Here is a 105,152-nt window from a genome sequence, read left to right as displayed (position 1 = left end):
ATAAATTTTTATATCTGTCTTGGACAATATTTAATTTTTTGCAACTACTCAGTATTGGCCGAGTATCTGATCAAAATTTGGCTGAGTACCAAGTAGTTACCGAGTACTCGGTACGTTTCTAGACTCAAGAATGTAACATTTGGGATTTTCTAATTTTTTTGTTTGAACAACCAACAATTTATAAAAATGTAATATAGCAAGTAACTAATGAATGTCCTCAAACTTATTATTAGCAATCCTAAAATTTCCAGAGGAATTTAAAAGCACACAACCCGAAATAAACATTTTTTTCTAGTCTGATGCAAATCTGATTTTGGCTAAAAAACTAATTTTTTTAAAAGAATTGAAAATTTGTTCCTAAAAATTGTTCCCAGGTTGACACAACCCTTATTTATTTTATTAGCAGAATTTATAGCCTAGAAACAATCCCACAATGTCTACTAAGAAAATTAATCTATCACTCCCAAATTTTAAAAAATAAAAGGCAGAATAAACAAATATCAAACCTTGGATCACCATCTTCTAGGATTGGCACTCAAAACTAACGAACATTAAATTATTTCTCTGCAAAAAATTTAAGATTTTTTTTCTCCCAAATATGCTTCAGCAGTCTCAGATTTGATTCACATACACATCTTAGCCAAAAAAAAATTTATGAAACAAACAGAATAACTTTCTTGACTTGATCTTCAAAATTTTATAGTAACAGAGAAAAAAGGAAATTTGGAACAGCTGTCCTGAACAACCTTATCATTCTTACTGATAAGATTTTCAATTCTCTGAATAAAGAGCAAAATTGGAAAATGAGGAAAAGGACCAAAAGTTATACTTATTGTTGTAGACCATTCTTAAAATACAGTATAACCTCGATATCTCGAATCTCTTGGGACGGGGAAAAAATTCGAGATATCGAGTTAGAGGTTTTTAAAAAATTACACTAGTAACTCTCACAATTACACACACCTACACTATATGCACTTATATATGTACTATGGGACCACTTTGAATTACGATCTATGAAGTAGTCTTCAATATTTTATGAGATATGGAAATGAATCTATTTTCAACTTTGTTTTTTCACCTAAAAATTTAAAAATTCTAATTTTATCTTTAACCAGTAACCTCACATTCAAAAAGTTCTCAGCAGCCGTATTGTAGGAGTTAAAAAAACTGAATGATGAAAATGAGAAACGCATTTTCCGTTTTCGCTTGAAAACTGACGGACGAAAAATCGAACCCCTTTCCTCAAAGTGGACAATATGTTCAGGAGAAATGCACAAAGATTCTAAATTCTTGGGAAAACACTGCACCCCCTTCATGCCAACACTCCCCTATTCTCTTGCCCCAACCCCTATTCAAAAATTTCCAAGAAAAGGGATGAAAAACGTTAAGCAATGGTCCCTGGGGAACTGGTTTTACTACAAAAACTGCCAAAGCAAAACGACAATTGAAACTTCTGTGCAAACATTCCGACATATCAAGGGTTTCAAAAAATAAATTTCGAGATAACTATGGAAAATACATAGGGGTTTTTATAGAAAATGCTGGGGAAAATTTTTGTTTCAAGACATCAAGGGTTTCGAGATAAGGAGGTTCGAGATATCAAGGTTTGACTGTATATAGAAGGTAGAGACGTACCGAGTAGCACTTTGACCGAGTAGCCGAGTACCCAGCCTTTCACTACTCGGCCGAGTTACCAAGTACAAATTATGTTTAAGAAGAACCACCAACACACACTTAGTACATTTTGAACTTATTGGAATAGTAGTATAGACCTCCTTGTCCATAAAATAGTTTTTAAAACTAAATTCCTGCTGAAATTTAATTACGAATTATTTAAAAAAATTTGTTTATGTCAAAAATTTTACAAAAAATAATTATTAAAATTAAAAATAAATAAATAAAAGGTATGATTAATCAAGTTGGAATTGAAACAAATTATCTTTTTCAGTGCATACTACAAAAACTGCCAAAGCAAAACAATTGAAACTTGCTTCTGTGCAAAAAATTTCGACATATTAAGGGTTTCGAAAAATAAATTTCGAGATAACTATGGAAAATACATAAGGGTTTTTATAGAAAATGATGGTTAGATAGAAAATTTTTGTTTCCAGACATCAAGGGTTTCGAGATAAGGAGGTTCGAGATATCAAGGTTTGACTGTATTTTAAGTGTGCTGCTTTGCACACCTGGATCATTTTTATTTGCATCATTTTCCACAAGGTGTTTTACCGAGTCTTTTATCACTCTGAGAGCAACCAATTGTGTCTTAACTCGTGTTTAGTTTGTCACTTGTCACAATTCTTTTGTTAAGCCTCTCTTCTCGGAAATTTGGCCATGAGAAAAAGTGGACAGCCTTAAGTTGGGTCAAATTAGGGTAGTGCAGTTTTTCATCCTTCAGGTTAAAGATGAAGTTCCAACACCCCCAAAGCAGAATACTACTAAATTTGCAACTTACGTCGCAGGATGGATGCCTGAGCTGCAGAACAATTCTCTGCAGAAATTCTAGAAAAATCTATAGAATTTCTGCACAAACTGCAGATTCTTGAAATATCTTCCAACTACAGATACACGGGTGCAGAATATGTCCGATCCGACGATCTAGGATTGGGGGAAATTTGAACCATCTGGGGAAAATTTTGCAGATTCGATTTTAAAAAAAAAAAGAAAAATCCAATTTTTTTTTTCTGCAAGTGTATTTTGAATGCATCTCCTTTTGCATCACCACTCTTTATATTTTCATCAACTATTTGTTGGATAATCATTTACATTTAAAATAAATGTAGATATGATATTTTAATTAAAACTTACATACATTTACTTAATTTGCATTTTAGATACCGAGTTCTAAGGCTACTAGTTCATTCTATTAGTTTTAAAGATGCAATTGCTTTTTTTTCCCACAACTATCTCTACCTATAGCAATAGGAATGAATGAATATCTGAAACATAGCATATTGTAAAATTTTGGGGAAATTTTCATACAGTTTGGGGGAAATGTTGGTGTTAAAAACATTTTCTGCACCCCTGTACAGATATAGGTCTACAGAATATTTGTAATTCTTGCAAATTACACTTATTTGACGGAAAGCCGTCGCAAAATGTCGGAATTTTATGCGTCATTTGCAGAAACTTTAGATTCACTTTTTATGTTTGTTTCGTAAAGTTTTCCTCCTTGTTTCATTTTTTCAGATCTCAGAGCGATCCTATATTTCTTATAAGCCTGAAAAGATTTTTTAGTTCCCTTTTCACTTTTTCCCCCCCCCCCCTGATCAATCTTCATCCACCACAATTTCTGCTAAAAACGTATGTTTCGGAAACATGCCAACATTGAAACATGTATCTTGCCAAAAATTGCGTGTCTTGCATGAGATTTCAATCCCTTTGCATCCTGATTTTCAGTTGTTTTTAACATTTTCGATATTTTATTATATGCTGCCGTAACCTCGACTCCATTTAATATAGTATTTTAGTAATTCATTTATTTATTAGCATTATTTTAATTGCTTATTCATACTATGTAAAATTAACAAAAAAAATAGTTGACACCCAGACTAGAATTTTAATAAAACTTTAAATGTTTGCTTTTTTTCATGCATTTGAAAAATCTTACACAGTATAAGTTTTACGGCCAGTTCTAGTTTTGGGGATTTCATAGTCTTCATGATCAACTTATTTTATAACGTTTCTACGTGTACTATTCAGGGTTGGCTTTCTGCCGGCAGAAACTAGTTTTTGCCGTGCCAGTGGCAGAAACTGGTTATAACCGGTAAAAATCAGCAGAAACTGGCAAAAACTTAAGTGTCTTTAATAACTCAAGTAATTAGTAAATGATATTTGTTTGGGTAAACTAAAGAAATAAACATCATTTCATCATTTAAAAAAATAAAATCTAATGCTATAATGCCCTTGATTTAGTTCAGAAAGGGAACTTTTCAATTGCAGATGCTCATAATGATTGGATTAATCTAACAAAGGACAAAAAATCTTATAGGTGTTTTGGAAAGAGGAACGACATACAAAATTAAAAGGCATTTCTGATTTTAATTTGCTCACTTACATGCTTCCTCTCAATTGTTTGTGCAGAGGCTCGTAGTATTTGGATTAATTTAACAAAGGATAAAAAATCATACTGGGGTACTTAGGAAAGAGGAGTGACATACAGAATTGAACGGGCATCTACCGATTGTAATTTGCTCACTATGCTTCCTCTAAATTGTTTGTGATTGAAATTATCATGTCACATGCTTCAAGAAGAAAGTGCCAGAATTTTACTTGCCTAGAATTTTGTACCTAATGTCACAGCTTTGCAAAATAAATTGGCCCCATTTCTCAAAACTAATTTTTTTAGTCAAATTTTTACCACAACCCTAGTTATTACATGGTGGACCAGTTATACAATAGATGAAAGTTTCACAAACATTGCTTGCTTCTTGATGCATTGTCCGCTAGCTCTTCTGTTTTAAGAATATTCTAAAGTTTCCCATTTGTGCATATTAAATTGAGAACCTGTTTAGATTTTTGGAACCACCGTTCCGAAGAGGCAATTGCAGGGTCCCAACAATGTTACATTTGATTTTTAATTGTGATAATTGTGTAATAAAATTACAGTGCTTTGGTTAACAATTATTTTTTTCCATGTATTTTCCGTTGTATATCAAGAATTAATTTTGTGAGTTTTTGCCAGTTTCTGCCGCAAATGTGGCAGTAAGTAGTTTTTGCCATGCCGGTTTTAACCGGTTTCTACCAGCGGTTTTAACCACCTCGGCAGAAACTTGCCAACCCTGGTACTATTCTAGAAGTACTTGCAGAACAATTTTGGGCAAGTAATTTTACGTTGCAGAACACCACAAAGTATTCTGCTTCAGGGTCCAATACTTATTGACGGTATTATCTGCTACATTCTTAGGAATATCTTCGTCATGGATATACATTAGGGTGTATCAAATAAAAAAAACGAAAATTGTATTTTTCAAATTGAACACCCTTTTATATTTTCCCTTTTATGTCAAAAACACTAAAAATTTTCCCATAATTTTAAAAACGCCAACCAGTGCCGACTTGTGTCTGAAATTGTGAACCAGCACTAATGTACTAGGCTGAATCGAGAAAAAGTTTTTTGGAAATTCGAAATTTCATGTTGATAAAAAACATTGCCCCTATAGCCACATATGTACCACAAAAACATTTATCCACGTTAAAAAATATTAAGGCATACAGCAAGAGGCCTTTTTTCAAAAAAAATGATTTTCTATTTTATTTTTTTAAAAATTATACATTTACTATTTATATTAAAAATCGATTACAAAAATTATAAGCGAACATATTTAAATCAACATTTGCAAATGAATAATAAAAAAACAATGTTTTTTAAAATGAAAATTTAACTGAAACATGAAAAAAAAAGATATTTTTGAGTCATATGAGGGAGACTTAAATATTGCATGAGAGCGAAATCTCCTACTTAATGCTAATTACCTACTTTATTATTTATATTTTTCAGCTTTATAATTTCTAAAAATTTACCTTAACATGACAAATAATAGTTTTTTTTTTTGAAGAAAATTATAAATTTTAGGTCAAGTGCAGGATATTTTAATATTTTTAAACTTGAATAAATATTTTTGTGGTACATTTGGGCTTTTCTTTTGATGAAGCAGGGCATAACTTTCAATAAAAGGTCACATAACTTGTAATGCATAAGGTGTAAAATTCTTCTGGGGTACCAAAAATATAGGATTTATAGGAAATATATGATGGTTTTTGACCTTTTTGGAAAAACATAGGATTTATAGGAAATATAGGACGACTTTGATCCCCGTACCTTTTAAAAAAATAAATACGAGTTGATTTTAGTCAATTATCATTCACCTCCATGTTTTGATTCATTGAATAAATAGTCAATGTCATCCAAATACAAAATACGGCCTATTAAAAATATGGAAAAATGTGTTGAATTTCATTTTAATACCCCCATAAAATGAATGCCTCTTGAAAAAAGTCGTGATCCATAGAACTAACAGCAGTATTGTTATTCAATTGAGAAACACAATAAGGTCAAACAATCATTTAAAAAACTGCAGTGTGGCAGTCTAGTTAGCACTACGATCGATGCAGTCATTTTTAAATTAATATTACGATGATTTCACCTACAGTACTAACAATTGATTCATAAGAAGTATTACATAACTAATTAACTCTTACATAGTTAGCCATTACATACTCATATCAGCATCAACTCCCGGAGAACTTCCAACTCCGACTGAGTCTTAACACCCAGCGAAAAACTTATTCACTTTTTACAGATCTAAATGACAATCAAAACGAGTTGTCGACAATGAGAATTTCAAAATATATTCGACGATCGATCCAAAAAATTCGCCAGCAATATTTAGCTCGGAAACGTCATCACAGATCGCTAGGAACACTTTCCCTCTAAATGTTCTTTCGGGGATAAAATAAACCAAAATGTGGATAATATGAGAAATAATGAGCGATAATGTAAAGAATTGATTGGATTGACTTACCTTCTGACCAAAATTGTACAAGATGGAATAAGATTTTTGAGCTAACTGCTACGAATCCACAGCCCAGCGCCTATGATAATGAAAGAGGTTAGCGAAAAGTGATCACGTGGCTTTATAAAGTGCCGGAGAAAACTTGATCTCTGTTGCCATTCTCGACATCAAAATAAAACATACTTTGAAGCAAAAACTCAAGGCCTAAATTCATCATAATCCACACGTATCATAATCAACTTCAAAAGCAAAGAAAAGTAATTATCGAACTTGAGCCTTGATGTTAAACATTTTTAAAGATTGCACCAAACGAAAGAAGTTTTAGAAAAATAGCCATTTTTCTTCTTATAAAAGCTAGGGGCTCCCCATAAGGGAGCCCCTCCAAGGCTGGGAAGTTTCATAAATTTGTACCTTAGTTTCTTATTTTATTATTTTTCTTCTTATTTATTATTTTTCTAATAATATTTTTCTATATAATATTTTAATTTTTTAATATTTTTCTATTTCCTACTCAGAGTCACAATTGACTACAACTGTATTTATTTCGAGGACTGCGTACTAAGTGCCTTGCCTCCATTATTTTTTATACCGATAGAGGGCAGCACCATCACCGAATCGAACAGTTAATGAGAATTTAGAACTAGTCCAGGAGCTAATAGCTAACGAAGAGGTATCGTTTCACTTGGAGGACATTGAGACCACGAGCATATTTAACGTCGCCCAGTCCCCTTTAATGACGACGGTGGGTCTTCGACTATCGAGGTTCGAACCGAGGACCCTTCGGCCCCGAATTCGACACTCTACCGATCGGTCTACCACGGCCCCAAGCAAAAACTCAAGGCCTAAATTCAAGAAGATGTTCCGCTGCCGATCATAATCAACTTCAAAAGCAAAGAAAAGTAATTATCGAACTTGAGCCTTGATGTTAGACATTTTTAAAGATTAAACCAAACGAAAGAAATTTTAGAAATATATCCATTTTTCTTCTTATAAAACCTAGGGACTCCCCATAAGGGAGTCCCTCCAAGGCTGGGAAGTTTCATAAATTTGTACCTTAGTTTCTTATTTTATTATTTTTCTTCTTATTAATTATTTTTCTATATAATATTTTAATTTTTTAATATTTTTCTATATAATATTTCTTCTTAATTTATTATTTTTCTTCTTATAAAAGCTAGGGACCCCCCATAAGAGAGCCCCTCCAAGGCTGGGAAGTTTCATAAATTTGTACCTTAGTTTCTTTTTTTATTATTTTTCTTCTTATTTATTATTTTTCTAATAATATTTTCTATATAATATTTTAATATTTTTCTATATAATATTTCTTCTTTTCTTCTTAATTTATTATTTTTCTTCTTATACAAACTAGGGGCTCCCCATAAGGGAGCCCCTCCAAGGCTGGGAAGTTTCATAAATTTGTACTTTAGTTTCTTTTTTTCTTTATCTCTTCTTTTCTTTGCAGATCGAATTACAGCAATACGTGAGAGAAGGCTCGATGATTTTTCAAAAAAATGCAGGTAGCATTAAGACGACAAAGTCTGGGGTGGCAAAATTATTAGAGCCGGCTCTGGGCGGTCATTCCAAGCTCGTCAGCTTGCGAGATCGAGATTCTCGCTCACGTGATCGGTTGTAACGTAGAAAAGTCGCAAAGTAGCATTCTAATCTACTCGAACCTAGCCGCAAGATAAAGTTCAAGTAGATTAATGCTACTTTGCGACATTTCTATGTCACAACTGATCACGTGAGCGAGAATCTCGATCTCGCAAGCTGACGAGCTTGGAATGACCGCCCTGGGTAGAAGCTTCGCTTCGTGTACTGGAGGTCATGGGATCAATTCCCACCAGTGCACTGGGTGTTCTTCTCCCCTCTGTGGGTTGTATATCTTTCCTGTAGCTGTGTTCGTCAGGAGGCAAAAGACCTCTGCGTGTATTATGTAATGCCGAAAAGCTGGTTAGCTTTTTTGGTACATATAAATTATTAAAATAAAACAATCAGTTTAATCAGGGCTCCCAACGAGGGTAGACTTAATAAAAAAGACAATTATTAAAAATTTCAAAAGGGAGGGGGTAATTTTGAAAGTTTTTTGTTGTCTCATTTCAGTGGTCTCATTCTTGGAGAGTACAACCTAGCATGTGGAGGGGGGTGCGCCAGTAGCATAGTAAGGAAAGGCTTACAAGGCTGCAGCATCTCCCAAAATTTCTAAAATTAGATTTAAAAATGCATGTTGATATTTCCTTTGCGTGTGTTTTCACTTTGCGCACATCGGGTGAAATTTTTTTGTTAATAAAAACAAAGTATATAGAGTTATCAATTAAGGGAAAGAAAAAAAAAGATAATTCAACAAAGTTGACTTTCAAAAAGATAAATCAACTTCATTCAGAGCCAAACGTGGGTCCAAAAGAGTGCCCCTCCCCCTCTTTAAGCAACCGAAAATCTACGTTTACAGCAGTCTTTATACTTTGGAAAAAAATGTCAGAGACCTATATTTTACCCCCATCGTTGACCCCCCCCCTAAATGACCCTCATTAAAATCCGGAAGTTGATCTGCGAACTTTTTCTTGAGGGGATGGACTCCCCTGTATACTGAAATGCATTATTGCCGAAATTTGGGACGAGAAGTGATTCGATCCCCGTGATTGCGGTCTAGGAAGATTGGGCGCCGAGCATTTTGTGCGCTAGGCATCCTTTACATCACTAGCTTCACTTGTCTGTTGCTACTTTCGTTATTCTTACATTTTAAAAACTGTTGTTTTGCGAAAATATGCTATGATTCGAATATGTCTTTTGCCGAAAACAGCGAAATAGAATCATCGGATACAACGTGATGAAGGTGGAGTCAAGTGCCTTCTTGTGGAAAACGGACACATGTGCCAAATATAGGCATATTATTATATATGGTGATAGAGTTGTCGGGATACCCAACAATCGACTTCTCGCAGTTTCGTCGGATTTAAGGCCAACTGCACTGCCTATGTTACCAAGCGTGTTAGGTGCAATTTATTAGCAAGACAACGCTCCTACACATGCTGTAAGGCTCCTCTACGATGTGTTCAAGGATACGACATTCTCACCTGGCTTGCCAGGGAACCGACTGTCCAATTAAAAAAAAATGACTTGAGCTCTTACAGGGGTCATTGGTTACCTAATTATTCGATGTCACGGAGAGTTCCGGCTTATATAGTTGTTTCACGGTGACAAACTTTCCTGTTCAGCAATGGGCACAAGAGATCTCTTTCTCACTGAATTCCTTCATATTTGAAGGAATATATTTTTGATTTTATGAGATGACTAAAAATAAGTCTTAATAATTTACCAGCACTGCTATTTATCTTTCTACCTTTCCTTAAGTGCCTTTTGACTTGATTAGCCACTTGGGCATTTATTTTACTTACAACTTTTGAAAAATTTACTTGGTGATCTAAAAGGAAGTTTGAATTTTGGAAGGAAAAGTAGGTTATTGCTGGTAAAAAATAACAAATTTCTCCTCCTCAGTTTCGGAGATTCGATATCAAGTAGTTAATTGGCAGCTCTGGCACTAGCAACATTTCTTCATATAATCTGCATAAGTAAGGCATCCAGTAAACCAGAGAAGTAACATTCCAAATCTTCCTATTACAAAGAAACTAGAAGCCCTTCAAAATACAGTCCATTCGCGATAACTCGAATCTAAAGGTACCGACGAAAAACTTCGACTTATCGGAAGTTTGACATTTTAATATGAAAAACCATCGAATATTTCAACTAATATGTACAAATAACAGACAAAACTACAGAACTTAAAAGTTTTTAAGTACAATATGCACAGTGTAATGAAAAATATTCAGAGAAAAAAATCAAAAGCATGATTTTGATACTGCTGGAACCATTTAAATAGAGCCGATTCTGCTTCAGGAAAGGTACACATCTTCATTCATTTCAAATTCGTGGATTCTACAGCTTTAGAAGTTTCACTTTTTCTTTTCATATCATTGACAGAGTACTTGCTTAAACGTCTTTAATAGTAAGCAAAACTCACTCCGTCTTTAAGGAACTTATCAGCAAATGATTGAAATAAACAATGAAAGGGAACGCATCTTAACTTAGGTCAGCCTTTGAATAAAGGTACAATCAGTTGACTTGACAACTAGACAGCTTAAAAGAAAACTGGTAGTCCAGCAACATGGCAAAGTGTAAACAGTACAGTACAACAAAAGAAAACAAGCTAACTCATTTCCACACGTGCAACTCCTTTATCGCACACTGGCTCAACAGGCTTCTTGCTTTAGAGGTCTATTGTGTAGGAATTGGAAGTGAAGGTGAATTAATTTTTCTCTCATAGTCACTTGATACTTTTTTTTTTTACGTTATTTCGAAATAAATTTCGTGTCATCTTCGAAAAAATTTTGGGTTAAAGGAAGTTAACTTCCGAGATATTGAGAATATTTAGCATGGAATTAAAGACAAAGGGGTCGGGCCTTGATAAAAACTTTGAGTTATTGAACTTCGAGTTATTTGCGAATTGACTGTAGTTGCTCTCATAAATATTGACGAAAATTCTAGTGAAATATTTTTCCAAAGAACATAATACGCGTTAAGCATCACAAAAAAGGTAAAAACATGTAGAATTCCTTTCTACAGCCTGATTACTAAGCACACCAACAAGCCCGTTGCCTACCATCCATAATATTTAGAGGCCCTTAAATGATGAAAATTGTTTTCATTCTAAAAGAAAAAGCAAGAAAAATAAGATTACTTTGTGTATTTCTTTCTTTCTTCGGCTTTATTTGGGTGCAGGTTGCTATGCACCCCAAAAAATATTGTAAGCAAGTGGTTGCGCCCTTGAAGGTGATGCAGGTGGTGAATTTTTGTGTTTTACGTTTTGACGACAGACAGCCCCAAGAAAATGTTCGGTGTAGCCCCCCAATATCTTAATTAGGCCCAAGGATGTATAAAATGTTTTTATCCTTAATATTTCTTTAAACAAGTTTTTAGTATTATTTCTATAAATTAGCGAGTAGTGCTATTCGCTAAATATATGAAACGATTATTGATAGTTACTGTATTTCAAATTTCCTCTTAATTTTAGGTTTCAAATGTTATTCAGAAAGCATATGAGGCAGCGAGAAGCAAAGGGATGTAAGTGGCAAAATTAAAAATTTGCAGACAATCAGTACAAATAGTAGATGAACCTCTCCTTTGTCTTGGGGCAAGGGATAGTACTAGTAGCCCTGGTAGGTTTTGTTATACAGCATGATTTAGAAAAACTTTTCAATGAAAGCCTACCAAGAACATTTTAAACACGTTTTCTTCAAAACTTGAAAATTTCCACATACATACCTTTGCTTCTCACTGCCTCATACGTTGTTATCAAAATAATGAAACACATTTCATATTAGTTTCATAATATTTATTATAATTGCAGATCTATACATGAAACGAACTTTGACTTAGTAGGAAGCATGTTTAAATTTACGAAGAGGATTGGCAGCTAAGTATCATCGCACAAAATTTTACCTTTACTGGTATTTACGTAGTTAGTATAAAAATTCATTTACTTATTCATTTATATCATTTTTTTTGGAATAGAAAAGGGGCAGAGAAAATAAAACACTGCTCAACATACCATAACACTAAAACTTTCATCTGAAAATAGAAAAAAATATAAACAAATCGACAAGTTAATACAGTAGAGCCCCAATTTATTCAAACTCTGCTTAATCCAAACTGAATTTATTTTCAATCATTATAATCAAAAGGATTTCCGAAAAAGTTTTTATAGTGAAATCTAATGACAACAATTACCAATACATCGAAATATTAGTTTCAACAAAATAAATTTTCAGTCTAGATTTACTTTCCATTACATTCCATTACAACAAACAAAATTTGAGGTCCCTTGAAGCTTGTTGTAACGAGATTTAACCACATACACGAAAAACAAAAAGCTACATTTTAGTATAATTTTGTACACATTAAAGAAATTAATATAATAATCAAAGGATCATATTTGCTTTTAATAAAAGCATTTCAAAAAATTGGATCAATGACGTTTTAAGGTGAAGAAATTTGTCAGGTATGTTTGACAAAGTGAAATTACTTTTGTGCCTGACATCTCATAAACTTAGTGTGTGTTGATGTATCACTTCCACGCATCACAGTACAATATTTCTAGCTCATTTGTGGTTTCTAAATAAGAAATGGGAACACTCTCTGGCTCATCAGTTTCTGCTAGATCTAGTTGTTCATTCTGAGCTCCAGAGATTATTTCTTCATCTGTATAAGATTGAGTATCACAAGATAATACTTCAGTTTCAGTGTGTTTGGTGGCATGCCCACATTACATTTAGTAAATCTTCATAAAAACAGAAAATATTTTAGTTTTACTGCTTCTCAAGAGACATAACTATTGAGAAATATTATAAACTAACTTTTTTAAAAATAACATACCTTTTTTATTTCTAGTTTTATTAGAACCTCAGGTCATCCAAATTGATTTGCTATTCAAACAGGCACTGTTCCTAACTTAGTAAGAAAAGTGGGGTTCTACTGTACTTAAATAATTATTTTTTTTAACAATCTTCATACATATAAAAAATAAACACATAAAATAAGCAAACATAATTACATACATGATGAAATACCTCGACAAAACAGAAAATTAAAAATTTGATAATATGCCACAATTAAAATTGCAATTCTGAAAAGTGCGATCAAGCAACAAAATTGTTTTAATACAATGCCAAATCAACTAATTGCCAATCCCATTATTATGACAATATAACTTTTCTAATAATAATTATAGGAGCTATCTCTTTTTATCAAAACTTTCACCTGGATCTTTTTCTAGACCATCCAAATGAGGAAATCCTGAAATGAAGAAAATTAGAGATTAAATTACAGGAAATACTTATTATTTGAGCAAAAAAAAAAAAAAAAAATTGCAAAGCAAATGTCTTGAATTACTATTAAATACAAATTAGCTTTGAAAAAAGGAAAAGTCGCACAAGTTCATGAATATTTCAACAAAATTAAAATATTAAATTTATTCTCAAGTGTCTGAAATAACTTACAACTTAATAAGCAACTTTACAACATATTTTTAAGTTTTTTTTATTGTTTTAATTTTATTTCAGAGATGTAAAACTTTTCTCACTACACACGACTAAATTTTACAGCTCTGGTAAGATAACAATGTAGTATAATATAATTTGAATTATTTTAAATATAAATTTTGGAATAATGCAAAAATAAATTAAATGTTTCATCATTAATTTAATACAAGTCAATTTTAAAATGATAATTTGCAATCATATTAAAACAAGCGAGGAGTTTTAATGTATGCAACATATATTACTATTGGGATTAAATTAAGTTGACAAATATAGGCAGTGAATGTTTTGAAGTCATGCTACATAGTGCAACAGAAATGAGTTTACAAAACTAATTATATGTATAATTTGTTCATAAACTTGGAAAACATCTGCTATATTAAAGTTTAGTGAGAGAGAGAATGTTTCGCCACTGATTTGACAAGGCACTTGGATCTGGTAGGGTATAGTGGTCACACATTAAATAAAAGGCTATGTCTTTGAAACAAATGGAACAATGAGTAAAATTTTCATTTCAGAATTAAAAAAATTAGGAATTAAAGTTTTGAGCTCAAAATTTCAACACTGGCCATGCTTTACTAAGCGAAAAAAAGAAGTCTTTTTGTACTCTTATGAAACATTTTAAAATCTGAAAACCTCGTTCAACTTCTTAGTGAAATTTTGTTAATTAGAATTTTTATCAGATTGACGGTGCAAAAAAGGCTTTCCTCATGTCTCAGGAATATAACATCTAAGTTGAATCAATTTATATAATATTTTAGAACTTAGGTTAGATGGGGTAAAGTTGTCATGGTTAAGGATTAACAAATGTCCTTCTCATGAAATCACTTAATATTAACTTATGAGGGAGACATTTTTTTAAATATTCATTTTAACTAAATATTTATTGTTTTTAAGGTAATAGGAATTAAGTAAAATTGTGCTTCAATTAACTATAGATATTGAAATTAGGGTATAATTGTATTCCTATAATGTTTGATGAATTTTTAGCATGTTTTATAGAAACACAGTATTCAATTTATTCTAGTAGAATAATTGAAGTCCCAAAAATTCCCTGTTAAATACTAATAAAAATTACAAGCTTGGATCTAGAAGTATTTTGCATAAATTGAAGAAATAGGTGAAGCTTTAACAAAGAAAAAACTTTTGTGTTTTTTCATTATAAAGTAATATTTTTTCAAAACTCTTTAGAAATAACATTTTCAAAATATTTAATGAAGTAATTTAGACATAGCAGATGCTATCTTTATTATATTCCTGGGAAAAAAAATTGTGAAATTATAATCAATCAAACATAGGAAATTATCAGAAATACCTCCTGATTTTGATAGTTAAACATCACAAATATAATTTATTTAAATAAAGTCAATTTCTTTAAAAGAGGTCAACAACAAAAAAATTCAAAGTTTAATGAGAACTTCGTATTTGTTATCTACCTATGTCAAAAAAAAAAAAAAACCCTGGATTTTTGAACCACTTTAGCTCAGCAGATCTTATTATTCATTGTGCAATATATGCGATTCTTTCCTTCCCCTTAAAGTAAAAAAAAAATGTTTAGGTTTTGTTATGATGTACAATAGCATACTCAGAAACAGACTCAAGTCTTTAATTTTTGAAACACATAGAGAAAAAACTCACGTTTTTGATATAGTTAAACACTTTAAAAAGGATTTTCTTCAAGAAAAGAAGCCAAGATTATGATTCCCAAATTTGAGGCAATTACATTTATATGTATAACAGCTTAGTTTAAAGAAATATATTCCTTAAACTAAGCAATATATGGACATATTATAAAATATTGGTTTGATGTTCAAAAATAAGGAAATTCTGCTATGCTATAGAAAACATTGGTTTTCTCTTTTGGAATGGGCGACATATAGTACAGTGCAATTCCGTTACAATGAATACCAAAACAACAAAATTTCCGTTTCAATGAACCCCCACATAACTGCTATTACATTATTTGAATTCCATTAAAACGAAATTCCTGTTACAACGAAGAAAATTTATGGTCCCTTGAAGTTCGTTGTAACAGGATTTCATTGTACATGTAACAGCCCTAATTGCCATTTCACAGGCGAGTCCGACATAGAGAAAAGACAGGTATATCATAAACAATTTTGAACGGAAAACTTGATTAGCATACTTTTAAATACGAGGGCTGTTCAATAAGTAATAAGACTAAATTTATAAAAAATACAGAACTTCAATTGTCATAATTTACATGGTTTTTTTAAGAATAACTTCTGTGGGATTAAATGCATTTGTTCTAACGTTCTGTCCAAGTCTTAAAAATTTGTGAACGTCAAGTTTGTAAGAGCTAGTTCAAAGCCGTCTTCGAAGAGTTTAGACATGCTTTACTGCTTTCAAAATGCTTGCCTTGTGATGGTTTCTTAAGTTGAGGAAACAGCCAAAACTGACTGATGTAAAATAATTCTGAGATTCCCCTTGATAATAATAGCAGCAGTGTTAATCATTGTTTCTGTGATGGACGTTGAAGGTTGTCCCTCATGTTTAATATCTTCCATATTGTGCCTGTCTTCCTTAAAAGCTTCATGCTAGCAAAAAGTACTGACTCTAAACATTGCTTCATTGTTGAAAACTTCAGTTATCATATCAAAGATCTCCGATGCTGATTTTTGCAGACGAAAACAAACTTTAATCACATAACTTTGTTCCAACGACGGTTCTATTTTGACAATTGGCTGCGTCTTAATGCCACCAGGCTTCAATTCAAACATGTGATACTCAGGAAAATTAGTTGTATGCACCAACTATCGGTAGGTTTTGTTAAAACAGACAACAAGCATTTTTCATGCCACAGAAATTTTCATTCCAATGAGTAAAATTAGTCTTACTTCTTGTAGGCGCCCGCCAACAGTCTTCAATTCAATCACGTGATACTCAAGAACATGAGTCTGTAGGCGCCAACTATTGGTAGGTTTCGTTAATACAGACAACAAACATTTCTCATGCCACAGGAATTAACACTCCAATGAGTGGTTTCGCTACAGTAAAATTAGTCTTACTCCTTGTAGGCGCCCGCCAACAGTCTTCAATTCAATCACGTGATACTCAAGAACATGAGTCTGTATGCGCAAACTATTGGTAGGTTTTGTTAAAACAGACAACAAGCATTTTTCATGCCACAGAAATTTTCATTCCAATGAGTGACTTTGCGGCAGTAAAATTAGTCTTACTTCTTGTAGGCGCCTGCCAACAGTCTTCAATTCAATCACATGATACTTAAGAACATGAGTGTGTACGTGCCAACTATTGGTAGGTTTTGTTAACACAGACAACACACATTTCTCATGCCACAGGAATTAACATTCCAATGAGTGGTTTCGCTGCAGTAAAATTACTCTTATTACTTATTGAACAGCTTACGTACTTAGATGGGACGTTTTATAAGTTGTATTGGAATAAAATCAAAATTGAAAAGTTGACCCAATGCATTCTAAAAAATTTTTGCCCTTTGTTTCAGAATGAATGTGTGGGACTAGCCTACTATGGCAAGGCAGTATTTGCAGAAATGAATTTTCAAAGTTTTTTCAGAAATTTGTTTTGGATTCCATACAAACAAAAGGGAAATATTGGAATTTGACGTTTTTTTGAGTTTTACTTTCAGGGGAAACCCACTAAGCAAGCTTGTACAATAATGCTAAACGAAAATAGATGACAAAAATGCAAAAATTGAAATATTTAGACACTGCCCTTTATCTTCCCATGACAGTAATGTTGATGAGAACAAGTACAAAATGCCTGTTTGTGTAGGAGGTGGCAGAATTAACTCCCAAAATCTTGGTTTTAAATGATTCAACTTTGTAATTACTCTATAAAAGGGAGATACGAAAGAGGCAGTGCATTACTCAATACTAATTTCATATTCAATACATCATGAGATTAGTACTACAAACTCTGTTGTTGCAAGAGACTATCGTCTTTGGTAATTTGTTTGCTGTATGAATCAGTATTTTGATTAAAAACATGAAATTTAGAAGAAAAAACAAAAATCAACCCCCCACAGAATAGGTTTAAACTGATTTCTGCTCTGTCTCATAGTTTTACATGCGCTGTGATACTGTTTTGTACCTTATCAACACACATATCAGGTTTTACTGCTAAGAAAACCTCTAGAAACATTTCTGAACGATTTCATCCAGCTAAACAAAGAAAATAATAAATAAGAATTTCTTCCTTTACAGCCCATTATTTTTTTCATAAAACACACTTTAAAGTATTTCACAAATTTTGATAACTTATTTCAAAATTATATGTCACTTGCTAGCTTTTTAAAAATCATTCTACCAAATGTAGAAACTTTTAAATGACTGGCCAGTCTGTATCCTAGGAAAAAGCCTCTGTGTGTCATTTTTAACGGTTGAATTACGTTGCTTCATTTTGATACTTTGAACAAGGTTTTAGAAATAAATAAATACCTTACTGCTAAAATCTAAATGAAAATTAAACAACCTATAAATGCACAAATTAAAGAAAAATAATAATACAAACACATGTTTTGAGGTTGCATGGAATTCATTTTTTGAGGGAAAAGAACTGACCTTATGGATTAAAAAGCATTTGACGGTCTACAACTTTGTGCAAATTTGTACATTTTATACACTGTTTATGAATCTTTTACAAGGATAGAAATACCTCATCTATTTTTGTTTGGAGACATTAAAAATAGAATGGGTTATAAATATGTTTTAAACATTTAAAACTGTTCCAGTATGCAATAATACCTTAGACCTAGTGAAAATATTGGCTACATATCTTAGTATAATGGAAATAAAATACTAATGAATGACATAAAAATACCAACTTAAACAAAAACTAAAAAGGGGATTAAAAACTAAAAGTTAGGAATAGATTCTTTAATGAAAACCAAAGCATAGGCTTAAAGTTCAATCCATAACAATTTAGCATGATTACAAAATGCATGACTATTTTTTTTTTTAAATTTGCAACTGGTGAACTTAAATTGATACAGTCAAACCTTGTTAACACGAACTCCAAAATATTTCCCGTTAACCAATTTCCTCGTTTACCAGATTTTGTGTAAGCAGACATTTTTTTTTTGTTTTGTGTCTCAGAAAATATAGGAATGAAAGTATCTTTGTACAAAAATGCACACCCAAGCATTTATATTTATAATTTAAGTAAGAAATACAAGTAATTTGAAACAGAGGCAATGGCTATTCAAACCATTTATCTACGACAGTGCATTTTAAAACATCTGAGTTTTCCTTGATCTCAAGACTGGATTTTTGCTGCAGTGTTGGAGGTTGAAAAAAACCCTTTATTGCTTTTAGACCTTTAACATCTGCATGGGCAGAACAAGGGTTTAGAATTAGACAATTTCTTTCCTTTTCTTTTTCACTATGAAATTTTACATCTAGGTTTGTCAGTCGCTTGTTGAAGATTTCACTGCTCGCCAAACTTTTTTACTGTAAGCATAGTCTAGAGCTAAAGTTTGTACTTTCTTGAACAATGTGGTTTTCCCGATTTTTCTTCACAAGGAGAGGAATTTTCTCACTGCCATCCATGTCGCTTGTGTTCAAGTGCAGATCGTTCGACTTACAAAAGTAATTTTATGTCAAAGTATGGGGATTTTCTTGTTTCTTTTCCTTTTTTTCTTCAAAACCTTAAAAATTTCTTCGTCTTATGCGGGATTCCGTCTAAATCCTCTTTGTATTAAGCCATCAATTTAACACTAATTTGTAGCTTTATCTGACGGGGAATGGCATTTATTTCGTGCTAAACGAAAATTCGCGTTAAGCGAGTTCGTGTTAATGGGGTTTGACTGTATAAAAACTTTGAAAACATTAAAAATTCCTTTAAACTTCTAACAAAAAGAGATTAAAATACCAAGACAAGCATTTGTTAAAGATAGGATTTTTTTTTCTCTCTCTCTTTGATGCTGAAAACAGTGATCTTTAATGCAGACTGGTCGCATTTAGGAGGCTGTTTTCAAACATACAAGAAACAATAACACCAACAGAAATTGTTACTGTTTTGCTGAGAATATATTAAAAATATTACGTATGATAAGAATACATTTAAATAGAAACAAAAATTCCTTTTTTTTCTTAAATACAAAAATACTTTTAATATTTTTTTTCCATTTAGAAACCAATTTACTTTAAAATATAATAGTAGATACTTGCATCATATTCTTAATTTTTTCTGAAACAACTTTTGTCTCTAGTTTAGCTTTTAGCCAAAGGAAAAAAAAATCATGATCTTATTAATCTGTGTACAACATAAGCATATTTACGAGTACTTCTTCAGTGCTCAAATGAGCTAAAAATAGATTCTGAGCATTCAAATATCCTAAGAATGCCTCAGTTCCATTTGAAAGCTTTGGTATTTATCAACCTCCTACAATGATGGACACACACCTGATCAGCTTTGAGATGTACATGCTTCCTAAGGGTGTGAAAAGCTATGCTCTCCTTTTTGTAGTAATTTTGGGGTTCTAAACAGAGGAGAATCCAGTTAAAATTCACAGGGGAATAGATTTTACACCTTTATTCTTCTTACTTTCATGAGCTAGTAACATGTGAAGAAGTTAAAGGTTCTATTGCTTTTGTTTTATTCTGTTTTGGTTTCCTCTAACCAAAAATTCTTTCATTTTTTGGTGCTGAGGTTAGCACTTTACCTGCCATTGTGAGCGGTTTTGATGGTCTCCCCTAGAGGATTTTTTACACTGAGTAGATAAGAATATTAGTGCCTTAGAAAATTTGCCGTTAATTGAATTATTCGCTGTGAATAGGTGGTCCCTCATAGAAGTCTCACTGTACTTCATTGCAAATTTTATAATTCAAATTGAGAAGAAATCTAGAAGGAGTTTGGACAATGGGGAAAGCTTACAATAGACAACAAATTATAATCATCTTAAAGCATAGGCGGATCATATGGGGAGGGAGGGGGGGGGGCAACTGCCCCTCACTTTCTAAAGTAAAGGGGCCTTGCCCTTCCACTTTTCTAAGATCAAAATTAACAATCTATTAAAAAATTATTGTGTTGATCAAATCACACGTTTGAAAAAAGATGATTTCACTTAATAAGTGTAAGTTTTATACTTTTCTCAACTTAATTCCTAAAAATTATGATTTTACTTTGAATTGAAAAGAAGCAGTCTGCTGTGACTATCTCTTTCAAATTTTAGAGAAAGTCATTTAATCAATAATGACATTACACTCTAGTAATACAACCCAATTTTCTAAAATAGGCAGCTTTAAGGTGCTGTTTATCTAACTTCTGCATCTCCTTTGATCCCCCACTATTTTGGTGCACCAGCTGTCTATAATTTAAAGTACTTCCTAAAGAAATTTCACATTCCAATTCCAAAAAAGGTTATAAAGTTTCAAGTGGGAAATCTAAAAATAAAGGACTTTAGAACTAATGTCAATGGCATGATACATAAATCTATTTAACTTCTAACCGTTCAAAAGTAAGTTATAATTGTTTAAGAAACTTTGGCAAAATACAGATTACATTCATTTGTTTAAAGAAGGAGACTTTTTTTTCTTTCCAGAAGCAAGATATAGTACTGAATTAAAGGTCACTCATATGAAAATGATCAAAAAACTTAGAGAATATCTAACATTTCAAGTTTTAAAAGAAAAAAAAAAGCTACAGGTTAAAAAGCTACAGTTATTGGTCATTTCAATCATTCAATTGGTCATTTCAACAACTAAAAAGAAAAAAAAATTCTCCTAATTGAGCATATTTCTAAACTATTCACAGTCCCAAGCATTAGTATTTGAAATGCATTCAAACTTATAGTATGCTTTGAGTGTTAACTTCCATTCTTCCTATTCAGGTAATAAGTACATCTTTCTTAAAATACGTTTTGAAAAAATTAACAAAGACTACATGCCAATAAATCTTAATGAATTCCAGACAACAGTAATGAACTACATAAATAAATCACACATTTGAGTGACAGGATTTTTACAGACATAGGTAGACACACAATAAACAGACCTTTCTTGACTTCCGATGAACTTTCTTGACTTCTGAATGAATCATTATTTCTCCTCTAGAAAGAAAAGAGAAGAATAATAAGTGTTAAAAACTTGAATGCAAATTTATTTTATGCAATTGCAGATGCAGTCAATGTAAGGATAAGCATTGTACTGAATGTTATAATATTATAAGTAAGGTAAATGCATCAGTAGCGGCCACTTTAAGGTTTATATTAGAAAAATAAGGATTCCAGGTCTCCCAATGGATTCAAACTTGCAAGAGGTAGAGCTCGGACTATATTGCAGTGAGCAGTTCAAAGAGGAGAAGGTAGAGCATCATGGAAAAATGGTATCAACTCTTCAGTATGGTCGTCCGGATTGTCCATGTTTTTTCAGCTGTCTTCCAATGCTTTTCCATAACAAGGTATATAAACATTGTGTTGTATTATGAATAGAACAATGCTCAAAAAAATATTTTTAGAGCTGTAACCATGATATAAAATTTAAAAGATCATGTTTGGGACATTTTCAACTCGAAATAGTTGCTTTCTTGGCTGACCGTTTATCTGGCCACTACTAGCACCAAAAAAGTTAGGAATTACAAAAGTAGCCAGAGTGGCCACTACTGAATCAGGAAGTTTTTTCATAAATCAACTCAATTTCCCTTTTAATAGGTTGTAATCTCTTTACATAACAACCTGCTTCATTTCCGATATAATATTATTGTGTGATCTAGTAGTGGCCACTTCTAAACAACAATATGGCCACTACTGACTCGTGTACAATGGCCACTGATGGATCAAATTTGCGGATTGGGAAAAAATGGAACAAATCTACTTTCTGGCATTTTAAAAAAATGGGACGATTAAGGATGAGTAGGGTTATAATATGCTCATTGAGTCTTGTCAGTAAGTATGTGTTTTGCAATTAATAATCAATTGAATCATTTTTATTCATGACTGCCAATAGTCAAGGGCACCAACATTCAAAATTTGGCAAGGGGGAAATTATCAGTTTACCGAATAAAACTTCAAAGTTTACCCAAGAACAAAATATGAGCATTGTACTACTAGTAGTTTTCTAAAATATCTGTGACTAGCAATAATTTAGTAGTCACTAAAATTATGTTTACAATAAATAACATATAAATCAGAAAAAATAAAATATTAAAGTACATAAAAATTAATTTACCAGACATTACCACATATTCAACAACAAAGTTTTAGGATAGGTGACAAGTATTGTAAAATTTCCGAATTTGTGAAATATGTAACATTTACAAATTTTTAAAAAATTTTACCTTTGAAAATTCTCTGATTTCTGTATTTTATCGATGTCTAAAACGCCCGTAATTAAATCTTCAGACCATTATTATTTTCTAAAGTCTTCATTAACTTAAGACACAGCTGAGAATTAATGATAATTTTTATGAGTCTCTTGAATCAACACGGATGACTTAAAATTTTCCCATTGAATGAGATTGGCAAAATTAGAAGTCTAAAAGTCCTCAACTACACAATTAGACACATAAAGAGGGTTAAAAATAATGCTAAAAACATAATTATAAAAGTCCTAACAGTAAAATCATATAGAAAATAAAAACAAATGAGTATTAAAGAAGCGGATGCAATTGGATTTCGAAATGTGTGAAAAATTGGGATTGACCCATTATAGAGTAAAAAATGGTCAAGATGCGTATGTTTAATCTAATCTGTAGAATTTGATAAATATGCATGTTCTTGAGCCCAAAATCCATGACCAAATATCAATTTCCATGATTTTTGAGCATTTTCTCACGAAAATCATGACTTTCCATGACCATTTTCGATCATAGCCGAAATCCATGACTTTCCTGGTGCGTGGACACCCTGCCTTTAGTAGTATTGAAAACTTATGCTAACCATTTCCTATATCCATTGATGTGCCTTGGTAAGTTGTAGGAAACAAAATGACTTAGAATTACATTGAATGGTGTGACTTTACTATTTTATAATGAATGATTTTGAAGTGATTGTGATTATTCAGTCTATACTTACCACAGTTTATATGTATAACACTTATATAAGTGCATACATTTTCTTTTACTTTTTTTTTACATTTGCATACAAAAAATACAAATACAAATCTTCTACTAAAAACTTTTGATTTTACCTTAAGTACTTATATGCTTTGAAGAAAGAAATGTACAATAAAAATGTTATTAATTATATTGGTATTTAATGTAACTATCATATTGAATCAACTTTATTCATCAGTTATTTGAATTTAAAGTCAGTAATGTAAGTTCTAGGGAAAGGATGGCCACCACGGACTCATGCATGTGGATACTACTGAAAATTTCAGATTTTGGAGTGGCTACTAATGGGTCAAATTTGAAGTTTGGGAAAAAATGGATAAAAAATTGAAATTCTGGCATTTTTAGAAAATGGGACGGTTCAAGAATAGTTGGGCTATAATACGCGCATTCAATTTTAAAAATTGAATTAATATTGTAGACCCACAGTTTAAAAAAACACAAAATATGCTTAATTGTGGCCACTACTACTGCGTTTACCTTACATTAGGGTGGTAAGAAAAAAGGCCTTTAAAAAATTTCTGATTTTTACTGGTCTTACCCTCCTATTTGGTTCCATTTCTGCAAAAAATAATTATTGTGAAGTTTGAGCTCATAATTTTAGTTTTTAGAAGTAGCTCAACATCCTCAAAGTTCGGTAATATTTGATTTTACACAACAAATGCAAAATGAAAGAAAAAGGCTAATACAACTTTATTTCATTTAAATCTTTAGTATTTTGTTAGTTGAAAATTATTATACAACAATTAATATTTAAATCACTATGGATGTGATTGTGCTAGTACTGACCAAACTATTTTTTACTATTGCAGCAATGTTTTGACAACCTGCTACAAGAATTGAAATTGATCTTCAATGGTTTTTTTTTTTTCATTGAAATCTTTTATGTACAGTTCAGTCCCAACTTGCATGAGGGATGCTTTCCAAGACCCCTCATGTAAGCCCAAATTTCGTGTCATGTAAAAGGGCATGTGTAAAAGTTTTTATAAACATACCTAATTAATTTAGACACTAGTTAACAACACCTCAAACTGTTTTAAACCATTCCTGAAAAATACATTATTGATTATCCCATAAAGAACTGAATTTTTATGTGTACTTTTAAAAAAGCTGTTTATACAATATAAAATACTGTTACTTTGCTCAAAATCAGTGATCAATAAGAAAGATAAACATATATAAAACAGTAACGGTACATACAGTATCCAGTAATAATAAAATGATGTACTATGATACTACTGTACAGTAGATCAAAGAATGCTATTTGTAACTTTAAAAAATGAAGATGTTGATGATTTATGCTGCGTAATTAAACCGTTGTTCTAATATATTTTTATATAGTGTAGCTTTACTAGTTCTTTTATAACTGTTCTATCTATGGCAACACCTCTTTTTCTTGGTTTCTTTAAGTGCAGCTTCCATTTTCATGATTTTTGCATTTTACTTAGACACTTTTCTGCTAACTTTTACTGATTTCCTTTTCTTGACTTCAAATTGTACATATGGAAAATTCACTCATAAATTGTCATGCTATTTTCGACGCATTTTTTCAGCTGAGATTGTTGATTGTTCAAGCATATTGAGAATCTTTAGCATTTCTTTAATTGCCAAAAACTTTTTCTCATTCTTTCTGTCTTCAAAAACTTTAGAAGGAGCAGTGCTCTTAGGGTTCATTATATTTTATCAACTTTCGCATTTAGAACGAAAAAAATAAATGGAAAATGAGGAGTAGTTATTTGTATGCACTAACAAACCGATGTTCAGACTAGTACGGTATGGGAACGTCCGTTGTCAGTGATTCGAAAGGGATGAAGGTCCATTGATGAAAATAATATTCTTAGTAGCCAATAACAAAGCCGATACTTACATACCACGATTTTCTTCCAAAAATTTTTGTGTTGCAGGCATTTGCGTTAGGCATATAATTCTTTACTAGTGAAAAAATCCTTTTATAGTCATTTCATGTAAATCAAATCGCATTGTAGCGGGAGTCAACTGTATTTTAATTCCTATCAGCAAGATTATTAATAACTGGCTTCCTTCAATAAACTTTAGTGTGTTGTGATAATTCTCCCAAAACTTGCAGATTTGTTTGATCTCTCAAGTTTTGCATGATAAAATATATCAGGTAAATTCATTTTAACAGTTAACAAAACTGATCATAAGTTAGGAAGTTTGTCTTCAAATTTCATATTTTTGGGCATAATCTCAGGTACTTTGCAGCATTTTTTTTTTTTTCAGTTACTTCTTGAAAAGCGTTACCAATTGTCTTCTATTCAAGTGTGTCACTTGATTTTCAAAAAACCCATACAATTTTACTTACTTCTTCATCAATATTTTTATATTGCAATTATGAAATTTAGAATTCATTAAATTGAAATCATAACAGAGTGCATTTTAAAGTACAGAAGCTGTCATCCAAGGTTTTAAAGAAACATGTTCCACAAATACACCATATCTTTTGAAATCCAAATCTTCTACAGAAGTGATGGTGAACTAATGATTAAACATATATATATATATATATTTTAAAACAGAACAAGATTTTTAATGTTCATTGAGTCTGGTGCATAGCTCTAGGCACAATAAATCTGATTCCAGGAGAAGGGGTTTGATGACAAAATACTAAAATCAGTTGAAGAAATTCTCAATAATCAGCTTGAGTAGGAGTCAGACAGCAATTTTTTAACAGATTGTATTCTGTAGTCTTTTATATCAGCCAATTTTCCTTATTGGGTCTTGTCATGCATTTGTTCTTACCAATGAACTCCCAGTAGGCCTAGAATATGTCGCAGAGAAGTACTTTGGATGTAGAAGAGAACCCTAATGAAAACTGGCACCAGTAACCAATTTCATGATGTGGTGTTGATATTCCAGTATTTTTTTTTTTTTACCAGGAAAACATTTTTTTTTTTGTACCAGTAAAACAGGCGCTATTGCTCTTGCCAGTATTGATGCTTCTTTGGTCAAAACGCAACACTTTGTCAAGCCTACAAAGAACTGGGCAGAATTGCATTAACTGCAACATCTTACAAAAATCATTTGTATATTTAAAGAATATATTTCATGGCTAACGTCGAAACAGTGTACATAAAACAGCAATTTCATACTGTAATTACTTTCTTTTAATGGAAATAGCGATTATGTTTATGATTAGTTTGATCCACACTTATATTCAGCAATGATGTAAACTTCATCTGCTTTAAGTTACCTCTAAATATTATTCAAATAATATAAAATTTTGTGCCACTTGTTTTCTAATGTATTGGAACCAAATGGGAGGGTAAGACTCAAAAAACAATCCTCTAAGTTTTTTCATACCATTGCAGATCACAATTTAATCTTTTGTAAGTTTTGACCAAATTGTAGAAGAGGCTACATTCCCTGAGCCCCCCTCCCCATAACACACCACTATATATATATATATATATATATATATATATATATATATATATATATATATATATATATATATATATATATATATATATATATTAGGGTGTGTCTTATAATGTACTTTTTAAAAAAGTTTTGAATTTCTTATGGGCCACCCCTTTAATTGCTTCCTTTTGATGAAAAAATACACACATAAAAGTTTCATAGAATTTGAACGTAATTTAGGGGGTGCTACCAGTGATTAAAATTACATTCATTGTGGAAAAAATAGTGTAAAAATCAACTCCTGACATATTTTTAATCAATATGAAATTAGGTTGGTTGGGCTTAACATAACACAAATACCTATTTCTTATATATACCAGAAAATAAGAGGCATTTCATGGTTGTCATTTTATGTAATAATGTCAAAAAAGCATTTGAAAGTGCTGTAATACCATTCATATCACAGGTTTACACTTTCGGTCTTTTACATTCAGCAATATTTTAATTTTTCTCTTTGTTACTTCCATGTGACAATACAAACTTTTCACTGATTGCTACTTATTATCCAGACTAAATAAATAAATTTAAAAAAAATAAAAAGAGAGAGAGTTGACAAATTTTGCAGCAGTGGTAGCACCCTCTAAATATTATTCAATTTTTATTTTTCATATATGAGAAATTTTTTTTCATCCAAAGGAACTAAATGAGAGGGTGCCTCATGAAAAAATAACACCTTTAAAAATAAGACGCACCCTAATATATATATATATATATATATATATATATATATATATATATATATATATATATATATATATATATATATATAATATGAAAAATCCTTTGCTAGGCCTTTTCCATATTAAGTTCTGTTCACTTATATGTCAGCGCGTATGAGTCACAGACATTATTTATTACACACTTAAATGCTTCTCATACCATATATGGTTATGTTCTAGGCTCAGATGTATTTTCCCTTAAAGTACCTACCAGACACTTTTTTTTCCCTCCAGACTTAAGCCAGTCTCTGTCTGTGGTGCAAAGCCCAATAATATTTCATTATTGCAATCTGCTCCTCCTATATAGATCACGTGAGATCACATGATCAAGGGATAATTATCTGTAATCTTTTAATGATATTCCCTATATAAAAATCGTGGTACAACTAAACGAGTTGGTTAGTTAAGAGAAGTTCCAGCTGGTATATTCTATGTAAAAATAAAGATTGAATGTAGCTTTGTCCTCTTCCTACGTGGTAGATTATCACGGCACAACACTGCAACTTGCGAAAATCAAGATTTGTAATAAGAACCAAGCGGCGGTTCTTACAAGCCGGTAGGATAATAAATGAGGGCATAGCTGTAGCATTTTAAAATTTTTACAGCATTGATTGGTTTGCATAAGATAATACCATGCTTTATCCTCAAGAGGATTATCTGCTTCAAGACATCGAAACAGTGTCTTTCGGAATTAACCGCTAACAACTAAGAAACTAATTCAGAATATCCGAAGAAAGAAAAAGAAAGTTTTAAGAGCAAGATAGAGACCAGAGACCATTTCAGTGGAACTCCAGCAAAGAATTTTCCGAGTGCTAGCATCTGCTGAGTGTGTGTGTGTGACCCATCCAGTGTGCAAAAGCATCATTAGTATCCACTTGCTGGTGATAAATTGTGCCACCATATGGTTTACTGTGCTGATCAGATGAAAGGGGCTCGTTGAAAGTTCGATTTACAAGCATCTTTTATGTGTTGTTTTTTCTTTCGTTCAACTAAAATCTTGAGATCAGGCTGGTGATTGAGTACATTTTTTTTACATTTCGGAATATGATACTTTTACTTTCTTGAAATAAGTATTTTTGTTTTTATTGTGATTTCTAGGAAAAGGTTTTCATGATCTCTTTGCATTAGTTATGGCTAATATGCATAATATTTATCGGCCAAGCTCTTTAAAAGGCTCATGCCGTTATGGTAGTATTTTGTTTGGTTGCCAAAAATGTTTCATGTAATGTGAATGTGTTTTTTGTTCTGATTTAAAGTAAGATAGTCTTTTTTGTGGTACTATTTTTATGTGTCGTTAATTTGTAGCACTTGTTAGAATTTTACTAAATAATTTGAAAATGAATGTGGAAAGTAGAAGAAATGCTTTAAGGTTTGGTGAAATTAGAGATAATGATATTGCGTAGTGGCAAAATTAGTCAAAACCTTGAAATAGAAAATGACCCAGAAATAGTCCCTTCTAATAAAAATAATTCAAAAATGGAAAACAAAGAGTCAAACCGAAAAGATGTTGAAACTCAAGCAGAGGTACCCGCCTGAATTAAACGTAAATAACACAGATGCGGAATGCCAAACTGTTACTGAGAGAATGCAAGAACTAAATTTAGCCGGGATTCCTGCTTCTGAAAATGAAGCAAAACAAACAAGTACGGGTAGCAATCCAGAAATCTTATTGTTTGAGCCAGAGTTAGGAATAAATTTTTCAGCTTGGTTAGCTCATTTCAACCAACAAACGAACCTAAATAAATTAAACGATAGCTAGAAGTTAAGAAATTTTCAGAAATTTATTCGCGGATCCGCCTTAAAAATCTATGTTAATCAATGTTTGTGTTGCACACAAACTTTCGCGAGATAGTAGACATTTTTGAGGAACATTATTTCACCCCGATGAGTAGTTTCACAGATTTCCAGAAGTTAAGATTCTCGGGAAACGCCAAAGAATTATTCTCTTATTTCACTGAAAAAATAGAACTGGGGAGGAAAATAAATCTCAGTAACAAACATATTCTAGAAGGGCTCTCAGTTGGGTTACCGCAACAAATTAAATCTTTTCTGCTAATTAAAGACCCGCAAACTCCCACAGAATGGCTTCAAGTGGTCACTAAGATAATTAACGAGGTACCACATGAAATGTCAAAAAATGAATTTAAGACCAAGACACAACAACCAAGTGCTTATAGGGGACCTACCCAATTTTATCAAAACTGGGTACCCGCGAAACCAAATGCAAAACAATTTTCGGCAAAACCCTAATTACGCTCACCAAAGTAAAATAATTTTCCACGAAATAATTTTAGTCAACCACAGGACAAACGTCGTGTTTTAAACCAAAACGAGGAAAAGAACGCCCGTAAAAAACAAACAACACATTATATACTGGAGCTACCTCCTAATCCTTGTAAATTCTGTGCACAACAAGGAATTATTAACACATATCATTGGGGACAAACCTGCATAAATAAACCAAATACCTCAACGGTTGAACCATTACTAGAGTCCCAGAATAAGGATAAACAATTTAGGGAAGGAGAGGAAAATTCAAATGAAGCATGACAATTACTAGTGCCTGGGTATATAGAAGGCGAAATAATCTATAAAAGTGAAAATAAATTATATAATGAAAATAAATTATGTAATGAAGTGTACACTAAAAATAAAAGAAACTCGAGTTTATTACAAAAGATTTGTTTAAACTTAGATACAGGATCAACCTTAAACATTATTCCTAGTGTGATTGCAAAAACATTAAATGTCTCGATTGAAGAAAACAATCGTGAATGTTAAGCAAACCCAGGGAATTCTGACACTTAACCGAACATGTACGCTCCACCTTAAAGTTGGTAATATTGTTAGACCGGTGGAATTTTTTATTCTAGACACCGATTTACCATATGCCATATTAGGTTTAAAGAGTTGCATTCGATTTCATTTAGTCATTGACTGTATGAGACGGGTCGTTATGCAGGATCGGAAAAAACTGATCACTTTTTCTGAGTATGCGCTAAATGATTTGTCTCTGCACATTTTGCCTGAAATCAAGGTTAAGGACAGTGAAAATAATGATGCTGGAAATGAAAATACTAAATTAAAGAAAAGTAAGCGTAGGAAAAAAGTGTCTGGTAGGTACTTTAAGGGAAAACTTATCTGAGCCTAGAACATAACCATATATGGTATGAGAAGCATTTAAGTGTGTAATAAATAATGTCTGTGACTCATACGCGCTGACATATAAGTGAACAGAACTTAATATGGAAAAGGCCTAGCAAAGGATTTTTCATATTACATATATATATATATATATATATATATATATATATATAAACATAATACAAACTTAAATTCGCAAAAGTATTGCAGCATTAAAAATCTCTGAAATTTAAATTTTAATTAGTGTAAATTCAGACCTATAGCCCCCTTAGCACCCAATGGATCCGCTACTGGTCATACATATGCACATTATTTGATTGGTAAATTATGTGCTTTCTTTAAAAGAATACATATTGTCCAAACATCTAAGTATTTCTTTGAATTACTAAACAAATTACATAGCAATGTACCAAGAGATTATTGAAGAATTCCGGACACAAATCCCATTATAAATCGTACAACTTTTTAGTCAATATTAGATGTGCGTTTTTACTTAGTCGAAAGAAGAGATACATGGATTGAATAGATACAGTAGGTATTTAATGTACTACAACAGTAGTTATAAAGTAGAGTTCCAGAAAAGGTGGCAGTAGATAATCCGGTCAAATCCAGTAAACTCAACCATACCCTGGCATAAAGGTCAAGATTCACGGTCGCCACTCACAACGTGGTGACCTAGTTTGAAAAAGTGGCGACCTAAAAAAAACGTCCTCAGTCGCCATTCCCCCCCCCCCCCCCCGTTATTCCTATCAAAAAAATCTTGGGATGAGCAGGAATTATGCAAGACAAATTCAAAAATCTATCATCTTAAACTTTTCGCGTAGTCGCCATGTTTGGTCATTCGCAAGATGGAAGTAGACAAGACCCAAGTTTCCAAAAACAGAATTAGATGCTTATCTCAATGCAAACTTCTAAAAAGTACATAAAAAGTTCCAGAAATAATATTTTTTTTAAAATTAGTTATTTCCTGGAAAAGTGAAATTTTATCACAAAAATTGTATTTGATCCTCACTGCTTCAGTGGCTTTGCAATAAACTAAAACTATTTCATCTAAAATGCAGTTCTTGGATTTGTTTATCTATTGATTTTGAAATAAAGAAAAATAAAAACCTATCTTAACTTAAATTTTTCAAAATGCAAAGTTGATAGCTTTTAAAATGTACTCTGTAAAGTTCTAATATATATATTATATATATATATATATATATATATATATATATATATATTATATAAGAGGTAGCAAAAATTCCTCCCTCTCCCCATTTTATACTTCAAAACTCGGCGACAGTGGTGGCCACTAAGTTTTTTGGGTCTAGTGACCATTGGCCACTTAGAAATTTTCAGAATCTTGACTTTTACCCTGGCAAGATCAAAAATCCACCAGCGAAAACCCTGCTGCAAGCACATTTTTGATAACTTTGCAATTTTAAACTGGGACACCTTTTGGTCCACATTAATCCGAGTTTTTGGTACTGTTATACATTAACTAATTCAAGTATATTCTGTATAACAAATTAAATGATATGATAGTACTTGAGCTGTTCAATAATACATACATTCACACAATTCATGCAAAGAAAAATTGTTTAGAAATAAATTTATCACAAATTACTTTAAGCGCAGCCTCCGCTTCGATTTGATCTCCCTTTAATTTCTTTGTTTTGGCAATAGCTAAATTCATTTCGACTTCCTAAAAGAACAAAAATCATTCCTTAAATATATTGATTGGAGTAATATAATGAAAATGTCAACATTTAGGAAAGATTTAATAAAATAAATGCATGGTACTACAACAAGAATTTTACATTCAATGTCATACAGAGAAAAACACTAGGTTTACATTAAGCAAGTATTATCAGCTTTTGAATTTTACAAGACCAAATATATCAAGCAGGAAGGATTGGATTTTTTTGCAAATGCTAGTGTTTTGTAAAGTCAAATTCATTAAGAAAATTTTAAATGCAGAAATTACTGCAGAAATTACATGAAAATTTGAGGAAAACTATATTAATGACAAAAAATAATATCAGTTCTGTCTCTGTGACCGAGACAGAACAGACAAGTCAAAAATCATGTTGTATGCTTTGTACACATCTGCCATTCTTTGGTTACAAAAATGTTAAAAAGCAATTTTCAAGGACCAAATTGAAATTCTTCAATGACCAGAAACCAGATCTTCATTGAAGAAAAATCACTCTGAATTCCTTTCTACATGGAAAAAAAATATTCCTTTTAACTTTAAAATATGTGCTTGCTCACACTTCAAAACTTACATTCAACAATATTGGTTGTCTAAAACTTGCATTTTTCTTCTTCTAATTTTTGGACTATTGAAAAAATAAGAAATAAAAGTAATTTTATTTTGTGTTTCTCAAAACATTGAAACAACTTTGTAAATAATTTGTAAAATACACGTACCATATACACTTGTGTAGAATTTAGTACTAAAAAAAGCACAAAGTTGTAAAATCTACTAATAAGAATTTTTAAAAAACATTCCAAAATTCTGGAAATTCTCCCAAATTTTTGGGCCTCTCACCCTCCTCCCACATAAATGAATTTATACTGATATATATAGACATAATTTTAAACAATCCATCTATTAATTAAAAACAAATTCGGGTAAATGACTAGAAAGAAAGCGAGAGAAATGCGATAAGGAACCACATTTTTTTACACAAAGTGATCAATATCATCGGAAAATTAACTTAACAGTCAAAATCTTACATGCCTATCTATAATAATTGTTTGGGCTTCGCTTAATGAAAATGCTATTACAGAAATTAAAGTAGTCATACAGCTTTTCATTGAGTGGATTTAAATTGTTGCTTCTTATAAGAGAAAATTGATCTAAAAAGAAAAATAATAATGTGAATACGACTCTAGTTACTATATAGTTAAGGCAAACTTAACCTGACTGCATTGTGAAAGCTACGCAGATCCTAATCCCAGCATTACGATACTGTCAGGTTAGGTTTGCTCCAACTACAGTAGCAATACAAAAATAGCTGAGCATGATTTGCAGAAATGTTATGGTTAATAGAAGCTACATTTTATTCAATTTCAGAAGGTGAATGTCTAATGTTTTTTTTTATTATTACAGAAAATGTTCATTATTGCCAATTGTCTTATTTATTGTAATACATTGATTTAGTGATATCTGAGTAGTTTTTTTTCCTCATGAGATTTTCTTGCAATGAAGGAGCTCCTTGTAATTCAGAAATAAATGTAAGCAGTTAATGGCAACTGCATGGATGGATGTCAAATTAATCGTTTCCATAGAAACATTATTATAGAGCGTAGGGGGATAGTATTATAATTACAGTAGGCGCCGCTTAATGTGATCACGGTTAATGTTATCATTCGCTTAATGTTATCAGAAGTCCCAGAACACTAGTATGTTAACACACATTTAAAAAGTCGGATATTGCAATCGGCATCTTCGTTTATTGTTATCACTTTTTCATAAACTTTCAATTTCCCCCCCGTTTTTGTTAATCAATTAACAGGCAAACCCTGACGAAACTAACTTTCTGTTTAGCATTTTGTGGTTTTCAATAGTAGTGCAAAATTTTTCTAGGAATGAAGCTACAGAAAGTTCTCCCCAGTGACCACAGACTCCCCCTAAGAAAACTATCTTTGGCACCTAAAAAAATTCAGTCGCTGGACATGTTGCAGGCATTGATGTAGGAACCCCATTGTTGCCATTACTTTGTAAGCTGTTAAAGAATTGTGTCGAGATTGAAAACAAAGAGAAGTTAAATTAAAATTTAAACAACTAGCAAAAATATGCTGGAAAAGATAGAAAAGCTGAATGTGATTTGAAACTTATTTACGAATGTCGGGAAAACGGTCATATTTTACTTCACCTATTACTGTGTGATTAAAAATTGCATAATTTAGCTTTAACTTTTTATAATTCAGATATTTCCAGTCTGTTAATTTAATAATTTATAATTTAAAACTGCATTCAGTTGAGTCATTGTGATTTTAATTTGAGGTTGCCAAAATAAATGCACCTTAATTGGAAAAAATTCATTATTTTGTGTCTCTTGGATTCTTTTCGGTTATTGTTTTCAGTCGGTTATTGTTATCAAATTATATTTGTCCCAAAGTGATCACAATAAGCGGCGACTACTGTATAACATAAATTCTGCAGGGGAAAATAGAAAAAAAAATATCTATTAATGTACTTATATGCTTGATGTGAGACCAATACTTGGGTCAAAACAAGAGTTCAAGTGAAACATAACATACAGTGAAGCACAGTTTATATGTTTTTGAAGGGACTGCATGAAAAAGCATACAAATGAGAAAACATATAATAGGTATAGGTTAATGTGTATTGGACTCTGCAGTGCCAAATTAAAAAAAAAAAAAAACGTAAAAAAAGAGAAACGTATAAACTAAACGCATTTCTACATGATATTTTAAATTCAAAAGACTGCATATGGGTAACAATTGCATGAATTTGATGCAATGTGACTAAGTACATTTTCAAGGTGTGAAAAGAAAAAAGAAACTTTTTCTTCAAAATTTAAATGATTTTCAAAAATCTCACTTTTTTAAATCAAAACAAACACTATGAACATGACAAAAGTTGAACTTACATTGAAATGTTCAATCCCACTTAAAGATCTGTACATTTTATGCATTTTTATATTGTTAAATTACATATTTAAATGAAACTAATGGAAATAAAAAAAGAAATAGAAAAGTTGAACATAATAACTCAGTACACTCTTGACAGGAAAATGTATAGTTAATATAGACTTTCTTGAAGAAGAAGCAAGAACTATTTCACAAATAGTTTACTTGCTATATGCATTTATTCTATGCAGTGTAATGAAAACAGCAAATATATTCACAGATATTAATATTCTTTTCAAAAATGCGACTTAATTCTACATGCTTTTAGTTAAAAGATTTGTGCTTGCATCAAATCTCACAAAATATGCAGAAAAAGATCAACATTCTGGAGAAATTTAACAGAATGTTGATCGACTGAAAGTTTATGATGTATCGCCTTTCCAAGAAAGACTGAAATACAACTAACTGGATTATCAATATCTTTCTGTATTTTTATGATACATTACTGAAATTTTTATATGAGCTGTCACATTATAGTTCGCTACAAAATTAATGAAAAAAAAAAACCCTTAATTTTGCATGCAAATATTCTAGCAAACTTTTGTTTTATCAAATATTTATGCTCTTATCTCAAATTGCAGTATGATGTTTCTTTTGCATGTTATGAAGTTTTTTCGAAGTTCAGAAAAATTAGGCACAAAACTCTGGGTGCTATAAGCCAAAAATATACAAAATAAAAAGGTGATTTTCCAAGAAATGCTCGTATCCTCATGAACATGTATGCTACTTTTACCAATATGTATTGAGTAAATGTAAAGCATAAGTACACTATATAATGAAATTTAATTTCTTGATACAGGGGTAATAAAAAAATAATCCTTTATTTTCTTTTTTAACATGTTATTGCCCAGACAGCACGAAAAGTCCTTCGGACGTCCATTTTATGTCCTGAACGTCCAAATCTAGTCCGTTGTAAAAAATCGACGAAATTTGGCGATCCTTAGACACGTCTCGCAGGACGTCCCAAGGACAAACTTTTTTTTAGGCCTAAGGATGACCTAAAGTGATCCTTATCTTTTCAGGACGTACCACGGACTTTTTTTTAAGATATCCTGAGGACTTATCTCTAAGGATGTCCCGAGTCTCAACAAAATCAATCATTTTTAGGACATTCATCTCAAGTTGAACGGAAAATTTTATTTTATTAGTTTTCTCACTGAAATTTTCTAAAAATCCTAATGAACTATGATCTACAAAACTTAAACGAGTTACGAAAATAGCCTTTTAATTAAATAAGCGTAAAAATTTTTTTTTTTAGTTTATTATTTTTATATATATTTTATTATTATTTTTTTTTCTTTTTGAGGAAAAAAAGTTTTTTGAAAAAGTACAGTTTTTTTTTTAAAATCACAATTAATTATGAAATAGGAAGCTCAAATTAGCGAAAGAACTCATTTTAAAAAATCAAATAAATACAAAACACGCTTGTTTATCCATAATACTTTTTCAAATATAGGTTAAAGCGCGGTGCGAAATTCGATGACATGAGGACATCCTCGGGAGTATCACACAAGGTAGTTCCAGGGATTAGCTTTAGTCCTTTCAGGACGTACCAAGGATTTTCTTTTCTGACATCCTGCGGTCTTTGCCTTCGGATGTCCTGCGTATGAGAAAAATCAGTCGTTCGTAGGACTTTCTTGTCAAACTTCGAAAATTCTTATTTTGAGTGAAAGTAAATGTTATATGCTGCGTTTAAAAAAAGTATTATTGATCTCAGAAATTTGTTGACTTCTAATATACTTTATTTAAAGGGGAAAAGTAAGTACTTTTACATTTACATATTAGTTTTAATTTTACTTCTTTGTTGTCAAAAAATGAAGTCATATAAGTATTTCACTTCTCAAAACATATTAATCGAAAGAAAAAATGAATATTTTTACAGTAAAAAATGTGGAAATGTAAAAATGCAAATTTTTATGTGGAAATGTAATAAAATGGACATAACATTTTTAAATCGGTTTATGATACTCAAAAAATCCTGCAATTTGGCGATAGTAAAACAAAATATTGCCAAAAACGTTATTTTCTTCTCTAAAATTTAAAACATCAAAATTTGAACTGGATTTTGTTATAAATTTATTACATTAAACTTGATATTATTATACAATAATATTCCTCTAATGCATTTTTTTTCAAGTAATGGTTGTTTAAGACGGTTTTCATTTTATTTTTGGTAATTAATTTTTAAAAAAGTAAAATATAATTTTATTCGCGCTTTTTTGCCTTTATACATCACATACTCAAATTGTAGTTAGAAATTATTATAAAAACGAACAGAACCCCCAAATTTCCCTAACTTTTTTTTCCTTTAAAGTGTTATATTTCAGGGTTTTAGAAAGAGTTTTCTGTTTGAAGCATAAACATTTGAATTTACCATTTTTAAATCATTCACAGAATTCTTTTTCATTTTTTACAAAAAAAAAAAAAAAAAAAAAGCAATTTTTTTCAAGGTTAAAAAAAAAATTCTTCCAACTTTGTTTCTTCTAAAATTCTTCAATCAAATGCATTTTATATCTCTTTGAGAACGAAATGTAAAAAGTTAAATTGCTGTTCTAATTATCATAACTGCAAACAGAACGGATGAACCCTCAACTTTCTTTCACGAAATTTTAAACAATGGACAGACTTCAGGGGAAAAAATGTCAGGTTTGGGTCATACTTTTGAACCAAATTATACATTTGAATTGTACTATCATTATTTTTAAATCAATCACTGATGTGAATTTTGTTTTATTGTTTTGAACATATTTCCTGATTATTTCCAAAAAAAAAATTTTTTTTTGGATTTTCATTTTTTTCCCGCAAGATAAATAATTTAGAAAAAAAAAAACCTACGTAACTTTCATTTTTCTTTCAAATTTTTCAACTCCGTATGCGAGATTTTGTAATCTCTTAAAAAATCGCGCACACCTACTCAGGGTTTGAACCTGCACCCACAGGGTTACTGGGCTGAAACGTTACGGTGTACGCCACGCTTGCTCGGCAGTTTGTAGTAACTTAAAATAATAAATGGCGTTTAACATAGAAGGTTTCTGAAAGTTCTTTTGGGAATTTCGTTCTAATTCTGATCGTAAGATTAAAATTTATGACGTACAATGCTTTAAATCACGCACACTTTCAGTATTTCTTTTTTAAGTTAGCGCGAAAGATGGCGTTTGCTCATCGGTGAATTTCGCTGTTCAACACTCATATCTGATGCGCTTAATTCCATTCAATGGGGATCCGAAATTGCTTCTGAGCTTTACTTTAAATTAATATTGTTTTGCTGATACATAGCTTTAGTTGGTTTTTCAATTATGTACAATGACCAAAGTTTCAATATTGCAGTTTTGTAGGCTTAAGTTAGTTGGAATTTGAAATAAAAGTTGCTAAAGATCCCAAATTTAATCCAATATCGATTATCCGACCACAGGACCTACCAAAACGAAGCAATAAGCGATTAATTGTGCATTCGATCAGCAAATTGTATTTTTTTCATCGTTTTGACACTTATTACACTTTTTTCTGGCTTCTGTTATTCTGTACTTTGCACGTGCGAACTTCAATGGCGGCCAGGAAACCCCGAGAAGAAAGCTGGAAAAGGTAGAGATTTTTAAAAATACAAGTAGTGTGATAAATTATTCCCAACAGATTTTAAATTTGCCCTTAGGGAGAAAAGGGACTTGAATTCTTACTGAGAAATCTGAAAATTCAGCTACAATATTATTTTTTGTTCAAGATTTTTTGCCGTGAATAACACATTTATAATTTATGTTGGGGGGGGGGAGGAGGAATGGATAAAACTGAAAATTTAAAGAGAATGACCAGATTTTGAAAACAACGGTCATTTAGGAACTTGAAAGTAAGAAAAAACTATTGGGCTTAATTGGCGTGGAACAAGCATGTGTAATATAATCAGACTTTCTTAAAATTATCTCTTAACTAAAATCATTTTTATTGAATAAATTTTGAACTTATAATTACTCAAGTTATTAAGAACAGACGCAGATAACGAGCAAGTTGACTCGGAGCTTTGGCTCTGTTTTTTTCAAATCATAAGCTAATTCATAAAGAAAAATAGGCGAGATACAAATGCGCTGCATTATACTAATTTCATACATTTTAAATACATATTTTCTTTTTGAAGGTGCAGTGCCCCAGAACAGTCATCAGTTTACAATAGTTGCATAAAAGATAATTCTTGTAGACTTATATGAAATCCTCCCGGAAAAAAAAAAAAAATATATATATATATATATATATATATATATATATATATATATATTAATTTGAATTTTTGGCATCTTGAATTCAAATTATGTTTTTCGCAATCACGAGTGTGTGTCTATGAATGCGCGTGTGTTTGGGTAGGCGCATGTGTGTCGGTGCGTTGTGTGTATGCATGCATGTGTGTGCGTGTTGTGTATGCAGTGCTGTGTGTGTACGCGCGTGTGTGTAGGTGTTCATGTGTGTGTGTATGTAGGCATATGTGTTTCTGTGCAGGCATGATTGTGTATGTGTATGTGTGTGCGTAGGAGTGTGTGTTTGTGTTTGTGCGCAGGCATGAGTGTGTGTATGTGTGTGTAGGTGTGTGTGTGCTCAAAAAAAAGCGCTTCTAATTATAAATTCGGTAGCATTTTAAAATTAGGGTACATTTAATATGCCTAAGTACTGAGACTATTTTTGAGAATATGAGGTCAAAAACCTCTATACAGGTTGTCCCCAAAATTCGAGAACATGTGGTCGATTAGCAATACAAATCCATTGCCAATAATGGTGTCCCCCCCCCTTCGAGTAAAGGGGCACCCTCTGAAAATCACGAAGACCCCCTTAAAAAGGAAAAAAAAACCTCAAAACACCCCCCCCCCCAATTTTAATGGTGAAGTCTGCGCCATGACCCCCTCCCTTCCCCCTAGGTGGGCACACCTGCCACAAGACTGGGCTATATATGCAGAGCTAAGCTATGAGGATTCTTTGGATCTATAATTACTTACTATTTTTAATAACATGTCGAAAGAAAAAAAAAGGGGGGGGGGGGAGAACGAAAACATATTTTTTGAAGAAATTCATTTTGTGTCAAATTTTTGTCAATGTCCAAAAATTAGTACATAAGCAATCCTTGCTCATATCATATGTATACAGTGAAACTCCGATTTTACGTTCTCTGGATCCACGTTTTCCCCGCATTAAAATCGGGTCCCATTATCGAGCCATGTATTTCCCGTATTTTGCGTTTTTTTAACCCAGTCTCTTAAGAAACGTAAAATTCGGTTTTCACTGTGTTATTATAAACTGCATGACATATTTCAGAACTGGTATAAAGATTACTAAATATTGTTCTCAGTCATTTTAGAATTTAGTCAAAAACCAACAGGGGTGCCCAACCCCCTAAGGGCAAAGGTGCCCTCTATATCGTGGAGACCCCCTCCGAAAGCAGAAGCCCCCAAATGAGAAAAATACCCCCAAAACACCCCCCCCCCCCTAAAATTTGAATGGTGCAGTCTGCGCCTTACCTCCCCTAGGTGGGCATCCCTGAAAACCAATAAAAAATTGTAACTGCAAAGAAGAAACGATCGCTTATTTTTATTACGAATCATTTTAAAAAAACGAAAATGTTTAAGAAAAAATATGTAGTTTGACTTTACAATAGTAAAAAGTATTAAAATCAAAATCGTTAAAAGGAAAATTTTTTTTTTTTACATTTCGTGAAAATTACCAGAAATTGTCCAAAAATATTTATAAGAATCGCCATATCGTTCCTGGATTTTAGGACACATCTGAAAACTGGCGTTCAGAAATACGATCACCTTAACTAAAAAGGGAAAAAATGAATCGAATTTGATTTATATTTGAAAAATGAAGCATTCGAATGAATCCAGAAAAGAAAGTAACACGAGGCAATTGAAAAAAAAAAAAAAAAAAAACTGGAGGCATTTCTCCATCATCTTTTTCCCTCTCTCTGATTGTCTGCAGTTAACTGCCACCGTGATGCTTTGTTTACGCTCGAGACTCGAGAGTGAAATGGGTTTTTGTTGCACGTGGCCGGCCGTGCCGCTTAGGATATAGGTAAGTTTAATTACTTTAATTTTATTTATTAATATTGCCTATGTTTATTTTTACTAAAAGAAAGAAAATTACTTAAATTTTCATAATTTTCGCATTATCACTTCACTATGTTGCGCAATGATTTTAAAAAAAAACTTAAGTCTCTCATAACACATGCGCTATTGAATTTCATTTCAAACTGATTTTTCTGTGTACACTAAAAGATTGTTTTATTTATTATGTCTTGGATGGTATGAAAAGAATCAAAAGAGATTTTAATTCTAAGGGAAAAGTATTAATTGGTTTAATACTTTTACCAATCAGAAATTATACTGTTCCGCTATATTCGCGCGTAATCTTTTTAACTAGAGAGTATTACAATTAAGTACAATAATGTGCATGTCATGTGATATGCACATTGTTAACGTATCAAAATATTTGTATCAGGCATTGTATTTCTATCATATTACGAATATTTAATTAAATGCAATAGCGGGGGGGGGGGGGGGAAATATTAAAAATTCCTATGTGTGAGCAATTTTTTTTTTTACTCAAGTTTATTTTTAGAGTTATGTTTGAACTTCCTTGAATGTTACGTAGTATTTATTACATTTAAATTTTCTCTGATTATGTAAGTATTATATCTTTTTATTATGTAAAAAAAACAAATCTATCGGTTAAGATACATGTTTATCTACGATATGGTTTCTTTCTGAATATTATGGTCTGCATTAAAGTTGTTATTTTTTATTAATATTTCAAGGTTCTGTCATTATTTTCAACTTCAAATAAATTTTGTGTTGCATCATTAGGAGCTAATTGCTTACTGCCTGTAAATTCTATTTAAATGCAAGCTTGGATTTTAGCAAGAGCCCTGGTTAAATAAGGGAACTTGAATTGTGGTTGATTTACTAAATATTTAAAACTCGGTTATATTTTTAACATAAATTGTAATATTGTAACCTTTTTTTTTTTATTTTTTCATGATATTTTTTAAAAATGTTTCTCTTCAGAAACATATAGCTTGAAGTGCCATCCATATTTTCATGAAAATAATTGATAATTTCTAATCTAGCTTAAAAAATGTTGAAATTTTCAGCTAGTTTTCTCCTACTGTTCCTGTAATTAAAAATTTTCCAAGTTATACTTGTTTTTTTTTTTTGTTTTTTTTTTTGTTTGTTTGTTTATATTAATTTTTTTAAAATTTGTAACTTGAAAGAATATTTACTTTCTTTAAATTATCTTTTGTTAAAATCATTTTTGCTTAAAAAAATTTGAATAATTCAAGTTATGAAGAACGCCTGGTGTTAAGGAACTAACTGGCTCTTAATATAACCAGGTTAAACTATTTTAAACTATTTTTTAGTCTTAGTATCAATATCAAAATTAATTATTTTGCCTTGTGAAACATCTATTTTTTTTTTTTTTTGATCATACATTAATTCATTTCAATTTGCTTTTTCTATGTGTTGAATGGCTCAAGAGACTGATCATGCTGCATAGCATAAGATGCCCTAAAAGAAGTTGAACACCTAAGACAACGTCTATCAGGCAAGTTTAAAATTTTATATGTTTATCAATGCCTTAATTTGATATTATTTTAGTGTTAACTTTTTCCAATATTTTATATACCTTTTTTTAAGGCCGTTGTTAGTTGTATTTTTCTCATACAAGCAGAACCTAACAATTACGATAAACCAGTGGTGCCTAACCGTTTCGTACCCAAAGACTGCACCTCCTTTTAAAATGCTTTCCATTCTCTCATAAAAACACATATGAAAATTTTGAGTCTTTAAAATTTTTCCTATTAACATAAAAAATAATATAGGAAATTATATGGAAATTAAAAAACTCATAGTTGGAGATGTCCTATGCTCCTTTTATTTATTGCACTGTTTTTCAGGAATCAATTTCTGAATATTTAACTCCAAATTTTATATTGTCATGAATTTGCTTTTCGCATTGTTGCTTTTAAACTAAACAACAGGCCACATGTATCAACTTCTCAGGCCGTAGGCTGGGCACCACTGCTATAAACTAAAGAAATAGTAATACCTTACTGCTTCAAGTTGTAGACTTCACTCTATCGCAGTTTTTAAAAAAATATGTTCATTATTACTTTCTTCTATATCTAATATATAGAAGAAAGTATTGGATTCGTGCAAATTTTCGAATTTCGAATTTTGACGGATTCGAACGTTTTGAGGTGTGCTGAGTTCATTTCGACCATTTTTGGAAAATGTCTGTCTGTCTGTGTGTGTGTATGTATGTGTGTGTGTGTGTGTGTGTGTGTGTGTGTGTGTGTGTGTGTGTGTGTGTCACGTCTGTGTGTGACCAGTTTTTTGTGGCCGCTCTACAACAAAAACTACCGCATGAAATCGAACGAAATTTAGTACACATATGTGCCCCTATGTGAACTTGTGCCCATTAGTTTTTGGCGCGAATTCCTCCAAGGGGGGTGGAGCAATGGGACGTTTTTCGAGTTACGCGTGCTTGCTATTCCTCAGGAAGTAACTGGCGGAATCAAACAAAATTTGGTCCATATGTTGGTATTAACAGGAACAGGTGCTGATTCAATTTTGGTGTCAATAACTCAAACGGGGGTTGAGCTATAGAACGTTTTTTGTCGTCAATTGTGACTGCTGTATCTCAAGAAATAACGAACGGAATGAAAGAAAAATTTATCGGCAAGTAGCCCTTAGTGGGTATAAGAACTGATTTTATTTTTGTGTCAACAGCTAAAAAGGGGGTAGCGCAATCACCCGTTCTTTTTTTCCATTTTGAGTGCCCTATCTCAAGAAGTAATGCTACGTTCTGGTTGAAATTTGGAATATATGTGAATCCATTTGTAAACAGGCTTTGGTTCAATTTTGACGCCGATCGTTCCAAGAGGTGTTGATTTTTTTTTTTTTTTTTTTTTTTTTTTGCGAATAAAAATATTTTTATTAATGCAACAATAAGAAAGATAAATCGTAATAGATTGTCTGCGTATTTCTCGTGATTTTAATTGTATGGAAATGATAGGAAATATTATCTCAATGATTTAAAATTTTTAACTGTTGCCATCTTATGTTTGTCAACAAATAAAATATTTGTAATTAATTCAAGCAAGGCTTTTAAAATAACTTTCAATTTTCGCTCTTTGCTTTGCTTTTGCAATAATTCAGACATTAGGATGGTCGTCAAGTTTTTGCATGTGTCATTTTGTTTTTGTTGGGAATATTGCTTCCTCGTCAAGCATGGGGAGGGATCAGAAAAAAAAGAAAAATATAGAAGAAAGTTTCGTGATGGCCACAACATACTAGTAATTGTATGGAAATGATAGGAAATATTATCTCAATGATTTAAAATTTTTAACTGTTGCCATCTTATGTTTGTTAACAAATAAAATATTTGTAATTAATTCAAGCAAGGCTTTTAAAATAACTTTCAATTTTCGTTCTTTGCTTTGCTTTTGCAATAATTCAGACATTGGGATAGTCGTCAAGTTTTTGCATGTGTAATTTTGTTTTTGTTGGGAATATTGCTTCCTCGTCAAGCATGGGGAGGGATCAGAAAAAAAAAAAAAGAAAAATATAGAAGAAAGTTTCGTGATGGCCACAACATACTAGTTTTTTCTAATGGGCTCGTGTTGATTCTTCTGAGGGGCTACTTAAGTTTTAGTGGGGTGATAAAAACGGCTGAAGAGAGTGTCAAGCACCATGATGTCATGAATGTCTATTGACTCTTGACTGTTAAAATACTTATTGAGCTGTGCATATCATGGACGCCCATATGAAAAATTTTGAGAGGGGCAATATTTCCCCCATGGTTTAGCAAGATATTTTTCCCATGAAAACTGATTTCAGATTAGAGTTATTAAAATTTACATTTTTAATAACTTATTCATTAATGGCTGGATCAGAATTCTTTTATATATTTTTTCAAAAGAAAAAGTACTAAAAACAGAAGGAGGCTCTAATTTCGAGGGGGGTAAGTGGGGGCTTGAGCCCCCAATTACCCTCCTATATGGGCTCCCATGGTGCAATCACTGACAGTCAAAACTAAGCAGAAAAAGCTAAGAAAAATATAAAACTACACGAATTGGAAAGGCCCATCCGAGGTTTTAAAAATATATTACACTGCACGACATTGAAAATGCAACAGCAAGAAGGAATGTTCAGAAATTTATGTAAATTTTAGGTTAGACTTATATCACTGAGTTATGTAAATGATGTGAAATGCGCAGCTCTCCAACGCACGTGAAGTAAGATATAAGTGAAGGAACTTGCAGAATGAGCAATATTCGGGTCGTTATTACTGACTGCAGTATTATCGAAGAAATTTTGTTTTTGTCTTGGAGGAAACATGTAACACGAGAGAATGCCAGGCCGCCATCAACGAAGGCACTTCAAGGAGATAGATGATTTTGTGAGGGGTATGGTGATCGGACTGAGAAGGGCAGGTTGGTCCGAACGTCAAATCGCAGCTGATACCCACATGGATGCAAGCACGGTGCATCGGCTGTGCCGAAGATGGTTGAAACAACGGAATGTGGCAAGATTGAGAGGTGCAGGGGCAGCCAGAGTGACATCAGAACACCTGGATCGATGCATCCACCGACAAGCTGTAGCAGACCCACAAGTCACTTGTTCCTCGATTCTGCAGCAGGTGCAAGATACCCTGAATGTTCCATGCCAACCAGAACCATTTCCCGTCGTTTGGTCGCACGTCGTCTGCAATCACGGCGTTCGCTAAGAAGACTGCCATTGACCCCACAACATAGACAGCAACGTTTAGTATGGTGCCGGATTAGAACGACGTGGACGACAGAATAGCGAAATGTCGTGTTGTCAGATGAATTCCGCTTCCGTTTATCCAGTGATAGTCGCCGCATGCGTGTGTGGCATCGACGTGGAGACAGATCTAATCCGGCAGTAACTGGAACGTCCCACCGCACAACAACGTGGCATAATGGTTTGGGACGAAATTGTGTACAATTCCATATCACCTCTTGTTCGTATTCAGGGCACTATGAGGGTCCAACGATAATTGGCAATCCTTTACTTTTAAGGGCTACCTAATGCAATATTTCAGCAGAATAACGCCTGACTACACAGTGCTCGCATCTGCCAACATGCTCTCCGAAACACACAAATGCTTCTCTAGCCACCATACTCTCCTGATCTGTCACCAATCAAACATGTGTGGGGTGTGATTGAACGCCGTTTGCAGACTCTGTCCCTGCCTCGTTCAGAAGACGAACTTTGGCAAATGGTTGAAAGGGAATGGAGAGCCATCCCTCTGGACACCCTTATTGACTCTATGCGTAGACGTGTTTCTTCGTGTATCGCTGTCCCGGGTGGTCCTACATCCTACTGAGCCGACGTTGTTCTCGCTCTGTATTCTGCCTATCATTTTGAAATTAAGATCATTTATTATTCCTTGCTGTCTCCGTCTTTTTTCCAAATTTCATCACTTTCTGACCACTCCTTCTTGGTGTTGTATTTTCAATGTCGAGCAGTGTATTTTTTTCACAAGCAAAGGGTTTAACTATTCAACTTTTTACACTACACGTGTTGAAAAAAAAAAAAACATAAGAAATGAAAAAATGTTTTTGAGAAGTTCATTTTTTACATGTTTGGTGGAACTTCAGGGACCTGGCAGAGGTCTCAATGTATTTAATTAGCCAAAAATTTTTTTACAAACATTAGATGTCAATACACAACTTTTCCCACCACAAGCAATTTTTAAAATAATGCATAAGAATTTTTTTTTAATTTAAAAAAAAAAAAAATAATAATAATAATTTTTGCATATTTGGGGAATTTTCAAGGGAGTGGCGTGGGATCTAAATATATTTTGATTTCCAAAAAAAAAAAAAAAAAATTACACCAGTATTTGATGCTAGTACGCAACTTTTCCCCACCACAGGCGTTTTTGATTTTGAAAAAAGTTAAAATCGACCCACCCTAGGATATAGGTTTTTTTTTTCCTTTTAGTATGGAACACTTATGTGAAAAAATAAGGTGAAGTTTCTTGATGGTAACATCATGCTATTTCTGAAATACATTTACACTAAAAAGAATAAAATAATAGAATTCTTTAAAAAATACTAAGCACTTTTCATAATGCACTCAAAAGGGCAAAATAACTTTTCTTGGCCAGAAAGGACAATTTAATTATTCCTATAGTTTTCAAGTATTCCAAGAAAAGCACTTTAAAGAAAAGTGTGGTTCATGTCATGCAGAGAATGTCTTATCATTATCTAACTTTCAATCATAAATTTAATTGTTGAAGCATGCATATTTTTCTTAATAGGAAAGATTTGATTTGAAATGACTTGAGCCACACTTTTCTTCATTTGGTTTTATTTTCTTAGAATAATTGCAAAATACAAAAATACTAAAATTGCCCTTTCTGACCAATAAAAGTTATTTTGTCTTTTTGAGTGCATTATGAAATGTGCTTAGTATTTTTTAAAAAATTCTATTATTTCTGAATACAATATTTTTATGTTTATATCTTTTTACTTTCAAGTTAGGTAACTTTTGAAATCAACAATAATTTCCTGCCTGTCATGATTTATAAAGAAAAGCTATTATCATAGTAACTTTTTACTACAGTGAAGCACTGTTTATACATATCTCTTTTATACATTTTTGAAATTGGCCCCTGCAAAGTCGAATACACATTAGCCTATAATAAGTTTTTTTTTATTTGTACACTTTTTTCATGCAGTCCCTTCAAAAAAGTATAAGCAGTGCTTGACTGTATTTACATGCTGATTATCAGAAATCAAGGACAATTTCTACTAGATAAAATTTAATTTTGATATGGAGAATTTAATAAATATATTTTTCGAAATTTAGCAGTTATTTTCCCCTTATTTGAATCGCAATATATATATTGAAGATTTTTTCAGTTATTGTGTTTGAATTTTCCTTAGAAAACATAGAAAAAAACTGATAATCATTTTAATTAAAACAATAGTAATGACTTTAAAAATATTGCATGTAGGTATACAGTAAATTAACATAATTTACTATTTTTATAAATGCATTGCCAAACCTCTTTTATAAAAAATTAAAAGGAACCATGCAATGGTGATTATTTTGGGTTAAACAGATTTCATCTACTCCCAATAAATTGCCAAAAAAGTGAATTACTCTTGTAAGACCAAACATGTATTTCATGTGCAGCAATGTTTTGCATTTAGGTTCGATGATTCATTTGCTTGATAACTACCAGTATTAAAACAAATTATTGAATTTTCTCTGCTATCCAAATTTGAGTAGAATTTTGTGTCATAAAAATATAGATTGTATCTTAATCTACTTTTGTAGATTCTAGAATTTTGTATCTTAACCCTTTTTGTTTATTTCCTTGCATTTGTAACCTTTGAACCATATTCCCGGTTACTGTATTATTATTTTCCATTTCATATTAATTTCCTGTATAACAATACTTATTATTGAAAAGCTGTTATTTCAGTATTTTTTTTCCTTTATCAATATTTAAATTTGGTGCTATTATCTTAATCTAAAAACCAGTCTTGCATAATATAGACAAAGGTATGAACGGCGTTCGCAGAAAATGTTTGGCTCTGCAGAATTTTTTTTTTCAAATTGCTTGCATTAATATATATTTTAAGGGAATTTTTTAAAAAATCCTAGTTTATTTCTGAAAGTCTTTTTCTAAAAGCCTTTTAAAGTGCATGTGTGAAAAAAATAATGGTTTTGGCAGTTTTCTTCAGTTGGTGAAAAATAAGAACAAACTTTATTATTGCAAAAAAAAAATAAAGATTTAAAGCTTGCCTTTTTTTTTGGCCTCTTTCATATTTGAATATAGATTTAATTCTTTATTCAAGGACATGGGCGCCATGTGCAAAATTGTAGGGGGGGGGGGGCTTAGATATTTTCTGCATAGTTTAGCAGGATATTTTCCCCATAGACTCCGATTTCAGTACAGCTTAGAGTTATAAAAGTTTGACATTTTTGATTAATTATTCATTAATGGCTGGAAAAGAAATGTTATTATATTTTTGCAAAGAAAAAGTACTAAAAGCAAGGAAGTTCTAATCTCTAGGGGGGGGGGGGCTTCTGCCTCCCTTGCCCCCTTATATGGGCGCCTTTGTTCAAGGGTGAGTAAGGCGAAATAATTATTTGCAGAAAATTTTTCAGTTAGGATTTGTGTTCAAATAAAGCTTTCCATTTTATCTAAGTCTGCTAAAAACCTTGTGTATCTCAAAAGTGAGTCTATGAAATATCAACATAATGGTAGTACAATTGTTGTTGTATCTTCTGCTCAATAATGTAGCACAGCAGGCCCTGCATATTGAATTACTAAACCAGTATAAAGTGCCTTCACGAAGTACTTCATATTTGTCTTTCAAGTGGGAGAAAACTGGGGCAATTATCACACTAAAATAGTCTTTTCATTTATCACAAAACACCTAATCTCTGTTCTCAATGCATGGCGTGGCACCTTGAAGTCCTGCGCTCCTATACCGTTTGCACAGTTCATGAGTTTTAGATATCAGGGTGTTCTCCCTGACAAATTAAATTTCAGGGATAACCTTTCTCATGCAGCAGCTGATGCAGTGCTGGATTTGGTCATATCTGTCTAGAATCTTTTTGGATAATATTTTACTGTTGAAAAATCAAAATACTGAAACACTTAATTTCTCATTTAAATTTAGCAGTTATAGAAGTAGAATTTTGAAATAAAACTTATGAAACCGAAGTCTCTTCATCCCATGTTTTCAATAATTGTGTAATAATACTATGGGCGCTGACTAAGTTTTTGAAATATTTATTGCAAATGCAAAAATTTATTCCCTTTTAAGGTAAGACAAATGTTGTTCAGGATGTGATACATGTTAATAATAAACAAGTTCTCAAAGAAGAAGAAAAAAAAACTTGAGAAAAAGAAAGTTTCAAAAAGTTTATTTTATTTTCCCTCTCCACCCCTTTATATTTTATCAAGGCATTCAAATAATTAGTTGTTTACATATATTTCTTTTATCTATCCAGGATTGGTGAAAGGCACAGAAAAGTTAAGTGACGCAACTTCCGGATCTTCATGAATATGATCAAATTTTTCTATTGTAATATATGTTTTAGTAATAAATTTTTTCTCACATAAATTGGTGTGTTTACTTTGTTTCTTTTTCCTATGTGTTCAACATGTTTCATTTAAGCTTCCAAATTAAAATCCATGTGTGTATAAGAATGCAAAACTTGAAACAAAAGCTTTAAATAGTAATCATATTTATATAATATGATATTCAAATATTTTTTTTATATTTTGCCGGCTTAATGCAGCGTGAAAATAAATTCATAATTGATAGTTTGTTGTATAATAAAAAAAAAAAACCTTCAGGTGTTCTCAGAACAAAGAAGAAAAAGAAATCAATGCAAATTATTAACTTGAATTGATGTGCATTGTCAAATCCTGATATTTAGGATGAATAATAATTAATTAGTAAATAAGTTAGTATTTGATAAATTAGTTTTTGTGATAATGAATAATTGGGATTTGTTTATTAAGCTTCAAGATAATTGATAAGAATACGTGAAGTTTGGAAGTAGAAAATAGCTAGCAGTTATTATTTAAACAATATTTTTATGTAAACCATTTTATTATTTTTAAAAATTGCTGTTGCAGCAATAACAGAGTCATTATTGATAGTGTATACTAAAAATGGTATCATATATGATATTACTTTCAGTATTTCCAAAAAGAGCAAAAAAATCTGTATTTTAACTTAGCAAACTTTGTAAAGAAATAAAATTAAGAGAAAATTAGAAAACTAATCAAACAATATAAAATACTTACACACACAAAAAAAAAAGGTAAGTAATTGTTTTACATGTAGGCTTTTTTTACAGGTATTGCTACTTACTAAGCTTCAAGGTAATGATCTAAAAATACAATGAAGATTGATTTTAGAAACATAGATTCAATACAAAAAGTTTGAATAAATTGCTTTAAGTGATTGCAAAAGATTTGAAAATATTAGAACTCCATGAAGACTGCTGCATCTTAAAGTGCAGCTTAAATTGAATGCATGCTTGAAAGTCATACACTTAGCGGGATGGCAGAACCAGAATTGGTTCAAAAGAACAAAAAAAAAATTTCTTTTTAAATTTTCGATTTTTCCTTTCAAATTAAAGTTTCAAAAAAAAAATTTGGTATGGTTTTTTTTTTTTTTCAAATGAGAATGATTTAAAAATATGATGTTTTAGAGCAATTTCAAACAAGAATGTTTTACAGTTCAATAAATTATAAACTGGTATATATTCAACAAAAATTAAGAAAGTCTTGCTCATTTAGTTTTATATATATATATATATATATATATATAGTACGTGAAACACTTGATATAGTCCAATTAACATCCTTAAAAAGATCAATATATGAACGGCTATAGTTCGTAGGACATCTTTCGGACATTTGATTTAGCCCATTTAACGTCCTGAAGAAAGCCAATATATGAACGGCTATAGTTCGTAGGACATCTTTCGGACATTTGATTTAGCCCATTTAACGTCCTGAAGAAGGCCAATATATGAACGGCTATAGTTCGTAGGACGTCTTTCGGACATTTGAATTAGTCCGATTAACGTCCAGAGGATCGACCACAAAAGGCACGGTCCTAGACATCGCCGAAAAATGATCGATTGACATCATTTGGACAACCTGGGGATAATGTTTTTTTTACGTCCTGAGGATCACGAAAGTCTTAAGTCCTCGGGACCAGGCCGGACATCATAGGGACGAACTGGGGAAGAACACTTCGCGGACATTGAACGGTCCCTGGGATGTCCCTCGATGAGCACGGGATGAAATTCAAACGTCCGGAGGATGACCTAATGTTTTGAGTTAGTCCTGAAATGACGTCAGTAGGACGTCCAAAGGACAAAGTTGTGCTGTCTGGGTGGTCCTCTAAATGCATGTATGACAGAATTTTTACTGGAAAGTATGGAGGAAAGCATGTCCTTCTATAGCCCAAGTTACACAAAACAGACGGGTGTTTACCTACAAGTTTGACTAATGTCTAGTAAAAAAAAGAGAGTTTAGTGGCTTTGGGCTCAAACATCAGGTAAACAAAGTTTTGGGTTTTTCAAGCTATTACGTAAAAATAAAAATTGTACACAGTGACAGAGCTTTAGTTGAAAAAAATAATAATAAATATTTCCAACCTCTTCATTAAAATGTTTGCATTGCATCTGCATATGTTTGTAACTATATAACATGTGATTAGATGAACACTAGTGAAGAATTTGCTAGTCTTTCCCTTTCAGTGGGATTATTCCATGGATGTAGGAATAGCAGGATGGAGCACAGGGGGGAATTCTGGAAGCGATAACCATAACCGGCCGCCATCTTGGGTGTATCAAGAAACTGTGTTTGCAATGTTTAGGATACGGAAATTGTCGAACTTTTTTATCGAGTTTCAAACGGATTCGAGTTATAACGTCTTGTGTAGCCTTCAATTGCACTAATAATGCACGTAGGAAGAAGATTCCTAGCTAATTCTGTATAAATGGATAAATAATTTCTCCCATAATATATGATTCAAAAACAGATAATGATGGTAACATATAGTGTCATAAATAATCCTACATTTATCTTACTTTCAAATACAAACCAGAGTTGCTTAAAATAGCATTACAAATTCAAATTTATTACTGTGATTTGCTGCTACTCTTCGGTAACTTATAAACAATTCTATCAATAAAATTGTGAAATAAAATTCGAAACATTGCCAGATGCTTTCATTTTTTCTAATTAAGTGTAAATTAAACTTTGATTACAAAGATTAATTTTAAATAGGTTGTATTTTTAAATCAATATTCATTATTTCATCTGGTGTAAAAATTAGAAATTGAAATGCTACATAATTTAAAATCCAAGTGCTTATCTTTTTCTAAAAAAAAACAAATATTAGCTGGATATTTTATTCATGGAGGTTACAGGTTACTAGATCCATGATTTTAAGTAAAAAAATTAGCAGTTAATGCAATCTAGTAATAAAACTGACATGATGGATTTTTTCTGGTTATTGTGTCATATTTGTTTATAATAGTAAAGCTAATGTAATGTGTCAGAAGATTTAATTAACATTGAAAAGCAACAAAATTTAAATGTAAAGTCTGAGCGTTTTTTCAAACATTAAAATTAATTTAGATGTGATAAAATTAATAAGTAAGAATTTTAATTAATATTGTGACATGGTACAACTATACTAATACTTTCATTCATTACATGAAATGTTTCTTTGGGAATTTTCGAAGTTTTAAATTTGTTTACTATTTGGTTGCCGAATATTGAAGTACTTTGCCAAACCAAATATTCGGTTTGCCTGCCGATATGCAGTATACCGTATACCAGCCAAGTATTTCGTGCATCTACAAAAAAATAAATAAAGAAAGAATGAATCATCAATATTTAAAGAACTGGATGGGTAGGTTTTCAAGAAGTTGTTTAGAATGTTATGCTATTTAACATTTATGTACATGGGATTCCTTTTTAAAAAACTATATCTAAATTTTGTTACAGTATTATTTTAGTTTTATCCTCATTCCATCAACTTTATTCAAAATTAGTTTTCATTTATGTTATTCTTTTATTTGTCTTTGTTGATTTCTAGCTGCTTTCTTTCATTGTGCTGTATTCTAATTTCATAATCTGGACATAGGCTGCAAAGTTTTGATAATTCTGTATTCTTATCTATGGGAAAGTCATTTTGTTTTATTAATAAAATTAGTATTTTAAAACCAGTTGATCATTCATTTGTCACTAAATTAATTTTAATTAACTAAAGACATTAATTATGCAATTAGTTTATTGTTTGGAAATTTAAAGCTTAAAATAATATTGTGTTATGCATTACTTTTTTATTTATTTGGTAGGCAAAAAATACTTTCATTATCAATTTGAGAGATAAAAGTAAAGCACGCAAAATTTTCGCCCGAGTAATACGAGTCTTTTTTCCCCTTTCTCACCACCCAACATGGCTGCCGCTCTCTCACAGTTACTTCAAACCCGACAATGGGAGTAGATACAGCATGTTCCCTCCTGTACTCCTACCTCCATGGATTATTCTCAGGAATTGCTCACTTCTATTGATTTTTTACCTTTAACCTTGTGATTCAACTTTTGAAAATTAAGTTACTATATTTTGCTGTGAAGAATGCAAGAATTTTGAACACAACTTTTCAGTTAACCTTGTGATTCAACTTTTATAAATTAAGTTACAATATTTTGTTGTGAACAATGCAAGAATTTTGAACACAAAAGTGTGCTTTTAATTCAAATTATTATGAAAGAAGAAACTTAAATCCTCAGACCTATGTTCATTTTTATGTTCATGGAACCATTGAGTGAGCTCCATGAAACTCTGGGGTACCCGGAGTTTAAAGAAACGCTGTTATAGCGAAACAGATGTTTAGTTCATTAAAATTTGCTTTCAAACCAACTATTAGTACTAATGTTTTGTAGTTATTCTAAAAAAGAAAGCTGGAAGGTTTTAATAGCAATGGAGAATGAAAAAATAAATGTGGAGGTTTTAAACATAATTGTCAATTTGTACATTCTACTGAATTTGCCACCAATTTCATAGTGAAAATTGAAGGGAAAATCTTTCATTGTACAAAGTTTGAGTAATGCATTTATAGGTCAGAGAGGAAGGTATCAATACTCACCAGTAAAATATTGCATCAAATGATCATGAAACAATAAGACTGGTCACCAAAATTTAGCCCAAGTATCAAGCCGAATTTTTAAAAAACAACAAACTTGAAAAGAATAATAAAAAAATTGGGAGAAATAAACTACATGTATAAAGCAGTAGATTCAACAGAAAAGTGAGACTTTTCCGCCAAAATCGGGAAAGTTAGCAACTCTGAGTTTTGTTTTTGATTTGAATATATTTGGCTCTCTTCTTTCTTTTCAATCAATAGATTCTTTAACACATTAAATTTTTCTAAAATTTTTTTTTCTTCCTGTAGTACATTTAAGTTTTTCATACGAAAAACTAGTATTTTGCATTTTTGTACATACAAAGCTAAAACTAAGCACCTTTAAGGGTCCTTATAAATCAAAATTAGATAATTTATAGGACTGCATAAACCCTGTATTTATATGCCAATTTTCATAATAAGATACCATTGGGCTTCCAGATATTCAATAAGTTACAACAGAAATAACAAGCTTTAAGTTCAAATTTTTTTGGACTACTTGATACTAATGGTAAAATTCAAGTTTATTTTTGTGTATTTATTATTTAGTTAAATAACTGGGTTTTGTTCACTCAAAATTGATCAATTTAAGTTACATATTTTTAATCTAAGGTGTGTTTGATTAAACATGGTTGCTTAACTTATCATTTATAGCTGTTTCAATGAGACAAAATGGATATAAATTTAATTAATCACTTTTCAAATTGTGAATATCAAAGTAGTACAAAACACAAACAGAAATAAAAAGTATACCTCCTGAGTCGGTGGTTGAAGTCTTCTTCCACGAATCCAAGCTGTAAAAATCAAATTAGATATTTTCTGTAAAGATGACATGAAATGATCTAAGAATATTGTATTTCTACTCACTATTGTTTTAGTAAAAAGTTCATTTGAATAAAATGGAAAATTAAATAAAAACACACGAAAACAATAAGAGTAAAACCTTTTCTTCTATTTACATAACAATCATGACTTTCATTTCTAATATATTTTTGGTTCAATTAAGTGATATTTCTCTTTCAAGAAGTTGGTCAAGTCAAATAACACTTTACAAGAGTCAAAATATTAAAAATGTTTCCCTATCTAAATGTAGATAGGGATGCCTCCATATGTAATGCCGTGTGCAGGTAAACAGCAGTATCTGCAGAAATGCGTTTTGGATTCAATACTAACTACGGGGAAAGGTTGGAATTAGACGTCTTTTTCGCACCTTTTTTCAGCGGAAACCAAATAAACGAGCTTGTACAGTAAAGGTAACGTAAAATAGATGACAAAAATGCAAAAAAATGAAAAATGAAGAATTTGCAGTTACTGCCCTTTACCTGCACACGGCAGAATATATGGCTTTCAATATATTTATGTTTGTATGTGCGTGGAAGTGATGATTAGTAAGCTATCACTTACACACACATAGTAAAAGTAGGTAAAAACATAAAAGGAAGCAGCTGTAAATACACTACTGGCCATTAAAATTGCTACACCAAGAAGGCGACATGGTACAGACATAAAATTTAAATGACAGAAAGAAGATGATGTGATATGCAAATGATTAGTTTTTTAGAGTATTCAGAGAACGTAGGCGCCCACAGCAACACCTAAAATGTGCTTAAACGAGGAAATTGTACAGTCGATTTCCCACATGCAAATTCAATTTGAACATTGTTGCGTGGTACAAAATTGTTGTGATTGCCTCGTGTAAGAAGAAGAAATACGTACCAGCATATTTCTGCCTTTGATAAAGGTCAAATTAAAGCCTACTGGATTTGCAGTTATCCTATCGCAGTATTGCTGCTTGGGTCGATTGAGATCCAATGACGGTTAGCAGAATATGGATCCGATAGGTTCAGGATGGTAATACAGATCGGCGAGCTGGTTCTCAACGGCCAGTAACCACTAGCAGCCGAGAGGACATGCATATTATCCACATGGCCTTAATGGATCATACAGCCACATCACGAGTCAAGAAATTAGGTCATTTGCAAGACAGCAAGTGTCTGCACGAACAGTTCGATGACGTTTACAGCAGCATGGACTGTCAGCTCAGAGACCATGGCTGCGGCTACCGTTGATGCTGCATCACAGACAGGAGCTTCTTCAATGGTGTGATCAGCAACGAACCTGGGTGTACCAATGGCAAGACGTCATTTTTTCTGATGAATCCAGGTTCTGCTTACAACATCATCATACCTGCCAACCTCCGAGAAAAAAAATCCGGAAGATTTTTTTATTTTTATCCACAAGATTTTAACGCAAAATAAAATCAAACAGGACACCTACCCTCTTTACATTTAACAATATATTAGTTATGAATTTCATATCAATTGAAATTACTTTTGTTTAGTAAATATTACTTTTATTGCTTTCTTTAAAAGTTTGGAAATAACATTTGTTACTCATCTTAAAAAAAGAACGAAGCAAAAACAGCTCGAATTGAGAGAATGAGAAGATAATTGGCGCCGAAATTGTGCCCCTAGTTGCCCGCCGCGTCGCTTGCTTTGATTGGATCCCGATGAAGTCATGCGCTGTATCACTCAGTGACTTCATAATCTTGCCTCGCTTCTTCTCGTGCCATTCTCTTACGGCAACCTTTCCTTGGCCTAAAACGCGGTGCCGCGTTCCACAAAAGTATCGTTAGCGGCAAAATTGGCGAGATAATTATTTTTCCTACAAAACGTGAAAAATCCGGAAGATTTTGCTCATAACCGGAAAAACGGAAAAGGACATAAAAATCCGTAAAACTTCCGGGAAATCCGGAAGGGTTGGCAGGTATGCATCATGATGGTCGCATCCGTGTTTGGTGGCATCGTGGTGAACACACAATGGCAGCGTGCATTTGTCATTGTCTTACTGGCCCATCCCCTGGCGTGATGGTATGGTGTGCCATTGGATACACATCTCGGTCACTTCTTATTTGCATTACGGCACTATGAACAGTCGGCGTTACATTTCTGATGTGTTACAACCCATGGCACTACCCTTTATTCGAGCCGTGCGAAATTCTACATTTCAGCAGGATAATGCACGACCGCTCATGGCTGGTATTGTGCAGACTTTCCTTGATCCGAAAAATGTTCGACTGATGCCCTGGCCAGCATGTTCTCCAGATCTCTCACCAATAGAAAACGTCTGGTCAATGGTTGCTAAACAACTGACTTGTCAGCAAACGACAGCCACTACAGTCGATGAACTGTAGCATCGTGTTGAAGCTGCATGGGTGTTCGTACCTGTACATGCCATCCAATCTCTGTATGACTTAATGCCCAGGCGTATAATTGCTGTTATTGCTGCCAGAGGTAATAGCTCTGAGTACTAATTTCTCAAGATCTATTCACCCAAATTACTTGAAAATTAAATCATTCTTTATTTTCAACATAATATATGTGTCCAATAAATATCATTTTGTTATCTGCATTTCTTCCTGGTGTAGCAATTTTAATGGCCAGTAGTGTATATTGCCATAAAAGGCAATATGTTTTATCATCAATGAATAATACTTTTTACTGTGAACAGGAGCATTACAACACCTTGTCCTCCCATTCAATAACATTTTTACAGAAGTTATTCAAGGACAAGATAAACTGAAAAACAAACAACTTCAATAATTTTTAAATAATAATTTAAAAAAAAATAATGAATTTGAATTTTGACATCTTGAATTCAAATCATGTTTTTCGCAATCACGTATGCATGTGTGTTTGTGTCTGTGTGCAGGCATGTGTGTGGATATGTGTATGTGTACGTGTGCATGTATGCGTGTGTAGGATATGGACGCAACCAGGAGACGGTTTTTGCTAGAAGAGCAGCATCATGAGGCAGGTCAACGGTGATACTGAAGAAGGAGACGGGGGAAAAATAAAATCAAAGGACACCAAAAAACAGTCAAATGAGAACAATAAGCAGCGTGATTGCTCAAAAAAGAGTAGATCAACAAATGCTTTTTGAGGGTGAATACAGTAAGCTTCTGATTATCCGTGGAACAGGGTGGCACCGTAACCACGGATAAATGAATTCATGGATAATCTACAAATTAGGTTAAAACTGTACTAGTGTAAGCAAACAGAGCATAAAAAGATCAATGACACTTTCACTTGCCCATATTTAAACTATAGTTAAATCGATAACAATGTAGGTAAAAACTAGAAAAGGATCGCTTATTATTATTTGTAAGGTTCAGTCATTAGTCAGGCAGACTAATGACTGATAAGTCAGGATTTAAAGTTTAACTAACAGTGCAGCATTGCTAGTAACAAAGCCAATAAGATACTTGGGTTTATCAATAGATCTATTTCAAACAAATCTAAAGAAGTTCTTCTGCCCTTATATAGAAGTTTGGTAAGGCCCCATTTGGAGTATGCTGTTCAGTTTTGATCTCCTTATCTTAAGAAAGACATGTATTGGAAAAAATGTATTGGAAAGGGTTCAAAGGCGGGCTATTGGAAAAAATGTATTGGAAAGGGTTCAAAGGCGGGCTACAAGGCTAATAAATGGACTTTCCCACTTAGACTATGATTCTAGGCTTAGAAGGCTAAAAATGTAGTCTTGAGCAAAGAAGAGACCGAGGGGACATGATTCAGTTGTTTAAATTTATTAAAATGAAAGATGTTACGGGGTTGAAGTTTCACACTGAAAACAGGACAAGGGGTCATTGTTTTTAAGCTATTTAAATCTCAGATTAACATGGATGTTAGGAAAAATTGTTATTATAGCAGGGTAGTGGAACCTCGGAACAGCTTACCGGAAGAGGTGGTCATGAGCAAGGGAGTAGATAGTTTTAAGAGAGCCATTGATCTTCACTGGGGATTGTATATTGACTAGGACCAGTCTAGCTGGGCCCAGAGCCTGTTGCTGGTCATCACTTTTGTACTTGTATTGCAAATGGATTACACACATATTAGAGCAAATCGTGCAAACAGAAATAACTGCAACAGATCAATCTAGATAACCCCAAACACACAAAGGAGAGGGGGAAAGGAATCTTTTTCAAGACTGGTTTGCTCACTCGTTTATGCACTAAGTAAAGTACATATAAAAATCGGTAAGTAAGGTAGGTCTAAAAATCAGTAAGTTTGTGAAGAAGTAAAGTAGTAAATATTCTCAATATAAAAATCAGGGTATCAACTAGTCAGGTTTAGGTGGCTTTAAAAGTTCTAATGTCACTAGAAGGGCCAGGGAAGAAAGCAATAAGAATGTCTTAATTATTAAGTATGCACTCATTAAAAATAGGTGCATTTATCTATATATTCAGTTAATTATTGCTGAAAAAAATGAAAGTGTGAAAGGCCGTGGATAATCTGCATTGCGTATAAACCGCTCGCTGATAATTGGAGAACTGTAGTTTAGATTTAGTGAGCTATAGAATTCTTGCAACAAAGTTACGGCAACATGGCACATGTAGAGCCCCTATAACTGGAGAGGCCGACGCATCCGCCATTTTGGAGCAAGCGTACAACAGGGAAAGCTACCTTTATTGGCAATTATTCGCCCAACAGGGAACGAGAGAGTCGGAGAGCGAAGGTGAACATTGGCGAAATTTTGGAAAACATGTTGGCGTCATTTCCAAGCTGCCAGTCACTTTGCGAGCTATTATTTATCCAATTCTTTTTTCTTTCAGCATCTGCTGGAAATCTGAAGAGCTGAAATCCTTTTTTAGAGCTGTTTACCACAATTAAAAGCTGAACAACCACCCATTTGACTCAATTTAGCACATGTTAAAGAAATGTAAACATCAGCAGCAACGCTATCGCTACGAAGCATTGGATCAAGTTTGCTCCAAAATGGCGGGATGCGTCGGCTCCTCCACTATAGGGGCCTTAGGCACATGCAAAGCATAAAGAAATATTGCTTCACTGAACTAGTTTTCCACTAGAAGAAAACTTGTCCTCTAATAGGAAAAATTTATTGACAGTAGAATTTTTTACTTTCAAGAAATTTAAAGCTTCTAAACATTTCTAAAGCAATGTTCAAAAGCTTTTGGACAAGTATTTTAGCAACAGATACTTATTTAAATTAAAATGCTATAGATTGCTAGGATTAAACATGCAAAAACCGCAAAATGTCATTACATCCAAAATATTTTAAAGAAAAATGCTTTATAAATTGATGCAGGATTTGAAATTCTCTCTAAATTTCACTAGTAGTAATTAGCTGACCCCCCTACAGAGATTATAGCATCATTTAACTTTAAAAATTTATGATGAAGGTATTGATTAATTTTGGCAATATTATTTTAAATAGAATGAAGAAAAATCAGTTTTGTCTCTTAATAATAGATAGTTTAAAAAAAAATCATTTTAGACATTGCAGCAGAACTTGAACTTCCAAATTCTGTTTTCTGAAGGTCTACACTGTTGATTGTGGATTGTTTTTCATACACAATATACATTTCATATACTAGACAAAAATTGCTATTTTTAAAAAAAAACAAGAAAAACAACGGTTAAATATTCCTGTGAGAGGCAAATATGTATAGATCAGTGAAATAGTTTTTTTATAGGTCAGAAAACTTCTCAAACCTCAATGCATGAAATATTTTAAATTGGTCCCAGTTTATTCTTGTATTTCTGAGAACCCTTGTCAGAAGTGGCACAACTATCTCAACTTTTGCAGTGAAATATCCTGCCATGAGTTGAAATCAAAACAACTCTGATTTCTAAGAAGCATGTAAAGCTGTTGCTGCTCTAATCATACTTGCCAACCTCCGAAGGAATAAAAACAGGAGATTCCACTAGAGGTATATAGATGACTCACCAGCGACATATCTTCACAACAGAATTATTATATTATGCTTTTAAATAATATGAATACTAAATTTAAAGTGAAATGGGGATTTTTGACAGATGTAAGCAAATTGGTTGCAGCAAGAAAAATATAGTGCAAAGGAAAAACCAAGTAATAAGGAGTGAATTTGCTTAAAGTTTCATACATTCCCCAGTCCTCTACCAAAAAAAGTATAGCTACAAAAAATTTAATTACTAAAATCCCCCCCCCCCCCCAAATCAATATATAGTGAAAATGAAATATAAAATAAGTAGGTATAGGGTAGTACATGTTAAAAACAACTTCAAACTTTCAAAAATTATTGAAATATTTTCAAGATGCAAAAGGATTGAAATCGGCTGTAATTTTCGGCAAAACACGTGCTTCGTTGAACATGCAATGTGGAAAGCTTCCAAAAAATTAATATTTACTAAATGAGTTATTAATTGGACAAATTCTTATTCTCTGACATTGGTATACTAGAACAGGGCGCCATCTAGTGAGAAGAAAGTGAAACTTCTTGATGATTAATGAAAAAACTGCAAAAACGGGAGAAAATGGTAAAAAAAAGGGAAATCGGGAGATGGAAGCAAAAAACGGGAGTCTCCTGTTAAAAACAGTAGAGTTGGCAAGTATGTAATGGTAAGGTTAGAAAACAAAATTATATGTAGTTTTACATTATTGTTGCATGAATAGTTATTTAAAACATAAAGAAGCAGTAGAGTTAACACCTATAGGATCAGAGAGCATATTTTTTTAAATTGAAACTTGGATGCATTGGAAACCTGGAGCTCTGTGAGTAAGATATCACATATCTGACAATAAGATAAAGTTAAAGAAAGTAAATGCATTTTTAACTTCTCAATGTTATATACTGAAAATACAGTAATTGCGGTTAAAATATTGCACAAAATTTCATTAATTGCATTAAAGGTTCAACTCAAATACCACTGAAATAACAGTTCATGTAAAGTATCGGGTGGTGAATTGAATGTTTTTTTAAAAAACAATTATTAGAAACAATATAATGGGAAAATATGTATGAAAAATCAGTAAATAAAACACATACCAGTACATAAAGATTCTTTTTTTTTCTCTTTGTATAATGTAGCTGCAATGAAATATCTGTACAACCATCAATGAGCAAACTGTTGTTATGGATATTAGTGTGAGATTTGGTTGGAAACAATGCAGAGAAACTTCTCTTGATTACAATAAGAGATGAAAACAAGCATCTCAATTATACATGCATGCCTGTATAAACACACAATGTATAAGCAATCTCCTCCAATTATTACTACATTTGAAAGAAATGTGGACAAAAAATATACGAGCTTTTTGGTTCAATCAATCCTAGAGTCACATAACTATCTACATATTGTCAGGGGCCAATCCAGGATATTTTTCTTGCTACCTATTTTTGTGAAAGTATTGCATCATTCTATTTTTGTGAAAGTTTTTTTTTATCAGCATTGTTTTTGTGAACTTTTAGAGGCATCCTAATTTTTGTAAAAAAGAAGTAGAACAAGTGAAATTTTAGTTCCAAAAGTATAAATGTCATCTAGTATTATTTTTAACAGGTTTCGTTTTTTTTTTGGGGGGGGGAGCTAAAAACCTAAGAAGTACCAAAAATATCATCATAATTTCAGCTTAATGGGCTATGTACTGTGTACAATATTGGAAATTATGAAAAAAAATGGTTCCCCAAAACATGTTTAAAAGATTGCGATGATATTGCATAAATACACTTTGGCGAGAAACAGCTAAAAATTAGTTAAAATACCACAAAAAAGGTTGTTATTTAAGCGATTGTTCATATAAACCTACTTAGAATTTTATGTTATAAGTAAATTTTGTTTTAAACAGAGAAACAAATTTTATATTTTAAAATGCCAATTTTTGTGAAATTTTCGATGTTTTCGTGAAGCTACCTGATTTTATTACTTGATTTTTGTGAAAGTACCTATTTCAAAACAAGATTTTTGGTGATGGTACCAAAAAACGGTAGCAAAATCAGCATATACAGCCCTGATTGTTCACATCAAGTTTTTGTTTACAAATGTTTTCTCTTTGATTTTGCATATACATATGTGTGCAATATACATTTTGCATATACGGACCCTGTACGGAAGGAAGAAGATGCCAAAATAACTTTATTTGCCTCCAAAAACAAGGCGTTATTCAAAAATGAGATTTACAAATTGCCATCATGCTAGCAAGAAGTCATAAAAATGGAAATTATGCCATACAGTAGGGGAGAGACTGGGGATACTTGATCAACACTTCAGTTTTCAATTTTTTTCTCTGCTGCAAATTATCAGTTTTTTTTTTTTTTTTTTTTAAATACGTAAACAAAGGTAATTTTTCCCTCTATCTGACAGTATTTTTTTAGTTGAAATGAAACAGATAGTTTTGGTAAAATAATTTCTTTCAAAAATCTCATAAAGGGATCATGTATCCCCACATTAAGGGATACATGATCCCTTCATGGGGGATACTTGATCCCGCTGAGGAAATACATAGACTTTTCATTAGATCGGCAATTTATTTATGGATTGTAGTTTTCTACATAATGTTTCTAAAAAAAAAAAACAATTTCTAATTTTCTTGATTAGATTATAATAATGTGAACACAAAACAACATAGTTTCAACTTTTACTAGACATTTGTAAAAAAAAAAATGTACACAACTTTCATGAATTTATGATGTTTTTGATCAGTTACTTGTTATCCAATGCAGTTGTGAACAATACTATATTTTATAAATAAAACTATTTTTTAAAAGTAGCGTAATGAAGCTAAAATTACAACAAATAAAAAAAATAGGACGACAAGCACGAAAATAATTTTATTTGCTTCTTGTCTTGCAATAATAAAATTAAAAATTTCATCATTTGAATGAATTTTTAAAAAGAGGGGGGGGGGGGGGGGAATGTAAGTATCAGTGTACTCATAAAAAAGAAAGCCTAGCTTATATGTTTTCAAAACCTGAAAAGTCAAATCAAATCAATATGTGATCAAGCTTGAAAAACTACGCTAGAGAAAAATCCAACAAGATCCTTAAATTTTAGAGACTGTTATTACTGGTTTTTGAAATAAATGGTTCAATTTCATGCTTTAATATAAGTCCTGTTTAATAGGGCAGGGGCCAATCCAGGATTTTTTTCTCTCTACCTATTTTTGTGAAAGTATTGCATCATTCTATTTTTGTGAAAGTTTTTTTTTATCAGCATCATTTTTGTGAGATTTTAGAGGCATCCTAATTTTTGTAAAAGAGAAGTAGAACAAGTGAAATTTTAGTTCGAAAAGTGTAAATGTCATCTAGTATTATTTTTAACAGGTTTCTTTTTTTGGGGGGGGAGGGGAGCTAAAAACCTAAGAAGTACGAAAAATATCATCGTAATTTCAGCTTCATAGGCTATGTACTGTGTACAATATAGGAAATAATGAGAAACACGGTTTCCCAAAACAGATGTTGAAAGATTGCGATAATATTGCATTAATACACTTTGGCGAGAAACAACTAAAATTTAGTTAAAATACTACGAAAAGGTTTCTACTTAAGCGATTCTGCATATAAACCTGCTTAAAATTTTATTTTGTGAGTAAATTTTGTTTTAAACAGAAATAGAAATTTTATATTTTAAAATGCGAATTTTTGTGAAATTTTCGATGTTTTTGTGAGGCTACTGATATTATAACTTGATTTTTGTGAAAGTACCGATTTCAAAACAAGATTTTTGTGATGGTACCGAAAATCGGTAGCAAAATCAGCCTGTATTGGGCCCTGTAGGGTCAGGGTTAATGAAGGTTTACTAGTTTTTCCATCAAAGAAAAATATAAAGCTATGAAAACTATGTTTCACAAAAATATCAATTGGTCAGAGATAAAAGTAATATTACATGAAATACACCGCCAGCTCAGTCATTCCAGCTGAGGACTGCAGTTTCATGCTTATTAGCACTCATCAGCCCGGCATAAGAAGTGACTGAGCTGGAGGTGGAAAATCTCTGCCTTAGCCCTGACTATATGGGAGGTAACTTACTGAAAAAAAAGAATATTATTCAGATCAGCTTGGATATTTGAATTATAAAAAAACAGTATAGAGGTAAAGATCCAAAAGAACAGCTGTTTACAGTTTTGCTGCTTTTCAAGAGCTTATCACAAGGAAATTCAGCATAGAATTCTTTACAAGTTTGAACATAGGTTGATATTTTATAGTTTTTTCATTTATTCCTCACTTTAGAATAAGAAATACTTTAGCATTATAACCAAACATTTTCATGCACACTCCTGTTGTTTTGTAACAGGTGGAAATTATTGTCAGGCTGAAATGATACGGCTGACTCAAAAGTACAAATTGCAACTAATTTACTGAATTTTTATGATATGACTAGCTGTACCCGACGAGCGTTGCTACGCCAACAAAAAAATACATCATTATACTGATTTTCATGACAATCGGTTGAACGGGGCAGAAGTTGCTACTCTGCAGTGCCACCTGGTGGTGAGTGGCTTCAATGAGCACACACATGTGATATTATGCACCTTCTCTGTGGAAAAATACATATATATAGCAATTTTCATAATAATCGCTCCAGGTATGAAGTGAAGCCGTGATTCTACTCAAATTTTGTATTCACGCAGTTTGCAAGATCAATCCATCGCTAAAAATATCAAATAGAAAGTTTTAAATCCCCCCGTTGCATGAAAAGCCATAAAACAATGAAGAAAGAATTTATTTGTTCAAACTCAAGAAAAATGGCTTCTTATCAATGAGATCTTTCACACGAATTAATTTCTGCATTTTATTTGTATTTATCCAATGGATTGTGACTTAAATTGGAGTAAAAAAAGAACTATCAATCGGATTTTTTTCGAACTGGTCTATAAACATTCCCAGTACCAAAAATAACAAACGGTGAAAGTTTCAGCCAAATCTGCCAGGTAGTTTTTGAGTTCATGGATGACATACAGACAAACATTCATTTTTATATATATATAGATTACCATGGATTCAGATAACAGAAGGTGTGCGAATGTTAATATTAATGGCCATTAATAAGGTAATACATATTGCTTGTCTAAGCAAACTGGCCTCATATCAGAAAAGGAGAGAATTTTCTTTATTTGAATCTTAGATTAGCTGAGTGGAAGGATTTTTACAGTTAAATTTATAGACTGATTATTTTATTAGAACAATACAATTGTGTATTAATCATAATTTAATTAATCCAAAAAGGAAATGTTAACTACACACAGGAAGTTGGCGCAGTGAATTTTACACAAGTTTTTACTGAAAAATCATCCAGTTATGAATAAGTCTTATAATAAGCTGCTGAACATAGTTTTATTATCATATTTATATTCATGGAAAAAAAGGTTTTTTCTTATGGTATAAAAATTTATAAATGAATACCTACATAATATTAATGAGAATTATAAATAAACTAGTTTAAAACAAATACTGTCCCATAATTTTTTTTAGAAGCATATGTATAATATCTCTTGTATAAAGTCTACCAGAAAGTTCTGTCCAACTTTGAGGGACGGACAATCAGTATTTAAAACATTTAACAATATTTTAGGGAGACTAGGGATACTTGATCCCTAGGGATACATAATCCCATAACCAAAAATGCACCAAAATCATTAAGTAGAGATTTGAAACCTGACAATTATATTAAAGTTACACTTGTACATGAAAACTGGCAACATTTTGTTTTTTTCATCCATTTTGTTTTAGCTCAAGAAATGATCGTCTGAATGTGACAAGGGAAACTTTTTTTTAGGAAAGCATTCCGAAGTTTACATTATCTGTTAAATACAACTTTTAAAAAAATCCGAAGTGTAATGTTAAAGTATAAACAATCATTAATAATTGAGACATATTTTTAGTAAATTGCCACTGATTGTTAATAATAGAACAAGTATGTTTGTAAAAATCGTATATTAGGGATACTTGCTCCCTTCGTTTAGAGGGATCAAGTATCCATAGGACAATATAAGCACAATGAAAACAATATAAATGTTGTTTACTTAGTTACATTAACTTTAAACATTCAAAACCATGTTACCATAATAAAATTTATTATAGTTTGAGTGATAGATTTAAACAAGCACTACTGTAAATATGCTAAACAATTGAAATATCAGTTTGCATTTGTAACCCACATAACACCTCAAGCATCTCAAGTGAACTAACTCTACTGATTAATTTCTGTTCTGGCCAAAGGAGCTTGAACAAGTTGAAATAGGTGTCAAATCCTTGTTTGAATGAAAATTTGCTATAGTTTGATTTTTACAACAAAAATGCGAGTTGCCCAATATGTAGACCAGCGTTTCTTAATTTCTTTTCTAACTAGAACTCTTTTTAATGCTCATTTTTTTTTGTGGAACCCCTGGTTTTTCGTCACCAGTTTGCAGTGGCTAGGATTCTGTTTCGGAGAGGAGCACAGTTTCTTACCTCAAACAAACTATCACATTAACTATTTGCCATTATAGCTAATTTATAAGATTTCATTAACGTTTATGCTAATTATTGATAACTGCTAGTTATTATTTGTTATTATAAAACACCAATACACTCCTATTTGTAATTTTTAAAAGTGAAAAATAATCTCTGAATTTATGATCATGAATTACATGAATAAAATCTTTTTTTAATTAGGAAAAGAAAGACTAATGTTTTTTACTTGCCACTGATTGTTAATAATAGAACAAGTATTTTTGTAAAAACCGCATATTATGGATACTTGCTCCCTTTGTTTAGAGGGATACATGATCCCAGGGATCAAGTATCCATATGACAATATAAACACAATGAAAACAATATAAATGTTGTTTACTTAGTTGACATTAACTTTAAGCATTCAAAACCATGTTAACATAATAAAATTTATCATAGTTTGAGTGATAGATTTAAACAATCACTATACTGTAAATACGCTAAACAATTGAAATATCAGTTTGCACTCGTAACCCACATAACACCTCAAACATCTAAACATAAACTAACTCTACTGATAAATTATGTTCTGATCAGCCAAATGAGCTTGAACAAGTTGAAATAGATGTCAAGTCTTTGTTTGAAAGAAAAAATAAATGATTTTACTATAGTTAGATTTACAACAAAAAAAGTGAGTAGCCCATTATGTAGACCCATTAGCGGACAGAATGCAAAGTTGGATTTCTAGAGTTCGAAATAAGTTTTCTGAAACAAAAAGGTAATATGTTTATAATGAATCAATTTCTTCTGAAAAATTGACAAAATATGCTAAGTTGCACACATCTAGTTGGGTTGAGCGGAACTTAAAGAACTACAACAAACAAATTGTTTGATTTGTCTTTTCAGGTTTTGAAAACATATAAGCTACGCTTTCTTTTTTATGAGTACACTGATACTTCCATTTCCCCCCCCCCCTCTTTTTAAAAATTAATTCAAATGATGAAATTCTTAATTCTATTATTGCAAGACAAGAAGCAAATAAGATGATTTTCGTGCTTGTCGTCCTATTTTTTTTCTATTTGTTGTAATTTTAGCTTCATTATGCTACGTTAAAAAATAGTTTTATTTATAAAATATGGTATTGTTCACAACTGTATTGGATAACAAGTAACTGATCAAAAAATATCATAAATTCATGAAAGTTGTGTAAATTGTTTTTACAAATGTCTAGTGAAAGTTGAAACTATGTTGTTTTGTGTTCACATTATTATAATCTATTAAAGAAAAATTGGGAATTGTGTTTTTTTAGAAACATTATGTAGAAAACTACAATCCATAAAAAATTTCCAATCTAATGAAAAGTCTCAGTGGGATCAAGTATCCCCCAAGAAGGGATCATGTATCCCTTGATGTGGGGATACATGATCCCTTTATGAGATTTTTGAAATTTTTTTTACCAAAACTATCTGTTTCATTTCAACTAAAAAATACTGTCAGATAGATAGAGGGGAAAATTACCTTTGTTTATGTATTTAAAAAAAAAAATGATAATTTGCAGCAGAGAAAAAAAAATTGAAAACTGAAGTGGGGATCAAGTATCCCCAGTATGGCATAATTTCCATTTTTATGAATTCTTGCTAGCATGATGGCAATTTGTAAATCTCATTTTTGAATAACGCCTTGCTTTTGGAGGCAAATAAAGTTATTTTGGCATCTTCTTCCTTCCGGCATTTCTTTTCCTGCCAAATTTTTTTGCAGAAAGATAGATAAGGAAAAATTTGATGGAGCAAGGTACGGAAATAGATGGATGAGAAAGAATTTTCCAGGGTACGCTCTATAATTTGCTGTAGAGTCTCGAAGTTGCATGTGAAGATGTAAAATAGCCCTACTTTATTTCTAAACCTCCATAAGACAAGACATTCTTTAGAAATAAGATTTGCAAACTGCCATCACACTGGCAAGAACTCGCAAGCAATGAAGGTAACTACCTTTTACAAAAGGTATTGCTAAATGTTTTAAGAATTGTATCAGTTTCTTTCTCTTTATAAATGGATAGAACTTTCTAATAAACCTGATATTAAATAGAATACAGTAGAAGACCATTATAACGCACACCTTGGGACCAGAGATTTTGTGTTATACAGGTTTTTGCGTTATATAGATCATTTCACAAATTTTTAAACTAATATTCAAAATGTATCTATATAATAGCACTTCAGAATGTGTTTTATCTGTAGTGAGTATTAAAGCACTAATTATACAATGAGTCATTCACAAATAAATATGTTTCTTTATTACAAGAAAGTGAAATATCTTTCATTTCTGCTAGCTTCATGGTTTGCATAACAGCTGCATTTTCAAGAACCATCTGGTATTTTCATTTCACTGTGAATGCTAATTTTCATTTAAAAGCTTTGAATTAAGATGAAAAACTGATTCAAAATTTAATTTTCCTAACAATTTTTATGTTTGCAAGGCAAAACAGGGGGGATTTTTTAAACTTCAAAACTTATTGTTTACTTCTGAAAAAGTTGTGCGGTTTATAGAGAATTGCGTTATACAGGTCAGCGTTATACAGGAATTCTACTGTAGTAAACATTTGTAAATAATGTGTCATTGGATTTTATGATTTCAGCTTTTAATCGACTTTAGACAAGGAAGTTTCTCAATTCATCAGAATCTTTCTATATTATGTTCTCTGATTACTAGATGACCGATTTGGGAAACTTTTTTTTTTTGTTTGAAAAGGCATACTTCCCAGATGGTCCCATGGTCATCAGATCTGAATCTGATGATGGGATCCTGGAGAAATCGAGGGAACTCTTCAAATTTTATACGCACACTTAAAGCACTTTGTCCCTTAGTTAACCTTTACAGGCGCGGGTCATTAAAATTTTAGAAATATAATAAAAAAACACAATGGATGGGATAAATTGGTTATCTGGACATAGATTTTACAGTCAAAATTTTTTTAAATTCACCCCCTCCATCTTGGGGTGGTGTCCCCGCGTTTGTGACCACCGCCCGCCTAGAGCAGAAATTGTTTTCTGAAGTGGTTATGCTTACCACGTATGACAATTGGAGTAATTTCAAATATTTTAAGCTCTTAAGCATTTTTACTAATTATTTCAATAATTTATGCCATTAAGAATATTTAGAACAAAAATTCAATATTTTTACTATAAAAATTCCAAGATAAAGATGAAGTAAAATTCAAGAAAGTTCATATAGATTATATAAAATTATCTAAATAAGCAATTTAAAATGTTAAAAATATTTTTGGCACATTGTTCTTGCTTTATGTGCATTCCTTTTGTGCTATAAAATATTAAATGAAAAAATACGACTGTATAATACCATTTACAGAAAAAATAATATCAAAGCTGATAATAAAAAAAACTATACAACTGTCTGGTAGGAAAAGCAGATCTCAAATGTGTGCACGCATGGACCTTCAAATTCACCTGTTCTGGGTCAAGAACCCAAAATAAATAAACAAAAGCCCATTGTAGACTATTCTTTTGGTCCCCCCTTTTCTGAAATGTATCAAATTACATCTTTCACCCACAACAGTGAGATCAATGCTCTAGACGGGCGGTGTTCACATTTGGGGACACCTGGAAAGAAACTTTGTTTATGCATTCAAAAATGAACTCGAATCTTTTACAAAATTATGATTGATTAGCTCAGGATTCCTGAGGGAAAATGGTTGACTAATTTAGTTTATGGTGTAAATTTTAAAATCTTGAAAAAAATATTGTATTTGAGCTTGAAAATCGAGGTATTTTGAACAAGAAATTAAGACAACAAAAAGAGTCATATTTAATAGTGCTGCCATCTCTGTGCATTACAGAGAAATAAAAGCAACTAATGCAGCAATTTTTGGAGTTTTAAAGAAAAAACTTTTTTTTAAAGAAATTTTTAAAATTGGTGTCCCTTTTTGTGACCACCCGCGCCGGAAAGGGTTAACAAATCATTAACTATAGAAGCAAGTCGAGTACCCCCCCTTTCCCCAGTGTTTGGAAATCTTATCTTTAAAAAACTTTTTTCTGTTTTTCCGCACTATAGGTGTTGTTGCTGTTCTGTGACGCATGTGTTTCCGGTTTCTATGTCTATTTACTTTGCTTCCTTCCATTTTTTGTTCATTTATCGTTCGGCTTCTACATTGTGTAGACTTTTCGTTCTTCTTTTTTGCACTGATGAAGGGGCTTGCATATGGCAGCCCCGAAACAGCTGTTTGCTGAGTTTTTAACTCTTTTATACTACTTTATTTGTACTTTATGCATGTTGTTGTCATTTTTACTCATTCCATAGTACAAAGTTTTCAACTGCTTTTTTACAAGGAGGGTATAGTTTTTTTAACCCTTGGGAATCTAAGGTGACAAACGTATATCTCGCTGCAAGTGTCCGTCATTGTGAGAAGTTGTGATAAGGACAACAACTTACAAATAGAAGAATTTAATTCCTAGCTCATTTTAGTGGTCAGAATCTTATTTTTAGCTCATTTGAACAACTGAGAAATAGATAGGCTCATATATGGAGTCTAAAAGTGTTCCTGGTTGCACTAATGATAAAGACATTAACACTAGAAAGACGGAGGGGCCTGTGTGGCCCCTCGCATAGTTTGTTGTTTAATAACTCGGATAATGTCTAACGGAACGTAATGTAACTTCATGACTTTTCATTATATGACACTATTTGAATGCTTGTTTAATCATTTTATCATACGCCTCATAGTACGGTAAATATTGATCCTTATACCTAGAAAGACGGGAGGGGGCCACAGTGGCCCCTAAGCTTTTTTACAATTAAAAAATTTTTTTTTCCTTTCTCCTAATTGTTCTAGCATAAAAAAAAAGGCCATTCTCTCTAGTTTAACCTGTAACTTTCGCTTTATACAGCCAGTTGGATATCCAAATGCTATAAACAGCACTGACTGCTTACCAGCCTAATGGTAGCCATTGCTCTTGAAAAGAAAAACTGTTCCAAGCTTTTGGCCAGTATAGAGAGAAACACTACAAATAATTGCATACTAAGTTTTTATTTAGTCATAAGAAAGTTTTTATTAGTCAAAAGAAAAACTGATCCAAGTTTTTGGCCAGTATAGAGAGAAACACTACAAATAATTGCATACTAAGTTTTTATTTAGTCATAAGAAAGTTTTTATTAGTCAAAAGAAAAACTGATCCAAGTTTTTGGCCAGTATAGAGAGAAACACTACAAATAATTGCATACTAAGTTTTTATTTAGTCATGAAAGAAGGTGCATTGGGCATGTGGACACACTCAGGAATTATTTTTAAAATAATTCACCCCAAAAATGGGTAGGGGCCACACTGGCCTCTTCAGTCTTTCTAGGTATACAGAAAATGTCAGTCGTTCTAGTGTTAATAGTTTATTTTTGAAGCTAAAAGATAAACAAGAAACAAAGTCTTTTAAGAAAAATCAGTCTGAAGCGGGCAAATACCTTCCCATATTTTAACGCAAATTACTTTCTAAATGGAATATTAAAACATTAGGAGCATATTTTGAATAAAATATTTCACACACACACACAAAAGAAAATTTTAAACTCCTCCATTTAAATGCATTCTTATCGAAAAGTTCTTAATATACTACAACCAGAATATAATTGATTTTTATTGGTGCTATCATTGTTTTTTGTATGTTTGAAAACAACATCTAAGAATGGGGGATGGTCGCTCCAGAGAAGTTTCACTTTTTTAATATAAAAAGTATTCATACCTTCCCATTCCGCTGGAAGATTTTGTTGCCATTCTCCATCTTTTGGCACAAACCAACGTGACACTGGTCTGCTGGATACTTTAGGATCTAAATGATGATTGTAGGGAAAAAAAATCAACCATTTTATTTCAAGATAGTGTTTTTCAATGCACAAGACAAAAAACAAATAGCATATTCGATGATTGTAGGAAAAAAAATCAACCATTTTATTTCAAGATAGTGTTTTTCAATGCACAAGACAAAAAACAAATAGCATATTCGATGATTGTAGGAAAAAAAATCAACCATTTTATTTCAAGATAGTGTTTTTCAATGCACAAGACAAAAAACAAATAGCATATTCGATGATTGTAGGGAAAAAAATCAACCATTTTATTTCAAGATAGTGTTTTTCAATGCACAAGACAAAAAACAAATAGCATGTTCAATGATTGTAGGGAAAAAAAATCAACCATTTTATTTCAAGATAGTGTTTTTCAATGCACAAGACAAAAAACAAATAGCATATTCGATGATTGTAGGGGAAAAAATCAACCATTTTATTTCAAGATAGTGTTTTTCAATGCACAAGACAAAAAACAAATAGCATTAAAAATGCAAACTATTTCAAGACATGGTGCCAATAATTTCATAGATTTTTTTTTCTGACCCCAATAAAAATGGCCATTTTTAAATAATAATCACTTAATAAAATTTTAAGTTTGTAATAAGAGCTAGCAATTAAAATTCCTATCAATATAAAAAGATTAGGGTGATTCAATTTTTTCTTCCCCAATTGTCTTGTTCTTATTTTGCAGGTTTTTAACACTGTTCATACACATGATATGTGAGAGCTTTCAGTTCAATTAAATACTATTTAGAGGTCGCACAAATAAATGGAATTTTGTTGAAAATTAGCACTCAGGACAGAAAAAGAAGTTTCTAATTCATACTGTTACAAATTCTGTAAATAGTAATTATCGTAGTAACATAACCTGTAAATAGTTTCCCTTAATGAATATACAGCCCCTATACATTCGATTGAAGTATATGGTCCCCCTATTTTTCATTGATAAGATTCGTGAATGAATAAAATGAAGAAATAAAAAAACGGTCAACTATTTTCGAGAAGCGTATGGAATCTTGTGGAATATTTGAGAGTTCTCTTTCGGTGTGTATAAAAAGCGTTACGCATGATAAAGAGTTCAGTTTCGATTGAGAATTTGTACTGAGAGTGTATTAGCTCTGTTTATTACGAGGCATTTCGCTGTGTTGCTTTTCGTATTTGGAAGTAAATACGTGTGTAACCGTTGAATTTACGGTGTTGTGTGATATTTGCTTAATTGCTGATGATTCATTTAGCAGTTGTTGACGATCTTTCCTGTACATAGTGTAAATAAATTTCCTGTATTTTTAATCAAGAACTGTGTCCTCCTTTCAAGAAAGTTGGAAGCCGCACCGGATCCGGTACAATACATTCTACTCAAGTACAAGTACTATACTATCTATCTCAAGTACTATACATTCTACTCAAAATAATACTACATTATTTTAAACATTTAACGACTCCACAAGGTAAACAAAGACCAAAAAGTTAAAAGAATAAGATTTCCCCACTTTCCATAGAGTCAATATGAGTGGTAAACAAAGTCATATTGATAGTAGCTTTGGTTCAAACATGGAAAATTGTATGCTTACTCGTCTGCCAGAGGGAAAGACAAACTATCCGCTCCGAACTGGTTATTAATGATTACAAAACTTTTCATTCATTTCAGCCCCATTAAACGAGCAATGGGAAGGAAAACTAATGCAACCTAGTACCTTGGGAAAAACAAAGGTTGATCGTCTACCATTATTAGCATCAGGACTGAACAACATTAATGCAGGGGTAGAACAGGGTTCGTACTCAATTTCAGAAATAAAATGAAGGAGTTTTGAAGGAGTAAAATGAAGTTTTGAAGGAGTACTAATGGGTAAGGCCCCTATAGTGGAGGAGCCGACACATCCGCCATTTCGGAGCAAACTTGATCCAGTGCTTGGTAGCGAGAGCATTGCTGCTGATGTTTACATTTCTTCAGCATGTGTTAAATTGAGTCAAATAGGTGGTTGTTCAGCTGTTAATTGTGTAAACAGCTCGAAAAAAGGATTTCAGCTCTTCAGATTTCTAGCAGATGCAGAAAGAAAAAAGAAATGGATAAATAATAGCGCGCGAAGTGACTGGCAGCCTGGGAACGACGCCAACTGTTTTTAAAATTTCGCCAATGCTCACCTTCGCTCTCCGACTCTCTCGTTCCCTGTTTGGCGAATGGTTGCCAATAAAGGTAGCTTTTCCTGCAGTACGCTTGCTCCAAAATGGCGGATGCGTCGGCCTCTCCAGTTATAGGGGCTCTACTAATGGGCTATCATTAAATGATGTCACATTTTTTTTTTCAACATATTTGACCCCTTCTCCCTTTATCACAAAGTGTCACACTTCACCTAACTCGTCCTCTTGTTACAAGTCATACTTTTTAACATATTGTTACAATAACTGTGATGTCACTTTTTGTCACCCTCTCTCTTCTCCTTGTCTCAACTTCATGAGCCCGTCTCCTCCTCAAGGCATGACATCACTTGTGGATGACTATTTTTACTATATCATATCCTCGATTTACTAAACAATTGTTTTTTCAACATAATCACTTAATATGTGACAAGGAGAAGGGAAGTTGAGACAAGGAGAAGAGAGAAGTTGAGACAAGGAGAAGTTGAGACGAGGAGAAGAGAGAGGGTGACAAAAAGTGACATCACAGTTATTGTAACAATATGTTAAAAAATATGACTTGTAACAAGAGGACGAGTTAGGTGAAGTGTACATCTACTCAAGTGGTTTTAAATATTTAAATAATAATTAGACAACCTGACTTTAGCTGCTGAAAGTGTGGTGGAGGGAAAAACAATAATCATAAAACTTAAAAAAATAGCCAAGCACCATTTAAGCATGTTTTACTTCACTTATGAAATGTTTTAGTCTTCTAATAAAATTTTCACCTTCAACTTTTATGACTGAACTACGGTCAATTCGTAAATCACATCTTTATGAAAAAAATATAAATGCACGAAATTACTACATTAAAATGGCCCTTGTGACGAAGTTAGTTGTCAATCAAAGTTTTTTAAGTTACTGTCATAGAGGAAGATTATGCAGTCTTGAACTAAAAAAGAAGGAGTTTTGAAGGAGTTAAAACCAAAATGAAGGAGTTTGAAGGGCCCTTTAAGAAAATTTTCTAAATGAAGGATTATTGGAGGAGTTTCGAAGGAGCGTACGAACCCTGTAGAAGTGGCCGACTTGTAATATATAGGACATTTCCCACGGAAAAATATAGGACAAATATAGGACATGTTTTATGAATGATTTTGATATGAAAAATTAAACAATAAATAGTTTATTTTTTCTAATTATTTTTGCAATAATTATTACCTATGATTTCAATGAATCATACTGCATACAGTTTAAAAACACAAATAAAAATGATACTTAGAATGAGTTTCCTCTTCTTGAAAGAATAATGTAATGAGAAAATAAGATTATTTATAAACAAAAAATATTTTAAAACAAATTTAAACAATCTGAAATCTATTTACATTTAATACAACTTATTTACAATCATTGATTATTTATATTTTGGAAAAGCTTTTGCCTAACATTTTTCGGCATTTCATCTTTTGCCAAGTACATCAAATCCCCATTCCTCAAACATTTTTATACTAATCTCTTTTTTTTTTTTTTTTTTTTTGCATAATTACCTACATTTAAATATCTTAAATAGATTTTTTTTTTTTTTTTTTGTAGTAATAATGGTTAAATCTTCACCACATTTTATTGTTAGTGAAGATTCATTAACAAAGTGCTTTATCAAAAGTTTGGAGAGCTTGTTATAAAATATGAATAACTGAATCTTTCTCTTAAAACAATATTTAAATTTTGTCAAAAATACTCTACACTTACAACAAAATTTAAACAGACAGGTGCTGGCAGACATTTCAAAAAAATAATAAATAAATAAATAAATAAATAAAAAATATACTTATGTATCTCATTTTTAAGCAGTCTTGAATTATCTTTTGTCAACTTGTGAGGTAAGTGAAAATCAAGTAACCTAAAGGCTTTTCAATAGTTATTTTCTATGGGAATATAGGAAATATAAGACAATTGGCAAAAATATAGGAAATACAGGACAGTTTTGACGCTTTTTTTGAAAATATAGGAAATGTAGGATATATAGGACTACTTCTACCCCTGTTAATGAACAACTGTTGAGTTCTTTTAAATTTATCAGGAAGAGGAATTGCTATGGCAACTATTGCAGCAGAATTGTTAGATAAATGGGCACCTGATGAGCTCGTAGTTTATTTGCTTGGATACAAGAAATGTAATAATATTGGTAGTAAAATTTGAATATGTTTGACATTGAAAAAAACTATTGTATTTTGTTTGCCAAAACTAATCGAGAAATTATGCTATCTGTCGTACTCATGCAAGACCATCAATGTCTAGTAGACCTAAAGTTTTTTTTTTTTTTTTTTTTTTTTGAACGATTTCAGAAGTCATGAGCTATAGACCACTTTATTTTTGAAGCTGGAGTGAGAAACACTGAGGTGTAGACAGCAGGCCCGCCATGTTGACTTTTTCCAGGATGGGGGGAAGGGGAAGGAGGGTGTATACCATAGACTAATAATAAGAGTAGACCGAGCTTTCCCAGACTTGCTAATGAAAAAATTGGTTCATGGATACATCATGTGACTGGTGGAAGGCTTGGCGAAAACTTTGGCAGCATGGTTGCTAGATGGCAACATTATCTATAGTTTGGCACTCGACATGTATTTTAAGTAATGTGTTTTCATTATAACTTTTTTCCAGGTGCAGAGATTGAACTGTTTTTCTTTTAGTTATGAATTATTTCGACATTAGTTATTAGTTTTTGATCAGTTTTCAGTAACTTTTATTTCATTTGGAACTGCTACGTCAGCATTGGCGTGAACGTAATGGAGTAAATGTTTTGCGTTAATGCAAAAATGTACTAATCGGAATCTTAAATTGTAATTGTAGATAAAATTCTTACCGTTTGCCGATTCTATTTGGGCGCTTGCATCTTTAATTGCTTAGAGAGTTATTGAAATTGACTAAAGAAAATGCACAATACTATCTAAACGAAAAACTCACTATATTAACAAAATATTTACAACTTAGAATAACAAATTTTCAAATCGAACTCCATAAATATTCCGTGTTCCATCAATTCTATTTATTTTATTTCTCTCGGGCGTTGATCGTCTGCTACGATCAACGCCCGCTGTTGCTAGGATATCCACTAGTCACATGGTTTGGTTCATGAGCAGCAAAGGGTTGCCATAGCTCGGTCTATTCTTATTATTAGTCTATGGTGTATACTCAATGAAGATTATACCCAAAAACGAAACCCACTCACTTATGGGTAATTCTTCAAAAAGTGTAACTTTTCTGTCACAAGCCTTTTACAGTAAAAATTTTAAGGAACAATTCATTTAACATTTCATCATTATTTTTAATTTCATCAAAAATATATCTGTTTAAACCTGCAAATAATTTTTGAATAATAACTTTTATTTTAATATATAATTTTTGTTCACAACATGTGAATTCTCACCTCAGTGACATGTCACACACCTTGTGTTGCTCTTTATGTTGCTTAATAATGTGTTTAATTTAAATTATATACTTATTTATTGATTATTCCTTTCACAAGTGTCTCAAAAACTAATTGTTTAAGTATATTTCAATTTTTAATTTTGTGTTTTAGTTCGTTTTAGTAGGACAAGAAGTTATGTCACACAATAAATTCTCACCTCCATTACCTAAACACAAAATGTCATTCCTCGTTAACACCTTTTGGTAATGACATCAAATTTTATTTTCCATGATACAAGGTTGAAACGTGCCCCATGTAGGGGCACCTTTGAACAAACATGGGGCATCTTTAAACAAACAAAATCAAATTTTAATAATAGAGTGATTTTATCAAAAATCACATACCTTTAAGAATTACAAAATAATAAGAATAAAATTAGAGCATTTTATTTAACTGAAATTAAAAATTTATGACTATTTAATTTTATATGAATCAAAATTGACATCAAAGCAAAATGTTGTAACAGCACGTAAGGTCCCTCCAGAAACCTGTGGTTGTGGCAGTTTTTTTATTATATCTTGGAAATCTACTGTGCTGGTGTCTGATGCTTCGGGAAAGTAAAACTTATTGCTTTCCTTTTTGCGATGAAACCTGACATTAAATTCAGTTTCGTCTTGCAATTGCTGTTCAATTTGACCACCGTAATGAAAAACGGCTCGTTTAGTTTGGAATTGAACTATAATGAAATCGTTGACATGTAAATCTTCTAGAACAAGAGCTTTTTCCTCTTCATCTGTATCCAAAATAATATCTTCAAAATTTGATTTTTTTTATAAAAGACATTTTTCTCTAATAGGAATAATGACAATATGCAAAATAAAAAACAAGAGCAGTAATCAAAAGTAGTGTTTATATATCAGTAGAACTTTAATATTAAAAAACAGACTATTCAGTAATTTGTATGTCTTCATTTTCATAATTTTCTTTTAAATCCAAAATAAAATAGTAATATTTAGGTGCATTTATAACTCTTTTCTTCTAAGTTTCATTTGTTCAAAGGTGCCCCAACTTTTCTGTTCAAAGGTACCCAATCATATGGAATTAGGAATTAGATCAATTTACTCAAGTAGGTTTAAGAATAATAACAAAACTAAACCTAAAAGTTAAAGCTAAAACTTATCTTTAAATATTGTAAAATCATTTAGAATTATAGAATTACAGGTTTTTTTTACAAAAACCTTACAACTTTATTTTGAAAACTTTAGATTTCAGAGAGAAAAAAACATATACCTTGCTCAATGATTAAACTTGGCTTATTTTGCTGCAGTGAAACAATAGTAATGTGCTGCCATACACATTAAAAACATAACATTTTTTTTAAAGATCCTAACATTTACATTGTTCAAAGGTGCCCCCTCTCCCCTATTTCTTAACTCTTGACGGAATTAAAAAAAAATACTTCAAAGATTTTAAATAAATATATTTAACTTTTTTCTTTAACTAGTCTCAATAAATAACTCAAATTATCTTGACTAAGTCCTGTCACGTCTGATTTTCTCGATATTTGTAGATTGTACAGAGGAAACTATTCTAGCTAAAAGGTTTTCATGTGAATTATTTTCTGTAAATCAACACGTCACAAATCTCAAATAAGCAAGGTATATTTTTTAGAAATTAACAGGTTTCTCAAACGGTCAGACAAAAAACAGAATAGGATGTACAGTATTTTCATTATCTTACAAGAAAGTTTAATATTTCTTACTCTGTACACAAAAATAAAAAAACAGGCAACATAAAGTTCAAAGAAATGTATTGATTAAGCTGAAATTCAGTAAAAAGGGATTTAAACAACTTGAGGTTCTACAGTATTTTTGCATAACAAAATGAAATACAATAAAGTAAAATGCAAAAAAAAAAAAAATTATAATAATTAAAAACAAACAATAGATTTTATCACTCGAGAAGTAACTTTGCCTTAACTGTTGGTAAGCATGGAAACTAAAAAATCTGAAACTTCACCATTCTTGGGTTTTGTTGTCTTTTATATTTTTCTTCAGAAAACGCTGAATTTTAACTAGTTTTCCAGCTTTTTTTACCCCAAGACAATTTTTGCGCTTTGTCCATATACTTACTGGGGTACTTACAAGTACCCCATATTTTCCCTAAAAAAGACAAAAAAAAACCCCACATTTCAAGGGCGCCCATATAGGGGGGCAAGGGGGGGCTCCCCCCTTTGAAATGAGAAATTCCTTGCTTTTAGTGCCTTTTTCTTTGAAAAAAATGTATAAAAATTTCTTTTTCAGCTATTAATGGATAAGTTATTAAAAATGTCAACTTTTAATGTGTCTAATCTGTACTGAAATCAATTTCTACGGGGAAAATATTTTGCTAAACCATGGGGAAAATTTTTGAGCCCCCCCCCCCCCCTCCTTAAAATTTTGCATATGGGTGCCCTTGCCACATTTCTTTTAAAAAACCTAGCTTTAGTTGGGTTTTATTTAAAAAAAACCCAAAAAACTCTGGGTCCATGGACTTTTTTAAAAAAAACCCGGGTTTTTGTCAACCCTGGTATATGCATATTACTAGCGTACATGATAATTATGTAGCATTGCTTTTTCAGTTCAATGTATTTTTTAACCCCCCTCTCCATACATTTGAAGTTTGGGGGGAGGGGGGAGGTGAGCACCCTCTTTCAGTTGAAATAAGAAGCTAAACTTTTTCCAGTATTTTGCTATCCACAAGTCAAAAAATATTGAGCGGTGTCCTGTTATCTAGGAGAAATTTTTTTTTTTCATGTATTTTTGTACAACCCTAAAGTACATACGTATCTATGTACGTATATGTATGTACCTGTGCATGTATTTATCATAAGTGCAGCCCCAAGTTTGTTGTTGTTTATTTCACAAAAAAGACCCTAAGTTAACATTCGCTACGACTCAATCCGCGGCACCAGTCTTTATATCTGTAATAAGCAGTGGCGTAGCCAGAGGGGGGGGGGATAGGGGGTTAGAACCCCCCCCCCCCCATGAGCCCCAAAAAATTATATATATATATATATATATACACAGTGAAGCACCGTTTATACGTTTCTCTTTTGTACGTTTTTATCAATTATATGTTTTTTCATACAGTCCGTTCAAAATCATATAAATGGTGCTGCTTCACTGTATATACATACATACATACATACATACATATATATTATGTGTGTGTGTATATAAACTTGAGGGCATAGCTTTACTTTAAACTTCAGAAAAAATTAACCTCCAAGGATTTTTTCTCGCTACGCCACTGGTATTAAGAAACTAAACAAAACTTGTAAAAAACCAGAATGTTTGAAAAAAACTTGGTGACCTTCTGTAACCTTGAATGCAATTTCAAACTTTACATCTCTTTTGCAAGGAGTGTCCGCACAATCGGATACGATAGAAAATAGGTGCTTAGTACCTTCGATAATTATTAATGGAGACGCTAAGAATTTGGATAACATTTCCTTTGTTCAGGGGCCAATCCAGGATTTTTTACTCCTTACCTATTTTTGTGAAAGTTTTTTTTTTTATCAGCATTGTTTTTGTGAACTTTTAGAGGCATCCTAATTTTTGTAAAAGAGAAGTAGAACAAGTGAAATTTTAGTTCGAAAAGTGTAAATGTCATCCAGGATTATTTTTAACAGGTTTCGTTTTTTTGGGGAGGGGGGGAGCTAAAAACCTAAGAAGTACGAAAAATACCATCGTAATTTCAGCTTAATGGGCTATGTACTGTGTATAATATAGGAAATTATGAGAAAAGTGGTTCCCCAAAACAGATGTTTAAAGATTGCGATAATATTGCATAAATACACTTTCGCGAGAAACAGCTAAAAATGAGTTACAATACCACAAAAAGGTTGCTATTTAAGCGATTGTTCATATAAACCAACAGACCAAGAGAAACAAATTTTATATTTTAAAATGTGAATTTTTGTGAAATTTTCGATGTTTTTGTGAAGCTACTGATTTTATTACTTGATTTTTGTGAAAGTACTGATTACAAAACAAGATTTTTGTGAAGGTACCGAAAAACGGTAGCAAAATCAGCCTGTATTGGGCTCTGTTGTTTTATCATTGCAAAATCAACATTTACAGACGACATGTACCATAAAAATGCAGTCGGACCTCCATATATCGAAGTAGCAAATTGCCGGAAAAAAATTCGATATATAGAAATTTCGATACATAGAAACAATCTTATTTTATCATAAAAGTCTCCTAAAGCATTAAAATTAAAGCTCATTTTCGTGTATGAAACCTAATTTCTAATTTATACGAGCACCATATTAAATGAAAGTTAATAATTAAAAAAATAACTGAAATTACATTTTTGCGCCTTCATACATCTTCATTCTTCAGCAATTCAACTTGATTCGCAACATTAGGGGTTTTTCGTTTTGACAAATTGAGAGAAAAGTAAAAAATCAATCTACTTAACTTGAATGATTTTTACTGCAGGTAAAACGACTAGGGACGATAACCGACAGACAAAAAGGGGATGACTTGAAACTGATTGTACAATGTTACTGGTTACGACTAAGATACCTGAAATAAACTTGAGGGAATTTAAGAATTCTAGAACGAAACAACGACCTATCCACACACCCCTCAACCCCCGATTCTTTTTGAGTTTCGTAGCGACCTTTAGTGAACATCATTTTCTCCCCTAACCTTTATTTTTCATGAGACAAACAGTCTAAAGAGGAAAAAAGAAAAAAAATTAATTTGAATTTTGACCTCTTGAATTCAAATTATGTTTTTCGCAATCACGAGTGTGTGTCTGTAGGCATGCGTGTTTATGTGTGTGGGGTGGGGTATGTGTGCAGGGGGGTATGTGTATGTGTGTGTAGGCATATGTGTTTGTGTCTGTGAGTGTGTGGGTAGTTGTGTGTATGAGTGTTTGTGTGTGGTGGGGAATGTGTATGTGTGTGTAGGCATATGTGTTTGTGTGCAGGCATGAGTGTGATGAGTGTGTGGGTAGTTGTGTGTAGGTATGAGTGTGAAAAGTGTGTGGGTAATTGTGTGTAGTGTGTGTATGAGTACGTGTATGTATGTATGTGTCGATGTCTGTATGTATGCATGTGTGTGTATGTATGCGTTTGAGTGTGTGTATGTGTTTATGTGTGTATGTGTTTGTGTGTGTGTATATATCTGTGAGTGTGTGGGTAGTTGTGTGTATGAGTGTTTCTGTGTGGTGGGGAATGTGTATGTGTGCAGGTATGAGTGTGTGGGTAGTTGTGTGTAGGTATGAGTGTGAAAAGTGTGTGGGTAGTTGTGTGTAGGTATGAGTGTGAAAAGTATGTGGGTAATTGTGTGTAGGTGTGTGTGTATGAGTAGGTGTATGTATGTATGTGTCGGTGTCTGTATGTATGCGCGTGTGTGTATGTATGTGTTTGAGTGTGTGTATGTGTTTATGTGTGTGTGTAGGTGTATGTATTTGTGTGTGTAGTTGTGTATGTATGCGCGTGTGTGTAGGACATGGATGCAACCTGGAGACGGTTTTCGCAAGAGGAGCAGCATCGTGAGGAGCCCGTCGACGGTGGTGCTGCAGAGGGTGCTGGTGGGAAAATAAAATGATAGCACATCAAAACAGTCAAGTGAGAACAATAAGCAATCGTGATTGCTCAAAAAAAATCTACGAATGTCTGGAAAAAAAATTCGATATATAGAAATTTTTTCGACATACAGAAACAATTTTTCTATGTAATGAACATAGAAATTTGCTGGGATTTCGATATATGGAAATTTCGATATGTGGAAGTTCGATATATGGAGGTTCGACTGTAATGAACAAAATTCATGGCATTATAAGTCCCGTCGAAATAGAATATTTTACCTCTAAAACCTTCGAAATATCTATTTCCGAGGTGATCTTCTCCCACTAATTTTCCTTTGACCGGTAATATCTTCAAGGATTGCCGCATATTACTCCAAAGGAGGCGCCAAACACTTCTGCCTTCCGCCATCAAAAGACTATTTTATTCTGCAAATAAGATAAATCAAGATGTCATCTAAGTTTTTTAAACATCAATACATTTAAACCGCTTTTGAAAATAACATTTTCAAATTGTAGAAAATTCAAAACAATCGTCACTCGAAACCTGCTTTATTTCTCCATTACGAATTTTTTTTTTTTTTTTTTTTTCAAAAATACTACACAACATCCGGAGCCGTATAATAATAAATGACGTCAGAAAGTCACGTGATCTTTTGACTGTGACGTCACACATGGGATTAAAAGGTCACGTGACCATTGCTATTTTTCGTTGCTGAGTGAAATAAAGTCCTTTTTATCATTTTTATGTCCTTTCTGATCAAAACCAATGGTTACAAAGGCTCAAAAAGTATATGTAAGTAAAAAAAAATGCATGAAACAATCAAAAAATAGCATTTTCATAGGCAAAAGAAAAACATTTTCACTTAATAAAACCCTAAAATTTAAACCCCTAAATTTACCCCTAAACATTTTATCCTCCTAAAAAAATCCCATTCTAAAATTTCCCCGCACGACCGGTAGCTCCCGGTTTGTTAATCACGTGACAGCTATTGATCACGTGCTCCAATCAACCAATCAACTGCTTAGAATGGTAACCGATTACTCACCGGTAGACCGGTGAGGTTCGTCGAACGCAACCAAAAAAAACGCATCGGTCAAGTCAATGTAGGAACGATCCTGACTCCATGGGGGGAGGGGCAGGGAATTTCGCCCCTAGATGGCGCTTATAACGAGACCAAAAAAAAAGCGCTCTGACTGGTAAATACAATGTGTTTGGACTGTCAAACCGTAGCCTACGAGAATCTGCTGTTGCTTGAAGAGCCTGTTATTTTCGCCTCGAAAACGAGGGACAGGGGCAGGGAATTTCGCCCCTAGATGGCGCTTATAACGAGGCCAACAAAGCTCTCTGACAGGTAAACACGATGTGTTTTGGACTGTCAAACTTATTAGATATCTTGCTAGAATATGCATACTTTTTCAAATTTTCAACTTTCAAGCATCTAAGGCAACCCAGGTTAATCTCCCTTAACACCTGGAAATGAAAAATATTATCCTTTGAGTCACAACAGCGTGAGGAAAACAAGCCTCGAAAATGAAATAAGTTCCGGTCAGAGAATTAAAGCAATAATTTCAAACACAAAGAATGTCCTTGTTTTTCGTAAATTTTCGTTAAAAGCTTCTTTTACTCTTCTCGGTGCATTTAACAGATAACATTTTGTTTTTGCCAAATGTATTTTTACACTTAATACGATTTTTTTTCTTTTTGTTTTGTTTCATTGGATGCTAAAACCTAACTTTCTGACAGCAGTTTTCTTTAAACATATGAAATCCAGGGAAGCCCCCCCTCCCCCAAGCTCACTAGCAAAAATCACCCCCTCCCAAAAAAAATATTCTCGACCCTTTTTCCTTTCGTATTTTTTCTCTTTTTTTTAAAAATAAATTTGGTTTAAAAAAATATTTTATGATTATTTATTTTTAATTATTATTATTATTTTATTACAAAAGTTCTGTGCTACGCAAATGACATACAAAGACACACAAACTAACTAAATAAAAAAAGTATAAACAGTTTTAAAAAAATAATTTAAATCAAAAATAAATAAATTAAAACAAAAAAACTTTTGATTCCCCCCCCCCATTTAGATGGCATTTTCTTACAATTGTGAGATTCAACAAAATGAGATCAAAAACCTTTTTTACCACTCCCCTCAGAAATTGTTGAGGGTACAGACTACGTTATGACCCCCACCCCTCTTTGTGGTCACTCCTGACGTATATAGCAATCCGAAGAAGCATATATAACTGAAAGACTGTGATAAAAAATATGTATGACTTTTAGAGAATTAATTTCAATGTGAAAAGAAACAGGCGGGTGGGGGAGAGGGAGGGTCCTGGTGCAGACAGTGCTGAAAATTTTAGGAGGTAGTTTAAGAATTTTATTTGCTATCATGGCACATGATTTAATCTCATTAACTGTCTTAACCTGGATTCCTCCCGCCCCGCTTTGAATTTCGCTGTCTGCTTTGTTCCACACTGAAATGAATTCTCTCAAGGTCATGCATCTTTTTATCAGAGCCATAAAATACAAGCTTTTGCTTATGATTTTTCAGATAGTTATGTCTGGGTGTGATGAGGAGAGGGGGTAGGTGTAGCACCAAGAACAATGAAAATATCAGGGGGGGGAGCAATTGAAGAAGATTTTCGATCTCGTTTTATGCAGTCCCCTTACTAGCAAAATTTCTTGCATCAACCTTGACAAATCTAGATATTATACTGACGGCGTCAATATTAACGTGTTTCATATTGCATAAAGCTTGCATAAAGATTAAAAAGCAGTATTACAATAACAACACGTATGCAACATTGCATTCATCTTAAAATATCAATATTGATATTACCTTACAATAACAACATTGCATACATGTTGACGCCGTCAAGAAGATATTGATTTCATGCTGTCGCCGTCAAGGTAATTAGTACACAACAGAACAAGTGGACCTTCGTTGATACTTGCGCATGCGCACAGTTCTTTCTACCCTGCGTCCCTCGCATTGCTTTCACATCTTCCTCCTTCGACCTTCGATTCAGTCGGTTCAGAGGAGCTGCACGTGGCGTTGCATTCTTTAGGCTTCGTTAAGTTGGTTGCTTAGTTATTAGTGGGGAATAGTATTGTTTTAGGAATAACTTATGAATGACTGATAACTACATTTGTTTATTAATGTAGTACTAAACAAGTCATATCGCAGACGATGTGCGATCAATTTTAGAAATGGCCGAAAATTTTTTCGTCCCTAGACTTTGAAACAAAGGACATGAAGCCGAGAATTTCGTATTATCACTTCAATCTCAGGAGTAAGATTAATTTTATTCAATGGTTATTTATGTTATTCTTTAAGATAAATTCATATGTTTTGTCCATGGGATATTTTTAATGCTGACATCCATTTGAAAATGTACTTTATTGCATTTATTTATTATTTTGCTATCTTTACTCTTAAATGTGCTATAAAAACTTGCGCAATTATTCCTAACTAGGCACTTTATGTCTTTATAATACATTTAGAAGCATGAATTTAAAAATAAGTCAAGTATTACGCAAAACGAAGAAATTTTCATTTTTTAAATTAAATTGCGAGTACTATTAATACCTTAATATGAATTTCCAATCAGATGTTAGCTTTAAGAAAATATTCTTAGGCTAGAAAACTATCTTGAAGAATAACAGAAATAATTATATAAAGAATGAAATTTAATTCTCGAGTTTAAAGTGAAAATAATACAAATAAAAAAAAAAGAAAATTAATTTGAATTCTGAAATTTTGAATTCAAATTATGTTTTTCGCAATCACGAACTGCAACACGACTCTACTCATTGGAATTATTGTTTCTAGAAACGGCTCCTGCCCCTCCTCCTGGGTGGTTACGTGTGCATAGTTATGTGTGTGTTTAGGCTTGCGTAGGCCTGTGTGTATGCACGTACGCGTGTGTGAGTGTATGTGTGTGAAGTCGTTTGTGTGTATATGTGTGAGTGTGCGTGTGTGTAGGACATGGACGCCTCCGACCAGGAGAGCGGATAGCTCGGGACCGGCCGCGCCTGCAGAGGACGGTGGGCGGTGGTGCTGCTGGTCCAAGCTGAAAAAGGAACCAGACGCCCAAAGACGGTCAAGTGAGGACAACAAGCAATCGTGATTGCTCAATAAATGGATAAAACACCTTTCAAACATGCTGATTTCATACTGTCATGTCAGTGTATCCTGACATTTTCCTGTCATATCAATCCGTATGCAATATTACAAAAGCAAGATCATCTTGCCTAGACCTTGATTTCATGCTGTCATGACAACATCTTGATATTATCCTGTCATATCAATACGTATGCAATATTACAAAAGCAGCCTACCTTAATATTTTCCTGATATTATGCTGCATACACCTTGTCAGTCAATATTGTGGCAGCCTGCTGACAGCATAAATGGAGTAACATAACAATGGCAGCATTAATGCAAGATGATTTTTCTTGCGTGTCAACCTTTATGCAATATTGAGGCAAGATATTTTGCCTACTGGGAGTAATTAATAATAATAATAACAAGGTAAGGAAGATTGGTCACTTTTTTTCAATGAGTCACGTTAAAAAAAAAGGAAAATGGAATAGCAATTTTATGTTCGTTATTTGTTGCTTATTTATTCATTTTAATTTTCATTATCTTCTTTATTTTTTCATTCCTGTAATATAATTTTCGTTGTTTCGGAATCTTTTTGATTAATTTAAAATTAATCGTATTAAAGATGGTTAAGAAAAAAGCCAATCTTGCAGCTCGGCGGCAACCCTATCTTTCCCTGTAACCGGTTGCGCTTTCCGAGCGTAGCTGTTGTCGCAACTCTGAAAACTACGTTTTCATATAGGGACTCTAGTCTCGATCGTTATTCTTATAACATGAAATATTAAAATTTGGTTAGTAAAAAAAGATGGGCGGGGGTTCACAGAATGAGTATTAGATTTTAAGAAATTCAAGAACGAAATTCTTTTTTGAAAAAAGTTTAATTCAACTTTTGGACAAACTTTGAAATTTATTTTATGCATCGGCAACGGAACTTAGTTTGCCACGTATTCAGTCCAGTGTTGTTTAGGCTTAGAGTTACTGTGAATTTGTTTTGGGTGTGAAAGAACAGAAGTCCAGAAGATACAATGGGTTCGCTATTTTTCTTCCTTTTTTTCATTTTAGTTTATAATATGGAATTTAGTTTATGATATTCAAATACAGCCGACTCCCGCTACAACGCGATCCGACTTACGCGAAATGGCTATAACGCGAGTTTTTCAGGAGCAACGAATTTTAGAGCCAAAGCGAATTTCTCGCTCTCAACACGAAAATATTTGGAAAGGAATTGTGATGTTAAGTTGCAGTTTTGTTATTGACTACTAAACATTGACTTCGTGAATGTACTTTCATCCTTTCAGTATCACTGACTGCGCAAACTACCACGTACCGCACTATAAACATATCATTGTCACCACTCCTCATTTATCATTTATTTATTCTAAATCTGAAAGGTGATAAAATATTGTGGCACCTAGGCACGCTGTTTCATGTAAACTTTGAAGATGAAAACAAAGAGCGAAAGTTTGCGACAATTTAAGAAAAGTTAAAGATTCTTGATACACTTGTACAACTAGAAAGTGGGTCGAAGGTAGCACGACAATTAGGTATAAGTGAATCTTTCATACGTATAATTAAAAGTCAAGAGAAGGCAATCCGTATAAGTCCAGACCTTAGTTTTAATATGAAGCTCGCAGAGTAGTGTTTAAGCAAAATGCAAACACTATGAAGCTGGAATCTGCTCTTGTATTGTAGATTATACAGACCCTGAAAGAGGGGTGTTACCATAGATGTAAATGTTATAAAAGTAAATGCGAAGCTGCTGTATTAAAAAATATATTAGAATAACAATCAGATTGCGTAGGATAAATCGTCATCTTCAATTTTTAAGTTATAAATGTAACTTATTTTATCTCTTACAATGCAATGCTTTATTATTACTACATACTGTGCGTACCATACTGTTTCATTTTTATGTCTCTGTCTCCCATTGATCATTGATTTTATGCATCGTAAGAGTATTTTATGTTAAATAATGCAACTTTTTTAAAAATACGATAAAAATTCAGGGTATAACTTTGATATATCCCCCCCCCCCCAAAAAAAAAAAAATTACTCGCCAAATCTGGCACTCCCTACGGACTTTTTAGGAGTGCTGTTTCTTATTTTGGTGTTGCCAATTTAGGTTTTTTCAGCTTTTAGGTTTTTGCTGTTGTCAAATTTAGTATTTTCTTGTGTTTTGTACCATTTTTTGAGTTTTTTTAAAAAAACTTTTGTGGCAACAATTTTTTGGATTTCATATATGTTTTATCACCATTTCATTCATTCGCCATTTCTATGTGAAGTGATCAAGCAGATTTCTGCTTTGCTATATTTTGCTGCAAATGCGGTTGTATTTTCTAATTTTTTTTTCTATTAATTAATTTTATCTTTTAGCTTTCAATATTCCATTCCTACAGTATATAGTGTTGTTGAAACGTTTCAGGGAATTTTGAGTCGAAAAATTGATAGTTGTTCTTCATTTTCGTCGGGTCGGCCGACAGAATTTTGCTTGGCGAGAAAAAAAAGTCGCCAAATTTTCGATTTGGGGGGGGTATATCAAAGTAGTTCCAAATTCAGCTCTTTATGTCAGAAACGGTAATATAAACAAGTTAAAAAATGGTCAAAAACAGTTTAAAAGGTGTTTAAATGTCTATATTGACTGGGTATGTTAATAAAAAACTTATATACACAACACTTTTCCACAACGCGAAATTTCGACTTACGCGAGGAGTCTTGGAACGCATCCCTCGCGTAAATCGGGACTCGACTGTAGCTTGCTTTCGAATGTGTTACATTTTGCAAAACGCTGTCTCCGTTTCAAGTAAACGTGTTAAGAGATTACTAAAAGGGGTAAAATGATTCTTGTTTCGTTGTTACTTCTCTATTTATTTTTCAAAATAGTGCACAAAAACATATTTTGTAGCATGTCATCAGAACTAATGTGATTTTGTTAAACATTTTCATTAACATTGAAATCGTTCATGGTGTTTGCTCGAGTTATTAAGATTTTTGAGCAATTTAATATTAGGTGAATTTTTGAACGCTAGTCAAAAATTTTGGGGATATATTTTAATGCGATTTTTATGCTTTGTTATACTTTCAATTTGCATCAGCACTTTTGATTTCTAACTTTTAAAGTTAAATTTCATGAGGGATAATGAAAAGCTTCAAATGTAACTTAGCGTTTTGGCAGGAGACTTAAATTCAAGCTTGTTTATATTCAAGATTGAATGGGAAATCATCTTTGGTGTGATTATGCTAAGTGTTGTCATATATTTATTATTAGTGTAGGCATTATTATTTGCAAAGACAAGCTTTATTTTCTTGCACAATAGTTTTGCAGAACAATTTTCTACGCCGTCATAAATATTACGACGCTTACAACATATATTTGTCTCAATGTGTGTTATGTATGGATCATTCCATGTCAAACCAACAGTGCACTCAACCTGACCAAATCAGATATTCATAAAACTTTCAGAAATACCACTCATCAACGTCAGAAACCTATTCATAAATATTATTTAAAAATATATTCGTAATTAATGAGTAATTTTTGAAATTCGTTAAGTAGCACCCAAATTCTATGGGAGCTATATTTTGTAAGGTTATGATTTTTGAAAATCTTTGAAATATATATGGGCAATTCCATGAAAAGTGAAACCAGTAAGTCAAAATTTCATATTGCAGTTATGTTGTTATATTATACATCATTGTAAAGCTTGAAATGTGTATTTTCGGAATATTGCATTGCTTTTTCAATAAAAATTAAATAATAATTTTTTTTCCTAGTTGGAAGTATGATAGTCGGGTCTTCAAAACAATCACAAAAAAATACCACATTTTCAAACGCTTATTTCTAATAGCAAAATAAAAATAAACAAAATGAATTGCCGTACAGCTTAAACTATTAACATAATACTGTAATAGCATGCATTTATTTTAATTTTTTTACAGAATGAAATTAGGCAATTTAAATTTTAAAAAAATGAAGTTCAATGTTACGTCCGTAACAAAATTTTAGCAAAAGTTGTCGTTACTTCCTAAAAAATCAAAATTAAAAGAAATCCTTTTTTGTCCTTTTAGAAATTCATCAGAGTAATTGTTTACCATAGTTTAAAATATCAGAAGTTCTTTAGTTTTTAAAAAAATGGCGTTACTGACGTAACATTTTTTGTTACGGACGTAACAAAAAGCAGTACGTTACGTCCGTAACACATGTATATTTCCAATAAAAAAGAAAAAAAAGTACAGGATGGGCAATGAAAATATAGTGTATGACATGTAATATGATATAACAAAACTTCTGATACTCTGATTTTCATATTTATGTATATATTAGTGTCTATTTAATTTCATTTTTTTAAATTATTGAAATACTCATCGTCGCCTCAAAGCAAGATTAATGCAACATTCACACTACGTCCGCACATCCGTCACCGACGTATGCTTTTCTCCCTAAAACCAGTTTTCGACCGGCGTTGCCATGACAGCAAGCCGTATTGTACGGGACCTGTCGACGGGACGAAAAGCCAGATTTCTGACGGTCCGTAGAGTTGGGCGTCGCATTGCATTGGTCTCTACGAGATGAGCCCGCTCTCTCTATTGGATGAGAGACTGACATGTGACTTTTTCGCGTTCCGCAAAGTATGAATGCTTCTCCCTTTTCGGAAAACGTTACTCTGTCCGCTTTACGTGGCGAACGTGATGTGCGGCCGCTGTTTGAATGTTGCATAAGACATGTAATCCCAGGAATAACACTAAGATATCCTACTGTTGCTCTGAGGCGACATCATGTGTTCCTCTCAAGGTAAGATTTTTTGTCCTCCAAATCATGCAATAAATTCAATTGGTGTTAATAATTCTAGATTATCAATTAATGCAATTAGCAATTAATTTATATATAAATATATGGGCAGTTCTCAAAAGGTGGGAACAAAAAAGTTAACTTTGATCAATTTCAAAAATTTTCAAATTTGACATCAATTTTGCTTTTATTTTACAGTATGATTACCTAGAACACAATATATGAACATGAAAGACAGCAGGTATTTGTAAAAATTGTTAATTAGCAAATTAAATCAGCAGTCTGTAGGTAACAGATTTTGGACATTGTTTCCTGTAGGTAACGAATTTTGGACATCATTATAATGTAAGTTTCACCATTTTTGACAATTATTAATCTGATTTTTAACTTTTCCAATGAAAATTTTATTTACTACTTTTTGAATTTTGCAATTTAATAATAAAGAGGATATTAATGAAGTATTTGAATGGCTATACATACTGCTCTTTACATATAATAAAGTTTTGGAATGAAGAAGTTGATGAAAGGTTAAAAAAAAGCTTCAAATTAAAAATAATACAAATGTAAAAAGTGACATCAGTTTTAATAATGAATATTTTTTCTAATGTCATAATAATTAAAACGATGTCTAAAAAAATTATTGAAAAAGAAATTCGTATTTCTATTTGGAGATCGTTAAATTATGTTTCCAAAAGAAAGAAGAGAAAAAAATAAAATAATAAAAGCGGGGGGGGGGGGGGGGGGGGGAATGCTAGCGCAGGTGATAAAGTCGCCAAAACTAATGCAGCTGACAAATGCCTCACGCTGTATCATATTTAGCTGAGATGATGAATGAAGATGGAACGATTAAACTCCACTATGTGAAAATCACACCAATTATAAAACATGTAGTGAAATCGCGACATAATAAGTCAAAAACATATCGTTACTTTCTTGATTATCAGTCGGATACATAGACTAATAATAAGAATAGACCGAGCTATGGCAACCCTTTTGCTGCTCATAAACCAAACCATGTGACTGGTGGATATCCTAGCAACAGCGGGCGTTGATCGTAGCAGACGATCAAAGCCCGCGAGAAATAAAATAAATACAATTGATGGAACACGGAAGAATGATCTTTTATGGAGTCCGATTTGTAAATTTGTTATTCTAAGTTGTGAATATTTTGTTAATATAGTGAGTTTTTCGTTTAGATAGTACTGTGCGTTTTCTTTAATCAATTTCAATAACTCTCTAAGCAATTAAAGATGCAAGCGCCCAAAAAGAATCGGCAAACGGTAAGATTTTTACCTACAATTTCAATTTTAGATACCCATTAGTACAGTTTTGCGTTAACGCAAAACATTTACGCCATTACATTCACGCCAACGCTGACGTAGCAATTCCAAATGAAATCAAAGTTACAGAAAACTGTGATCAAAAACTAATTACTAATGTCAAAATAATGCATAACTAAAAGAAAAACAGTTCAATCTCTGCACCTGGAAAAAAAATTATAATGAAAACACATTACGTCTTAAAATGTCGAGTGCCAAACTATAGATAATGTTGCCATCTAGCAACCATGCTGCCAAAGTTTTCGCCAAGCCTTCCACTAGTCACATGATGTATCCATGAACCCATTTTTTCATCAGCAAGTCTGGGAAAGCTCGGTCTACTCTTATTATTAGTCTATGGTCGGATAAGAATGACATCACTGGGATAACTCGATATTGTTGTGACTGTGCTACTGGTAGGAGCACTGTCTAGTGTTGCTGACTTATTGCTGCGATCATATATTTTCTTTCTCATGCTCGATATTTGGCAAACATAGAAAAGCTTGCCCAAATATTGAGTTGTCTGTTCATTGATGAAAAGGTCAGTGTCGTTGTAAATGAAGACAGTGACGAAGACTAACCTTAATTAAAAAATCATCATAAATTATTAAAAATTATTGTATCTAATGTCAGTTATTTAACAAAATTATGTTATACCGTGTCTAAATTATGAAAAAGTTACTTTGCTGTTCGAAAATTTTCTTTATGGGATCCAGACAGAAAAATTATTAAAAAAGCGTGGACAAACTATATAATCGTCTTTACGTACTATTTAGTATTGAAGAATATTTATTTAAAAACTGTTTAATCATTTTTTTTTTACATTCCTAATAACTTTATGAAGGATGTCTTTGTTTTTTTATGGTTTTCTTTATGTTTTTTCTCTGGTAAGATAGTATTTTCGATTTTTTTAAAAATTTTCTTTATTACTTAGCAGACGATTTTTTACTGACTTAGTTCAAATGAATTTTTTTGTAATAAAAATATTTAAATTTGTTTAAACGCAAAATTATGAGAAAAAAATCACTTTTTAATTTTTTCCGAATTGTTCCACCGCTTCAAAAAATTTGAAAAAAATCCTGAATGTAGAGGAGTATAAAAGACATTTTCAGACAAAATTTGGTGAGTAACTTTTCAAAAATACATTGAAAAAAAAAAATAATAATTAGTTATATTTCCGTCGCCAAAAATAGGATTTTCGTTTCAAAGTTATGACTGTAATAATTTTTCATGTATTTTATTCCTAAGAATAAGAATAAGGAAAAAAATAACCATTTGCTAATTTTGAATTTTACAAAGAAAAACTCGAAGGTCGTTTGAAATAAAGAGGTAAAATTTTGGCTGAATTATTTTTATTCCAGGTCAAAATGATCCCCTAAGTGCGAGTCGAAAAAGCCTTAAGGGCTGATTTCACATAGAACCCGGCTACGGCTTTTGCTCTAGACGTACATGTACCCGAACTATATAGTGCAATATTTTCGTTGAAATTTTTAAGATTAAATTTAAGATTAAGCGGGACATTATTGGAAACATTTTTCAGAATTAAAGTATTTCAATTTTTATAAACTCTGAAATTAAGTTGAGATGGTACCCACCAGATGGGTGTCACCCGGGAGGGAGGAGTCGAAGAGAACAGCTCCCTGTCAAGAAAAAATTTTGACTAAGAAAAAAAAAAAAAAAAAGTTAAAGAAATTAATTTGAATTTTGACATTTTGAATTCAAATTATGTTTTTCGCAATCACAAATGTGTGTGTATGTAGGCGTGTGTGTTTGTGTGTGAGGGTATGTGTGCGTGTACGGGTTATGTGTATGTGTGTGTAGGCATGCGTGTCTGTGGGGGGGGGGGGGTATGTGTATGTGTGTGTAGGCATATGTGTTTGTGTCTGTGTGCAGGCATGAATGTGTGGGTAGTTGTGTGTATGTGTGTGTATGTTTTTGTGTGTGTATGTGTGTGTATGTTTTTGTGTGTGTATGTGTGGGTGTCTGTATGTATGCGTGTGTGTATGTGTTTGTATGTGTGTATGTGTTTGTATGTGTGTATGTGTTTGTAGGTGTGTGTAGGTGTATGTGTGTGTATGTGTTTGTGTGTGCGCGTGTGTGTGTAGTTGTGTATGTATGCGCGTGTGTGTAGGACGTGGATTCAACCTGGAGACGGCTTTCGCTAGAGGTGCAAGCATTGTGAGGAGCCCGTCGACCGTGATGGTGCGGAGGGTAGCGGTGGGAAAAATCAAAGGAACTCCAAAAACAGTCAAATGAGAACAATAAGCAATCGTGATTGCTCAAAAAAAATTCCCTCAAGTTACAGCTTTCAAAAATTGAGAGCACAGGATTTGATCAACATCTGCTAAACATTAGAGGGGAGTAAATTAATCAATTTATTTTTTAATGGGATTTTTAAGTAATCACACTTAAGAAATCGCAACTATTGGAAAATTTAGTTTTCAAATTGAATTTCTGACGTTGTATACATCTTAGGTTTACAACAAAATACAACGCGAAAATTTCATAAAAAGGAATTAACATTTCAATCTCTATTTAGGGATTTTCCCCCTTTCCCATGAGAAAGGGGGATTTAGAAAAATAAATAAATAAATAAAAAAAACTCGGAATCATAGACGGAGTTGGAGTCGGAGGTTTCAAAATGCAGGAGTCGGAGTAGGAGTCGGCAATTTTGCTTCCGACTCCGCAACACGGCACGTAACACTAACTGTTGTGCAAAATTTCCTGACTCTGAGTTAATGTCTTCTGCTTTCGCAAGAGACTTAAAAGATTCAGCGAAGAAAAAAATGTAGGTTTAGTAAAAGCTATTCGTACAAAGTTGTATATCCCGCCGCATTTTGTTTTAAATTTGCTCTAGACCAGTGGTGCCCGATCTTTTTCACTTCGTGACCTCTGTTTCACCAACAAAACAACCTGCGACCCCCTATGTGCTCTCCCATAAGTAAATAAATAAATAATTAAATAAATATATAAATAACTAAAAAAATAACTAAATAACTGACTGAGTGACTAACTAACTTACCGACTGAGTGACTGAGTGACTGACTAAGTGACTAAGTTACTGACTGACTGACTGTCTGACTGACGAACTAACAAACTAACTAACAAACTAACTAACAAACTAATTAACTAACAAACTAACTAACAAACTAACAAACAAACTAACTAACTAACTAACTAACAAACAAACTAACTGACAAACTAACAAACTAACTAACAAACTAACTAACAACCTAACAAACTAACTAACAAACTAACTAACAACCTAACAAACTAACTAACAAACTAAAACACACTAACAAACTGACTGAAAAACTAACAAACTATCTAACAAACTAAGTAACTAACTAACAAACTAACAAACAAACTAACTGACAAACTAACAAACAAACTAACAAACTAACTAACTAACAAACTAACTAACTAACAAACAAACTAACAAACTAACTAACTAACTAACAAACTAACTAACAAACTAATAAACTACTTAACTAACAAACTAACAAACTAACTAACTAACTGACTCTGAGCAAATGTCTTCTGTTTTGGCAAGAGACTTAAATTTTTGAGATTTTTAGAAAAACAAAAAATAAAGAGAAAATTAAAAAATAAGTCAAAGATTCAGCAAAGAAAAAAATGTAGGTTTAGTAAAAGCTCATCGTACAAAGTTGCATATACCGCCGCATTTTGTTTTAAATTTGCTCTAGACCAGTTTTGCCCGATCTTTTTCACTTCGTGACCCCTGTTTCACCAACAAAACAACCTGCGACCCCCTATGTGCTCTCCCATAAGTAAATAAATAAATAATTAAATAAATATATAAATAACTAAAAAAATAACTAAATAACTGACTGAGTGACTGACTAAGTGACTAAGTTACTGACTGACTGACTGTCTAATTGACTGACTTACTGACTGACTGACTGTCTGACTGACGAACTAACAAACTAACTAACAAACTAACTAACAAACTAATTAACTAACAAACTAACTAACAAACTAACAAACAAACTAACTAACTAACTAACTAACTAACTAACAAACAAACTAACTGACAAACTAACAAACTAACTAACAAACTAACTAACAACCTAACAAACTAACTAACAAACTAACTAACAACCTGACAAACTAACTAACACACTAACAAACTGACTGAAAAACTAACAAACTATCTAACAAACTAAGTAACTAACTAACAAACTAACAAACAAACTAACTGACAAACTAACAAACAAACTAACAAACTAACTAACTAACAAACTAACTAACTAACAAACTATCAAACAAACTAACAAACTAACTAACTAACTAACAAACTAACTAACAAACTAATAAACTAACTAACTAACAAACTAACAAACTAACTAACTAACTGACTCTGAGCAAATGTCTTCTGTTTTGGCAAGAGACTTAAATTTTTGAGATTTTTAGAAAAACAAAAAATAAAGACAAAATTAAAAAATAAGTCAAAGATTCAGCAAAGAAAAAAATGTAGGTTTAGTAAAAGCTCATCGTACAAAGTTGTATATACCGCCGCATTTTGTTTTAAATTTGCTCTAGACCAGTTTTGCCCGATCTTTTTCACTTCGTGACCCCTGTTTCACCAACAAAACAACCTGCAACCCCCTATGTGCTCTCCCTCTCCCATAAGTAAATAAATAAATAATTAAATAAATATATAAATAACTAAAAAAATACCTAAATAACTGACTGAGTGACTAACTTACTGACTGAGTGACTGACTAACTTACTGACTGAGTGACTGAGTGACTGACTAACTTACTGACTGACTGTCTAATTGACTAACTTACTGACTGACTGACTGTCTGACTGACGAACTAACACACTAACTAACAAACTAACTAACAAACTAATTAACTAACAAACTAACTAACAAACTAACTAACTACCTAACTAACTAACTAACTAAGTAACTAACTAACAAACAAACTAACTGACAAACTAACGAACTAACTAACAAACTAACTAACTAACTAACTAAAAAACTAACAAACAAACTAACAAATTAACTAACTGACAAACTGACAAACAAACTAACAAACTAACTAACTAACTAACAAACTAACTAACTAACTAACTAACTGACTCTGAGCAAATGTCTTCTGTTTTGGCAAGAGACTTAAATTTATGAGATTTTTAGAAAAACAAAAAATAAAGAGAAAATTACAAAATAAGTCAAAGATTCAGCAAAGAAAAAAATGTAGGTTTAGTAAAAGCTATTCGTACAAAGTTGTATATACCGCCGCATTTTGTTTTAAATTTGTTCTAGACCAGTGGTGCCCGATCTTTTTCACTTCGTGACCCCTGTTTCACCAACAAAACAACCTGCGACCCCCTATGTGCTCCCCCATAAGTAAATAAATAAATAATTAAATAAATATATAAATAACTAAAAAAATAACTAAATAACTGACTGAGTGACTAACTAACTTACCGACTGAGTGACTGAGTGACTGACTAAGTGACTAAGTTACTGACTGACTGACTGTCTAATTGACTAACTTACTGACTGACTGACTGTCTGACTGACGAACTAACAAACTAACTAAAAAACTAACTAACAAACTAATTAACTAACAAACTAACTAACAAACTAACAAACAAACTAACTAACTAACAAACTAACTAACTAACTAACTAACAAACAAACTAACTGACAAACTAACAAACTAACTAACAAACTAACTAACAACCTAACAAACTAACTAACAAACTAACTAACAACCTAACAAACTAACTAACAAACTAACTAACACACTAACAAACTGACTGAAAAACTAACAAACTATCTAACAAACTAAGTAACTAACTAACAAACTAACAAACAAACTAACTGACAAACTAACAAACTAACAAACTAACAAACGAACTAACTAACAAACTATCAAACAAACTAACAAACAAACTAACTAACTAACTAACTATCAAACTAACTAACAAACTAATAAACTAACTAACTAACTAACAAACTAACTAACTAACTGACTCTGAGCAACTGTTTTGGAGGGAGACTTAAATTTTTGAGATTTTTAGAAAAACAAAAAATAGAGAGAAAATTAAAAAATAAGTCAAAGATTAGGCAAAGAAAAAAATGTAGGTTTAGTAAAAGCTATTCGTACAAAGTTGTATATACCGCCGCATTTTGTTTTAAATTTGCTCTAGACCAGTGGTGCCCGATCTTTTTCACTTCGTGACCCCTGTTTCACCAACAAAACAACCTGCGACCCCCTATGTGCTCTCCCATAAGTAAATAAATAAATAATTAAATAAATATATAAATAACTAAAAAAATACCTAAATAACTAACTGAGTGACTAACTTACTGACTGAGTGACTGACTAACTTACTGACTGAGTGAATGAGTGACTGACTAACTTACTGACTGACTGACTGTCTAATTGACTAACTTACTGACTGACTGACTGTCTGACTGACGAACTAACAAACTAACTAACAAACTAATTAACTAACAAACTAACTAACAAACTAACTACCTAACTAACTAAGTAACTAACTAACAAACAAACTAACTGACAAACTAACGAACTAACTAACAAACTAACTAAAAAACTAACAAACTAACTAACACACTAACAAACTGACTAAAAAACTAACAAACTAAGTAACTAACTAACAAACTAACTGACAAACTAACAAACTAACTAACAAACAAACAAACTAATTAACTAACTAACAAACTAACAAATGAAATAACTAACAAACTAACTAGCAAACTAACAAACTAACTAACTAACTAACAAACTATCTAACTAACTAACTAACTAACTAACTAACTAACTGACTCTGAGCAAATGTCTTCTGTTTTGGCAAGAGACTTAAATTTATGAGATTTTTAGAGAAACAAAAAATAAAGAGAAAATTACAAAACAAGTCAAAGATTCAGCAAAGAAAAAAATGTAGGTTTAGTAAAAGCTCATCGTACAAAGTTGTATATACCGCCGCATTTTGTTTTAAATTTGCTCTAGACCAGTTTTGCCCGATCTTTTTCACTTCGTGACCCCTGTTTCACCAACAAAACAACCTGCAACCCCCTATGTGCTCTCCGTCTCCCATAAGTAAATAAATAAATAATTAAATAAATATATAAATAACTAAAAAAATAACTAAATAACTGAGTGAGTGACTGACTAACTTACTGACTGAGTGACTGAGTGACTGACTAAGTGACTAAGTTACTGACTGACTGCCTGTCTAATTGACTAACTTACTGACTGACTGACTGTCTGACTGACGAACTAACAAGCTAAATAACAAACTAATTAACTAACAAACTAACTAACAAACAAACTAACTAACAAACAAACAAACAAACTAACTAACTAAGTAACTAACTAACTAACAAACTAACTGACAAACTAACAAACTAACTGACAAACTAACAAACTAACTATTAAACTAACAACCTAACAAACTAACTAACAAACTAACTAACACACTAACAAACAGACTGAAAAACTAACAAACTAACTAACAATTAAAGTAACTAACTAACAAACTAACAAACAAACTAACTGACAAACTAACTAACAAACTAACTAACTAACTAACAAACTAACTAACAAACTAACAAACTAACTAACAAACTAACAAACTAACTAACTAACAAACAAACTAACAAACTAACTAACTAACTAACTAACTGAGTCTGAGCAAATGTCTTCTGTTTTGGCAAGAGACTTAAATTTTTGAGATTTTTAGAAAAACAAAAAATAAAGAGAAAATTACAAAATAAGTCAAAGATTCAGCAAAGAAAAAAATGTAGGTTTAGTAAAAGCTATTCGTACAAAGTTGTATATACCGCCGAATTTTGTTTTAAATTTGCTCTAGACCAGTGGTGCCCGATCTTTTTCACTTCGTGACCCCTGTTTCACCAACAAAACAGCCTGCGACCCCCTATGTGCTCTCCCATAAGTAAATAAATAAATAATTAAATAAATATATAAATAACTAAAAAAATACCTAAATAACTGACTGAGTGACTAACTTACTGACTGAGTGACTGACTAACTTATTGACTGAGTGACTGAGTGACTGACTAACTTACTGACTGACTGTCTAATTGACTAACTTACTGACTGACTGACTGTCTGACTGACGAACTAACACACTAACTAACAAACTAACTAACAAACTAATTAACTAACAAACAAACTAACAAACTAACTAACTACCTAACTAACTAACTAACTAAGTAACTAACTAACTAACAAACAAACTAACTGACAAACTAACGAACTAACTAAAAAACTAACTAAAAAACTAACAAACTAACACACTAACAAACTGACTAAAAAACTAACAAACTAAGTAACTAACTAACAAACTAACTGACAAACTAACATACTAACTAACAAACTAACTAACTAACTAACTAACAAACTAACAAACAAACTAACAAATTAACTAACTGACAAACTAACAAACAAACTAACAAACTAACTAACTAACTAACAAACTAACTAACTAACTAACTAACTGACTCTGAGCAAATGTCTTCTGTTTTGGCAAGAGACTTAAATTTATGAGATTTTTAGAAAAACAAAAAATAAAGAGAAAATTACAAAATAAGTCAAAGATTCAGCAAAGAAAAAAATGTAGGTTTAGTAAAAGCTATTCGTACAAAGTTGTATATCCCGCCGCATTTTGTTTTAAATTTGCTCTAGACCAGTGGTGCCCGATCTTTTTCACTTCGTGACCTCTGTTTCACCAACAAAACAACCTGCGACCCCCTATGTGCTCTCCCATAAGTAAATAAATAAATAATTAAATAAATATATAAATAACTAAAAAAATAACTAAATAACTGACTGAGTGACTAACTAACTTACCGACTGAGTGACTGAGTGACTGACTAAGTGACTAAGTTACTGACTGACTGACTGTCTAATTGACTAACTTACTGACTGACTGACTGTCTGACTGACGAACTAACAAACTAACTAACAAACTAACTAACAAACTAATTAACTAACAAACTAACTAACAAACTAACAAACAAACTAACTAACAAACTAACTGACAAACTAACAAACTAACTAACAAACTAACTAACAACCTAACAAACTAACTAACAAACTAACTAACAACCTAACAAACTAACTAACAAACTAACTAACACACTAACAAACTGACTGAAAAACTAACAAACTATCTAACAAACTAAGTAACTAACTAACAAACTAACAAACAAACTAACTGACAAACTAACAAACAAACTAACAAACAAACTAACTAACAAACTAACTAACTAACAAACTATCAAACAAACTAACAAACTAACTAACTAACTAACAAACTAACTAACAAACTAATAAACTAACTAACTAACAAACTAACTAACTAACTGACTCTGAGCAAATGTCTTCTGTTTTGGC

At 32.2% G+C, this 105,152-nt stretch overlaps 1 protein-coding gene across 1 annotated transcript; it reads right to left on the bottom strand.

The window, feature by feature from the left end:
* Positions 1–11,889: 11,889 nt before the first annotated feature.
* Positions 11,890–86,000, bottom strand: LOC129233101 (NADH dehydrogenase [ubiquinone] 1 alpha subcomplex assembly factor 2-like). Its single transcript, XM_054867160.1, has 6 exons — positions 85,805–86,000; positions 74,313–74,399; positions 56,118–56,158; positions 32,576–32,653; positions 21,605–21,659; positions 11,890–13,364 (listed from the first exon to the last, which is right to left on the bottom strand). The coding sequence occupies exons 1-6, from the start codon at positions 85,932–85,934 to the stop codon at positions 13,303–13,305; spliced, it is 453 nt and encodes a 150-aa protein (XP_054723135.1). The 5' UTR covers positions 85,935–86,000; the 3' UTR covers positions 11,890–13,302.
* Positions 86,001–105,152: the final 19,152 nt, after the last annotated feature.

The sequence above is a fragment of the Uloborus diversus genome, unplaced genomic scaffold (assembly GCF_026930045.1).
Source record: "Uloborus diversus isolate 005 unplaced genomic scaffold, Udiv.v.3.1 scaffold_17, whole genome shotgun sequence".
Lineage (NCBI taxonomy): Eukaryota > Metazoa > Arthropoda > Arachnida > Araneae > Uloboridae > Uloborus > Uloborus diversus.
Note: the sequence above shows the minus strand (reverse complement) of the source record. Positions and strands in the feature narration are given on the sequence as shown.

Excerpts from the sequence above, each read along its gene's own strand:
- LOC129233101 (XM_054867160.1), bottom strand. The coding sequence starts at position 85,934 with ATGGCGGAAGGCAGAAGTGTTTGGCGCCTCCTTTGGAGTAATATGCGG. Across the intron at positions 74,400-85,804 it reads ATATTTCGAAGGTTTTAGAG|ATCCTAAAGTATCCAGCAGA; the intron begins GTAAAATATTCT and ends ATCATCATTTAG. Across the intron at positions 56,159-74,312 it reads TCTTCCAGCGGAATGGGAAG|CTTGGATTCGTGGAAGAAGA; the intron begins GTATGAATACTT and ends TGATTTTTACAG.